The 110,233-nt window shown below is 39.7% G+C and overlaps 3 protein-coding genes across 5 annotated transcripts; all 3 read right to left on the reverse strand.

The window, feature by feature from the left end:
- Nucleotides 1-323: 323 nt before the first annotated feature.
- On the reverse strand, nt 324-22,630 carry prdm2 (PR/SET domain 2). Of its 3 annotated transcripts, none has more exons than XM_020703132.2 (8): nt 22,545-22,630; nt 20,035-20,155; nt 18,130-18,233; nt 16,110-16,262; nt 14,121-14,247; nt 9,084-9,188; nt 4,589-8,997; nt 324-1,712 (listed from the first exon to the last, which is right to left on the reverse strand). In XM_020703132.2, the coding sequence occupies exons 2-8, from the start codon at nt 20,147-20,149 to the stop codon at nt 1,695-1,697; spliced, it is 5,031 nt and encodes a 1,676-aa protein (XP_020558791.1). In that variant the 5' UTR covers nt 20,150-20,155; nt 22,545-22,630; the 3' UTR covers nt 324-1,694. The 3 variants fall into 3 exon arrangements, with proteins under 3 accessions (XP_020558791.1, XP_011473104.1, XP_020558794.1); XM_011474802.3 differs by having other exon boundaries at nt 9,084-9,191; XM_020703135.2 differs by lacking the exons at nt 14,121-14,247; nt 16,110-16,262; nt 18,130-18,233; nt 20,035-20,155; nt 22,545-22,630 and adding an exon at nt 13,716-14,063 and having other exon boundaries at nt 9,084-9,191.
- Nucleotides 22,631-28,094: 5,464 nt separating this feature from the next.
- Nucleotides 28,095-30,695, reverse strand: LOC110015071. Its single transcript, XM_020702988.2, has 3 exons — nt 29,161-30,695; nt 28,858-28,967; nt 28,095-28,745 (listed from the first exon to the last, which is right to left on the reverse strand). Exons 1-2 carry the CDS (start codon nt 30,128-30,130, stop codon nt 28,864-28,866), a joined length of 1,074 nt encoding a protein of 357 aa, XP_020558647.1. The 5' UTR covers nt 30,131-30,695; the 3' UTR covers nt 28,095-28,745; nt 28,858-28,863.
- A 4,731-nt stretch (nt 30,696-35,426) lies between these two features.
- LOC101158100 (forkhead box protein J3) lies at nt 35,427-81,139 on the reverse strand. The gene is made up of 11 exons (XM_023954861.1): nt 80,665-81,139; nt 55,380-55,454; nt 52,261-52,344; nt 50,982-51,083; nt 46,790-46,918; nt 44,760-44,937; nt 42,166-42,624; nt 41,627-41,728; nt 40,893-41,084; nt 40,658-40,756; nt 35,427-40,554 (listed from the first exon to the last, which is right to left on the reverse strand). Exons 1-11 carry the CDS (start codon nt 80,983-80,985, stop codon nt 40,433-40,435), a joined length of 1,863 nt encoding a protein of 620 aa, XP_023810629.1. The 5' UTR covers nt 80,986-81,139; the 3' UTR covers nt 35,427-40,432.
- Nucleotides 81,140-110,233: the final 29,094 nt, after the last annotated feature.

Below are 110,233 nucleotides of genomic sequence, written 5' to 3' on the forward strand. Positions count from 1 at the left end.
TAGTGATCTTCACTGGTGTCCATGGATTACACAAAATCTTTCCACCTTTATCATGTTAGGGAGAACACGTCAATGTAAGGGTGGGGTCATCTAAGATAACACAAGGGTTAAGAGCGTGAATACACATGCTTGTGTTCTTGCTGTACTCATAATTACAGATCTAACCAAGAGTTTAATCAGATGAATTCATTTCACTGCTTCATTCATTTAGACTTCAGCATTTTAAATGCTTTCAAATGCAAGTATTTTATTTGGAGAGATTTTTTTCTGGTTTTATTTTGGCACCTCACAAAAGAACAAAAACAACACAAACTTCACACAAATTGAAAAAAAAAAAACTTTTAATTTTTTTTTCAATTACAGCAATGTTTACCTTGAGGTCATTCCTGATTCTCCTCTTTGTTCGTCTTTAAACACAAGATTTTGATGCTAAAAAGGCAAAACGAAGACTTCTCGTTCAGACAAAGTCTTTCAAATCAAAGAATTGTTGAATTCACCAATAACGCTACAAGGATCGCGCACCGCCTGCGTCTCTGCGCTCCCACTGGACATTAAAAAGCTTAAATCTGTCGTCGGTTTTACCCAGCAGTCCTTTGAACAGCTGTTAGGTAGTGTGGCATGGCTTTGGACAGGAAATGACAAAAAAAAACAACTCTGCAAATGTTCACTTACGATGGCTTTAAAACAAAAAACAAAAACAGGAGAGATTCTGTCTGGTCAATTCCCAAAAAAAAAAAAAAAAAACTGTAAAAGTAGTTCAAATGACTCCGTGATTGGGGCAAACCACCACTGTTCCTAATTACACCAGTCGGACCAATCCAGTTGAACGTTTTGGCAGTTTGTTTTAAAGTGCTGTAAGAACACACGGCTGCTGAAAAACCTCCGAAAACAGGCAGGTGTCACTTTGTTTAAAGGTCAATTCCAGCATGATTTTACGGTATGAAACATCTGCTGATTAAACAAAAAGTCAGGTAAAACATGAGATTTAAGCCCCGTGAACACGTCAGACTGAACCTCCTAAAGAATAACTTTTAAAAAAATGGCCGTTCAACCTCTTTTTTCATCAAACAAAACAAAAAAAAGCCAATAAGATATTTTACAATGACTATAAAAAGTTTTCATCCAAACATACATAGTTTTTCAATCTTTTATTAACTGAAATATGTTGCCCAGAGGGGAAAAGATGTGGGCGGAGTTTAAACGTTCTCTTTTTTTTTTTAACACATGCATTAAGAGTCGAGAAAATCTAACCAACCAAAAGGAGGAACATAGGATGAAGATTTAACAAATTAACTTCACACTGATACATGATTGCCATTTGCAATACATCAGCTTTCTAAAATTACAGAGCCCTAATCTTACTGTTTTCTGTCAAGTAATGACATGTATATATTAATTCATCGTCATCTACAGTTTTCTTCTTTATTTTTTTTTTTGTTTTTTTGCAAGTCTGGCAGAAATTGAGGCTCAGTTTAGTTCATAAGATAGAAGACAGAAGAGACGAGTTCCCTCCATGAGTCCAGCAAAGGCAGTTCAGATAGGCAGACGTATTTGGGTTGGGAGAAGCTGCAAAAAAAAAACCAATAAGAAAAAAAACCAAGAAAAGGTCATCCTCAGTGCTTTGGTGAGTCCAGAGGTTTGTCTGGTAGGTGAACACTGTACTCCAGGAATAGCTCAACACTGTCACCATGGCTTTACTTCATCAACACGTCCTGCAACACAACACAGCAGTTAGCAACACGGCGCTTCAGTGATGGGACGACAATTTTAGTTGACTAACTCACAATGGCAGTTTGACATTCAGAGGCATTTACACAAATACACTTGTGTTAGGCTTCCAGGTTCAGGTTTAAGTCAAACAGCCTCTTCAACTGCAGATAAATGATTTTCTGGATGTTTTGGGGATATTAAATACTTCAGAAATTCCCCACAAACTTTGAGAACTATTAGGTGCACTTAAAAAACAACGACAAAAAAACAGTTCTCCTTATAGTTCGAAATGCCTTTTATACATGGATTGACTCTGGTTGTGTTTACTGATGTCGACATCATTTCTAGAGGTACACGGCGCTCTGTCTAAATCTTCTGTTGGATGTTTTGTGAATATGCTAACACGGCTAACATGTAGCTGTATCAGACTGTTTTCTTTTTAACATGTTGCAAAAAAGGTAGGGAGTTATATGTATTGTGAATAACCCAAAGCGGCTTACGCTTCTAACGTGCCTAGAACTACGTTCACACCGGGCCTATGATGTGTGTTCTTGAACATATGATTAGCCTATGGTGTTCCCACTGGAGAAGGAGGAGCTTCTTGTTTTCTACTGTTTTCTGTTTCCGCCACCCACAGTTGGAAAGGGGTCAGGGTGCGAAATGTTAAAGCGGTGCAAATATGGCGTGTATGATCCGTTCACAAAAATGGAAACTTTACGTATGGTTCATGAATTTCAATTTCACCTTATAAAAAGATAAAACGTTTAAGCTTCCAGGTCAGCTATATGCTAGCACAAAAAAAAAAAAGACATAATTGGCTAGCGAGGTACAGGGTTCCTCATCATTGTCTAAACGTCCTATAGAAATATTAAGCAAAAATAGTTTTTATAAGCATGGGTTTTACTTTATTGCAATTAGTGAACAGTAAAATTTTACAATCATTTTTCCTCCATCTGTTTGCAAAAGTGACTTAGGCTACGTTCACACTGCAGCCTAAAACGACCCAATTACGATTTTTTTTTTTGCCTCTATGCGACCTGTATCCGATCTTTTCAAATGTGACCCAGGTATGTGGTCTTGGATCCGATACGTATCCGATCTTTTGAAATGCGACCTCCGTCTGAACGGCCAGGCCACATGAATCCGACCCGTACGTCATTGATATGCTACAAACGTCATAATTCTGCGTTGAAGTAGGCGGGAACGAGAACATAAACATCAACCATGGCGGACGATGCTGCAGAGACCAGTCAGTGCAAGGGAAGCTAGGTCTCCGATTGCATTAATATTTAGGGTGACAGCCTTATTCAGGCCAAACTCGAGGGCTCTTATCGCTACCGGGCGGTTTTTGAAAAAAATTCCAGCGAATTTCTTTTGCTGCCCCCTCTAACTCCATTCTGCGCTACACCCGCTCTCCTTTCTCTTATACACACGGTCGCGCAGCCCCAGCACACACACATCCCCATTCCAAAACAGTGGCTACAGACAATCCCGGCTCCAATGCCTTCTTAAAATGAGAAGATTGTAATTGAGCTGGCTCCTTCGTGAAAATAAATTTATTAATGCAAAAAGAGCTCCACTGTTGACAACACCGTTGTTGACATCCATTGCAAACGTTAGCAACTTCCGCAAACAATGAGTGACGATGTTCCCCGTTGAGTACTCTACTGCGCATGCGGGTCACTTCTGGGTCATTTTACGGTCACACAGGAGATCACAAAAATTCACATTTAATTGGAAATGTGAACGGCCTTGCAGAAAAAAAAAAAAAAAAAAAAAAAAAAATCGAATTTTTTCAAAAAAATCGAAATTGAGCATTAAGCCCTGCAGTGTGAACGTAATGTTAGGTGCTAGCCAAGGTGCAGCCCCCCCAAGCATGTCTTCAAATCCATCCTCTTCAACCAGCAGTGGTCTCATTCCTTTTAGAAACACGTTAAGGATGCTCTGTGGAAGTGTTGCTGCCATCTCTGGTGTGCACCGGCTCCTCCCCCGTCTACAGTCAATGGCGTGGACTCGAATTTATTCATTTATAGGAACAGAGCTATGAAAACAAAACTGAGGATTTGTGCCGCTTTGACTTTGAGCACCGAGCCGCTTCCTATAGTAGATGGCGGACGAGCGCTAATAAACAGTAAATCTACAAAAGAAGAAGAATCTTCTTCCTGTAACTACCTGCGTGTCTGGTGCTGGTCCAGTGTATCCAACACCAGCTGGATGCGCGTTCTTGAACGCACCACACGCTGCTATACTGCCTCCAAACGTTCCTGTTGCGCTTTGCAATAACAATGACCTTGCGGCTATTGGTTATTGTCATTCATCATTTAAAATGAGAGGGAAAAAAAAAGAAAGACGAATTGATGATACCAAAATAGCACAGACGATTTTTTTTGACAGCCCCACTGAAAACCATTGTGAAAACTTCCGTCTGAACAAGAGTTTTCAACACAGAAGCAGGAGATGCGCGTCTACATGCATTTGTTATTGACAGTGGATACTTGGCAGTGTGAAAGTAGCCTAATGTGTGGTGTGTTTCAAAGCAGTTCTAGTATAACTGCAGACGCAGTTACAGTCTGAAGGACTTATCTCTGATTCTTGTCTTGCTTAATGCGCCTTATAGTTTCTTGTAATTTGGCATAGTTAGTTAAAAAATACAACTCCATAATGCTAATACAAAAAAGTACAGACATTTAAATGTCTGTACTTTTTTAAATGTTAAATCGTCGAGGGATTTGATACAGGAACTAACAAACTGTGGGTCCTTGAAGGAGGGACTTTTGGTGCACAATTTTTGTTTATTAGCCAACCAATTACGACCATGGCACATCTGAAACTTTCCACATATGGAAACATATGGAGCGCCAGTAAAGGGGTCTTTTACCTGAGAGTCTTTTGGCTCCTCAAGTGATGCTTCCTCACTTTTCACCTCTGCTGGAGGAAGAGTGTTAGCCATTTGTGAACTCCTGGTGACTGGACCTCCCATTCGCTCCCTCATTCGTAAGGAGAACCTCTCCTCCTTCTTTAGCTGTTGTGTAGTTTCTGCTAATTTCATGGCTGCTGGCTTCTTCCCGATTGCTGGGCGTGACGTTCTGACGGCTGGCCGTGGCGCCCCATCAGCGGGAGGGTCTAGGGCTGGAATGGTGGGAGGTAGTGTTTTAGTCTGACTTTTCTTGTTCCTTTTGTTAGGAGACACTGGCACCGGAGATAAAGCCGTCCTTTTTAGCCGGCCCACCGCAGCAGCGGCTTTCCTTTTGCTCCCCTGAAAGGATTCGGTATTGGTTCCACCTGAGCTACGGGTCCTGGTTTTAACCAAAGGCTTAGCTTCAACCTCTGTTTGAGCCTCGGGGTCTACAGGTTTTTTCTTGCTCGTGTTTTTATCCAGCACGGAAATGACCTCCTTCTTCACCTCTGCCAGCCCTTTCTTGCCCCTTTTAGCGACAGCAGGTTTCATGGGACAGCTGACGGCCATGTGCTTGGTAAGACTCGCAGTGTAGGTGAACTCCCGACTGCAGTGGGGGCACACGCTGGAGGCGAGCTCCGCTTCTGTTTTGACAAAACTCTTCTTTGCGGCGGTGGCGGCCGTTTTATTTCTCTGCGAGATGGCTTTCTGCACCAGCTGGTTTCTCTTTTTACTGAGGGCGTTCATTTTTGTTTTGACTGCATCCTGGTTAAAGTTGAGCCTCTTTGGCTGACCCATCCTGCGGAAAGCACTCTGTCCCGCCACCACAACGGGGGACACCACTCCATTTGGACTCTTTACTATTTGCTTGAGGGGAATGGGATTTTTCTTGGGAGTATAACGCTTCTTGTCGCTGGCACTGGCGCAGGCGAGGATATGCTTGTGCAGTTCGGGCATGTTGTCGAAGCTGCAGCCACATTTGGTGCAGCGGATGGCAGTGCTGAAGGTCTGGGGTATGTTGTGTGTAGTGAAGTTTGTAGCAGAAGCCACCGAACCGGCATGGGAGCGGCTGTGATAGGGAAAGGGGGGGGGCTTATAGCTGGGGTAGTGTTGGTTAATGCCGAGGCGAACATCTGGACCTCTAGGCTTTCCTCCTTCAGAGGCCATGATCTTTATTGTAGTGTAGAGTTCCTCGTTTGAGTCCTCGGCGTGATCTCCGTTCACGCTCGGCTCTTGCTGCGGTGAATCAGAGTCTGTTTGAGGAGCGTTTTCGTCCGCCGTCTCTTGCGATGGCGTGGAGGGGCTGCTCTCCTCTTTGGCTCTGGATGGGTCCGTGTAATTGTGCGGCCTGAGTTTTCCGTTCTCCACGGTGCTGTGTGAACAGGCCTCGTTTGGGTGCAGATCCTGTTGGTGCTGCTGGAGGTTACAGAGGAAGGCGAACTCTTTGGAACAGGCGGAGCACACGAAGATCTTGCCCACCCCGTGTAGTGTGGTGCGGTGAGCTAGCAGCGCAGGAGCATCCTCAAACAGCTGCACGCAAAATTCACACTTGAAGGGCCAGTCGGCGGCGTGTTCTGTAATGTGAGCGCTCAGCTCTTTGATGGAATTAAACGGCTCCTCGCAGACATTACACAGAAAAATTTTGCAGTACACAGAGTTGATTTCCTCTGCCTCTGAGGTTTTAGCAGGATGAGGCAGTGGAGATGAATCAACGCCATCCTGAAGAGAATCGCTTTTAACAGGAGAGTAGTCTTCACAGGACTGAGGCTCCTCTTTTACCTTGATCAGACAGAGGGACTGAGAAACGGAGGACAGCGAAGACTCCTGTGCCACAGGAGGAGATGAAGGAGATGACAGTGGAAGAGCAGCATCTGAGTCAGATTTCAAAGACGCCTCCGTGTCTGCAGTGCCGCCATTTAGCTTAGAGCTGCAACTTGCGAGGTGAGAAACCTTTTCTAGAGAGGACAGATCTTCAGCCGTAGGTTCAGGAGAACGTGGACCCGCAGAAGGACGAGGGGGGGCTTCAAGTGAACTGTTTAAAGAGTCTAATAAATCGGGGATACGGTTCTCATCTTCATCTTTGTCGTCTAGGAAATTCTCAGAGTCTGACTGGAGTTTTTGTCCATCGACTCTTGGAGACATTTTCGGGGAGAGAACGGGTAGAGGTCTGTGTGCAGGCGAGTCAGACGGCTGGGACCGCGGAGAGCTCGGCATAGCCGGTGGGGACGGTATGGTGGGAAGAACGGGGGGAGGGGGTGTCGGAGATGTTGCACTGCTGGCGCCCGGAGACGATGGGTTGATGGTAACTGGGGTCAAAGATGGTGGAGATGGGTGGGCAGACTCTGATGTAACATTTGGAGAACAAGAACTCAGTCGACTCAGGCCTGCCAGAGCAAAGGGGCCGTCCTCGGCGGGCAGAGTCAGACTGGCGTACTCGTTCATCAACACCTTTTCAAGCATACTGGTGTTGGGCTTCCTCTTCTTTGTTAAAGACTGAGGTGCCGAGTTTCCCTTTATTTCAGGTTCCACAATGCTCTTACAATGTAAACTTAAATCCAGAGCAGAATCTCCGAGCACTTTGTTTACAATATCAGTTTGCCTGCCGACAGAATTGGACAAATCCAAGGGCTGCTGGTTACAGGAATTCCCTCCACTGCCTGAGGAAGACTGGCTGTGTGTTACATTTCCAGAGGGGCTCAGTGCATCTTCATCTTGATCCTGGACGTCCTCAGGTGGAGGCACACTGTGACTTTCTAACTTTGGCACCTTGAGGGTGTGTGCACTCAATGCATCTCCTTTACAGCTTTCGGTTTTACCAGCAGGACTGAGCTGTGGAGATGATGGAGGAGATGTGGTTCTTCTCTTGAATTTCCCCGACGCCCCCTGCAGCGGAGAGACCGCCAGCGGCGAGGTCAGCCTGTGGCTGTCTGTGATGAGGGTGATGGTGGATTTCTGGAAGTCTTGTGTCTGAAGCAGCTGTTTTAGTTTCGGCGAAAGGTAGACTGTTTTCTCCCGTTGAAAAGCTGCTGAATCAGTGCTTTGTTGGAATATTCCTCCCACTAACAATTTAGAGGATGTAGATGAGGATGATGGCGTCGTTTCTGTTTCCACTTTGAGACCAGTAACCAGAGGAGGTGTGGATGTTCTCCTTTTTGCTGCTGGCTGCCCGCTGCTGGAGATCTGTTTAGCAGAAGTCGCTCTGGCCTCCACTTTGAGCGCCTGGCTGAGCTGGTTTGGGCTGATAATAACGGTGTCCAAACCAAACAAAGCTGCAGAGCGCGAGTCCACCTCTATCACCTCACAGTTGCTTACTGCACCGGTGGACACAATCTTTCCGTCAATGTAGAAGCTCAGATTTTCGGATATATTTTTGGATATGTCGACTGTGTAATCGTCTCTGTCCGCCTCATCCTCTGTGTCCGCGCTGGGCACGTAGACAGGAGGAGGGCTGGTGCTTGGAGACTCGCCAGGCCGCTGCTGCATCGACGCCTCTTGAAACAGCATACCTTTCCTGCGAACCCCTTTGGGTAGCAAGTGCCTTTCATGGATCCTGCGCTGGTGTCTGCGCATGTTTGTGTGCGTGCCAAAGGCTTTATTACAGTACTTGCAGGGATGCAGCTCCTTTGACTCGCCGTTTTCTTCCAAAGTCAAAGGTCGTTCAGCACCTGCTCCCAACTCCTTTCTCTGCAGCTCTGGCTTCTGCACATGTCCTCCTGAGAACCCAATAGCTATATAGTGCGTCGCTGGGCTCGTGCAGTCAGGACTCGAGTCAGTTTGAGCTACAGGGCTGATTAAGCTGGAAGAAGCTCCAGCCAGGGAACCCGGCCTTTTCTTGGAGCCGCCTTCATGCCTTCTCTCGTGCCGCCGTCGCCCCACTTGTGAACCGAAAGACTTATTGCAGTATTGGCACCTGAAGACTTGGGCTTGCTGGTAACTGATGCCATGAATGTGCGCGTGACGCTCAAGGCCCTGTCTGGTGGAGAAGCGGCGCTCGCAGTGAGGACAGGGGTACGACTCTCCGTGTGCATCGCTCTCCAGCTCACCACCGGGCTCAAAATCGGGATCATGTGCAGCAACCGAGGAGCTTTTCAACTTCACCTGTGAAACTGCGAGGCTTCCTCCGTCACATGACGGGCCAGATTGTTTGCTTTGCGTGTAATCAGCTGCATTTAACTGTTGAGAGGTTTGGTGTGCCGTTTCCTGACTGTCGTCACCATCTTCCTCCTCCTCGTCTTCATCCTCCTCCTCCTCCTCCTCATCTTCTTCCTCCCAGGTTCCAGTCTCCATTAATGTTTCTGAGACATTCTGCGCTCCTTTATTGTCAGTGCTCTCCGGGGGGTGGACTTCTGGCCCCCGAGAGGTCTCGGATGTCCTGTCATCCTCCTTCACACCTGTAAATGAGTCAGAGTTAACTTCTGCATGCTGCATGTTTCATTGAAAAGGAAAACCTAACACACGAGAACGTTCAAAGGCTTACCTTCTCCTCCGTCCCACATCTCCTTGATAGTGGCCTCGGTTCCGCTTGTCGTTTTAAATCCACCTGAACCAGCCTGTCTGGCTTTTTCCAGAACTTTTCTTCTGGCTGCTGGCAAACACACACAACCACAAAACACTGTTAGGCAAAACATTTACAACAGTTGCGTCCATGAAAAAGCAACAACAACACGAACAGGGAATCCATTCTAGCCGTTTCCCCACAAAACTAGTTCCTCATGAATCAAGAAGAAATTCTACTTTTTTAACAATAAACGTTGTGTTTGGATAGATAGAAATTTTGGATAGAAATGTGTTTGGATAAATGTATCCAAACACATGTTTGGGCACAAACCACTAATAGTTTAAAGAATCATGTAGCGTTAAATAATTTACTACGTTTTGAATTAGCCAAGTACAAGTGTTATAAAGTGGTCCCTCACTATTTCGCGGTTCACTTTTTGCAGTTTCACTGATCTCCTTCAGTGCAATTTTGTGTTTTATGTTTTTTTTTTTTTTTAACAGCAGACTCTTCATTGGCTGTTGACATTATCGATCAATCTCCTTCCTCCGTGCTGCAGCTCCTGTACAGAATGCATTCAGTTCTCCAAAACGACAGCATTTCTGACTGGGAGTAGATCTTTGTTTAAATTCTATAATACTGGGCTTATTCTTATATGAAGGTTTTAGGCCTGCACAATAAATTGCAAATTTATTGTTATTGCGATTTCAAGCTGTGCAACATCCTCATCGCAAAAGTTGGCGAAAATCGCAATAAATGGTAAAGCTTAAATGTGCTAAAAGAATCTTATGGCAGTTTGAAGTAATAATAATTCGAATAAATCCCTTTATGCATTTGACCAATCAGATAGAGCCCTTCATGTTGACCAATCAGGAGGAGCTTTTATGTTAGATGCTGCCCTCCTAATTAGATGAGGGTCATTTGGAAAATTATTTAAGGTTTTTTTTACTCTTATTTAAATTAAACTTTTACAATGAAATGGAATTATTTTGTCTTTTTTTGCTTTTTGTCTATGTATCGCAAGTTATTCGTCATCGCAATGTTGATCACTAATATCTAGAGCTGCAACATTGTGGGATTTTTGATCACTGCGGTGATGAACCAGCAGGGGGCACAGTGTCACGGTTAACCACAAAAACAGAATCTGTTCTTTCCACTCTTCATACTTTTGGGGGGGGGGGGGGGGGGAGTTTTGATTTTTATGATATTTATTGTTTTATACATTTTTAACCCTCATCTTTGATCTGATACAAGCGTTTTCACAATTTTGAAGACTTCATGTTTTTCAATGCTAGTGACTATTGCGACGAAGAGGACAAGAGAAATAACATAAGGTGCCTTATCCCTAGTCATACATTTGAGCAAACATATCTTTTTTTTTTTTAAGTAATTATCTAGGCTAAAACATGACACCAGTATTCACAATTCATTTAGATCTAACACAGAGTAAGTCAATCAATTTTAAATGAAGAATTTGTCTCCATAACAAAATACTTTATGTGGGAAATGTTTTGTCCCGACACTAAAGAATCAGTAAATTACAAAAGCAAGGAACTACAAACTTACTAAACTCATCTGCTCGTGAAAACTATTAGATGAGCTGCAGGGAAAAGTTAAAAAGCCAGAATGTGTCTGTGTCATAGATATGATGCATTTTGTTTATGTGCTCGTCACAAAATCGCCTGTCTGTTTTGTTCTTCTTACTTACTATATTCACAAACATTACAGAGTAAAGCGTTGGATGTAGATCGATTGACCAGTATCAGCTGTTGATTTTTGTCTGTGGGGATGCAGAAAATGAGTTATTTTCCCTTGATGTAAAGCTGCAGCGGCAGGTAGGCACTGTCAATGATGAGCGAGCAGGCGCTTCATAATAATCATAACCATAATAAAAGCACGTTTAGGAGATCATCTCGCTCCATGTGGCAGCTCTGTTTGTTTACAACGGAACTAATTTCTTCTTCCAGTATTTAAGAGAGTTCTGCGCTTGTCCAAATGATTTATTCGGACCGAAAGTGTGGCGTATGTAAACGTTTGTCATAATCGGAAAAAGTTTTTCTGGGCCCATGTACACGGGTAATTTCTAATCTGATCTTTGGTCCAATAAAAAGATATTTTGCACATGTAACCGCAGCTCTTGTGGCTTTTCTACTTTTCACTGCGGCTCATCTTATAGTTTTCATGAGCAAATGAAGTTAGAGTTCAGCCTGTTTGGAGTTCTTTGCTCCTGCATTTCTTGAAAAATATTAGAACAAAAATCCCAGAAAATGTTTGATAGAAGAACACCTGCAGGTGTTTCTTTTTTAACACACGAAACCTTTAGAACGAAGATCACCTTGTTTTTTAATTGAATGCAATATGCTTCCATCGTAACGCCATCATTACCAGTTTAAAATTCTCTGACTGGTTCCTGTCGCTGTTCCTCCCTTTCATGTGAACCACCAGCCCCGCTTTGTCATGCTGCTAATGTTAAAGGACTTGGTGCAAAGTCTGCATTTTGCATGTTTCTGGAACAAAATGTGTTTCAGGGTCTTTCAGTAGCCACAGTTGATACCTCTCTTTGAAAAGCCACTGGTTGTTAAGGCTACATTTCCTCAGCATCTTGTAGCTGAAAGCGCCATTGATGACGACTCAAACTGCTTTAGGGCAACGTTAATTCCCATTACTGATGGACCTCTAACATGAACCTGATACGTCACAAGTTTCTCATAACTGTTCTATACAGTGACTCCATATCAAACAGCACTTCCTCCATGAACAGTTGTAACAGGTTTTCTGTGGATGACAAAGAGTTTATGACTTCCACAGAACGCAGGAAAAAAGTGAAGTCACGCGTTTTGTAACTAAGCCACAAAGCCAGGTAAAACGCAGAGCAAAACTATATATAATTGTTTACTTTACACAAACCAAAGCGCCCAGGCATCTACAACGATTCATATTATCTACTGTCCTACTTCCTCAACACTTGTCTAAGGAAGCCTTAACTTTCACGAACACTATTTAAAAAAAAATAACAATGAAACCCTAATGTCTTCAAACTACATCCTTTCTTCTGAATTAGCTCTGCATTGATTTAAAGACACAAATTTTAATGCATGTTGTGGTTTTAGATAATAGCTAAACATGACAGAGATTCAGGGTGTGTCTAAAATGAACATTTTTCACGTCTCTGGGTTCAGGTCAACCTTCCTGTTCCTCTTTGACCCTTAAACACATAACAAGGTCACTTGAGTCGGCCTCTAAACCCAATTCATCCCAGGGAAACACATGCTGCAGGTCAGTCATCTGAAGGGAGCTGGCTAGATCTATAAATGCAAGTCAGTCACTTTTCTGCTAATTATTTACCATATTTGCTTTTGAATTATCTAAACAGAAGCATGGATAGAGTATCAAAGCTTACTTTAAACATCAATCAATCAATCAATCTTTATTTATATAGCGCTTTAACATCTGCCAGACATCCAAAGTGCTGCACAAGTATAATTACAAACATGTCTCATGTTTTCCGATGAGTTATATTAGCATGTTATTTATAAAAACAAATTGGAGCATAAAAACTATTTCTTTAACATTAAACTTTCATGAGAATGTTAATGACATCCTCTTAGAGCATCTTTTACAGCTCTCGATTGAAATCTCTAAACGATACTCCTGCTTTTCTAACGTTTAGTTCCCATTTCCCGAGCATGTTTGAACCCATAGCACCAGCCAAAACACACAGAAGCAAAAAAAAAAAAAAAAAAATGCTTTGTAACTCCAAATACGTTTGCGACAACCTAAAAATTGTGATCTTTAATTACTTCCTCATCGCAATTGAATTATGCCTTTTCATGCAAACTTGGGGAAAACATCAACAAGGAAGATTTTTGTTTTCCTTTTTCTGATGCTAATTATCTATATGAAATGTTACATTTTATGCAACACAATGACGGGTTTGTCAAGGCCTGAGTATTTGTTAACACGGTTCCAGAATCTAAATGACATGTGTGTGACAGTCAGCATCCTGTTATCCCCACTAGCCTGATACATTTGGAATCATTTGATGTGCCATGATTTGAGTTTTTATCCTTATAACTGTCATTTGTGTAAGTTCAAAACTGAAAACTTTATTCATACCAACGACTTACATCATTTCTGGCTCACAAAAGGAATCATTTGATAGAAAAAGACTATTATGTAAACGGATACAATCGATAAACCAATTAAAACGTTGAATTGTCACATTTGTTAGATTCTTTTTGAGCCTCTTTTAGCTTATGTTTTGATGTTTTAGGAACTTATAACAACTGCATTACATCACTACAGAACTTTATGGCAAACTATTCCAAATTCTGCCCCTGTATTACAAACGTATCCGATCATTTTTGTCTAATATTTTAATCTAACTAGCTGGCCATCTGCTCCTCCACCCGTGCGCCTAGACTTAGCCGTTTAGCCTGATGCTAGCATCTCCTACCCAAACTGACAACTCCATGAACTTGTTATTACGGCACAAAAACGACACAAAACGTCGTTTCTGACCCGCGATATTGTCCTATTTGATCATTTTGTAGCATAACTTGTGCCCCGGTGGTGCTGTAGAGGGGAAACGAAACGATTGCTAAGTTAGCTAACCTGCTAGGCCAACATCAACTAAAGAAGCTCGCCGATGGATGAACTCAAGGAAGGTCACATCCTCAACAACGTCGGATCCAGATGAGGAAAGGATACTTCAAAAACGGCTCCGATAGTCATCGAAGGCGTCAAGGGTCTATTTCAGTACAACCCGAGGGCTCTTTGATGGCTATTCACGGCTAAATCCGGTAGCAGGGACGAGTTAGGTCGGGAATGAAAGTAAAGAAAAAGCGCCACACTTTTAGCTTTCACTAGCCTTCCTTCAATTGTAGCCAGCTAGCTCCCCACTTCAATTTTCGACTGGAGTGCGGTGAAAAAAGCGGGGTTGGAGCCGCGAGGAGGCGGCGGGACAGTCGGAGCTGAAGCCGGAGCTCGCGCGCAGAGATGTTTGGAGTGAGGCCTCACCTTGCTTCGCCCTGTGCGAGTTTTTCCTGTTCAGACTGTTGGCTCTTTCTTCCTCCAGAGCAGCTGTTATCTCAGGGTTGTCTTCCACGGTGTACCACACCAGCAGCTCCTCTCCGGGCCGGATAGGCTGCAACAATGAGAGATGAGGTGGAGCACCAATCACAGCCGCGCTTGCTGGGAGGCAAAGGGAAGATTTGGGCCACTGTGCATCTGATCTGTCTTTGATGATCATTTCACAACGTTTCTCCTGCTCCTGTTTAGTCTCCCCAGGATGGCCAGAGGCGCCTACAGTATCTAAAAACTGCAGAGTAGTATTACAGAGTCATAGTACTGATCCAAACATTTATCCAGTGCTTATTTTAACTACTCAAGCAAGCCTATTTAAAAAAAAATTTGACTTAGAATCCAAAACTTTTTAAATCTGGACAAGAAAATTAAAGTGCAAATCTTGAAACTGCCAGATGACAGAAATAAGAAAATTACATTTTTTTTATATTTACAACAAGCAAATCATTTCCAAACATGTTTGGTTGGTACAGAAAACCCAGTCAAAGACCCACTCCAATGACATTTGTTTTTTTAACATGTTCTCCTGCATTTTTCTGATGATGGAGGACATATACAGTCATGTGACAAAATTAGGACATCCTATGAAAGCCTGTACGGCCTACATTTTCCCACATATACATTTAATATCAATGTGAACATCACTGAGTCATCCAAGTGATATAACTTGATATTTAAAACATTTTAAGCCTATTCAAAACTTTCTATGAAAAGTGTGATTTCTGCTTATGACACTTCACACTTCAGACACATTTAAGGGACTGGTAGATGCCACAAAATAATGTCTCAATGATGCAATTTCAGCCAAAGAACCAAAAATACCTAACACGAGGTCCAAACTTTGACCACCATCAAAATAGGAATTTTTGTTTTGATCTTTTTTTTCTCTGAGTAGAATAATGCTCCCGATCATCACAATTGGAATAAAGGAAAACTCCGAAACGCAGTTTTAATCTTAAATTCTTTAATATATGTCCTCCATCGTAAGAAAAATGCTCCAAGAACATGTTTAACACCAAAAACACCCTTTTCTTGCAGTGGGCCTTTAAGGAAATACCTTTAATTTCCCATATTAGCTTCAGATGTACAAGGTTCTTTTGATGGTCCTCATCCAACTGCATGTCTAATCGGACCCTGAAGAAACTGATCCTGATGGACGAGAACCGGACTTCAGTGGTCTTCGGCATCAAACTACAGAGGTCTGAGTAGACGCTTGTCCTCCTCCTTTTTTAGATTTATGCACCAAATTTGTTTTCTTCCACTGGATTTAACCGTACGGAATTAAAATGTTTAAAATTAATTATGAATAAATGAATTAAAATTTTTTCCTCAGAGCTGCTCTAGAATTAAGCATTAATGTCATGACTTTTACACCTTTTAAAAACAAAGAAAAAAAATTACCATTTTTCACAACTTTCTTCTAATATTTGACTGCATTTTATTGAAAATAAATATAAAAACAAATAAAAAAACAACATTAACAAACATCAGTTCAACTGTGTCAATCACTAAGGGAACATCAATTCAGATTATTTTATTTATTTGTAAAATGATTTACGTCGAGAATTTAAAATCGTGTATTAAATAAATGTTAAATGATTATTATAAATATTACATAATTTAGAAGCTAAAAAAATATGGAAGGATAACTGGACTGTTCAAACAGTAAAAAAACAAAGAATTAAAAGCAAATTCTATTTCATTAATAAAGTAATTGTTTTGTTTTTTTTTTCATTTTTTAAATGTCTCTGAAACTGGCTTTCATAATGGAGAAACTAGCACAGCCTCATATTCATAAATGTTTGCTTGCTTATGTTACAATTGTTTTAGTTGTATATATAGAATAGCTCTTTGCATCCTTGGATCTTAATGTCCACTTTTCAAAACAAACCCCCGATAATCATGTACATGCATGTCACTGACCTTTAAAACTTTGTAGTAAATGGCTCTGTTGATCTCAAGTGGAAAAAGATTCTGCTCTTTACTGGAGCGAGCCCAGTTCACATATCGCAGCCAGTTCCCCTTCATTGGATCTGTGGCATCGATGCACATCCATCCTCGAGACGGGAAATAAACCTGCAGCACAAAAGGGGCATTTATGCATTAAGTGGTTCATTTTCCCCTCGGAAACAAACGTTTTGGACTCTCTTGTAACAGAAACCTCAAACTCTTGGGAATTTCTCTCTTAGAAAGAAATCCAACTAGAGTTTGATCTATGGTAAAAGCGTTCCCAGTGGTCTTTTAATGATGATTGTGCCAGTTTTAGGCAAAATAAAAAATCCTGTGTCATTTTCCAGGACATAGTTTGCAGGAGTTCATTAGAAATTCACTTCTGAGTTGTGGGCGGGACTGTTGCTGCGGTGTAAGCCTTTCAACATTTTCCATCATTCCATTGTTTTTACTCTCTCCCAGTAGCTCACAACTGCTCACAACCCCAACTTAATGTTACTGGTGGAACAAAAATGGTGAGCAACATCAGAGCTATCCAGTCGTACAGTTTTGAGCCAGATTCCAGCTCAGACATGGAAACTGAACGCTCACGTAGCTCTATTTGTCTGGAAGAGGATGCATCAGAATGGAGCAGAGCAGGGAGCTAGTGGCCCGCCGACTGAAGATTTAACGGAACAACTACAAGCTTTTTCCAACAGCCTTTTTTGTCTGCTCTTGATTTACAACGGTTTGAATAAAGAAAATCTACTTTACACACGTCCATGTATGTCTTTTAGTCCTCGTCTGAGCTGGCATCTGGCTCAAAAGTGTACGGCTGGATAGCTCCAATTAGGGCTGCACGATATGAGGAAAACTCGTGATATGCGATATTGGTAATTAATATTGCGATAACGATATAAATTGCGGTATATGAACAAATAGCAAAAAAAAAAAAAGATCATTTCATTTCCATTTCACTGCAACTGCAACAAATTATACTCCAAATGACCCTTGTCCGACGTAGGAGGCAAACATCAAACATAAAAGGGCTCATCTGATTGATCAAAAACGTAAACGGGTCCTTCTGATTGGTTAAATGCATAAAGGGATTTATTTCATTTGTTCAATATTTCAAGCTGCCATGAGTTTGTTTTAGCACATTTAAGGTAATCATTTATTGAGATTTTTGCCGTCTTTTGCGGTATGCATATTGCACAGCTTGATTTCGCGATAACGATAAATTTGCAGTATATTGTGCAGGCCTAGCTCCAATATTGTTGGGTTGGGGGGGGGGGGGGGTTGTGAGGCTAGAAGCTAGCAGGAGAGCGTGGGAACAGATGAGTGACAGGACGACGGGGCGGGCTTGTTTCGCACCAACAGTCCTGCCAAATTTCTAATGAACTTCTGCCGCTCTGCAGAAACGGTGCTAGAAGACAGATTTTTAGGTTTTGGCTAAAAACATCATAAATCCAAATTAAAAAGACCAATAAAAACAATTTAGCAACAGATCAAAAGATGTTCCAACAAAATACTTTCAAACATCTTCATTTTAGTGGTCACTCTTTATTAAGAAAGTGTTGAGGATTTTTTTTTTCCTTTTGCAGGATTCTTGTCTTAGGGCCTGAGGCGTCGATAGGACTAGAATATTAAAACCTTTTACTCCTCACACGTGTCAACGTCTGAATAGAGATTAAATTGTAAGAGAAGTTTAAAAAAAGACTGTCAAAGTTCAACTCAAAATAGCTGGAAATGTCTTCCTCATTCATTTTGTAGTTCTTTTTTTAACACAAACATTGTTGCTTTGCTTTCATACGTCACAGAAAATCTAAATGTCTATTCGTCTACATTTTACTGCTGTCGTCAGCTTTTCTACCTTTTTGGGGATTTTACTTTCATGCTGACAGCGACAATGCTGAAACCAGTGAGACATTTCCTTACTCTGCGTCTACAGAACTATCTAACACAGTTGATGCAGTAACATAAGGAGGTCGAGGGTTTTCAGTATCTAACATACCTCCCACATGTACACATTGCTGGTGACCTGGGACCTCTTTTTCTTCTCTCCAACAAAAGGACCAAACCGCTTGCCCTTAGGAATACCTTGTGTTGCCCAGACACCTAAAAAAAACAAAAAAAAGGAGAGTTAAAAGTGTTTTAGCCCCCCCCCCCATCCCCTTTGACCTGTTTCTAAAGCCTTCATCTTTTTCAACACTCTGGTAAAAACAATCCGTCCTGTTCCAGTAGAGCAGGGCTGGCCACCTTGGCCTTCAAGAGCCACAACTCTGTGCTCCCTGACCATCTTGCTGCTGATTAGCCGAGTCAAGACATTCCACATCCTGATTGACTGAACACACCTGATTTAGGTAGTCGGCATCAAGCAGACCAGAGAGAGCTGGAAAACAGGCAGGGCTGAGGCTCATGAGGACCATTGGGCAGCCCTGCTTTAGAACATTTCTGCTTGTTCTTTTAGTTTAGCTTATTTTATATATTTATTACTAGTTTTTAGGAGAGTGTTGTGTTAAAAGAAGGCAAACTGCTTTACAATAGGGTTGTGTATTGCTCCCTCTCAGAGGATTTGATATGAATCTTGATACATGGTTCATGAATCAATACGTAAAAGATTCAACCAGCTTTGTGGTGTTACGATACAGTCCCTTTCTTTTACCTAGATGGATACAATCTACGGATGTATATTGTTCTTCTCGCATTTAACCCTATAAATGAAAATGCCCTTTAACAGAGAAACTTTTTTCACTAGTACCTTCTTTTTTAAGCAACAAAAATAAAATAAAAATAAAAATAATAACAGCGTTAACCTAAAAGAACTGCCATTTGGGTCTTTAAGACTGTTTTGTTTCCTTGTGGTTAAAAAGTGCCTCATTTTAAATATTCAGGTATTGTTTGAGGTGCTGTGAATAAACGGGATTATCAACACACATCCCTCACTGGGGTTCCCCTTTAGCTAACTGTAATCGACCCGACTCTGTAGAAGTGAGCTTGTGACTGGTTGTCTTTGTTTGCATCACATGTATAAAAAAAGTCAAAGACAGTAGCGACACAGCAGGAAGAGAAACTGACGTTTGTCAGAAAACAGATTATTTACTTCCTGATTGATTATATACCTTTTTACCAACAGTACCTTGATAGAATTTGTGGTTTTCTGCTGTTACTCTCATGACCAACTCCAATTTTCAATAAGTATCTGTATCCTTTGCATCCCTACTTTATACATCGGATTCTTGGAGAGCTTTTGCAGATTTTTAGCTAGAGGGATCATTGACCCTGAACAATTCCGGAGATACTGAGCTCTTTCATTTTTACTCTCTATGAAAAAACAAAAAATATCACTGAAGAGTTTTAAATCGTTTTCATGTTAAATTATTTTTTCACAACAGTTTCAAATCTTCTTTAGTTATTTCTGCTAGACCAGCCGTTACCAGCTCCATTTGCTTTCATTGACATTTTTGGCTGTGTTTCCATTGTTAAATGAGAAACATTTAAATTATTATTTTATCCCTCTAAAAAAACTAAAAACCTTCATCCATGCACACGCTTTTGCAGGAAATGCAGTTTGCATTGCTTTAGAATGAATTTGATGAAATCTCACACATCTTAAGTGTAGTATTGTGTACTTAGAAGGACAAGTCGGTGTTTAGAAGGAGTCAGAATTGCTGATGGAGATAGTCCAGATGTTCACGTAGAGGGATGGATTTGAAGAAGTAAAAGCGAATCTGAAGTGTCGCAATAATTAACTAAATCTGTTCTTGTTTTTCCAAATAACTGCAAACTTAAAATACTGTCTTTTTTTACAACTTATTATTCTAATTTGTTTCCAGTCATCCGGGACCAGCAGTCAGTCACTGCAGGAAGGGAGCAAACCCAGAAAAGAGTGTGAGGTGCTTTTTTATCAAAAACTCACCAATGCGATTTTGATTTATAGCCGAAGGTCCCAGATTCAGACTGGCAGGCAAACCTTTCCAAACATGAGCTGGAATTTCCTCCAGAGACTCCACCACTGCCCCAGAAGCAGCCATGGCTCACTGTGACACACACACAAACATCACACATGTGAAGCAGCATGATGTGGATGACGGCCAACCCTTGTGCTGTCTTGTAGGGTCCAGATGACCCCACCCTTACATTGACGTGTTCTTCCTAGGTGGATAAAGGTGGAGAGGATTTCATGTAATCCATGGACACCAGTGAAGATCACAAATCATTGAAGAAAAAAGGTTCAGTGCACTGTCTAGTGGGTCTGGATGACCCCACAAGATAGCACAAGGGCTAAACATGTAACTGCAGTCAAAGAGCTTTTTGATGAAGTCGCAGAGCAGTTTCAAACTTCCTTTCTTTGGCCATGAATAGGAGAGAAAACCCTTTTTTCTTTTGTTTAGAAAAGGGACAGAGACGCCTCTGAGGGACGCAGTTTGTGAAACTACCAGCATCACCAAAAAACAAGCTCTGCATCCAGCAGAAGGATCTAAAGTGATGGAAAACTGAGTCCTTTCAATTTACAACGTTATGATCCAACTGAATAATTAAACAATCAAATTTCCATTCCAACATTCATTGAATACAATCAAGAAATTACAAATTTTACACAATTATTGATTTAAATCAATAATTCTGTTAAGGCTGTAAGGTTGGTTTAAACTGAACAATGGTGAAACTTAAAGTACCTCTCATAATGTTTTGATCTATGATGTTTTGATTAATGATTATGCTGTTTTTAGCCTAAATAAAAAAAATCTGTGTTGTTTTCTACGACATAGTTTCTATGGAGCGGCAGTATCATTAGAAATTTGCATCTGAGTTGAGGGCGAAACTGTTTGTGTGGAGTAGGCCTGCCCCCATTTCCAGCTTCTATCAGTTTACCTCATCTCCCGCTAACTTTCAGCCCCTCACAAACCCAATCAGTGCAACAAAATGGTGAGCAATACTGGAATTGTCCAGTCGTGCAGTTTTGAGCCAGATGCCAGCTCAGACAAGGAAAACGAAGACGTACATGGATCTATTGGTTTGGAAGTGGATGCATGGTATTACGAAGTCAGGCCAAAGCAACAAGAGACAGAATAATGGAAGTGCTATGCTTTGCAATCCTTGTTAGAATGGTTCATTTATCCAAACTATATATTTTGTTGAAATTCTGTATCAACGTCAGGTACAACACTTTTTCCTCGCTGCTTTGGTTCGGTGAAGGCATAAAGGCAAGGCAGTTACTGAGGAGGAGACGGCTAAGAAGGCACACTGATAAGTGTTTAGGACATTTCAATGGTCAGAAAACAGTCTGAGAAGCCATCTGTATCACGTTAAAAGCTGGTTTAATGAGCCTGGATTCATCTGACCAAACTGAAAGGAGTTCTACTCCGTTTATATCCTATAAAGCCCCAGACTGAAAGTTTGTTCTGGATTATTTGGGGAAACAAACTCTGGTTCACTTTAAGCGAACCAAAAGTGTCCAGTCTGAATAGACCCCAAGTATACTTCCTACAGCACATGTAGACTACATCTGGTATACTATACCTATCCTCAAGTATAGGTCTACCTTATAAAATAAACTTCAGGTGTAATACTTTTTTCTTTTTTTACTAAGAGTTTAAATAATTTCTAAAAGAAAAAGTTGACCTTCTATAAAACATTTTCTTATGATTGATCAGCTAATGGTTTTCAGAGGTTAACTTGTAGAAATTATACTAGACGTTGTGTCTACCCTCAACCCACTGAAGTTATGAATGAATGAATAGATGCAGTGATCCAAACGTTTATCTATCAAATCCCTCCATCAGTTTGTTGAGGTCAACAATAGGCTATAGTGGGCTGACGGGTTTCCACGTCACAGCTTTAATTCTTAATTAGTATCTTCAGAAATGGCTTTTAAACAAACATTTACATCCCAGTGAGTCTAATCCGAGGAAGTGATGCTGCCTGAATACAATTTAAATGCAAAAAAAAAAACTATGCGACATCCTCAGCCCATCAGCGGTTTTTTCAGACCGTACAGTCAGACGTTTTGTTTGTAACAAATACGAATTTGGTCGAGAAACTTGAGACTTTCCGTCTGCGCACATTTCGCTTCTTGCTTCCGAGCCGCACTGACTGTTGCTTGAGTGAAAAGCCCGTCAGTCCCCGCAGATGAAGTTCCATGGACGCATAATGGAGCTTTCCTTTGCGGGGCTGTGCGCGTAAAAGAGGATCCAAAGCGTCCGTTTGCCAAAGAAAAGTTGACCCAAAACCAGGAGGATGAAATCAGCGCAGCGCCTGGAGGATGCACCTCATTGTTACCCCCCACCCCTGTCTGCGAGCCCCTCCGCTCCCTGAAATCTGCCGTCCGGACGGAGTAAGGTGTTTGTGTGCAGTCTCCCTCATTGTTTCCTGTCGTAAGGTGGCTTCTCTTTTTGGTTGTTTTTGGCTGGAAGATCCCGCACTTACCTGCGTGATTTGACCGGGGGCTTGTGATTTTTGTGCGCTACCTGCCTTCAATCTGCTGAAAATGGCGGATGGAGGCTTGGGTCGAGAGGAACTCGGATCGGGGTGTGTAGTTGGGAGAGGCAGTCTGTCAGACCCCCGCTCACACAACAACAACAGCAGCAGCCGAATGAGCCCGCGAGCCAAGGAGGGGTCTGGAGGCGGCGGCGACCTGGCTGCATGCGCGCCCCCTTCACGCGCAGGCCCTGACTCTCCTGGCTGCTCCGTCTTCCCCGCAGCCGGACGCCCAAACATCCCAATTAAGAAACCCAACCCACTGAGCCCAGATCCGTCCGAGCTAGGCCATGCCGGGCCTGCAGGCTGGAGCCGTCAAACCATCATCAGGTGCTGAGACACCTCCATGTTTGATGCTGCAGTTTTAAGGGGGAAAAAATAGTTTCCAACAGTTTGTCTGGATTCTTTTTTGTTTCTGTTTTTCTTCTTCTTCTTCTATAACCCCCTTTTACACCAAAAATCAGCTGATTCAGCAGTTATCTAAGGCACAACAAAATATTTGTTGAATTTATGAGAAAAAAAACGTCCTTTTGCGTTTTCTTTATTTCTCACTTTTCTGAAGTGTTTGATGAGAGAAATTGATGATGATGATCATTGACTTCAAAAAGAAAGTTAGGATAAAACAAGAATTATCTGAAAGGGAGTGAGAAGAAGTAAAAGCCACATGCAGCTCCATTGTTGACTTCAGCTTTAAGAAAAAAAGGTAACAATTTGAATGAATTTTAATTAATTAAGTACATATTCTAATCCAGTGTAGCACGTAATGCAGTGACAATGATAGCAAATGCCATGTATGAATTGTTTTTCTGGCATTTTTAATTCAATTAAGTCACCTCCTTATTTGACACAGGGTGTCTTTTATTTTGAAAAGAACTGCTGTAAAAGTAAACAAATTGAAGTTGTTATATAGTGAAATATAATACTTTTATAATTCCGGTATTTTAAATACTTAAAAGCTTCATTTAAAAAAACAGTAATGGCCACATGTAAACATAAATAAAGTGTATTTTTTTAAAAGTTTAAGTGCGACTCTGCAGTTCTCGCTGGGTTTTGGTCAGTGGGAAACTGGACCAAAGGGCTCTTTTGGTGTTGAAGGTTGCAGACCCCTGCCCTAGACCAAATTTACCACCACGCCCAGTGCACCCTCTATCTGTTATAGTCCTGTTCCCTTTCTCTAATAAGTCCACATCCAGTTTCAGATACCCATACATCCACGTATAACTACACATATAGAAACATAAATGGAAACATTCAACACACATTTGTCATAGAAATACTCATTTGGTTCCATTACATCTTCTTAACACACCCAAGGGCATTCTCACTCAATTCTAATTTATATTCAAAGACATATCACAGTTAATTTATATTTTGTACATTCATTCATCTTCTTCCGTTTTATCCCTTTAGGGGTCATGGGGCTGCTGGAGCCTATCCCGGCCACTGGTGGGCGAAGCCAGGGGACACCCTGAACAGGTCCCCAGTCTGTCGCAGGGCCACAATCACACACCCATTCACTCTCACACTCACACCTAGGGATTGACCTATGAAGCATGTTTTTGGACAGTGGGAAGAAGCCGGACACCCCAGAGAAAACCCACCCATGCACGGGGAGAACATGCAAACTCTACACAGAAAGGTCCACCATTGATGTTCTGGTTCAAGTCCCCCAGCAAAGGACTTGAACCGGAGGCCTTCTTGCTGTGAGGCAATAGTGCTAACCACTGTGCCACCGTGCATGTAAATTTACATCAATATTCATATTTCTATATTTGTTCCTAAAGTCCTTTATGTTTGGACAGAAAGGAGCTTTTTGTTTGTGCATGTCTAATAAATAATAAAAATACAGTTTCCGCTGAAATTATATGATGAATAAAATTAGTAAAATAAATGTGTTTTTTTTAATAAATAAACATTTGTATATTTTATTTTGTATTGATTCATAGATTTTTCTAAAATATACATTTTAGTGGCAATATAGGTAAAGCACGCCGAGTTGTCTGCAAGGTTTTCTGATGTGCAGACGATCTGAAATTTTCTTATCAAACAGCAACGTTTCAGAAGCACTCTGATGATCTTTGAGTCCGTTTATAAGTCTGCTCTGACCTTTCTACTCTGGTGGTTAATGAGTGATCTGCAGGCCTCTGCTCTGCTCTGAAGAAGAGCTCTTATTGTGGTTTTTCAGATCATGTGTGCTTCCCTGAAAGGGCTTTTCTCTCAACCGCATATCCTGTTCTTTCCTGTGGTTCTTGGTGGAGATGATGTGGCACCATTTGCTGCATTTGTGTAAGCCACACACTGCAAAAACAATATGTCAAAAATTCCCACCCCATTGGCAGATTAATTTTAAAGAAAAAAAAGGACTGCCAATAAATAGTCTTACCAAGATTTCTTATTTTAAGAAAACAATTCTAGTCACTTAGATATTTTTTTCTCAAACTAAGAATATTTTTCTATTGAAAAGAGAATTTTCCTTGCAAGACAGAAAATAAGAAATATTTTCTTACATCAAAGTTTTTCTTCAGATTCAGTTTTTGCCGTGCAGAAGCAGTTTTCACATGTCTGCTTCCTAATGTTTATCCATAAGGAGCATTGGGAACAAGAGTAATTCAGGAAAGCCCTCATCATCTGTGTTTTAGGTTAACTGTAAAATACAAATTTACTAAGTTTCATTTTAAGTTCATAAATGTAAGGCTGGAAGGTGGAATTCTTCAACAAATACTCTTACATGGTGACTAAAATCCCCTTAAGGAGCCTATACCATGCAAAATCAATATTGGGATTTTTTTTATAATGTTTATTCCTCACGAGAAGAAACCCTAAAGTGGTATTTTGATGCATTCACGCATTTCTGAGTATTCCTCTAAAAGCCTGCACTCTGAGCACTAGCCCCTCCCAATCCACCAAAACGAGTGGGTTCTCACATTGTGATGTTACTAAGTGAGGAACAGCCCCTTCCAGGAAGAGTTTGTGCTGCAAGCACAACCCCCAGGCTAGCACACACACTCACATTTTCTCTGCTGAGCTAGCGGTGATCTGCAAAAACAATTTCCTTTTATATAAACACAATGCACGTCCATCTTTGCAGAAGTTTGGATGCTGTTTGTTTTCGTGGGCGAGATGCAGAAACGCTGCAGAGGCCGACTCTACGTTGACGCCATGAAATGGGTGGCAACCACAAGGAGCAAAAGGCGGAGCCTTAGAGATTGAGTGGTCTTCTTTCCGGGTAGGAAAATTCATTCATCTTCTATTCTGTTTTATCGGGGCTGCTGGAGCCTATCCCGGCCACTTGCGGGTGAAGGTAGAATGAAGCATGAAACATGAAGCATGTTTTTGGACAGTGGGAGGAAGCCGGAGTCCCCGGACAGAACCCACTCGTGTAAAGGGAGAATGTGCAAACTCCACACAGAAAAGTCACCCATTGGTTTTCCATCGTGCAGCCCTGGGTAGGAAAATAGGCCGTGAAAATAACTCATATTTAATGAGAAAATGTGTTATTTTGTGTGCCAAAGGTAATATACTATCATACACATGAACATTGCTTTCCACTAAAAAGCTTAAGAATAACACGATATAGGTCCTTTGAAATGGAAAATGTAAATGAAAAAATCAGTCAATTAACAAACTGTTTTTTTATTTTAGTTTTTAGTGAAATGTCTGATAAAATCATTAAAAAAATAAAACTAAAGAAACAAGCTTGGACAAAAGTGAGGGTGCTTATTTAACCTTTTTAGACAAAGAGTGCGATCAGATAATCTCAATAAGTGTCAGTCAGATTTCTGCACCTGCCATCAACTACAAAGGTTTTTTTCCTGACAGCATGTTTCAGCTCCTTCTATCAGAATGATCTCATTTTGCTCTTAGACTTTCCTGCTGGTAGACTGAGACAAAGCTTTCTAGAACATATGACTCCATATTGCGTTGATGGTCCTGACATTTTCATCACATCTGCACAGATGTCTGTCATGGCCAAGCCTCCTTCATGTTTCACAGTAGGACGGTCGTCTTTTCTTTTCTTCAGTTTCGCATCTTTAAACACAGAGCTGATGTTCCCAAAAAGATTTTCTCCTTGAAGTTTTGTGGTTGGTGGATACGCAGCGTGACAAATTCCAGTCGGGATTTTTTATAAGAATTGATTTCTATGGTGTTGTCCTCTTTGGTTGTCTCCTATGAAGTCCTCTCTGGCTCCATTAAAGACAAATGTAGTTCAACTTTGCAGTTGACCTTTTAAGTATTTGGAGGTTGTTCCAGGAGGCTTTGTTCCCATATGTACGTTCTTATAAACTTTGTGGAACGACAAACTGCTTAATGTTCTTTACCTTTAATGCTTTTTCTTTGCAATCTACTGAGACAACTCTGTCCTTCCTTACCTGTGGTCCGTATTCAGTGTGGTACACTCCACACGACCAAACAGCGTGGCTTTCCTTTGAACAGACACTTGCATGGATCCAAAAAAAAGAAAAAAAATATCCAATTGCGTTTTCTTGGTAGAGTAATTCGATGTTTTTGAAAAATCTGCTCTTAAAGCAAAGCTCTAGCATTACGTCAGTTAATGCTTGAGCGTTAAAGGGACAGTTAAAGGGTTGGATAGTAAGTGTCATGAATTCTACCTTTCACTTGTTCAGTTATTTCTAATGACACCATCATGTGTAACAAAGTCTCCAATCAACCTAAAAGGAGCCATGTTATACAGCTGTGAGAATAAGTGGGACCCATTTGGGTTTTGAACCAGAAACCTTTGTGCTGACAGGGCTGACCTCTCCACTGGGATGCAGCCTAAGATTGATTTTTCACTTTTTAATGGACAAAAGCTGCATCACAACACCTAAACACATCAAGAAAGCCTTATTCTAAATGTAAAGTGAAAATACTTTTAATTACAACAACAGAACTGCTCAAAACCTGTCAACCTTCTTACTGAAAGCGGTCATGTGACATCCTTGTGTTATTCTATGAGCAACTGGTTTGGCTAGAATGCAGGTGACAGCAGGTTATGTATATGACCGCTAGAGGGCTCTGTTCTCCTTGAAATCAACACTGTCAAGCTGTTGGGACATTTCTGAGTTAGAATTTTGTGCTTCTGAATTCTGCTCCAGGCCTGCAAATCCTGACATTTACATTTCTATACATTTGGTCATTTATAATTAGAATCAATTCAGGCATCCACATGTAGGTGATCCGCTTCTATTGGTCACTTAGTGAATAAAGGATACAAACAAAATGTTAAAGTCTAGAGCAGGGGTGCCTAAATCCAGGCCTCGAGGGCCGGCCTCCTGCTGGTTTTACAGAAATCCTGTCTCATCTGCTGATGATTACCTGGATCAGGCGTGTTTAGCCAATAAGGATCTTCAATGGCAGCTCGGTTAGAAAACATGTAGGACATCGGCCCCTCGAGGCCTGGATTTGGGCACCCCGGGTCTAGAGCAACTGCTGCTGATAAGTGAGTGGCACCTTGTGTGAGCAAAAACCCTGGTTTTTGGAAATCAACGTGTAACAGTGTGAAGTTAAACACTTTTACAACTTTATTTGGAACACGGCGTCCTCTCACCTCCCTCAAATATTTCCTGCGCACAGGCCGAGCTGGTGCTAAAACATACCAGAGTGTGACTGACACAGCTGCGGTCCTCTCCGCCTCGCGCCGCCTAGAAGAGGACGTAAGGCGATACGCCCACATGCTCATACACAACATGCGAAACATGTGGGGCAAGCGTGTGCATGTAAAGGTGTACATACTGTCCCCAAATCCAACATTCATGGCTTCAAAAAGTGAAAAGTGAGCTAATATACCAAAAAAAAGTCCCCTTGAATTATGAAACCAATATTGACATTTCTCAGAAATCTTCATATAAAGCATAAATTGGTGAATTCATAAGTCTCATGAAGCCCTTTTTAAGTTCATAACTACTGTACATACATTTCATGCAGAGTGCATCAATGCCAGGTTGAATATTTGCAGAAAAATGGTGCTCATGCTTTAAAGACGGACTCAATTTTGGACGTCAGATTCTTCAAGTGGATGACAACCCCCCCCCCCCCCCACTCCATTTCCACTGCTGTCAATCTATGGAAAATCCCACATATATGCTGCTTCATACTTCCCAGAAGTTGGAGAGAAAAAAATCCGATCCGGTGAAGCTTCTACCTTCACACCTGTAGCCAGAGTGAGAACAAATCAGAGAAATAAATGCTTCTAGTGCTCATTTACGCTTTTTATGCTTGGAATGATCTCCAGCGGGTTGTGATAAATGTCGACTGTACTCACACGTCTTCACCGTAGTTTCTTTGATATCTTTATCCCAACAAATCCGATGAGAATGAAGGATACCAGGGTGATGAGCGCTGCCCCTATTATGGCTCCTCTGTTCACCTGGGCTGAGAAACCAACGATAACGTTGAGAGTTTTTCAATGTTATCATATTTTCTCACAACCATATCTTAGATAGCGTGAATGTGGCACGCAACGGTTAGCAGCTGCAGGTTTTTTGGAACAACAAGACATTTTACAATGTTGTAAAATGTGGCGTAAAAGAAGTAGTTTGACAGAAGTTCAGTGATGGATTCTTACCCTGTGATTCACCTCGCACTGATGAAACTGGAGCTTTAAAATCCCGTCTGTGCAGCTGATTGCTGCTCTGTACTGCCACATAAATACTATCAGCTTCAGATGCAGCTGCATCTGCTGCTGCAGTGGATGGGCTTTCTTTGTCAGAGTCCTCTTTAGCTGCAACACTGTCCTCCTTTTCATCTGCGTCCTCCATGGGAACTTTGACGACAACATCTGCTGGAGAAGGGTCTTCTAGACTTGCCGCCTTAGAAACATTGAAAAGAGGGACCACTTCTGCAGAAAGATCTGCATCAAACTCTTGATTTTCTTCTTCTGTTTGCAGAGGACGTCCAGGGGTTTGGTCCTCTGCGTTCACCTCCAGGCCAGTGGAAACAGGACCTATCTTGGCTGCCTTTTCCGGTGATTCTTCTTCTGCAGCCAGTTCCATGTGACGCACCTTCTCGTTCTCTGAATCAACAAAGTTAGCTTCTGTTTGGATTGGCAGAGCGTCTTGATCAGCAGTGAGGTCTTCCTCAGGGATCACAGGTTCTGATGGATCTGGATCCTCCTCTGGTTTTCCCTCATTGATTTCCAAAAACACATTAGGGAATTTGTCTTCTTCTTCCTCCAAATCCAAGTCAGGTTCATCAAACTTGACATTTATCTGTATTTTTCCGTCTTCTGAAGCTTCCTGTGTTGAAGCTGAAGCCACATGGTTTGGTTCTGCAGAAGCAGGTCGTTCTGAAAGCTCACTCTCTCCTAGAGCAACACCCCCGTTTGCCTCAAACATTCCTGTGGACGAAACCAAAGCAGGTTCCTCTGGAAAATGGCAGACGGTGGTCAGAGGTTTGTTTGGACATGGAGCTGCATTCTCAGCTGGAATGGGTTTCTCCTCGTCCGAATCTGTCTTTTCCACTGATACGTGTTCATCTGGAAACGGGTCCTGAACAAACGGGAATGATTGAGGGCCTTCAGCAGCTGCAACACACATTTAAAGACACGTTCAATCTTTTTCTACTGACTGAATAGATTCAACATCCCATCCTGGAGCCTTCTCCACATTTACCCGGAAAACTCAGCTATCCTGCATCACCAAACAAGTCAGTAAAATCACAGGTTTGGAGAACAAGGCCACCGTGATCCCGGCACACTTTTCCCATCTGCTGTTTCCAAATTTTTGTGTAACTTCCATGAGAAAGAAGAGGCAAAGTCCCACAGGCCAGGAAACACATCCACTAAAAAACTTCTTTGTCCTCCACCTCATGAGCACACCACATTTGAAGGTTTTCATTTTCTTTGACTGATATTTTTTTTGTCTTATATATGTTGAATTTTGCTCTTGTGAATGCACTAAAGTCTTGTATTAAAATTGATTCTTATCTCAGCCAGACAAGGAAAAAAAGAACATTTTTATCTATTCTTTGGGAGATCCATGTAGTGGCAAACTCTTCTCCCAGAAAAGACTCTTCCCTTTAAAATGGTGCAGCATTACGATCCAGCTGAGAGGTTTAAACTTGACGAGGCGGACACAAAGTTCAGCAGAGGAACTGGCTGTGCTCCTAAATCACTTTGTCACATCTGAACACTCTGACACTGGAGTCTGGCTTTTCACTTTCAGAGGGACCAAGGTCTCTGCGAAAGCTCACTACAATCGCATCTTAACTGCCTTGTCTGGTTTCAATTCTGCTCACAACCTTCTGAAACCAATTAGAGCAGCTCATTGCTCATCCCGTAGAGGTAAATTGTAAAAATATAAAAATAAAAGATATATTCCATTTATTTTACAAAGGAATCATTTCTTATTTCGTGAAATTGCTATATTATCTTTTGTGTCCTTATCAAGTAAATCGTCATCCCAGTTCAGATGGTAAAAGCTGATCAGTTTAGTGAGCATGCACTGCTTACTGATGGGTGCAGAGGCGTACAGCTGACTGTTCAGCAGCAGCAGCAGCAGCAGCAGCAAAGCAGAAGCTCCAAACATCCTGTCCAGATCCTCAAGAACGTTCTCAGCTGGATCCCAGTCAAACTAACTTCACTACAGCGTTCCCTGGGAACTCCCTCATGGGTAGGGATGGGTTTGGGCTCTGTGAGGTCTGTGACAGACCTCCTGAAACGCGACACTTGTTCCCGATGGCAGGAACAAACATCTGTGCTCTCTTTAGAAGCATCCCAAAGAAGAAAGTATGATTCTGTCACTTTAGGAGTATCAGTGCAAAAAATACCCGCAGCAATCCTGGACTACAACAGCCAAGCTTATTCATTCATTTCTAAACCCCTTTTGTCCCTTTCGGGGTCACGGGGCTGCCGGATGGCGAAGGCAGGGGCAAGCATCATGCAGTTTTCGTAATTCTTCACATACTCAAAAACTTACCAAAAATTTTCACCTAGTAACCTAGTTCCAGGTGAAAATGAATTTTCACCTGGTACTTGGTTACTAGTACTACAAGGAGTAGCAGTAGTAATTTAGTGTTGAAGCTGAAACAGGAGTAACATGGTGTTTTATTTCATCTACTAATGAAACCAAAACACACTTGTTGGGGTCGTGCAAAGGAAGTTTGAAATTAGTAAGAGACGGCCACAGGATCTACGGCTTGGCGGCCATTTTGTGGCAAAGTGAAAAAATTTGGGGATTTTTCACATTTCCCCACTTCTTATTCTTTCGCTTTTTCTCTTCAAGGGTCGCCACAGCGAATCAGCTTCCTTCTTCTACATCCTCCACTCCAACACCAGCTGCCTTCATGTTTTCATTCACCGCATCCATAAACCTCCTCTTTGGTCGTCCTCCAGACCTCTTGCCTGGCAGCTCCAGACTCCGCTTCCTTATACCAATGATGCCGTCTCTCCTCTGGCCATGTCCCAACCATCTCAGTCTGGCCTCTGACTTTATCTCCAAAACCTCTAACATGTGCCGTCCCGTCCCACTGTGTCCTCATTCCTGATGCATCCTGGTCACTTCCAGAGAGAACCTCAGCATCTTCATCTCTGCTACCTCCTTTTCCTCAGTGCCACTGTCTCTAGGCCAAACAACATGCTGGTCTCACCACAGTTTTTTGCACCTTTCCTTTCATTTGAGCTGAAACTCTTCTATCACAGCTGACACTTTTCTCCGCCCATTCCAACCTGCCTGCACTCGTTTCTTCACTTCTTTTCCACTCTCTCCATTCCTCCATACTGTTAACCATAGATACTTCAAATCCTCCACCGTCTTTATCTCTTCTCCCTGTAGCCTCTCATTCCCACACATGTACTCCATCTTCCTGCGACAAACCTTCATTCTTCTCCATTCCAGAGCAAAAAACCTCCATCTCTCTGGCTTTTCCTCCACAATATGTGAAAAGAAAACCTTTGTTTAAGCTAATCTTCATACACTGACCAAAAATATAAATGCAACACTTTTGTTATTGCTCCCATTTTTTATGGTATGAACTCAAAGATGTGAAACATTTTCCACATCCACAAAATAACCAGTTCTCTGAAACATTGTTCACAAATCTGTCTAAATCTGTGATAGTGAGCACTTCTCCTTTGCCATGACAATCCATCCCACCTCACAGGTGTGCCATATCAAGATGCTGATTAGACAGCGTGATTATTGCACAGGTGTGCCTTAGACTGGCCACAAGAAAAGGCCAATCTGAAATCTTCACTTTTGTTTTATTGAGGGGGTCAGGGGACTCAGACAACCAGTTAGTATCTGGTGTGACCACCATTTGCCTCATGAAGTGCGACACATCTTCTTCACATAGAGTTGATCAGGTTGTCTATTGTGGCCTGTGGAATGTTCTTTAATGGCTGTGCGAAGTTGCTGGATATTGGCAGGAACTGGAACACGCTGTCGTATACGCCGATCCAGAGCATCCCAAACATGCTCAATGGGTGACATGTCCAGTGAGTATGCTGGCCATGCAAGAACTGGGATGTTTTCAGCTTCCAAGAATTGTGTACAGATCCTTGCAACATGGGGTCGTGCATTATCATGCTGCAACATGAGGTGATGTTGTTGGATGTACGGCACAACAATGGGCCCCAGGATCTCGTCACGGTATCTCTGTGCATTCAAAATGCAATGCAATGAAATGCACCTGTGTTCTTCGCCCATAACATACTGTATGCCTGCCCATACCATAACCCCACCACCGCCATGGGTTACTCGATCCACAACATTGACATCAGGAAACCGCTCACCCACACGACGCCACACACACTGTCTGCCATCTGCCCTGAACAGTGTAAACCGGGATTCATCCGTGAAGAGAACACCTCTCCAGCGTGCCAGACGCCATCGCATGTGAGCATTTGCCCACTCAAGTCGGTTACGACGACGAACTGGAGTGAGGTCGAGACCACGATGAGGACGACGAGCATGCAGATGAGCTTCCCTGAGACGGTTTCTGACAGTTTGTGCAGAAATTCTGTGGTTATGCAAACCGATTGTTTCAGCAGCTGTCCGAGTGGCTGGTTTCAGACGATCTTGGAGGTGGACATGCTGGATGTGGAGGTCTTGGGCTGGTGTGGTTACACGTGGTCTGCGGTTGTGAGGCCGGTTGGATGTGCTGCCAAATTCTCGGAAACGCCTTTGGAGACGGCTTATGGTGGAGAAATTGACATTCAATTCCCTAGCAACAGCTCTGGTGGACATTCCTGCTATCAGCATGCCAATTGCATGCTCCCTCAAAACTTGCGACATCTGTGGCATTGTGCTGTGTGATACAACTGAAGATTTCAGAGTGGCCTTTTCTTGTGGCCAGTCTAAGGCACACCTGTGCAATAATCATGCTGTCTAATCAGCATCTTGATATGGCACACCTGTGAGGTGGGATGGATTGTCTTGGCAAAGGAGAAGTGCTCACTATCACAGATTTAGACAGATTTGTGAACAATATTTCAGAGAACTGGTTATTTTGTGGATGTGGAAAATGTTTCACATCTTTGAGTTCATACCATAAAAAATGGGAGCAATAACAAAAGTGTTGCGTTTATATTTTTGGTCAGTGTAATATTTCACACACCTGCCACCAGCTTAAGTCTACAACCACAACCAAGGTTTTGTTGACCTGTGACCTCTTGAAGAGGGCACCATTTAACAGCTCCCCCCCAAGAAAAGAAAAGTCACCTTGAGTACCAACTACACTCCTGCAAAGTGGTTCTATCTAACACCTCCAAACTCTTTGAGCATCATTGGGAAGCTACTTGGGCAAAAAAAAATTAGAACTTGTACTTTTACAACAGCTTTTGCATGGTGAGCTCACAAAAGTGCCGTTCCCCTGTTGCTCACACATTTCTTTTACTGGGATGTTGTGAACATTTAACATAAATCCTTACCTCAAGCTGAACAAAACATTACGACATACTAAACATATATTAGAAATGTAGGCGTGGTTAAAAACAAAAAACAAACAAAAAAAAAACTCATTTTGCCAAGCAAATCCAAAAGCTTACTTTTGCCGATTCTTCTAAAATTACATAGACCTCTTTGTTACCCCTAGGTGCCCAAAACTTAAAATGGTTACTATGGAGATAAAATTAGGAAAAATACCACCATACTTTTTTCATGAATTTATCACCTGTAGCTCCGATGAGGGGAGACCTTTAGCTTTTTTTTGTTCTTTCTTTATGACACACATTTCACATAAGCAAAGGTGGTATTTCTATTAAAATTATCCAAAAACAACCAAAAATCCTTTTTTGTCTAAAAAATATACTTCAAAGAAAAATAAATATTTTCTCAGTAAATTGATTCCATACTAACCAAAATTTTCCCTAAACCCTAATGAAAGCATAATAATTTTTTCTTGAACATCTTAAACATTTCTATCACAGCAAGAAAATACCCATTCTTGGTTGTCAACATATTTGCTTCAGCTGTTCATGGTCGCCGAGACAAGTTAAAGCTCATTTCAAGGTGTGAAATATTTGAATAATCATTAAAGCACCATTGAAATGTTTGAAAAAGACAATAAAAGTCAGCAAAAAGTATTTGTCAGTCACTGATTCTGCAAGTTGTCCCACAAAAAAAAAAAAAAAAGGTTAGAGGTCTGTACTGGTCAGCATAAATACCCTTCAACTGTGAGAGACAGTGTAAAAAAAAAATCCCATTGTCTGATTTTGAATGGTTTTTTTGTATAATAGTGCAGAAAGTTTGATCTCGTCTCACCGAGCTGCTTGTTTTGGGTCGATTGTTCACCTGAACAAGACTGGGATGAATTTGTGCTTTTGTGTTGACTGAATTAAATTTTAAAGAGTATATTTTTCCCTGGAAAAATAAAAGCAGAAACATCACATCATTCCACAGTGAAGTTACCATATTTTATTTCTTTAAGTGCCATTCATGCATATTGGGGAAAGGGGGTGGGGTTGGGCGGTGTATCGACAAGTCTAATAACACGAGTTATTTTACATCACTAAACAATTACAAAGAGTAGCTGTTTCACCTCATCGGACAATGAAAGCAATAAACCGTGCAATAAACAAACTGAAAAAAGGGGGAAAAGTACAAGAAATGACAGACAAAAAAAAGGACAGAAACAAACCAAATACATACTATCAACACTGAAACACTGAATGTAGAACCGTAGTACAGTTTAAAGGTAGTGTCACACAAAAAGCCAACGCATTTTCATCACATATATACACTATAAGATATATACAAACTGTCACCCTCTGATTGGACGATAACAAAATACTCTGTTCCTTTCTCCTTCCTGTTTCATGAAGGAGACCAACATGGAAACCCCATCCTCCCTCCCCAGAATAAAAAACAAGAAGCGGGGATGATTGAAGACTTATGTACAAGCACAGCAGAACACCAGCACTAAAGGAAAAAGGGCCCAATCAGTTGTGGATGTTGGCAGTTCTCCCCCATATGTTGTAACAAGGTTTGATAATTATTCCCCCCCCCCCCCCCCCCCCCCCAAAAAAAAAAAGAACAACTATAATAATAATAATCATAATCTCTCTGGCAATTGGAGCTGTAATTAAAAACATACGTTGCAATTTCTGGAAAAACAAAAACTTCCTCAAAGGACAAATCAAAACCTCAGACATGTAAATTGATCCAGTCATCGTCCACGTGGTTCTGCTGAAGCCCGTTTGCCCCGTGAGCCGATGTGCTCAGCGCATAGCAGCTCGCGTGTTCAGTCTTCACCTGGAAGAGCCGAGACACAGCACACGCAAACCAGGATTTTCTCCAGTTCAGCTCAACACACGAGTGGTTCTTCTGGCTGCCTGTTTCAGCTGCAGTCCTGGGGCCTGTCCTCCCCCCACCCCCATAAGAGACAGGCATCGCATAGATCCCGTCTGAGCAACAAAAACAAAAAAACAAAGACAGAAAATCCCGGCAGTTTTGTCAGAAAACTTGAAGCAACGTTGACATCGGTTTGTGAGGCTGCTCTGCAGATATTGTTAGGCATTCGGTAAACAGACAAGTGTGTGTGGCAACAAAGTAGCAAACGTGAGCATAACATGACTGGAAGAAAAAATACGGTTTCATTTAAACTGGAGAACTTGACAATCTAACAGAGGTTCTGGTAGAAATGGAGGGAAAATCAAAACCGGCAGAGGTGTGGTTCTATTATGTTCAAGAAAATAGAGACAAAAAGTGCATTATCAAAAAAAAAAAAAAGAAATACAACTTCACAATCTTTAAAAAAACCCAGAAAAATCTATGATTGTCATGCCAATCCCCATTGATGAAATAGTTTCATTGCAGCTGCTTAAAATAGAGTTTACTTCATTTTTTTTATAAGATCTCCACCTCATTTGTGTCCGTTTAGTTTGATGAAGCCTCAGCACAAAGACTGGAAACTCAAATGAAAAAGATGAAACGGTAAGAAAAAGCAGCTGAATAAATGCAGAAGAAACATTCTGCTTAAAGTTCCTGCTGAAAATAGTACTATTAAACAATTAAAAGGTCATTTTAACAAAGTTTCTCTGCAGCAGCTCAAAGGTGCAGAAAAAATGATATAAAAACACTTTCTTCTATTGAGCTGAGAACCAAAGGAAAAGCCTCTTAGAGCTTTTATTTTGAAAGTTTGGACTTTTTAGTATTAGATGGAAGGTGAGACACAAAGAAAAGGAACTCTTTGATTTGAAGGATGATGAAGAGGAGTCATCATCGACATCTGGACTCCTCCAATTCCAGCCAAACGCCTGATGAGTGGACGCTTTAACGTAATCTCATATCTGCATTTGACATCTGTCCCCCGTCCTTCTGCGGGGACAGGACACACTTTTGCTTCTCAACCGCCTAAAGCTGAGAAAGCTGAGAACATGAACGGCACATCACAGAAAATGTGTAAATGATGAAGCAGTTGGATTGTTAAAAACAGGGGAGTTTATTGTTTCCAGTCTTTATGCTGAGCTTTACTGACTGTTTAGTGGCTGCATCATTAGATCTACCAGCTCAGAGTTTTTTCCTCTTTATTTTGTCATCTGCAAGTCCAAACGCAGGGCAGTACTGACCCTTTAGATAAAGACACACAGTGTCAGAGACGGCCTCAGAGTTAAAGCACTCCGCTTCACTTCTTGGTGTCAACTGGAGTGAAATGACGAAGGTTCAATCTGAGAGGGGATGGATCTAGGAGGTGCTTTGTATCTTCAAGGTGGTGAGGTAAAGACAAACTGCACGTGTGCAAAGCCCCCCCCCCCCTCCAGACAGCATCTCTGAAGGTCAGCACCTGTCTGATTGTGGAGCCACGTGTTCCAGGTGACAGGCGGCTTCTAGAACCGCGGATCTCAACCCAAAACTCCTCCCACCTTTTGTCTCACCGTTCACTTTTGTGCTCATAGAGAGATGATTGCAGCAATAAACTGTGGCCCTATGTTACAACGAAAACACACAATATCTAAAACCAACACACACACACACACACACAAACCGCACGTACTGTATAAGTTCTCAGTTACATTCCGTTGTGAATGTTTGATAAGAAAATAAAAACATTCATCACAACAAAACGTGGGGAAGTCAAAAATAAAAATTCATCGACTTACAAATCAGACGTAGACCCTGTGTGTCCAAATCTCACTTTGATACGCACTGGCTTGTGCCTTTTCACCACTGTTTACAAAAATAAGTGGTATATGTTTATAGATATTGATCATTAAACAAGAGCTGCATTATATTGGTATCTCTTTGAGATGCGTTTCTTTTTTCTGCAGAGTTAATGAATGGAGAAAAGAGTGTGTGCTCATTAAAGCGCTGCTGCTCATTTCTGCAAATAAAAACAAACATTGGGAACCAAATCCATGAGATTTCTCCTGCAGGAAGATGGAATCCTAAAAAAAAATAAAAAAACAGCTCAGAGAAATCTGCACCATTGTAATAAATGCCATGTATGTTCAGACTCCGTTCACTTCTGTTACCTCAGAGGCGTAACAGAGAAAGGTTACGTGTCCGACATCGTAGCGCTTAGAGAAAAACGGGGATTCCAGAAGACAGGATGGAAGAATGAGGCTCTTCAATCTGCTGTGTTCAAGTTTAGAGACACGTTTTTTTCTAATCATTATTATTCTATTTTAATAATGTTTTAATGGTTTAAAATTAACCCCTAAAAGTCTGAATTTGGTTCCAGCTATGAGAACAACAGTTGTGTTTGCGTTCTAAATTCAAGTCATTTTGAAGCTAAAGGTGTTTGATGCATATCTGCATCAATAGGCATCATGAACTAATCAAGCAGCAGTCTGGAAGAGTTCATTTTAGAGGAGGGCTGGGCAGCCCTGTCTGCAGGTGCCATGAATTAACTGTGGTGAATGAATATCGTTTTTCTGTTTGTGTTTTGATTATAGTATTATTGGCGGTAACCACTTGGGGGGTCACATGTTTGTGGGCGGTGACATTAAGCAGCCAACTCACCTGTGGTTTGTCCCCGTGTAAGATGGAAGGGGGGGGGGGTGAGATGGGTTGCTGTATTTTTTTGTTGACCGCTTTTGTGTTTGTTCTTGATTCTTTGCTTTTTTCTCTTTTTTGATCACGTTACAATGAATGGATTTAATGACCTTTTTTCACTATTCAAAGTTCAAAATAGGAAATTCGTGAAGCGTCATGATTTTTTTGAGCGTGTCGTTCACTGACCGGACCCAGCGTCAGCCTCTCAGCGAAACTTTGTTTATGAACTCGCTACACTGTCAAAATACCGAATAAAGTCCATTTTAACTCATGAGTTCAACATTTGACATTCATGATTCTATAAGATCCAAATTATTGTTTTATTTTTTCTAATTTCAATTCATAAAATACTTTTTTGTTCTAAAAAACACTTTTCCATTTAAAGTGAAAAAAAAATACTAACTGCAATTCCAACTCCAAAGAAATTATTCTGAGGGAAATTCGATTTATAAATTTGATATATTGATGATGTATTTTCTAAGTAAAGATCAATTCAACATTGATTTATGGAGAGAGTCAAACATTTAAACCCAGCCCTCGTTACGAGTCATTCTAGTTTGTTTAATGATCAATGAGCTCAAATTGGAGGCGATTTAAAGGGAAAAACCTGCACTATGCTCTCATAGTTACAGCTTGTGACTGATGGAGCAAACATAAATCCAAAGGAGAGCCTCAAACTGCCTCAAACATGAAACCATGAGGACGGAGAGCAGACAGAAGTGGGAACATGAGAAACTGGAGCCTACAGGAAATACTCCCTTGACTGCAAACAACCAATCACATGGTTTGGGTAAACAAACAGATCACTGAACTGTTTGTTGAATATAGAGCCCGATTTAGGACCTAACCCTGTTAACGTCTGTAAACTTGACTTAGTCACCAACTAACCCGTAGCAGATCCTGCTTTCTCCCAATGAGCTTCACACTTATTCATGGAGGTTGACTGTGTTTCCTAAAAAGCAAATGCAAAAAGAGAAATGAAAAGAGAGATAGTCATCCAAGAGGCAGTCGAGACCAATGTTGACACGAGGAAAATGACAAGCTCAAACCACATAACGGTCACAGAGCAGGGGGCTGGGGGAGGGGGGGGGGGGGGCTGCTGGGGGGTTAAGGGGACGGCTGGCTGAGGAGTGTGTGGTTTGGAGCTGAAACGTCGACAGACGTTTTGAAGCGGCCTCTTACATGTCCAACTAAACATGATTGTCTTCAAAGTGATAATGTCTGGTTTACGCTTTGCTTTTGTAAAATTGTCTGGACTGAAGTTTGCATTTCTCCAAAGTGTATCAAATATTCTTCTGCAAGGAACAGTGGCGTCCTCCACCTCCAGGCTTCCAGCTCCGCCTTGTATCTTCAGGCTTCCACCTCCACCTCCTCTTTTCAACTTGAGACAAAAAAAAAAAAGAGGTTCTAGTAGACAATGGAGTCCCAGTCAAACTCATCAACATCCGGAGCGTCATCAGGTGGCATGCGATGCATCTGGAAGCTTCTGCTAGGCATCATGTGCTGCTGGTTCATCTGTGCATGGTGTCCTGGAGAGAACAGGAGTGTGAATTTGAAGAAGAAAAAAAACAACAACAACAGAACTCGGTATGCCTTGATGCATTTTTTTCCAACAGCCTCCTCTATATTTACCCGTCATAGTGGGTCCTGCGGTGCTCATGGGGGGCATGTGGGGATATCCCGGAGGACCCGTCATGGGCATGTTTGGTTTTGAGCCCACATACAGATTTCCTGGAAAAGAAAATTAATTTTAACCTGCCATAACACATCTATTAAAGTCATAATAAAAAATAAAAAAAGTATTTCAAAACCATCTCAAACACTGGAAGGAAGAATCAAAATAGAACAAAGGTGGTGTGTTATGAACCTGCGTTGAGGTGCTGGCTGGGTTTGTTGGTGTGCATGGAGCCATGGCACACAGGGGGCTGCACTGCCCCCTGCGGCGGGATCACTCCAGTTCGGGTGAAAAACTGGTTGATGGAGGAGCAGAGGTCGGCGATCTGGGTGGGTTCAAGGCACCAGTTGTTCAGATCAGCTTGTCTCATGCTCTCTTTCAACCCTTGGAGACAAGTAAACCATTTCAGCACAACTTTAAAACCGACTGCGTACGTTTCCACGAAACTGCGTAGGTGACAATCAAACGCACACAAATGACAACAGCCAACAGGATGTAAATGCAATAAGTGAGAAATGCATGCACAGCATAAAGCCAAACTTGGTTCCAATATATATTAATTATATCAGTAACCTTCAGAGAGAGATGTTTGAAAAAAATCCTACCTTGCAGTCCTTGACTGTAATTGGATAAACTGACCTGCTGAGCTCTGTGTTTTTTTAATTAAACTTGTAGGCTGTGTTATTTAATTGAAGAGCTCAGTTTAATTAAAGCTTTAATCAGCTCCATAGCGCCGACAATTTAGTACTCAATCAAAAGCTGGGCCACAGCTATGCCATCAGCCTCTGGCTTTAAATGTTTGTGCTCTCAGATCTCATAAGCAGATAATGGTATGTTCCACAGAGGTTGCTCCACTCTCTACTAATCCTACAGACAAAAACCTTAAAATGACTCGTTGGAAAAGAAAAAGTTTCATCTGTTGGCACCTTGAAAGGGGGAAAGGTCAACATCAGCCCAGTTAAAGCTGCTGGCAATGCGACACGTCTCTTTCAGTGCATCCACGTTTGGGCACCAGTCGGACAGAAGTCCTGTAACACACAGAAAAAAGAAAAAGTGTACTACTGGTTGCAGTCACCCATAGCAATGAGAGTCAGATAATGAATTATGTTTAGAATTTATTTAGAAAGTGTACTGAGTTTTTTTAAACACTAAATGAAAGGGAAGGACACGGAAAACTAGTTTTAATGTTTTAAACATTTTAGTTCTCAAAATGACCACTAGGAGGAGTCAGGTCACCTCGTGAAGATTGCTTTTAGTGGTTTGCTTTTGTTACTGTGTTCTCCACCTCACAGATAATCAATCAGATCAAGGTTCAATGTTATATAGTATAATATTAGTCAAATATAATAAAAGTAGCAGATTCAGAAAGGAGGGACTCCAGATTAAGCAGTGAACGTGTTATGTTGGCTCCAAATATGTTTTTAGTAAGAACAAAGCAAGGTTCCCCTGAAGACGGAGCTCTTACCCGTGCTGCAGGCCATCTGCTGCTGGGTGGGATGGGTCTGGTGGGAGAGGCTCTGGTGCTGCTGCCCGTGTTGAGAGGGGTGCTGGCTGTGCTGTGTGTGTTGGGACGGGTGCTGTGTGTGTTGTTGCTGGGGCTGGCCGTGGGACGGGTGCTGTGAGGGGTGATGTCCGTGTTGGGAGTGTGCGGCATGCTGTGGATGTTGGCTGTGCTGGCTGTGTTGGTTGTGAGGGCCGCCGTGCTGGGGGAGGTGCTGTGCGTGGGGCGAGCCGTGGCCGGGGTGGGCTTGGGCAGGGTGTGACAGCGGCACTTGGCCGCCGGTGGTGGAGTGGTTGTTGGGGTGGCTGTTGGGCTGATTGTTAGACAGACTGTTCTGAGTGTTAATGGTGCCACTTGGGGAGTGCTGATAGGAGCAGGAGGTGTGGGTCTGCTGAGAGGAATCCGATGGCATCCCCATCAGACCTGGGAAAGAAAACACAAACACAGCAGGACTGTTTAGGTTATAATAAACAATCCTATACAAGTGGAAAAATAGAACCAAGCAGTAGTAAAACTTTTTTTTATATGCAAATAAAATGTTTGTATTTTGAATTCTATGCATTTTTACTGCTGTTTCTCAGAACTCTCATGACTGGCAAGCAGGAAATGACAACAAATCCAGTGTGGGTCCTTAGGCAAGACCCCTTTACGCTGGTGTCTATATAGTCCCCCTGTACCTGGAAAATACAAGGTTGTGTCAGGAAGGGCATCCGGCGTAAAACTCTGCCACACCCCTGAAAGCTGATTCGCTGTGGCGACCCCTTTCGGGATAAACCGAAAGGTGAGCAAAACGTTTGTCCCAGTAATTTCAAGTTCATCACCAAAATCTAGATTTCTTATCTTTAGCAATTGAAAACCCTAATCAAAATAAACACCACAAGCTTTTAAAACACAATCAACTGTCAAATATTAAACCACAGATTTTTTTTTTATGTGAGAAAAAGACAAAAAAAATATGCTCCACTCTGACTTTGAACTATTTCATGTCATCTAAGAATAATAAACAGCTTTGTTTGTTATTCGCTCCCATATGCCATCACATGATAGTCTTCCTCCACAATAATGAAGAACATTTTTATCTTAAAATGTCGTTTAAATAAAGCGTTCACTTCCGGCAACATCATAAAAAAGCTCTTGTTGTGGTGAGCTTCTGTCCCTTAAATATTATTTCAGTAGTTTGAAGGTGTATGTAGTTCAGATGGTTTGTCTATCCTTTCTGCAGTAATGTGTCCTGAGCCTCCTGTTCCTAAGAGGTTCTACTATGGAGGCGAAGCAGCTGCAATTTAACCGCGTCAGGGAATGACTCAGCGTTGGTTTTAATTAGAAGGCAGACAAATACGGCTGCAGACGTCTCTCCGCCACCACGAGCCCTGGATGGTCTGCAGCAAACTTCAGCAGCTGCTTTTAGCGCCTTACCTGACATGACTGCAGCAGGAATATTTGCAAACCTGACTGCAATCATCTGAGTGGTGGGGAGTGGTCTTATGAGCCCCTGTCCTTCACAGCTTTGCCACATAAACCTATTACACTGGAGTGTTTTTTCGAGCGGACTCCAGCCCTGCACTTCCACAATCGCTACATAACACTCACTGCAGAGGTGACAAAGGTGCATCTCTTATCGGCACAGAAAGCCCATTGTCCAACTAGGGAAATACAGAAAGCAATTAACGCAGCACCAGAATAATAACGCAAGCTCATTACCTATTATCAAAGCCAGTGAATTAGCTGACCGTCTACAGCGGTTGAGTGTGAAATCCTCCAGCTCGGTTATTTACGCCATTTAATTGCGGAGGCTTGTCTAACTAAGAGATTTCCCCTTTTATGCACCAAAAAAAGGTAACGACTTCAAAACTAATGAAAAATAGATGACAGATTAAAAAGGAAGAACCCTTTGAAAATATTAGCATGAAATTCATTTGATTTATGAAAGCAGGTTAAATCGGGAAAGCTCTTTTCTTTTTTTCCTCTACGGTTTTTGCTTTTCAGATGCTCCCTGTTTATCAGTGAATTAGCTTCCAACCCAAACTGATGTGCAACGACTCAGCCTTTGGAAAAGCGGTTCTCTCCCCACCATCACGCATTATATCATATGAATTCCAGTCGCAATGATAAATGAAACTCAAGTCCAATCAGGGTTGCTGCTGCCAAAAGGCTCTTCCACTCCACTGATGAAAAAGTGGCCTTCATGAAAAGGCCCTTTGAACACAAACGCTCAAGTCTTCATAATTAATATGGAGAATTAACCATAAAATGAGGTGCAGTTCTATCTCTTTACATCCTGTGATAAAATATTTTAAGAGATGAACTCTGCTGCTTTTGCATATAAAATGTTTTTTTTTAAATATATTTTCGTAGCTAAAGACCATGTAAATTAAATTTGTGTTACAGCAAAGTCGGCCGGCTGAATACCTGCTCACTTCTAGTCGAGCTCATTAGCCCCAGCTGCTATGAAAAAGCCCACATTAGGAAAATCTTTCCGAGGATCATCCTGATCCTTGATAAGTGAAGCTTAGGCTCTCTATTAGATTTCCATTCAGTGCCCTCGTGAGGCCACTCACCTTGATGGCTGAACGACTGCTCGAAAACAGACTTGTAAAGGCTGCGGAAAGAGGCACTGAGATTTTCAAAGTCCGAGAACAGGAGCTGTTTGTCTCTGTCTGGCATGCTGTACTGGGACTGGGGGGCCTGCTGCTGCAGGCTCATGGACTGGGACACAGGCTCCGGGTGACTGGTCACCTGAGGAAATTAAAAGCAGAGAACAGTCAAAATTTAGACATGGGAGCAATATGGTTTAGAAAAACTGAAATTGAGTTCAGAGTTCGACAGGAGATAAATAGCTAGCCCTTTCAGACAAGTGCGGCACGGATTACAGAGGCTTTGATCTTTAGAGAAACAATATATTTTCAAAGAGTCCTATCTACAGTAAACATGTATAGTTTTTGCTCAGATATATTTGCCCTGCTCCTCTGGTACTGCAGCCACAAAAACGAAAGAGGAAAATCTCTCAAATATTAAATGTAAAGCAGATATTAACTAGGAATTTTAAAAAAGCATTTGTTTTGCTTTGAATATAAAATATTTCAATCGAACGATGTGTAAATGAGAAATGACACCGAACATAACAAATCCAGGTTACTTCTTAACACCTTGGCTCACACAGCATTAAGAGAGCAACCAGAATGGACACAAAGCCAATACTCAGGTGGCTGAGCAAAATGTATTTAAAACAAAATCAATAGCAATAGCTTGTACAAATAAGCAGCCATTTTATCCATGTGTTTGTGTGGGCAGTCAATGTTATGCACTGCCCCTGGGTGTGAGGCGGCAAGCCGAGTTCCCTTCAGCAACAAGTGTGTCGGGAGATTCACCAAAGCAAAGGCAGCAGAACGGAGGCTTCACTGCTTCGCTGAATAGGATCTGACCCGTGTCCACTGTGAAGCTTTACAAGAGAGACCATGCCCACTTTTTGATCCTAATAACGTCCTCTTCTAATATTTGGACACTCTGCTGAAGAGCATAGCTCACAAACGGGCTTGGGTTAGAATGAAGAGGTGATGATAAAGCCGGAGTGTTTACTGCAAGCTGCCGCTTTGGCTGCGAGAGAGAAACAGAACGCGCAAGCACATCCATCAGCTTGAACCGATCGATGCCCAGCGCCTGGAGCACGGAGCACTCTAGGATGCAGGAGGACCACACCAAAGAGGGGGCATCTCTGGTGGGAGGACATCAGAGGAAGTGCTTCTCTTTGTCTAGCTTCCAGGAGTGAGCGGTTTCCTTTTTTCCCTTTAACCCCCTTCCTGATGTTGTACTCTCGCTTATGTCCACCCTGAACCTCGGTTCAATGCTGTCTGTCTACAGCTGCTCCTCTGCAGAAAGCCTCCTGGGCTTTCCAGATTAAACGAAATATGAGATATAGTACATTATCCAAGTCTGGCAGAGTTTAATTTGTATTCCTTTTTTGACTGAGGCTGCACAAGACACTATCTATCTATCTATCCATCCATCCATCCATCCATCCATCTATATGTATCTATATAGATATAGATATACACACACACAGCCGCTGTAAACAGCATTTTTAAGCTCATAAAACAATAACATCCTGTCAAAGAAAAGGCAAATATTAGCTAAAGCAGGAATTTCAACTGTATTTGTTTTATTTAATCAACAACTTTTATTTCACAACATAAATGCTTATCAATAGATCTTCCAGTTTGGAATGTTATGTGCACATCATTCACACGAACAACCACAAATAATCCAAAGTTCACCTGGTCCAATCAGTTCAGTTTAACCACCACAGGACAAAGTCACAGGCGGTGGAGGGGCCCAGGTACAGCAGGAACTGAACTTTCTTCATTTTTATTAGCAGCAAAGGACATAAAAAAAATAAGGAAAACCTGACAGAAACTTTGGATTTCTCTTTTTTCCAACTGCTGCTGTTTGCTGAAGATGAAGCTCTTGTTTCTGTAAAACCATCCAAACTGAGAGTGTTTTTGGATTTAAGTGGTCCCATCCAAGCATCTGAGCTTTTGGCTCTTTAAAGACCTCTAAAATATTGTGACATTGAAGGTTAGTCTGTTCTTACCGGTGTATAGCTGTGAACGCTGCTCACACTGTTGAGATTGACAGAGGCCAGACTCTGGTCAGACAGGCTGTTGTTAAGGCTGCTTCTTGGGCTATCGCTCCCTTCCTGCTCTGTGTTGTACAATGCCACCTGAAACATGAACATAAGAGAACGATTTCCCTTAGAAATACTGCAAGTTAGAAGAATTTACTGCACTTTTAAGAAGTAAGGGATAATGTCGGATGAGGTGTCCATTATCAAAAATGAATGCGTGACCGCATCTGGCATTAACCCGCTTCTACCATAGTCACTTACAAAAGAAATAACTTTTTAAAAGCATGTATTAGTGCTTTAATCTAGTGTTTTTTCTTATTTTAAATTGTTTTTCACAAGAAACCGACTATTTGATATGTGGTGCGACGCAATGTCATGTTAACAACTACCAAGCTTGCACCGACCTCTCTCTGCTGCAGCAGATGGAAGTGGTAGATATCCTTCTGAGAACCAGTAGACACATTTATGACCTCTACCCATTCCGTTTTGTCTCCCTAAAAAAACAAACTTCCCAAAATCTGATCCAAACACGTGAAATGTCAACAGAAAGGCTAGAAAATCCATTTTAAGCACATCAGAACTTCAAATGAGTCAAATGACATCAATAAAAGACAACTGTCCCCTACAGAGAACAGAAATGAATGGACGGGTTCTCAGGATGATTAAAATGGTCATTAAATGTGTATCAACATGCAATTTCTTTCATCAATCAATAATAATTACTCTAAATGAAGCAGCAAGGTAAGCAAGACAGAAACGAACTATTAAAAATGACATTTGATGGTAAAATTGGGTAGACATCCTTGCATGTCCATTGTAGAGCCATTTAGAAGGACAGAGGTCTTTTCTACTGTCTTGCTGTTGTGAGAGACTAAATTAACGTATGTCCATCTACGTTCAAAGTTTCATCTGACATTTAGGCCAGCACAATAATGTAGAACATTCAGGTTATGTGACCAGAACTTCAGTTTTTAGGAGCCTATGATCACTTTTAAATAGACATCCTACAGTCAATCAGAATTGAGTATTCACCCCAACTATAGCATAAAATGAGAATAAAAAATATTCGTTATAGCTAAAGACGTAATAAACACTATCCAGTCACATAATGAGCATCTTTTTTAATCGTTTGTGGAAAACAACAGGCTGCCCAACTCCTTCCACAGTCACTAAGGGGTTCTATTTAAATGAGTAAAGGAGTGTGGACACATCTGAAGCATTCCCATCAGTAAAGGTCACAGCACTGACAATGTCAACCACATCTGCTCACCAAGCGCAAATTGGTTTGGGACAGATAACAAAGGATTTCGGTGCAGCTGAGACACTGACCTTTCAGTGTAGAAGCAAAACTAGCCAAAACACTTCAGCATGACAATCTTAATTACCATCTAACAAGGTGCAGTCCTCCCCAATCTCCCAAAGTAAAGTGTGTCTTCAAAGGAGTCTTGGGAAAGTTGTAAAAATAATCTAAATAATGAGTATAATGATATCCATAGAGAATAACTCGAGTTCTGGGTTTTGTTCTGCCAGGATTGAATGACAGCAATGTGGGGAAGGAGCGCCGGGCTTTCCCAGATTTTGTGGCTGTTCTTGTGTAATGGCTTTTGTGCAAGACCCTCTGTGACTTCTTCAGAATGAGGCCTTCTGCTACTCGAGGTGAGTGCAACAAAGTGGGCTGGGCTTGGAGAGGCAGCAGCCACAGCTGCCCATAGCGGCGGCGGACGGAAGCATCTTGTTTTTCTGCTGAGCCACTGCCGGCTACCACGGAGGCTGCAAAGGAGGTGAGAAATCTCAGGCAGCTCTGACTGATGTCTGGCCAGCCGACAGGCATGCTGGTTCAAATCCAAGGTGCAGAGTGGAAACCCAATCGTTTTAAGCCTTTAGGATGAGACTTGGCTCCAGCTCTGATAAAGGGAGATTGTTTTTTTTTCTCAAATGACAGCACATAAATTTTAAATCCTGACTCACTGTTCACTAAAAAACAACAGGTAAGACAAAAGGAGAGCAGGGCGAGAAGAGCTCATCAGCCAACTCCATATTTCCTTCACTCACTGTAGGCTGAGCCCCAATATTCATGAGTAGGAAAGAAAACTCAAGGTGCAAGACTGAGGCCATCGCCACGCCTTCAAAGTGTCCTTCCACAATGCTAATCAAAACCCGCATGCAACAGAAACAAAAGTTATGTGTAATAAAGACATGAAACAGGCTTTTATGCCTCAAGACTCTGACCACAATCTATTTTTACTTTACTCAACCAGAAAGTGTTATGATTTCAAAACCTCACTGCTCTGTGGTTTACCCAGGCCCCCTCAGTCCCCTGAGCAAAGACACCCACTCAAGTACGTCCCATCACAGTCTAACAACAAAATCGCATCTCACCCACGCAGATATAAGCATGAGCTAACATATGACAAAAGCCCTTTTCCACAACTGTGTGTGTACACAGGTAGGAAAACACACACAAATAGAGACAAACATGCCCGTACAGGCAGCAGGAGCTCCGCTGAAAATCCTGTGTACGGTTGGTAGGCAAACAAGTTTGAGTTCTATTATTAGTAGTGAATTAACTAAAAAGCCAGAGGTGTCTTCAACATGGGAGAGAGGTGGTAATCTAGAGCACGAGACGCGGATTATGAAATCAAAGCAACGCCGATCCAGGTGTTTCCAAAATACCAGCCAATGGTTAGCACAGCACCTGTCTGCAGGAGCGTGCGGACAGACAGAAGAAACAAAACTACTTCATCCTCAAGCCTGATTCAGACTAAAGAGAGAAAGAGCAAAGGGGTTCGGTGGCCCTGCTGTCAGTCTCCTCATTGGTTCATATTGGAAGGCGGGAATAAGCCAGAGAGACTGGAATAGAAAGACAGAAAAAAAAGAGCAAAGGGAATTCCTGTGGCTTGGCACACTGAACCGAAAGAGGTGTGGTCTGTTACGTGTTTATGGTGTCAGGCAGTGAGAAACCCGAGCTCTCCAAGGAGATCCAAGATCTGTTGCTATCCTCCATCTCTTTTGGTCATCTTTCTCAAAGTGACAGATTTGAACAAATAAAAAGGAACAGTTGAAGACCACAATGTTGTTCTAATCTTCTGAGTGTTGCTCTTTTTTTTTACTTTTCTCCTTAAATCTTCTTGGCAGAAGAATTCTGGTTTAAATGTCATAACTCAACATGAGGTCTCTTTAAGAAAGTTGCTGGAAAAATGGGTGAGAAAATGTGTGAAGACGGAAAGAAAAAGGCTCATTTTCCTTCAAGCATACATTTACAAAAGTTTCTACTATAGAACTATATTTAAAAAAAACACCATCTTTTCTCTCTGACAAGCCTCAGGCTAGTATCCAAGGGCTGCTTGTTAAAATTAGGCTAAACATAATATAAAAAACTCCACAATAAAATTGGTCCAAGTTATAAAATAGCAGAAATAAGTTGACTTTTACCACCTCCATAGTATGATTAAAATCTATCTGCACGCAAACACACAAGCAGGCAACAACTTATACTTCTTATGAGCATGTCTGGTCAAGTTAAATCATTTTTGTAAAGCTTACAGCAAATGAATAAGCGACTCTAGCAGGCTTTTTAAAAGTACTCCTGAGAGCTGTCCCCACTAGGCCCAGGAATGAGAGCTTAAGGTTAAAAAGCCAATTTAAATTTCAGCGTGAGCTGCACTCTCTGAGCAGCTAGCGGTCCCAATGGCTTTGCTCTACGATGTACAAGTGCTTCAAAGCTTTTACACACACATGTCCATATGTATGCACGTGTAAAACAAAAAGAAGCAGACACAGAAGAATCAAACAGGCGAGAATGGTCACTCTGGCATCAGCTTGCACATCAGTTTAAAAAACAGATGAACAGGTATGCGCACGAGAATCTAGAAAAGTTGTGAGAATCACAAATTCTCAAAGAAAAACACCATCCTGCTGCCTGTTGCTTTAACGGAAAAAAGGTACAACGGGGCAGATAGTTGTGTATTTTGGTGTGGGTTGCATTGAAAAGATGCTTTAGGCGTATAAGCATATGCTTGTGTGTGTGTGTGTCTCCCCTCCGCCGAAGTGTGCCTGTTGAGAACAGTGCTGTAGGTGGTTGCAGAAGTGGGTGGGGTCAGGGTGCAGCATGTAGCCAGGTGTGTATTGGATCTGGAGGCTGGAGGGCTGGCTGTAGTACCTTGTTAGTCACAGTGTTGATTGCCAGCGTTGGAGAGGCACTTCCAGAGATCATACAGTCCATCCCCAAAGACTCTGAATCCAGGCTGTATGGTGTGGAAGCCTTTAGAATTGGAGGGGGGGGAGGGGGGGTTGAAATCACCTTAATCCAATTATTGAACAAACAAGATCACACTACAGTAGACTGTGCAGAAAACCTCGCATTGGTGATACATTTTAGGACGTGCAATATCCCAAAGAATAAACCCGGACTATACACATATATTAGACCTATATCGTTATTTAGGTCATGATTTGTTTGAAGTGTTCCTTCTGAAAAAAAGACGGCAGCACACCTCCCCCCAGAAAACAGTCAAGTACACACATCCATGCCCTTGTCTTGCACTATAAACAAAAAGAAGTCTGCCATGCCTATCTTTCATAAACCTGCTTATGGTAAGAGGATTGGTTGCCAACAATACCATTTTTAATTCATGATAAAACACAAATAAGATTGAGAAACATTTCCAGTTTGAGTGTCTGTAACTCTGAACAAAATACCTTTGAACAGATGGTGTCTGAGTGGGGTAGAACTTAAGCACATAGCATTTGTAAGACTGAAACCCCCCCCCCCCCCCCCCCTTCTCTTTGTGCGATCTTTTATGTCCCTACAGATAAATATAGCGGCACCAGCAGAGCCTCCCTGCAAATGCTTGGCAGACGTACATGTTTTTAATGAAATGTGACTTTTTAAAAATCTAAATTTAGTCCCTTTTAAATTTCACCTAAAAGATGTTGTCAAAAAAAAAAAGATGCATACTTTAATTTTGTTTTATGCTATAGAAGTGGTAGCGATAAATTCAGGTAGTGTCCTTCCTTTGTTAGCTGAACTCATTATAGTGTCGGGTCAGCCTCATTGTGCTGAGACAAAGAAAAACCTCATGTTCTGAGATGCCCACGGGTCGGGTTATTCTGGGCGGCTCTAGGAAAACCTGCACAGATGTAACGGTGACTAAAAGTCTTGCATAATTAAAGACACGATCTTCTGCTTGAAATAGCCATGACAAAGAACACTACATTAATTGACGTTTGTTTAAAAATTTTCATGCAAAATATAATGTATGTGGAGTAATGGCTGCCTGGGGCATGGTTTATTCATAAGAAGCCTCCTCGTCCTTCATGACATGTCAGGATGGAAAGGAAAATACATGAAGCCTGAAAATGAACTTCTATGAAGAGCTCATATAAAAATAAAATTAATAAAAACAATAAATAAAAGGTGAAAGAAAGATTGGACTCACCCGCTCCCCAGACCGAGGCCTTTTCTTTGGCCGTGTGGGCAAGGCGTCCTCCTTTGGGTTGGTATCAATAGCCCAATAAGAGCCCTGTATACAAAAAAAAAATATGTTTGTAAAAATATTGTTGGACTGGGAAAGTTTTTGATTTTCTTTTTCTTTCTTTGAACCGCCACGATGAGGGAATTTCTCCCTCTGACATAAATTAAAGTTTAACTCAAATAATCAACACACAATGCATGTGGACTAACCACTGTGGTAACACAGATTTTAGGATTATGCCTGCTAAATGTTACTCTCTGTATTCTCTTTTTTCCATGTTTTCCTTAAAACAGATATAAATAAAAATACCCAAAAAGTAGCAGATAAAACAAGAAACTATTTAGACAGTAATATTTCTCCTTCATCAGGTACTATAATATACTGACTACAAGAATTAAAAAAAATTAAAAAGACGTTTATACCACATTCCATCATCCCAAATCCTAATTGAAATTGATGGATGAGTGTTCAGTGTCTGTGTGGTATGTGAGTGGGATTTGTTAGCAAACGAGATTTGGCTTCTCCGCCCGTGCTGCTACTCCTCAGTGAGAGGCTGGTGGAGGCAGCTGGTAATGGTGAAATGCTAAGCCTTTCCTCAGGTACTGAAATCCGAGCACAGTTGACAAAGATGAATGATCCAGTGTCTCGGCCCAGAATTCCAGGCAGCACTAGCCTTGCCATATAGCTCTCATTCAAGGTCTGAGCAAAGCCAATAAAGGCCAAAACTGTAGGAACAGACTCTGAAAGCTGGGGCTAGTACATTCTACAACCAAGATGCATTATTTATCTTTACATTCAGCTCCATTTAATGTATTTTCCCAGTGTATTCCCTAAAAACAAACATGAACACTGCAGGCTTTTACCCTGTGGTCCAAGAGGTGCTAAATTTCTCATTAATGTTCCACATGACACCTGATAAAATCAATAGAGAAAAAATCTATTCAGCTGAGATGATGCATTTTATTCCATTTTATTAAAATAGAAATTTTAATATGCATGTATAAATGCCTGACAAAAATATGATTTGATCAGTCATTGTAAATTAGTAACAATCACAAATAATGGTAGCAGCTATGAGGTTATTTAATATTTATCATTGATAAAAGAGATATGTTCAGTAAATTAACAATAAAACAAGTTGCATTCCTTAAAAGAACAAAGAAAAGGTGGAGCTGCTTATTATATGCTGCTGCGATTTATTCACTAGGAGGGATGTTTTAAAGTGTCAGGCAGACAGAGCCATTCTGGTCGGTGTTTCCTCAAACTGAGGGGGAAGAAGAACGCCAGCCAACACTCATGGGAGTTGCGTTTGTGCATTTCCCCACACACGGCCCAAAGAGATGGCAGGCAAACATTTGATAGAGACATTTGATTAATCACCAGAACTGCTAGATACAGAAGTAATGTTAAGCAAAGTTCTTTGAGTCTCAGACTTAAACAGACTTGAAGCCAAAATATTCCCAGCAACCATCAACTAAATGCCTTTGTAAAGTCTAGAACGACAAAAAAACTCTGTAAGTCTTATTAACATATGTAAACTACCTGTTCTGTTGCCCAAAATGACGCAACTTATTTTCATACATTACTATGACTTGTCATTGCTTCCTCTTTTGCAGGTACGTTGGAAAAGACAAGATCGTATTCTGGCTATGCTTGAAACTCAAGGCCAAAACACGATACCAATTAAAATGATGATGTTTAACAGCAGCCTTCACACAACCTTTTTTATCTGTGTTAGGCAGTATGCACGCGTACAAGCACTAACTCTTACTCCATCTCAGATAGAGAGGGAAAACGAACGACATGACTCTCCTATCTCATCCAACCAGCAGTTCTCATATTCCTGCCACATTATAATATTGATGCAACATATCAAGACCTGCTAACATCTCTTTGAAGTTGTCTTCGGGGGAAGGGAGAGAGGAAAATTCCAAATTAAACATTAAGGATGCAAGCATGTTGGCCATGCATTTGGAATGGGATCTATACAGCAATAGATTATTTTCTATTTAGTGGAGCAGCTCCCAGGAGTGTGGATATCAGAGGATTACAGCAAAACATGAAATTAGCATTCAGTCCCTATCCTCTGCACGGTCGGGTGTAGCTCTTCATGCATGTGTCGGCGTATCTGGACCCATGTGCTCTGACACTGTCGGTTTGACATCTGGGTTACTAAAAAAAATGCCTGGACTCATGTAGACCATTATTGCAAACAGACGTCCATAAGCTTCTTCGCTCATCAAAACAACACATCAGGGAATATTACCAATCACATTTACTTTGCTTGAGATGACGAAGTGAAACAGGCAGAAAAGACAAATGTAGTACTACTGAGATCTAACGTTGAAATTAACATGGGCTTTTTACTGTTTTAGTGGGAAAAATTAGATTTGGTTCATTTTTCTGCTTTGCTAATAATGAAAAATGTTTTTGTTTTTTACTCAATATTTCCTTAAACCCAATCTTATAAAGAAAACTCAACTTAATAAAAAAAATCAGAGCATATTATAGCATTCAATCAATTCTCAACCTTACTTTTAGTCTTAGTCTGGGTACAGATGAAAAAGTAACATTCTTCAAAGAGACAATATAAAACACTATAAAAATGTGGTTTAACCCTTTAGCGTCAGAGCTTTATCTCCGATAATGACATTCTTTTGACTACTGTAATTTTCCAACCATTTACGCAGCTAAAGTACCATATTTTTCACACAATAAGTCGCTCTGGAGTAAAAAGTCACAAACGCTGAAAAAATGCATAGGAAGAAAAACTGCAGCTTATACTCAGAAAAATGACAGTTATTCCACTGGATTCTGAAGTGGGGAAGCGAAGCCTTACGCTGATATGCAACACTTAACGTCAGTAAAGGACAGTCAATTCGCGTCAGAATCAGCTGATTCCCGTTGATAGCGTGAACAATTGAAGAGTTACAGTACAGCAAAGAGCATGTGTTCTTTAGGAGTCACTGGCAACATCTCTGATATTAAAGGGTTAACTGTGGCTTCTGCAACATGAATGGACTGTCCCCGCTTTGCATTGATGCTCTTCAAATTGTGCAACTAAAGGCAACTTTTACTCTTACCTTTCCGGGGTCGTCTTTGGAGCGAGCCACTTTGAGAAAACACTTGTTCAATGATAGGTTGTGCCGTATTGAATTCTGTAGTGGAAGACAAAGAGAGAAAGGCATTGAGGTGAGTAAACACACATCACAAGTCAGATCAAACAAATATGTATGCAGAGTAACGCTGCCCACAATGACTACAGCTAATGACATTTTGGCATGAATCATTAAGAATTTGTCGGTGCTCCTAGTCATTAAGGTCTGTTTGTTTCAGGGGCATCAGATCTGCAACCAGCAGAAAACTGTTTCTTTCACCAATGTCTGAGCAAACTGCTCTCAGTTTGCACTACATATCAAATTCCATGGATGCCAAAAATAGGAGCCAGAAGGAATCCCACACTGGGATAGCTGTTGATAACCAGGCCTGATATTAATTAATGCCTCAGCAGCCTCCTATGAGGCCAGGAAATAAATTATGTATTTCATTCCAAAAGTTAACTTGTTACAGCATTACATGCGACTCTGCAGTGGTGATGAGGGGGACTCCTCCAGCTGCCTTACAGAGGAGGAGAGCTGTTTTAATGTATCCACAAGGGTAGGGTTGAGCTGTTCTAGGCCGGGTTAACCAGCAAATACACTGCCCTCAGACCCAGCTGGAGCCAAACCAGATGAGGGTTTACTAATGCCAGTGGATGCACATGCCTCTCCATTCTGCTTTAGTGCATGCTACTGACACTCGGTCATCCTTAAACGCTTTAGGATTCTCTAATAAATGTAATGGGTTCAGAGAAACTCAGAAAGACACATGGAGAACTCACAAACTGAAACTGTTCAAAGTCATAAAGATGATGCTTCTTTATCAGATAATAGGTCTGATAACACCATTCCTGTTACCTTAAAAGAATACATCACATAGTAATAAAGTAAATAAGTACTAACTTTATTCTTCCATAACTTAGTTTTTGTGTTTACACTATGATTAGAGTCCCCATGTCTACATGCTAAACAAGAAAAATACTAATGTTGTTCTTGGGAGACACCAATAGTAATCTAAAGGTCCAATTATTGGGGAGATCATATTGATTAGTTCTGGTGTTATGCATGTGTTAAACAGTGGGCTCTCTGGTTAATAGGTTCTTATTCAGATATGGATTCTCAGAAAAAAAACAGTCTTGACCTTTTATCCATAGTTTCCTTAGTTATGGGGTTAAAGCTATACAAACCCATACATAAAATTACTTCCATAACTTAGGACATTTTATTTCAAAGCCAAGTCTGTACCGCAGTGTGTGCGTCAAATACTTAAAAAGAACTGAGCTGAAATCATGGCTCAATCCATCAAGCACCTTCTTTTGAGTCTAAATCATTGATACAGACTCAAAACCATTACCTGGAGCTCCATCAAAAGTTAACTTTATAATGAACTCTGCCTTTTTCTTTCCCTGCTCTGCTGTTTCTGAACTTAAACAATTCAATACTGTGCAAGGTCAAGTGTTTAAAATATTAAAAAAGACGTTGTTGTGAAAAGAACAAGATTTAATGAATACTGCAAAATAAGCATCGCTGTATTAGAAACAAGCACTGCGTCCAGAAGATTGCATTTTGAGATACTGGATAATATTAATAAACATAAAAAAAAATCAAAACTCAATGCATAAACGTTTCAGAAGGACCACAAGAAAGACCACAACTTTTTTTAATTGTAGAGCTACAAAAGAGGGACATTAAGTGGGTGGAAGAGCTCAGGAAACGTTAGCAATTCCACATAAAGTGAGTTAGACAGAGCTCACTGCAGGGGTCCTGTCCAAGAGCTGCCCAATATCTAACTGCAACCCCCACAAAGCGCTTCGTGTTCAACCTTAGAACAAGCCTGCGTGTGGCTGTCCATGTGAGTGGGACGCCTCCTGTAACATCTAAAACACACTCGCACACACCGGAACGTGTCTCCCAACGAACTGGGGTGATTTAACGTGCCAAGACACCAGTGGAGGCATAGGTAGCTCCGCCCACTTTGCCTTCCCATGCTGCGAAGCACTTCAACTCAGCAGAGGGAACGTAAGGGGAAAGTAGGTCAAGCTGACCTCGGTGCTCGGCGTGTCAAACGTTCAGAGTGAGCCAAAGGGACAGGCCATGTCAGAGCCCCGCTCCTCACAGCTGGGGAGGAGGTAGCATGCTGTGAACATGGTCAGGGACCCAAGGGAGTGAACTCCACATGCTGCTCATGGAGACATGTGCATACACATATACAAGTCATGACATAGGAAGAAACACCAGCAGCCAAGGAGAGAGTTCCTCACAAATAAATCGTCCAACACAAATGAATCAAAGCCACTGTATGTGTCAGTCTGTTGCATCTGAAGCTTAACACTTTTATGGTAAATCAATAGAGGATAATAGTTAGAAATAACCAAAAACACTGCATTCTTTGTTAGATGCCATTCAAATAAATGGAGAGAAAGGCTTGAAATTCACAGAGAGAAAACCTAAAAGCTTGTAAGAGGTGAACATGAAAGATAATATCTACTCTGAGAAAACTATATTAGAGATTATATTAATCAGGGTTAAGTTAGCTAGAAGGTTGGAGAATAAAATGTATGTCCAATAGTCCTTTAAAAGATTCTTTATGTATGTTGACTTTTCAGGAAATCAACAGCAACAGCTAAACAAAACTGTTTGATTTGCACAGGTACATTACTGAAAAAAATCTGGAAACCTTTTGCTCTAAAGTTTAGCAAAATTGTTTTGCTTTTCCTGCTTGAAAAATTATGATTTTTTTGATGGATTTTTATTTAAGTTTCACCAGCATTTGAAGCAGGTAAAATAAAGCTATAATTGTTACTTTTTGGACACATATTGTGAAAGCCAATAATAAAGGGAATGAGACGGCCGACACGGTCACAGCATAAACTGTAAGACTAACCTAACAGCGGGAGGAACATGTTTGCATTGCAATGCCACCAGCATAGCAGCAAAGTAAAATTTTTTAATAAAAATTTGAGCGCAAGTATTATGCAGTGCACCAAACTTAAATTATTCAAGACCCTGGCGGAAGTTGATGTTTTCCTGTGCCTTTGTGCCACACACAGGCACTTACAAAGATTCACAAAGAAGGAAAATAAATACAAAGACATTGCACAAACACTAATTGGTTAAATTCTAAGCAGCAACAGCAAACTGAGAACAATTAGAACAAAAGAGTGAAAAGGAGAAAAAAAAATAATCACTTTTTTCACTATTGTTTGGCTGCTGGGAACAGAGCTCTGTGAAGCCAAACTTGAGGAGATAACTGATAGTCACAGTGTAGCACCGTCTCCTCCACTTCCTGCACATAGAACAGCAGGCAGCTTTTTATGGGAGTTTCTATGGTTACCATAGGTTTTGTTAGACCTGCCTCTCCATTGCTGCAGCCCCAAATGACAAGTAGTCTTTTGGTTTCTTTAAAAATCACCCCCAATACATTGACATGGGACAGTTACATGCATATTTTTTGAAGGACAACATTTTTTGCAGGACAATCATCAATCGACCATTCTGCTGTGATGACTCAATAGTGGTGCCGGTTGGGTTGATTTTGCAGACGAACCGCTGTCGCCTTCACTTTCCATGCTTTCCCCAGTTCTTCTCGGAGTCCCTGGTGTTTCTCCCGTTTCTCATGTTCCTTCTTCCTGATGTTCCCTTCGCTTGGGACCGCCACATCCACCACAACGGATTTCCTCTGTTCTTTATCCACCACTACAATGTCTGGTTGGTTCGCCATAACCATCCTCTAGTTTGGTATATGGACGTCCAACAGGATCTTTGCCGTCTTATTTTTTACCATTTTTGCAGGTGTTTCCCATTTTGACCTTGGGGTTTCCAGTCCATATTCTGCACACATATTCCTGTAGATCATTCCAGCCACTTGATTGTGGTTATCCATGTATGCTTTACCTGCCAGCATCTTACATCCTGCAGTGATGTGCTGGATTGTTTCAGGCGCCTCTTTGCACAGCCTACACCTTGGGTCTTGTCTGGTGTGGTAGATCTGAGCCTCTGTCGCTCTGGTGCTCAGGGCTTGTTCCTGATCTGCCAGGATGAGTGCTTCAGTGCTGTCCTGTAGGCCAGCCCTTTCTAGCCATTGGTAGGACTTCTTGATATCAGCCACTTCAGTTATGGTCAGGGGTTTGTCCTACCATGAGGATCTGTCCTCCAGCACTGCATCCTCTGCTCTCCATTGCCTGAGACATTCTCTGAACACACTGTCAGTTGGGGCCTTTTATCCATCCATCCATCCATCCATCCATCCATCCATCCATCCATCCCTTCGCAAGGCTGGTTATAGGATAATTTTCATATATATTTTATTAAAAGAAAACTAGGAACATTTGGATCATCATTACTAAGAAATTTTGGGGAAGGAAATGCGTGACATAATGCTTATAAATAAAAATGTGCTTTTTTATTTAGAACCTTTAAAGCACTGTAAGCTTTAAGAGACCAAAAAATTTTAACCTTTGCACACCATGTTAAGTTTAGGATTTAACTAAGTATAAATAATATAAAGAAAGGTAAAATCTATTTTAAATTATTGGTAACAGAAAGAAATGCTGTAATCTTAAAATTAGAAAGAAATTTGAATACAGACACATATTTGAAGTATTCCAGGTTTTTAACCTGCTGTAAAAATGTTTCACATTTTGATAAAAGAAGTTCAAACTTAATAAAACCTCACAGCAACTAGAGCAGCCAAAAGCAAAAGGAAATAAACACAGGTAAACATGGACACAATACAGGTAACAGGAAGAGAATCAATGCAGATACACAAACACAAAGGTAGATTACAGTATTTTTAGATATTTGGTATTTCAAATAGACCCAGTGACATCCCCACCAACACAGAACACACTCTTCAGCCTTGGGGATGTGCACCAAGGCCATGGAATGTAGCACCTTCACTGTCTATTTGTAGTGGGAGTGGGAAGGCATGTGGGAAGCAATGGTACTTGCTCAATAAGGAAAAAAACTTGCTCAAACACATACAGGTAGGAAAAGGTAAGTTTGTTCAGGTAAGAAAAATTACAAGACAACACAATGTCACAAATTAGTAGAACCCCAAAACTCATGATTGACTTTTATCCTTTCTGTCGGATGTATGATAGAACCATGTTCGTATGAGTCCAGCCTTCTCATGTTTTCAAATCTGGAGTTTTATTGTTGTACTATCAAAATTGTTCTAGAATGAGTGAGTATTGCTTTAAAATTATTGAATCACTTATAGATTTATAAGTTCATAGTTTTTTATTTCTGATTTGAATCAATTAAAAAATAATTTGCTAAACCAAACCTAGTAATAAATGTTTCAAAATGTATTTTTAAAAACTTTTCTATGAAAGGTTTAAGTTTATGTTAATGACCTGAAATGAAAAGAGAGTAAAAATGCAAAACTAAATATAAACTGTAAAAATGAATACTGAATGTAGCTATCTGTGCTAAGACTATGTCAGGCCATATTCATGTATTTTAGTAATTAAAACTTCTCATCCACTTTTCCAGGACACAAAAATTGTATTTTCCCTTAACAGCCCTCAACAATAAGCATTTAGTTAAATTAAAGTAATTTTTCAAAGGCAGACTAATTTAAAAAGGGCAGTACATGCAAGAAAGAAATTAGCTTGATAAGCGATAAAGTGTGGACACAAAAAGGAATTTGGGAGCAGCGAGATTAGTGACAAAAACACAATGGCCTTTTGGAATATTTGCAATGGGGATGTGGGGATGTTATTAAGGCCTTTGAGCAACAGAAGGCAAACAATTGAAACATTTTAAAAGAAAAGAAAAGAAAGAGAAATCTGCCAAAACCCACCAGAGACAATGGGAAAGCCAAGAGACACGTCAGTGATTTATATTCACCTTCACAGGTGCCGTATTTCCAGAGTTTGCAGGTAGTTTAGTAAAACTACAGGTAGAAAAAAGAGGGTAGACTAAAGAACAATATGCTCTTCGTCATAAATGTCTCACGTGATGGCCAAGTGTAATAAAAAAATTCATGTCATTTACATAAACAAAACGACTGATAAAGATGTTGCCATGTTGGACCAAGCTGTCTAACCTCTGACTGATACCTGTTTACCACTAGTAGTAAGTTTAGACCTAAAACTTACCTTCCTACACAAATGTGTGAAAAACATTTTCAACTCTACCTACTAGGCAATGAAATCCAACTTAATTTGGCAAGTCATTTTGCTGAGAGCAATCCAAGGATACTGCAAAAGAGCCGACAAGAATCTGAGCCAACTCAAGAAACTCACAGTTCCCTTGAGGCATATAACACGTTTATGAATGCTACATCAAGGATGTTCCCTTTTAAGCAGAGGCAATGGGGTTATAGAACAAAAGTTCTTCCACGAATGCTGTGAACTCAATCTCACTAAGGCATTTCATCCACGTTCTCCTCTTTAACTGCTTCTTTACTTTCAAAAGGCCAGCCTTGGATAGAGTCTAAAAAAATTAGAAGGGGTGGGGGTGGGGGTCACTTTTTTTTAATATGCTCACACTTTTGAATGGTGTGTTAGAAATTTGAGCATTTCCCTTTTAAATTCAGTCACTGCAGATTTAAAAAGCTGTGAAGTAAAAATTCCCTCAATGCAACACTGAATGGCAGGTCACACTACAACATATGACTCAAACCACTCGCATGAGGCGTTTTTGATCACGGCCCCCGAAAGAGCTGTCTCTGTCTCTTTTAGGCTAACAGTTGCACCTCTGCCATCTCGATTCCCTCAGAAAACACAAACCGCATGCTTCAGAAATGCTTAATACAATCTCTAATGTTGCTAGAATTGCTACACTATTGCATAGTGCGGCATGCAGAATTGTAGCGTGATTCCATTAACTGGATTATTTCAGAAACCCTCTGACCTTCAACAGGGTTGTCACTGGCAATGCACCAGGACAAATGTAAGAATAAATAAAAATGCAGTGGGATAGACCGGTGTAAAAATTGACAGTTATGAGTGATAAACTATTTAATACAATACATTTAGTGCATTTAGTCTGTAAATTAAGGAGGTGACGGGCAGACAGAGACTGTCCATGGGTAGTTATAAAACATGCATGCAAATTACTTTTGGTAAAGTGCAGCAAAGTAATACTGAAATGATTATTTTAACTGTAAAAACATGACTTTTTTATTCAATTGTTCTTTTTACGGAGCTTAATAAAGTTCAAATTAAATTAATTGCTTCCTAATGAACTTCAATTAATTTGACACTTTAAAGCAGTTTTCAGTGTAGCCATTAGGGGCAATTAAATCCTAAACTCAAGCTTTTACTTTGAAGTAGTGTTGCCAAGTCATGTTTGACAAAATTTAAATTTGCAAATCAATGTTTTCTTGGTCATTCGGTAAGAAAAAATAAGTCACAAAATTTTAATTTGCAAATCAATGTTTTCTTGGTCATTCGGTAAGAAAAAATAAGTCACCAAAGCACCAATAAAAATAAAAAAAAATAAATAAAAATAGCCACCTGTATTGAGTGGTGTGAAATTGACTCTGGATCTCAGAGCAATGCTGGCTCATTCTTTCTTCCTGTGCCTAACAGGGCCCTTTTTTCCCTCCCCGCCGCCTCCACTGCAGAGGCAACATAAGGCCATGAAAGATTGGAGGCAAAATGACGTCCTCTGGTTTATCCTCCCTGAAAGCCTTCGCATGCTCTCAGTTCCACATGAGGGATCTGATGAAAGCTGTTTGTCAGTACGCCACTTAATTATCAGCCTGAAGAGGAGCCTCTGATGCTTTCCTCTGACAATGGCTCACAGCAGACTACTGACTACAATGTGGACCAACAATGAAGAAATGACTGTAGCTCCTAATGGTGTCAGGGTAGTGCCAACAGTTCTAAGATTTCAAATACAACAATTTCCCAGAAAGTCTTGTGCTCTTGCTGTTTTAGAAGGCACTCTTTGCAGATTGCAGTTTGCGATGCTCTGAACAAACAGATACTATGAAGGTGATATTTTACCAGAAATTGCTACATACAACAACTGCAGTTGAAACTGAGGAAGCATTTGAATAAAAAAAAAAAAATTCAGAACTAAAACCAAGCACAATACACAAAATTCATATAGAGTAGGCCTCCACAATTAATCGCAAATTTATTGTTATCCCGATTTCAAGCTGTGCAATATTTTTATCGCAAAAGTCAGCGAAAATCGCAATAAATGGTAAACCTTAAATGTGCTAAAAGAATCTTATGGCAACTTGAACTATTCGATATGTACATCCCATAGCTCATCATAAGTTGATTACCCAAAACGGCTTCATACGTAGCCGCTCCCACGTGTAAGGAGCGTGCCGCTCCATTGGCTGAATAAGACGCCAACATAGTCTTTGATAAATGATGATAAGCGCATAGTGCAGTGGCAGAAATTTAGAAGCATCTGCTGTAATTTAAAGTATTTTTCACATCCATCACCATGTTTGTGCATAAGTTATCACACCAGTTAGTATGTGTTCATTCACATAATTATTATTTGATGGAAACTGTATTGCGAAATAGTGCATTTTCGACATTTCTAGAATTTAATAAAGTTTTCCGCATACGTGTAATGGAAATGGGCCGTCTGGTATCGCGTGCATTTGCTTACCTCGTGTGTGAACAGTAGGGGAGGAGCATTCGAGAAAAAGGAGAGCAGATGAACACCACTAATTTTGCATTAAGTGAAACTTTTTATTATTATCAAGAGTAGGCGACAACTGCTTCTCTCACAGGCAGCGGATTTTCGCCAGTTACCGGCTACTTTTGAGGCACCTGCTTTCAAGAACACAAAATTTGATGCTGTGAGTTGAGAACCTCTGACTTCAAAACTGAACTCTAAGCGTCAACATTTTAAGGAAATCTTTTTCCACCACAAAATCATTTTCCTGAAGATTTGAGATACAATTAAGTACCAGAAAATCTTTTTTTCCTCCTCTTAATACATTTCAGATTTGACTTCCTTGTAAAAAGAAATCACAGATGGACCCTACAGTCCATTAGCCAAGTTAATGTAGAGCTGCCAGACTTGCTGACCCATTAATAATACATTGCAGTGGTCAAAAGAGGCCAGACACCTCTGTGCACCCTTTCATCTCTCTACATGGTCACATTAATGGACTAATTCAGATGCAATTAACTGGGGAAAGAGAGGCTGTGGCCTTGTGGCTGGTGGAGCACAGGCTGAAAGGCTTGGAGCCAAGGCTTGGATTATAATCATTCTCAGCACACACATGAACTCACATTCACAAAACAATTTACATCTCATTAGAAAAGAGGCTACACACTTTGGAGTAAAACAGAAATGGTTTTAACCATTAATACAAAGCCAAATTAAGTTACGGCCATGTTTTAAACAAAAACTATTCAAACTATTTAGAAAAAAACACAAGTGACCATGTTTAGACTGGCCTTACAATAAAAAAAGTAGTAGTAACATTTCCAGCTATTTTTTTGTGTGCATTTGCTGCCTATTAGAGCAAGTTTTATTCCCTAACAGGTTGGAGAAATCCTGCAAATTTAGATGTGACATTGACAAATGAGCAATTACAGGGACGGTATTCAAATATCACATTTGTGACCAGCATGACCCACGATTAGCGCTGCTGATGCAGATTCTTAGATGCAAGAAATGTGCCTGTCAATACAGGCTACTGGGAGGGAGCATGGCCCATTCTGGCATGTCATCCATCACGGGTTCCACTCCACTGCTACAGCTGTGTCACTGTCCCCCTTCCCACAGACAACTGACCTCATTGAGGACGTGCCAACAGGATGATCAAATAACACTCAGGGATGAGTGCTACCATCCTGGTTCACTGACGAGACCAACACTTGGATGATGGCTGTCATTGTGGTAAATTTATCTAAAAGAAGCTTTAAATACCAGTGTCTAAAATTATGTTTGTGCTGCTCATAAATAAAAAGAAATGAGAGTAAAGAGGTAAAAATTACAAGGAGCAGTGTATAGTAATTAACTTCTGAAAATTGGCTCAAAGGAGGAGTTCAAAAACTGCCAAAGAAACAGGATGCACAAAAAAGAAGAAACCGGACAAGATTCTGCAGGATAATTACTTACCATGCAGGTTTTTACCATCTCAATCATTAGGGTCAGTCTTCCTTTAAAATTCTAAACAGATGCGAGTGACCCACATTCAGGATGTCAGACTGCATGAATGAGCTCCCAGACTCAGTTTGTAGGCATACATTGCCGGGAATTCAAACCCAAGCTACAGGCCTTTGCCCATATCCCAACCTGTATGGTGTTGCCAAGGTTTATTTAAAAAATACAATTCACAAGACTCTACTAATTAGTCCTCCAACCCTTTTCTCTTTCATTTCCAAAAAGGAAACGCTGTGTGCAAGCTACAGCACTGGCAGATCAATTAGCAGCAAACTTCACAGTAGGCAATGGTTCATCTGGGAGAGCAGGCTAGCATATTTATGAATATTATAAACTGCATTTCAAAAACCAGAACAGGGCACAAGGAATATTCACTCATACACTAAAAGATGATTTCCAAAAATGTTCTGATAAAGTTCTGGAAATATATTGTCTGGTGTATTCTAAAGCCAGTCACACTTTAAACCTCTGCTGCTCTTTGTAAGAGCAAAAATCTGTTTGCAGACTTAGCAGGGATTGTATATAAACCCAATGTTAACAAAATATAAAGGCGTGATAATCACAAGAGAAATGTAATTTCAATACCAAGCTTTTTTTCCATTTAAAATTACTCTAACATTACCTGCTTTCATGTGAGATTAAGTAGTCTCTAAATTATTCATTAAAATTTTTTGGCTACATTAAATAAGTTACAAACATTTAACTTATTTTAGATACAATTATTTGGCAATCTAGGCACTACAACCAAAAAACCTCAGATTAGATTAGATTAGATCTGCTTTATTGTCATTGTCCGTTGACAATGAGATTGAAGCATCGCCATCAGTGCAAGACAAGCAAACCTTTGACCCAGGAATGTTTTCAATACCACTGTTGGTTATTAGTATCATACTGTCTATGAAACAGCTGGTTCATTGCAGCAACCATCATGTTTCGCTGCCATTCTTAAGAGCGTGAGAACAAACAGACAAAACTAAATATGAATAGAGAGGACAATCATATTATCATAGAATAGATAGAATAACTAGAAAACAGACACAAACCTAAACATATATATTTTATTCAAATAAAACCAACCCTGAAAGAGCTTTTGAGCTACATGCAAACATCAACAGTACGACTCAAAAGAATTAAAAAAGTAACTCAAATTTAATTTGCTTTTCATTTGCTTATTTTCAATTACTAAATTGTTTTCACTGAAAAAAAAGAAAAAATAAGGTCTTGATGTACATATCCTACAAATCTACAGTGTGACATAAAACGAAAAAGCTGATTAGGTAAAAACATCTGACTAAATTTCAGGAAAAGGAAGCACTTTATTTAATGTGTTTCTGGCAACTGAAAAATAACAAAGACTGTCAAAATCCCCTCGCTACTCCCTCACCTCAAAAAGACTATATAGAATGGAAATATCCAGTGCCCTGGATTTTAATACAATTTGGCAACTTTTTTAAAAATGTATTAACTTATTTTTTTAAATAAGCTAAGTATGACGTCAGTTTGCCAAAGTAAGAACCCCATAATTGTGAACATTTTACAAAGACGAATTATGGATCCATTGAGTTCTGCTGATGACAGCTTGAACACCTACCCTAACCCAAACCACATGTTGTTCAAATACAATGCATCATGGTCTATATTTTCAAATTTTGTAGGCATTGATGCACACTGGGTTTTCCCAGAGACCTCTGGGAAATTTCACTGGATTTTGGATTTGTAGATTCGGACACCCCAAATAAATGCCGAGCACTCTATATAGTGGACTGCAGGGAGCAGGGAGTGAATTTGAACACAGCCATATATTTTACCCAGAAGTTATTCATTATCAAACAGCAAAGATGTTTAACCTTTTTACTGATTTAAAAGTTGTTTTAACCCTTGTGCTATCCTATGGGGTCCAGAGGACTCGATCCTTACATTGGCGTGTTCTCCCTACCATGACAAACGTGGATAAAGGTGAAGAGGATTTCATGTAATCCATGTACACCAGTGAAGATCACAGATCTTTAAAGAAAAAAGGTATAGCGCGCTGTCTTGTGGGGTCTAGATGACCCCACTCCCAATGTTAAAGGGTCTAGGATAGCACAAGTGTCACGATACTGCAGACACTGCCTTTAAAACATAAAAAACTATCATGTGTTTACTTAGTCCAGATAAGAATCAACAGCAAAAGTTAAAGTTTCAACAGAGAGCAACAAGACCAAATGGGTTAATATCGGCTGTTGTCTTGAAGTTGAACAATTCTCACATCCAAACTTTTCTTCAAAAATAATAAAAGCTTAATATAAGTTACATCTATGCTGAAAGACTTCCTTCAAGAGGACTTCTTATGTTTCACTACATCTAGAAGATAAAGACTGAATCAAACGAGCAGATAAAAACCTTTATTTTAAATCAAAATCCTGAAGCTATTTTAATTAATTATTGCATAAATGAATGGTTGGCAACTCTCATTTTTAACATATCCTTAAAGATTGATACAAATAGTAGGAATAGGGCAGCAGCATCAAGGTGCACAACTACAAACCAGATATTGACCTCATAATCGATTAAAAACCACAATCATAAGGTTTTACAAGCCACTGTTGCATTGTGTTTGATCAAAAACAGCAGATGGTGAGGAGCAATTAAAAAGCAATGGCTGCCTTGAATAATAATTTGAAAAATCCTGTATGCAGTGAATAAAAAGCATGACAGTAAGGCTTACTGTCAAAATGACAAACACAATTTAAAATAAAACAGTCGCCAATATCTTTAAACAGGTCTGCAGGCCACTTGAGGAGGCAACAGAGGCCTCAGGCCATTTATGTACTGCACTGCAGTCAGCACTTCACTCAGTGCAGCGCAGGGACAGCAGCTTCTGCCAAAATGTATCCATGCCAAGGCCTGCCAGCATGCTTTCCCCACCCACTCTAAGGGCCAAAGCATGAGCGGTGGGGAGCCGGTAGGCGGGTGCAAGGTGATGCTGGTGGGCGGGTGGCCAGGCTGGAGCTTCCTGACATGGTAACCTGCCTCACAGCAGGATCAAACTAGCAATCGAGTGAATCACTACTTCTCCCACAAACTGAAAGTCAGTGCATCACCGGCACAGAGCCACACTGCTGTCTCTACGTTACTGTAAAGGCTTGTCACTGTGATTTACCTGTAAGACAAGGTGAAGAATTAAACCTAAACAAAAATAGTTTCAGGGTTGATCTGAAATAACATTTCAAAAATGCAAATAAAGACTATTTATTTATTTATTTATTTATTTATTTATTTATTTATTTATTTATTTATATTAGCTTGTCTACCTCTGTTGCTGATATTTGAGTTTTAGCCAGGTCTTTTAAATGATCCAGTCTCATTATCCTACAGGCTAAAGGGGCGGATGAAGGAATCAAAGTCTAACACCAAAGCTATTTTACACTTTTGGATTTCAGAGCCTGCAAATTTCGGCTCGAGGTGGAAGATACAGAAAAAAAAGGTGGAAAAGCTCATACCTCTTCAATCTTCTACAAATAAACCAAAGTTGCAAGGATTTCCTGAGCTGTGACGAGTCACTACTCAGAAGCAGGCACATTATCTATCTACAGAGTAAATAATGTCCTGGAGGACCCAAATCGCCTCTTTAAAAAAGGGCAAGCTGCTCCAGGCCACCAATATTAAGCTTCAGATCCGATAGGAAGTCAAACCTTTGATCTGTTTTGGGGTACTGTGTATTTGCATTTTATAATGAGATCAAAGCAAGGTCCAAGCCTTCTACAGAAGGCAGCTCTATGCTTCATATCTGCACTCTCACTGAATTTACAGACTAATGCAAGAGCTACAGACCCTGGTGAAAATGCAGAAATGGATGTCAATGTTTGTTAATCAATACCAGAAACCCCCTATTAACTTACAAATATTTTTGTCCCAGTACAAAGATTCAGAACACAAAAAAAATAATACTAAAAAGTCCCAGTGGCAGCAGCAGCAGCAATCTTTTCAACAGTTACAAAGGAAACATTTCACACATTTTTACAGTGTTTAAAAACGGAGTGATTTTATTTGGCATCCTCACCTGGAAGAAATGTAGAGATAAAATTTATACACCTCGCCTGAGGAAATCCCACAAGTAGAATAGAGGAGGTTTAAAATGAAAGTGGAGGTCAACATTGAAAAACATATATATATATATTTTTTTTTTATTCCAGGAGAAAGCGCCAGAAAAGAACGTCAAACGTCATGTCAATTTCCTAAGCTGGTTTGAGAGTTTTACATCTTTAGGCAGCAAAAAAGAGATGGAAGTTGGAAGATTGCGAACAGTCAGAAGATGTTCCATCAGCAAATGGATTTTAGAACTGTATGCAATTTAAACATATGAGGTAATTGCGGCCCAAATGCCTCACACTCATTTTTTTGGGTGCAAATTTAGCTTTGATTAGAGCCATCTTATACTGATTTCTCTTTAAATTTCAGAACAGAATTAATTTAATTCCAGACTAATATTTATTTACTTGTGTCGATGAGTTAACTGTAGTATGTAGTACAAGACTATCTGCAATGTTTTCTTTCTGAGGAGATGTTTTAAAAGAATCTATTAAGGTTTGTGTCTGTTTTCTAGTTATTCTATCTATTCTATATTGCAGCTGCTCTGCTCATATCTGGATGTTTTCACACAACCTGACCTCAATCTGGGGGCCCATAACATGGCTTGACTTAGAATGCAGTAACTAAGGTAACACTGGATCATAACATCCCCTAAAAACTTGAACCCTATAGATAAAAGGCACTTAATCCTGAGTTTGGACCCAGGACATCACCTCGTTATGCTTCCTCACAAACTCAATCCCTTAGATTTCTCAGCACTTAAAGGATACATATTGTTTTGAAGTTATATTTATTTTCTGATTTGATAGCTTTCTTTTGGGCTATATTGCCGTTTATGGACAATGGTCAATTGTGGAAAGGTTCAAATCAGAGCGGATTGCATTTCTGAGTATGGTTTTTTTATCAGCTGCTCTCTATTCATTCTGGCAGAAATGACCACTGTTTGATTTCATCCCATTGGTTCCATTTTAATACTTCTAGTGACACTTTTACTCCAGGAGGACATTCTGCAGCCCTGTGATGGAGGTACTGGGATTGTGATAGGCTAAACAGGCTGCCAGAAAAGTCATCCCACAGGTTGCCTCCCAGTTAACCTGATGAAATATGTAAGTGTATCTGCTGTGCTTCTATGAGAGATCCAGACACCCTGAACTCTTTACCAGGCAGCAGTGTATTAAGTTTGCTTTTATTTTGCTTCGGATAGCAACATTGCTCTGAATGAAATGTTTTCAGTACTTCATGAAGTAAAGAAAGTTTTCAAGCTTTGTCTTGCCACAAAGTTGATTTAGAATCAGGTCTTTATCCCACACCAACTTGTTGTTCTTGTGTAAATGTGCCTATATTGTGAAAGGAGTCCAACAGGATTTGGGGGATAACTCTACTTTGTTTTAACTTGCAAAACACAAATATTGAAGAAACCTGGCTTTATGGATTTTTTTTTGAATAGCTGTATGGAAAAAAATCCCAACATCCAGTACATTAGGTAAGCTAAATACCACCAGAAGAGTCTAGTGCTGCTGGAAGAAAACCAGAGCAGTTCTCTACTGCCTCAAAATGTGACCCCTAATGTTATCCCTTCATAGAGTCTAATGGTGTGGAGTTCAGAGTGCCAGAATTACATCTTTTCTCATCATAACTTTATTGCTTCAGCCCTTAATTTGACAACTTTACACCTTTTGGCCTTAAACTTAATAGTCTCAATCATTTCCTATAAAACGGACTAAAACGCTGCTAGAAAGAGGAGCGCACAGCATTGCTGCTGAAGGAAAAGCACATAGAACTTTAAACATGTTTTCAGCAATCACTGGCATGTGAAAGATTCCTGATGTCAAATGAAAGTTTTGTGCTTTTTCTATATGTTCCACTGAAATGCTTCTGGTATTTGTCTTGTAACCTGCCCTGTGATTGAAGTAAGACCGCCTTATGCACTGCATCACAATTTGCTGAGCAAAAAAAAAAAAATCCTGACACAGGAAGTTAGTGCTTTGAATGACAGAAAAATCTTTTTTTTTTAACAATTTGAATCAATATAAATCAAATTACAAAATCTATAAAGCTTAAAAGAGGAACTTTTGCATGCGATTTGTTTTTCACATTAACTTGGGTTAAATTTAGTTATGATGAAGGTAACTGCATATACCGGTACCTCAACATTACACACATCATTTAGCACAGTGGCCTTTAGTTTTATAAGAATGTAAATGTATATAGCCTAAAAAATAGTTATTTTATTCTGTAATTATATCAAATTATTGTTTACCAAATTTCAACATAAAATATACAACCCAAGCTAAAAAATAACATAAAAAATACAAATCATTTTGCTTTTTCTGTTTGAAAATTTAAAAAAACAAAAAAAAAAAACTTTCAAAATAGATTGGAATTTATTTTTAATTTAAAAAATAATAATCAGAATTTGTATCAACTTCTTCAGCCCCACTGAGCACTACTTTCAAGGAGAAATCTACTGTGGTAAGGTGAGATCTCTTATTTTGTGATAATCTGGTTCACATAAAAGACCATCTTAATTTTAAATTGCCGACACACTAAAGTCAATACTGCATAAAAGAAGAAGCTGACAGAAGAACAGGATATACTTCCTTAGATAAATGTGTTCAGAAACAAAATGCATCCAAGCAATCAGGAATATGTAAAAAAATAAATAAAAACGTGCTTTACATTAAAATAGCTGATAAGAATGGAGGCTACAGCATTAGAGCTGAATCATGCAAACAACTGCACAGAAAAATCCTTCAAAACAAAAAATCAAATATACCTCAGAGCCAGAAATGGTGCAAGAAAGACTAACTGATCTCTTGCTCGTGGATGCCAAGCACATATTCTGCTTCCCTGGAGGCAACAACAACATTTGACCTTGAGGAATTATGTGTTTTTATTGACAGGACTTATTGATATTTCTTAAAAGCGGAAGCAAATAAAGTTCTACAGAGATGATTAAACTGCTGGTGCTCAGATTAGCCAGGTCTCATCTCACAGGCACAGCGTGCATTATCATAAAGAATAGAAGTAAGCATGTGTTGTGTTTCAAATTGCTGCGGCTGACATCTCCAGGGGAAGGGAAGCGCTATGACTACATTTGACCTACATTCACCCCATCATAGCATGCTTGCTTTCATCTAATTACATACACACAGGCATGCACACTTAGCCACTCTATAGAAGAACTCCTAACACAGCTACAGTTGGGGAGAGTAAAACTGCAAGCACAAAACAGAACACGCCTCTTTGGGCTAATGTTGCTTCCAAACCTTTAAAGTGTGCCAATTCCTTCCAACAAATGGGACAAGCACCATAACCACAGTGCTAAACAAAAGTATGTGTCTAAATACAAGTATGTTCTATAAATACAGATTCAAGCACAGTTTTTATTCTCAGAAAAACTATGACAGAGAAACCACAGCACTAACAAGAATTGAAAAATTCAGAGGTGCAGGCCTTTGCTGAAGAGCACATCTAGAAATCGCTTCTTTAGTTTCCTGTACTCTGGTTAGAGTGATGTGGTTCCTCACACTTTTAATGTAAGGGTATTTCTACATTTGCAAGCCGCATGCAGACTGCGCTAGCTTCTAATGAACAAGAAAATGATTGAAGAATGATAATGACTAATTTTAGCACTTGCATTTTCGTCACAGACATCATTCCAGTTGAGTCAAATCTTTGTTAATTTTGATAATGAAACCTGCTCAATTCGAATGCCTTGCAACTGTGGGTAGAAATGAAATGGTGGAGTCCCTAAATTTCTCACACTTTGAAGGAAATCCATGAAGAGCCTCAGCCAAATTACAGGATAAAATAATAAAACACAAACTACAAATATTAGAAAATTAACTTGAAACAAAATTAAAGTAAATTTAAATAGGCCAATTCTTGTTAAAGTATGTAAAAGACAATATAAAGGTCAAAAAGGAATCCAAAGGAAGACTTAATGCCTCAGTCACACGCGCGCGGCTGCTGTGGGTTTCAGGGTTGTCTGGGTTTTAGAGAGGAGGAGCTTCATCTTAAGAAGACCACAGATGTGCCTTGCAGTTCCCTTAAGGTTTGTAAGTCCACCATAAGGGACGTAATGAAAATGGAACATATGACTGTCGTGTGTGTGGTATCATAAATAATAATGCATGTTGCATGCACTTATGATAAATTGGGGATGTACAGTGCCCTATAGCATTATTTCAGTCATTAGAGAGGTGTTCGCCCTGGCTTCTTACCAAACACATGCAAATGCTGCACACAAAGGGTGTGCAGGTTATACATTAGTGCCCGTAAGATACCTGTAGGATGCCCACACAAATTATGCTCTGCTTAGCTTATATCCTCATTTCAAACTGTCAGGCTGTGCGCCAGGGCAGGGAGCACGCACCTTTCACGTGAACAGCACTACACAAAGGGGATCCTTGCACAGTGTTTGTGGGGGTTGAAAAAAACGGCACAACACGCCTGTTTCTCTCCTACTTACCCCTGATCTAGCCTTACTTGTTGCTTGTCTTAAGTCTCTTCTTCAGCTGGCGGTGTCAACCGCCCAACGAATCATAGAATCTCCAAGTCATCGAGGTCATCTACAAGAGATGTCGCCTTCGCCAAGCACACAGTATTCTAAAGCAGTGGTTCCCAACCTTTATGTGGCATGAAACGGTATACTTTAATTAAAAAATGTGTTATTAATAACAGATAATAACACAAGTGGAACTTCAATCTCTGGTAACATATTCTGCCAAGTAACTTCATGAGTGCTATCCATACAGGCTCGATTTTTAGGAGTAACTTGCTGCGATAAATCCAATTTTTAAGTAGGACTCCTGGTAGCCTACTGTTTTGTTTTGTTTTTTGTCTCGAGGTCGTAGCCTGTTCTTCCATCAGTTTTTCTGTCCTGCACTTATCCCTGATCCATTTGCAAAGAACCGTTTCACATACAACTTTTCTCGTGTTCCTCCCCGCCGGACTACTTTTACAGCTCAAGTGACTGAAATGTAACAGAGATTTCTTTCAATTTCCAAAACAAAGATTTTTCAGAATAAAAGATTGTTCAAATGTAGTCATTTCGCTCCTCTGACCAAACTTTGCAGCTCAAAAGATCGAAGGTGTAGCTGAGATAATCCGGTTAATTAAAAAAAAAAAAACAATTTTAAAAGAAAAGGAAAAAAAAAAAACGGCATAATTATTCATTTCTCCCACAGTCCGGTGCCAATTGATCCACGGACCGGTACTGGTCCGCAGGCCCAGTGGTTTGTTACCACTGTTTTCTAAAGGACTCAGGGACTCACCCCGCTCACAGACTGTTTTCTCCCTTGCCTTCAGGCACACGCTTCAGCGTCCCCAAGTCAAGTACTCGTAACAAAGGAGCAGTTCTTTTCCCGGGACTGTTTCCTTTCTAAAGTATGTCCCCCACTGACACCCCCATACACCTCACCAACTTCTGGGTATTTATTATTGCAAATACAACTAATAAACTACACTGTATGTCCACCTATCTGTTAATGCAAATATATCATATTTTTTTGATTTTTTGATTTGAAATGGTTTATTTCAAGCAATTAAGTAGAAATAATACACAACAGCAATATAATCATCAGTTATACATTCATACAGTAACTAATCAAACTTAGGATAATTAGACATATTAATAAATATTGCTTGAAAGAGAGTGGAAGGAAGCGAACTTATATAATCCCACCCCGTTGTACTATAACCATTTTATTACATGATTTATCAATATCCGGTTCCCAGTTTTTATCAGACAGAATTAAAAATCATAAGATATCGATAAAGCACATGGCTGTGTAACCCGGAACCGGTTACATCATATGTAAATTTCTAATGAGCCCACTCGTAAATCTGTACATAACTGTTTATAATTTTTTAATAGTAGTACTATCCTGTATATTATATTCATATTCACCTCATATCAATATGCATATTTAACTTATTTTATCATATGATTATATCCTGTACTTTACTGCTTGTTTGCACTCTGGTTAGACACAAACTGCTCGTTGTTACCTTGTACTTGTACATGTGTTATGACAAAGTTGAATCTAATTTAATCTTAATTGTTCACTAAAACCTGACGCCCGCCCACAGCATGCCCATAGAAAAAATGTGCATGAACATTTTTGGCTGTACAGAACTGTTCAAAAATGCAGTGAGTTTTACATCTTTATTGTTAAATAATATATATATTTTTTTTAAATTTGACCAAAGGTCCCTTTGAGCAACTTTGGTAAGAATCAATAAAGTCATAATTTCAATTAATAATTCAATAATTTCAGATTATCCCAGGAGTTTACCATGTCATTATTTTTTTTTTTAAATCAACAACAAAAAAAAACAAAAATCACATAACTTCATATAGAACATCTTACCAAAAACCCACATTTTAAAATTTGGTGCAGCTGGTTGGAAAACATCACTGACATCAATCTCAGACACCTGTAATAATTAGTCTGCCAACTGAGTTCAACTAAAGAAAAAGCAACTAAAAAAGACGTTCCATATTATTAAGCAGACCAACATGTTCAACCAATAGGGGAAGAAAAAAAATCTCTTTGCTGCCAAAAAGCATGAATCAGTTAAATGCCTTGGACAAGGTATGAAAACCTTGAATATTTAAAGAAAACCTAAGGCTGATCATCGTACTATTAAGATATTTGTGGCTGAGCACACACAGGTTAATGCAGATAAAGGCAGAATGAGGAATGTTTCTACTAGACAAATGCATCAGATTTAAAAAGCAGCTGTTAAATACAATTACAAAGCAGCAAGAACATTTTTGAGGCTGCTGCTGTCTCTGGAGTCCCACTAACATCAAAGTGTAGGATCCTCCAGAAGCTTGCAGTTGTACATTAACCTTCTATTCGGCCACTCCCTAAAAAACACTCAGGGGCAGAAAAAGCTGCATTGGGCCCAGACATACATGAAGGCTCATTTTCAAACAGTCTTGTTCACTGTTGAGTGCCGTGCAACCCTGGATGGTCCAGATGGATGCTGGGTGGATGGGCACCATGTCTCAACAAGGTTGTGAAGTTCGCAAGGAGGTTGTGGAAGCATATGGAGAGAGCTGGTCGGCCTCTTTAGGGTCCCTGAAGGTGTCAAAATGACATCTTCATGCAAGACAATGCACCATTTCATGCTGCAAGGAATACCTTTGCATCATTAGCCGCGGTTACATGGGCAGAATATCTTGATCGGATCAATGGTCGGGTTAAAATTCACCCGTGCACATGGGCACAGAAAACCTTTTTCCGATTAGAACAAACGTTCCCATGGCTCACACTCTCGTTCGGAATGAATCATTTGGGCATGCGCAGTAGTGTAAAAATCACCCGGATGCGGATATAGGTCCCGTTGTAAACAAACCGCTTCCATAGACATTTATGCAGCAGCTCGGTAACATACGAGACGATCTTCCAAACGTGCTTTTATTAATGTCATGAATATTATGAATTGCCTGTTCGCTCATCGTTATATTTAATCTGTGTGGTCAGTGCTTTTTTTGTGGAAGAATTAAGCTGGACGAAAGCTTAGGACAGACTAACACGGGCTAACATCATTAGCCTGATGGATGGACACAAAATCCAGGACCGTGCGAGAAACGCAGCAATCTGCAGCTTTCTAAGGACTGAGCGACATTTATTTCTGCTCTGAAAGTTCACACAGACCGCCCCAAAGCCACTCTGTGAGCTGGCGCCCCGAGCTCTGTTCGAACACGGGTCCTCCTGAGTCCTGCAGCCGCTAACCCAGAGCGGCGGGACGGCTCGCAGTCTGAATTCTCCCACACATAACAAAACAACAAAACGCACACGTAACCCCCCCCCCCCCCCCCCCCCCCCGACACAACATTATTAATCCAGCTGCTCTGCTCACTCGGGTGCCAGTGGACCGAGTGAGCGCTCCTCCTCCGAATCTCCCCCGTGAGGGGTGTAAGAGAGGGGAGAGCCAGCGGGGCGAGAGCGGAGCGGCGCTTTTCACGGGGTGTCCGCAGAGCTGGTCGGTCCCGTATGCGCTCCAAAGCTTTCTCTCAGCGAAACACCGTCTATGCGTGACGTAAACCAGAGCAGCAGTGACACACGATCGGAATGACCGTTTACATGCTCCACGATCGGATAAACGATCGGTATAACCCACCTATCTCGATCGGAAAGAAATTCTGATCCGAATGAGTCTGACCGGGGCAGAGTATTCCGAACGGCGCGTTTACATGACGCATTTTCTTTCCGATCAGGCGTTCATTCCGATTACTTTTGCCCATGTAAACGCGGCTATTGGCTGCTATGGGCTAAAAGGAGATCAACTGATGATGTGCCCTCCATCTTCCCCTGACCTCAACCCTATTGAGGACCTTTGGAGCATCCTAAAGCAAAATATCTGAGGGTGGGACGCAGTTCACATCCAAACAGCAGCTCTGGGAGGCTATTTTTGTAAAGAATACCATCATAATGCTGTCTTTTGGAGGTTTGTTCAATAATTTTAAATATATACTGTAATTACATTACATTTTTAAAGGACAAAACATTTTGTACATACATAAGCCGCCCCTGTCTATAAGCCGCATGTGCCCACATTGAAACATGTGTTGTAGAATGATGTGTATGTGCTGAAACAGTGCAGTGTATTAGAAAGAGGGGAGAGCACGTGCAGTGGGAGGGGAGAGCTTATGCAGAGTGCAGCGCAAGAGAGAGAACTCTCCCTCACTCTTGCTCTGCTCCCCCTCCTTCCTCTTACACACGCAGCACGCTGACACACCTACTCATTCTACAACACCTATATAGTGAGTTCAGTAGTTACATAGTTCGTTGTTACTGTTATTTGTTAATAAAGAATAGTGCGTTGTAATTATTACTTGTACCGGTATTCATTTGTGACGCGCCGACGGGGGATTTTGTGTTTGGGGGGGGGGTGGACCGCGACACCGCAACTCCTGCTGCATCATCACCCCGCGATGATCAAAAATCCCACACCGTCACAGCTCTATTCCAAACAGTGCCTGTGTGCAATATGGTAGTAACAGCACTAACAGGGCTGGTTAAAAAAAACATACCGTTAAAAGTCACTGAGAGCAGCAGTGACTTGTATGCGCTTCCTGTGCACTGAAACCATGGAAGTCTTCCTCCTCAGTGTGGGATTGGAATAGCGTCAGACATTCTTCGCAACACAGTCTCTCTGTCTCTCCTTCGTTGTCACTGTCAGTGTCACTATCATCCTGAGGCAATTTCACTCCTGAGAATGCGCTGTCCTCTCAGTCACGCAGCAGACCGGCTTTTCCAAACCCGTTGGTGATGGTGGATTTTTTTCACACTGCTTTTAACGATTGCTTGTAACATGAAAGCTGCGTCATATGCATTTCTTCTTGCATTTTCCATGATGAGCGTCTGTTCGTGCTATTCATTCACAAAGCAGAACTTTACATTAAACTTGCATCTTCCTCGACACATATACCGTATTCCCCGTCTCACTCTTACCCGTTCTGCTCGAGCGTTTGAAAAAAATGCATAAATTAGCTGTATCATTGAATAAGGCGCAGGGTTGAAAGTGTGTGACAAAAATAGCGTTTTATAATCCAGAAATTACGGTACTCTAATCCTTAGTGACTTGAAAATTTTGCTCACTGTCATTTGCATCTAGTATTAAGAAAATCATATAAAAATATAATTTGCCTAATAATTTGGAATGCACTGTAATTAAGACTATGCAGTTTTCAACCAAAGTTTAAAAAAAAACTTGTGTCATATTCTAGGACAGTTTTTGGAGAACAGCAGTAGTTCATTGGAAATTTGCCCAAGTTGGGGTGGAGTAACCCCATCACCCTTCCCGTCACCCATAACTAGGAGCTCTCTGTTTACACATCCTCCTGCTAGCTTTGTGTCCTGCCCAGCATATTTACAAGCTTTGAGTAACAAAGTTTTTGGTGTGCTCCTGATTCAAAACGATTTGAACAAATAAATCATCAAAAAATGCACTTTTAAGGTCAATTTTCTTTATATATGTCCTCCATCATGAGATGAAATGGAACAAGAACATGTTATAAAAACACCAAGAACCCAATTTTCTTGGAGTGGGTGTTTAAGTCCTTTTATTACCGTAATTAATAAATATTTAAACAAATTAAGACACACTCAGTTGTGTTACTGGAAAAAAGGTGAAAAGAAGCACAAAAAGAAAACAAGAGTTGCAGAATGAAACAATTTCCTTTCAAATGGCTATTCTGCAAAAACTAAAATCAATCCATTTTTAATACCACACGCTCCCCTTCCTCACCTACACGTGCACAAACACACACACACCTCCATGCAGCCTGTATATAAGCCAGAGCTCGTCGCCCCGGGAAATGGGCTTCATACATCTTGTCTGACTGCAATAAACCAGTGCCTAAGATTCTATTTCCAATAAACGTAGACTGATTGGAAAACTCATTCTAATATCAATTTCCATCTGAGCCCTTTAAAAGGCAATCAGCATAGCTTCATCTCAGTATATCATGGCCTCCTTGAGATGATGACACAGCATTGGCTTTCTCCTTCTGCATAATGGCCTTCTCCTATCAAGGCATCTGCAGTGAATAATACCACCCATGAATGGGCTATTTAGCCTGTGTTCGCACAGATAGGGGCTACTTCTCTGAATATTAATCCATGGTTTTACACTTCATATCATTTTTTAAGGCTGTACCATTTGTCATTTAGAGGAATACAGCACTTAGTGTGATTTGACACACTCTTAGTTTCTCTCTAAGCTTTCTCAGAGGTGACAATGGCAATTACCAGTGTCTCAGCACTTTGTTTAAGATACCCAGCACCTACAAGAACACCTTGCCTAAATCAGGTATCAATTTCAACCATTATGTAAATGCATTCAGCAGCTTATTAAAAAATGCAAAGCAGAGGGTAACCCTCTGCACACGGATAAAAACAAAAAACAAAGAAACCATCACAGATTACATAAATCAGGCACATCTTTAGGCTAGATATGGCCCTTTTCTAATATTTTGACAGTTCCTTGACACGTGGATATCCCCACAGTCTTTTTCATACTCTTAATTTTGTTTAGATATAAAGGTTGAATGGTTTACAATAGCTTTCTTTTTCCTTACCTTCCAGCCGCTGCCTGCTTCCCTGTAGTAGGGAAAGTTATCACAGATCCACTGGTAAATCTCACTCAATGTCATCTTCTTCTTTGGCGAACTGTTGATGGCAAATGTGATAAGGCTGGCATAGCTATAGGGAGGTTTGCCGTCCTTGTGCTGCTGGACCTCCTCCTGATCCAATGTGGTGTTGTGATCCAGCAGGGTGCTCTTCTTGCCCATGCCTGGCCCATGTGCATTCTGGGCATCAGCCTTGCGGATAGCTGCCTGCATGGTCAGCTGAGGAAGCCAATCCATGGAGGTTAGGCTACTCTCCAGCTCCGACGTCATGGTGACGGCAGGCGGTGCACAAGGAAATGGGGGGGGGGGGGGGGGGGGGGTGGTGGTTGTAGTTGTGGTGGCGGTGACCGTTGACAACTTGTGACTTTCCAAATGCGTCCCAAGGGTTAAAAGATACAAATCTGAGTGGGATGGAACTGGACTCCCTCAGCTCAGGACATTAGCACAGCATCTTCTGTTGGACAACACTGGAAAAAGATAAAATGAAGACATGTTTTTAATTTTCATTGTAATGCAATTCAGTTTGTGAGTATGTATGTAAAACATATTGGCTATACAATGTCCCCTCACTATTTCGCCGTTGACCTTATGTGATCTCCCAATTTCTTTTTGTTTCAGAGCATGATGCAGCACCATATTGCAAAATTTACATAATAAATATTTGATCCCAGCAGATCTTTGTTTTCATTCTATAAAATTGGACTTATTTTCCTGCAAAGGTTTGAACTTTGAGTGTTCAAAGAAGAGAAAAAAAGTGTATTAAGTGAGCAGTTAGCTGTTTTACAGTCTTCAAAATCTATAATCCTACTTCGCTGATTCCACCTACTACGGGTTCATTTTTATAACTTAAACCACGCAATAAAAGAGGGAGCACTGTAATGCCAAAATATAGTGAGAAAGCAGTTCTATAAAGTTTGCAGTAATTGGTAAAGGATTGATCTATTTAAGACAAGCTATCAACTATTTCAACTTCCTGCACCCCTAATAAACCGTCTAATAGCTGAAGGTCTAGAAACACAGTGAATGCTGGGCAGTTGTTTCGCAATTGCCAGTCAAATGGGAGAAGCTTTAGAAGAAATCCCGGTTCTCTCACCAACACTCTCCTCCCTGCTGCTTATCTGCTTGGGTTTCTCCCTTTCCCCTGCAGCAATCCAGCAAGTAACAAAAAGCAAACGATAATGGTCCTACAAACTGTCTTTTGTGATCAATGTGTCAACTGTTGGGGAGAATGAAGCAACCCATCGGCCCAGAAGAAACTGTCATTCCCATCTTAAAAATAGTTGAAAGGTTAGACGGCACAGAAATTACGAACAGAGGTTAAAAGATGGAGTGGTTGTAGAAATGAGTAAGATGACACCGCCTTAAGTCTGAGAAAGAACAACAACATAAAAAGAAAGTAAAATGAGGAGTTTGAAAAGCGTGTAATACTTATTAAGCTGCGAGATTTTTCCCTTGACTAAGCATGCCAACATGTGCTTGTGCAAGAATGTGTGTGTAAGTTTAAGTGTGTGCCATCAGTCTGAAAAGAAAAAACAGTTCTGACAGCACTCAACAGCCAATATAAATATGTTTTTGTGAAGTTATGTATTAATTAAAAACTGTGTGTGATGACCTGTGCGGTCACATAAAAGGGTAGTTGAAACGCTTTGAGCTAAACTGGTTTTGTGTAAACATTTAAACCAGTAGTTCAGTTGCAGCTGTATTTAAAAAAAAAAAAAAACTTTTATAATAATAATGGTTATCCATAAAAAAATCTTATTGAATAATGTTTTTTTTTTATCTTTAACAAGCTTATTTCTTCGTCTTTTACTGTAGTTTATGTAATTTATTGAATCATTCCTTCATACTTTTAATGATTTTTTAACTATAATCATTTCTCCTCTGTGTTCTTTTAAATGTAACTTTGGTTTTTGTGAATTTATTCTGATAAAGTAAGAAAGAAAAAGTTGTTTCGTAAGATAAAATAAGAAACAAGAAGATTTTTCATGTTTTTCTGTTTGTTTGTTTTTACTTTTTCCAACACACTTTCATAACTCGGGCAAAACCTTCTTTAGTAAGGTGTCTCAGTTTTTCCAAACAAAGATTGTGATGTCTTCTTTCTACATTTTTCAAGGATTATAGGACTTATTGGAAAGCATAGCTTCTGAGGTTATTCTCCAACTGTGCAGGCGTGAGCAGATCTAGGTAAGTAGAGTTGTTGACTAACCACACTGACAGGTGAGTCAGCCTAATGAGGGGGAAAAATAGTCCCAGACTACAAAAAGAGCTAAAAAAACAAATCACTCTTCAGTCACCTCCACCCTATAACTGACATGAGTGAATCACAATATAGACCGAATATATATCATTTACATTTATAAAAGTCTATACGAATTTAGAGATAATTAAAGTCATAGTTGCTCATTGATTGGTCAAAATTATCATTTTTAAATACAGTTTTAACAAAATGCTACAAAATGCTGTTGAACAGACTGAACTGGTAAAGCAGCACACTGCCCACCTTTTCCATTTAATATGCATTCATCTTTACTAGACAATAATTTCCGACTAAAACCTTGGCATTAATGAGAACAGCAAGAACAAAGCAAATAAATATACCAGGAGGCCACAAGAACTGATGGGACCAAGAAAAGGGTTGAATAAAGTGTCCTGCCTGACATAAAAAGACGTGCTATTGAACACAGCATGCTAATGACACAACAACTCTAAAATCTGCAGGGCCAGGATGATGCCTTAATTAGAGAACCTTAGAAGGCTGCAGGAGTGATGAAGCACACACAAAAAGGCAGAGAAAATAATTCATATCACACCCCGCTCCCCTCCACGCACACACCTTCTTTATTACTCAGCCTGTAGTACAGTCAGCGCTTAGACAAGCCTTAGCCTGCTACAAAATCACGAAGGACTACACAAGTATGTCTATCAACAGCTTGGGATAGGGGAAAAAATGCCCTGGAAACAGGTACATTAAAACAGGGATGGAGAACAGTACAGGTGACTGCTGGAGCAAGTATGATTTCAGATTAGTTAAAATAATACTGACATCCACTAAGAAAAGGCAGAATGATAAAAAAAAACAGAAAGCGGCTTTATTTTCATGAAATTTCCTGTAATATTTTCATTTAAGAATTCAAACTTTTATTCATCTTTGTTTGATTTGAATCATTGTGTCAAAACTGTTTCCATAGCCTAACAAAATCAAAATTGGCTTTAAAATTAAAATATGACATATATCAATATTTAATCAGGTCATCATAAAATCATAACTCAAAATGTAACCAACACCACAGATTCACAGAAAAATCAAAATAATATCAATGACAGACACCACTGATCAGGCCATGGGGCATCAAGCAGGAAAAAGGGAAATATGAACCAGAAGGGTTGAAGGTTTTAGTGAATGAGCCTAAAGAAAGAGGCAACACTGACACATTTAACAGGGTTCTCCACTCAACATAAATCTTTTTTTTCTCTCCATTTGAGTTTTTTCTTAAAGAAAGTAGGATAATAATAAAAACAAACCTCTGACAAATAATGTTTATCTTTCAGGAGTAAGTGCCTCCCCTGAATGAAAATGGTTTTCCTTTAACAAAATTATCTTCTGAAGTTCTTAACACCACAGATTGAAAGAATCAACAACAGATTCAACTCATGCAAGGCTTTCCCACATTCAAGAATCCCCAATGAGGCAACAAGCTGCGTAACAATCAGACATTTCTTAATACAGACCCAAAAAACATATTATGTCAGCTTGCCATGTTAAGCAAGTATCTACAGAGAAGCAAGTCAGCAAGTGCGTCATAAAATCAGTGCTCTTCCGCATCTCCACTATTGCAAAATTGATGTGCGTACTTAGCAAGCACTTAAAAGTTTAGTACCTTTAACAATGCATTGCCTTTCACAATGCATTGCCCTAGGTGAAATTAATATTTCAGCTGTGGTACTCCTGCAGTGAATAGCACTTAAATGTTCTCAACATTTTAAGTTACAACAATAACCACAGATTTAATTCCAGTTACAATCCAGACCAAATAGAGCACTGGAAAATAAGCATGGAAGTGCGTGCGCACAAATTTATAGTACATGAATACTTCATGCAAAGTGCTTGTCAGATAGAACAAAATCGAAAATTCCTCATTATAAAATACATTTTTAGAACACTTACATTTTAATTTTTTAAGAACTATATCACTTTCTGTTTTTTCATCTTTAAAGCAAAAGTGCTATTTTTCATGCTATCCCAAAGCAACACAGAAAAGGTTGGGGAAAGCATACATATATTAAAAATTGATTCAACAACTGGTCCAAATAAAACCAAAAAAAAGGGTGCTACTTTGGAGCTTGGTGGGCCAGTGTATTCTAACCTTGCAGATGTGAACTCAAAACAAATAACATAATTAAATATCCTGCAAAATAAGGTTACAACCCACCCAAGAGTGTACAAATTAAGTGTAACAATGTATACATGTCATAAAATGCTGCATATAGCACAGTGCATCAACAAGTAAACACTGCCACTTCTCACATCATACCTTGGCATGTGCCAGCATGAGTGTTTATTGCTGCAGGCGTGTTACACACTTGGACTGATGTCTGATTCTGTTACAAGTCTAGTAATTCAGTGCAATAAGCACATATTTGAGAGAATGCTTATAATACTAATGGTTTGCAGGTCTTTTTTAGTTTGTAGACAAGCACATGATTTTCAGGTTATTTAAAACAAATCAAACAGTAAAGGTTGTCGACTTGTAAAACAAAGTTTTACAAAAAGCTATTGCACATATACACAAATCCTGTGATAGCATAAAATTTCCTCACAGGTTGGTTCTTTCACACCATCATCCACATCTCCCATCACTGCCTTTAGTGTAGGAGGTGAATGATTGTAAGCACTTCATCACAGCAATGGCAGACAATTTGACTGAAGTGTGTTCCTGTAAGCTTAAAAGCTTCTGTCTTAACTTTGCAAATACAAGCAAAGTTGTAGACAACCCCCAATCTTTTGCACACACACACCAACTGCCTTTTGTGAGCAACAAATCTCCAATAAAAGAAATGATCAAATAACTGATATTTGTTTATTCCATTCAGCACAGTAAGGATTACCTCAGATCAAAAACAACAAAGCAGTCATGCAGTTGGTTCAAGATGAAATCATTTAATTTTTTTATTATTAAAGTTTGTCTGCATGACCATTTGGCCACAACAAAACAGATGTATTCGATCGATGGGAAAACTTTAGATATAGTGATTCCCAGCTGTACCATTATTAAAAACAGTCGGCAATATTTTGATTATATAGGCTATATAAGCTTCAGCTGGTTCCAACCAATTGAAGTCAATTCAGTCACAGTTTTTTAAAAGGCAATATCTCCGTCGCCATGTTGGAACCAGAAGTCCTCAGTCAGCCGTAATTGGTCCGTCTACTTTCTCCAATCAGGAGTGAGCATATTAGAAGCAGAATCGGGAGAATCTGTCAATCAAACGCTTGAAACATTCAAGACGAGACCAACTACTTTAATTGAGGTCAGTTTATGACGTTAACTTGCGCTACAGCAAAATATCGTGAAAATGTTTTTTTTAGATTAGCTAGAGCATGTTAATATTAGGCAGCAGAGCAAGAATGGTTATTCTTACAAATAAATTAAAAGAGTAATAGTTGTTTATTTCTCAATAGAAGTCTATGGGGTTTTGGCTTTTTGGGACCAGCGGGTACTTCCTATATGGAACGTGAAGGGGGAGGGGTTGCTCAGTCCTGTTCTTATGTACTATTAATTGGCTACAACACATTTTTGACAATACAGCAAATAGGACTTCTTTTATTATTAGAAAAACTTTTCACTATTAGTGTGGAAGTAAAGACGGATCCATCTAAAAAGAAGCATTATGGCTTTGGGGCATTCTTTGACTTCCACACTGACGCCAACCTAAAAACATTTGGCATGAATTGAAAGTAAGTAAGATCAGCAAATAACCAACTGCTTGGTGCTTGGTCCAAAAGTAGTTATTCCTTTATTTGTTTTTTTAGCCTATGTTGCTAGAAATATTTAAAGCATTACTGCGGTCATATTTTTATTCACCTTATTACAAATGAGGACATGGTTTTTGGCTGAAGGGTGACTGCAGAATTCCCATCTAAAACAGCCTTGCTAGGCTTTTTCTAATAACTGTCAGGCTTTGCTTGTCACAACCATTTGCATAATTTCTGTGAAGGGTTAGGTGATGTCGTATATGGCCAATGTATTAACAGTTGCAAAACCAGAAAACTGGCTTCAAATCAGTCAAATATTCAAATCACCCTGAAAACGTTTTGTTTTTTGGGGCGGCCGTGGTGCAGCGGTAGGGCGGTCGTCCCATGATCGTAAGGTTGCAGGTTCGATTCCCGCCTTGCACACCCATGAGTCGAAGCGTCCTTGGGCAAGACACTGAACCCCACCTTGCCTCTGGTGGTAGGCGGGCGCCTGTGTTTGGCAGCGGAGCGACCACCAGTGTGTGAATGTGTGTGTGACTGGGTGAATGGGTCTGTGACTGTAAAGCGCTTTGTCCTTGTAGGAAGAAAGGCGCTATATAAGTATACGCCATTTACCATGTCGTATATGGCCAATGTATTAACAGTTGCAAAACCAGAAAACTGGCTTCAAATCAGTCAAATATTCAAATCACCCTGAAAACGTTTTGTTTTGTTGTCATTCTTTTTCACAAAAAAAAAGCTTGAGTCACTTTTTCCTGCAGAGCATAATCAGGTCACACATTTAAACACAAACGCACACACAAATCTAGACACACTTGAGAACAGAGCTTTGTATTCATTCGTGTACATATTGTACATTGGTATCATAAATTACAATTTCACTAAGAAGTCAACGTGTATTTAAACAAAAAAAGGTTTGAACTTGGATTAAGAGGCACATATTCATTTTTTTATACAATGAGAGAAGATGTGTTTAATAAGCTGTTTACTTTAACCAATAAAATACAGTAGCAAAAATTACAAATAAGACCTATCATTTTTTGTGAAACTTTCATTGCAGTAAAGTGATTAGCAGCTCGGCTACACGCAAATACATGCTCTGCAAATTTTTTTTAACCATTTGTGTGATTTTTGTTAAAAATAAAGTAACAAATCTTACTTTTAAATATCAAATATTTGTAGAGAGGCATTTTTTCCAGGCAGAAAGCCATTTATTCTCAATTACTACTCTCCTCCACTTATCTGCTACTTTTGGAAGAAATTTGGCAACTGTTCATATTGTATACTTGTTCAGAACTGTACTTGTATACAAAGAATGTCACTGCAAACAATGTCACTAGGATTCAAAGGAACAACAACAAACAATATTTACGCCAATGATTGATGCCAAGACTTCGAGCTCCTGGAGCGAGCAGAGAAAATGTGAGAGAGCTCACTACGACGAGAATCTTCCTGCAGTGTGTGATTGTAACTTGGCAAAAGGGAGGGGAAACGCTAAGCATGCTTTCTGTTATGCTTGGCATATGCACTCACAACAACAACAGCGATGTAGCCTGGTAACAAGCCTTTGGCATCAGTACTGTACTGAAACCCAGGTCATACATTCCGTATCAATGGCTTTTTATCCAGTGTGGGAGAAGCCCTTGTTTTCCTAGTGATTCCAAAAGGTAAAAACAAAAAGGGGCGAGTACTCTGTTCACCTGTTTTCAGTTGAAACACATTCTTCACTTTTTCCAGCCCAGGAGGCAAAAGGCTTGGGAGTTATTTTTGACACATCGAACTAAAATAGCTGTGTCCCGCTATTGTGCTTGCACGTGAGCTGAGTAATCGTGTAGAGACCGACCCTAAGCCTAGTCTTTATTAAAAAAAACAAAAAGTAGGTAAAGTCAATGCAAAGGCAACAGCTTTCAATGTCAATCTTTCTTCTCAATTAAAGTCTTAATGGTTCCACTGAAATCACCGCAGGAAAAAAACATTAATAACCCAGTCGTTACTTGCATTTTTAGGATGTGTCAATTATCGCTTCACTGCTCAGCCGGCTGAGTGCATTATTCAGCTTGCTGTACTATAGAGGGGAGCCAGCTGCCAACAGAGCTCTTTCAGCATTACTGAAACTTACAGTCTACAAGTTGTTACATTGATATCCAAGTTTAAGTGTCATTAGCAAGCCAGCAGACATAATTTATTTGGTTCTCTAAAAATAAAAAATCATGCTTGTCCGTTTTGATCTGGAAAGCCAGAAAATATCTGTTTACATGTGGGAGGGAATGCCAAGTCCACTATTAATTTGCCAATTAGTCTGCAAAAAAGCTGTTTGTAAATGCATTTAAGTCTGTTGCCCATTTAAAAATCCATAAAAGTTTGCAATTATTGAGCATAAAAAGGAGGAGTTCTTTTTTTATTTTTCAGCCAGCCCGCACATCAAAAGAGAAATGGCACTAAAAAGCACCCAGTTTCTTCAAAATAAAATGAAAAAGAAAAAAACAGCAAAAGGAGAGAGTTAAAAACCTAGTACTGGTCTCGGGATCGACATTGATGGTACAGAGTGTCAAAAGAGGCTACAAAGGAAGCAGTGAGGTGGGAAGACCCCAAAATAAGACAAACTTCGGAAAAGGTTAAACCATTCATCCGGGGTGACGGGGTCCCCAGAGGCCGTCCCGTCTACTGTTGGGCAAAGTTGGAGTACATCCTGGACAGGTTGCCAGTCTGTCCCAGGCCCACACAATTGCAGACTCACACATGTACATTGTGTGAGCATGTACATATGAAGCATGTTTTTTAATGTGCGAGGAAGCCAGAGTGCCTGGAGAAAACCCACGCAAAACAACACACAGGAAGGACCCAGCCAGGAATTAAACGAGGGCCTTCTGGCTGTGAGGCAAGTGAACTAACCACTGTGCCACCATACAGCCATGAAGGGTAACCATTTTTTTAATGGGTTCAAGGGTTGTTATGTGGATTCAATTACTCTAGTGTCCATGGGGCACATTGATACATTTTCAGAAGGACGATGACACTGTGCCAGCCTCACTACCAGCAAGAACCTGTTGCTAAATTCCAATGCCACATCCCAAAGTTGTTACTATGTTCTACTCCCTGCAATTACTCAACAACTTGGTCATGGCAGGATTTTGTTCTGCCCTTAAGACAGCCCCAAGTCTTACTGGAAGGAAGTCAGAAGCTGAAATTGTAAGAGTCAGAGTGGATTAGCAAAAAACAAGTTTAAGTGAAAGTCACAACATAACAGGGCTCGTGTTAATTTGGGAAATATCAAGGAACTCTTCCAATCCTGACATTTTTTAACTATGATAAGTATTTTAAAGTGAACTTTTGGTATTGACTGAATACCAATTGTCTGCACAATTATACCAATCAGTTCTATAAAAATCATTCAATCTGATCTTCTGCATTCTTTTTTTTTTTTTTTTTTTTTTTTTTCACTATCACAGTGTGCCTTTGATGAACATTACTGAACAACTCGTTTTAAACAGAAAGCTTGCAGAATCTCTGAAAAATACTTTTTTGCCCAGATGTGCACTGTTAAAAACCTCAACAGTCACTACTTTAAGTGTTACATAGCCACTATGTACATTTTACGCATATTGCACAAATGAAAATTGGTCACGTGGAAAAAGTGAAAAAAGTTGTGGTCGTTACACAAAATCTTCATGGATGTATCACAAATGAACCACATTAAAACCAAGGAAGAAGTACGATTAAACCACGCAAGGAACATGTAAATCAATGCAGAACATGGATTGTGCGATTATTGTGCTGTTTATATGCAATTCCTTAGTGATTAGTGCATCAATTACATAATTTTAACGTGATACGTGCGCCATATACGCAATATAAAAGTTATACATCTGTGGTAAATGCGTGAAAAGTCTGTTACACCTATGTGGACATACCTGGAACGTTCTTGGAAAGCCATAAAATTGTTTGTGCATCTTGCAAAAATAATCCACAATTGCGTAAGATTTACGTAATAATTGCAGATAAACTACATAAAATACAAGTAAACTGCGTATTTTTCAACGTAAAGGGATTGTGATACATGCGAACGACAGTATTTTCATACATGGAAAATGCACATAGTGCCTGTGGTACTTGGCCTTAACAATAATGCATCCCTTTTGATAGCATAAACTTTAACTTTTGTAGCAAAGTAAAAATAAATTCAGTTTCTTTTTTTTTACTCCAATTTAGGTCATTTTTAGGGCAAGTAACACCTATTATTCTTCTATCCAACAGAATCTACAACTAGGATTATTTTTTTGGAACCATATCTTAAAAAAATGTTGCCACCTCTTTTTTAAATGACCACAAACTATGTTTTACTTTAGCTTTAATTCTGTAATTCATACAGGCAGCATATCTCTCACATTATGGCACTTCAGATTGTTTTCTGCCATCAGCTAATTTGCACACAAAGACAGATATTAAGAGTAATGACTTGGCTAATCATTTTTGGCATCAAGGAGTAACTTGATTGTTTGGGTTAAAAAAAGAGATTAGGTCCATCTAGGATAAGAGATGACTACTTTTCCTGATGCAACACATGAAGAGGAGAAAGATGGATTTCTAATCCAAGTATTTGAGCCACTACTCTAAATTTAGGACTAAAAGTGAGAGTTGGAATTTAGATCAAGTTGTACACTAAAGGCTTTAACTTTCCACTCAGACAGACTCTTTTAAAGCATGACAGACTATTGCAGATTTACCTATCAACCTCCTGTTCTGTTCTCCTCCTGAATAAACACACACACAAAATACTCCTGCTGCTCCAAGTAAAAAAAATGTCATTCCTTAATCCCTCCTTTTCTAACTGAGGGCTTAGACCTCTCACTCAAAATTTCAACGATCTCAGATACTGTATTCTAATAAATGGTTCACAACATGTACACTGATTTAAAACCAAAAAAAAAGAATGTTGCGTCTTATTATTTAAACTTACTGGCATGAATGTTAAAAAAAAAGATAAATCTGGGTGATCGATTAGAGTAACACAAAGCCTAAATTAGATCCTGGATTTCCAAATCTAAAAACCCAAATCAGTTATGAAACCTTTAAAAATTAGCTCTGAAATAAATAATTATATACAGTACACAAAGACAGAAAACCCTTTCATACACAAGTACATAATGTTAAATATAAATATTAAAAGGGCCATAATTTTAGGTGATATAGTTGCAGGAGCTCTAATTACAAGTGTTTTGCTTTTAAATCAATATTCCATTTCTCAGAAATAATTAACAGCGTATTAAAAATGTTACTGCCTGATGGAGATGGAGCTCATATGGGTGTTGGGGCACTGTTCTTTGACTCATGTCCCATTTCACAGTTCTTCTGTCTCTTTATAGAACTCCAACATGTTTTCAAAGTCTACCAGGACATAATGCAGACCACTTATAAACATCCTGCATAGTTTATAATATACAAAGAAATTTATCAGATAGTCATATTAAGTCAAAGTCAAGAAGTAACATGTATGTATTCTGAGACGCATCAGTAAATCCCTAGCAAAGTTAAACTTATTACATTTTGTCAAAAATACAAAACGTTTGGAAGTCTTTTTTCTGGTTCAAACTGAAAATAATAGGTGTTTGTGGGAGTCATGCCAAAGCAGAATATGCTGGAAATGTGTGCTACACACATGCGTGGTAAGGGCAGTAATACAGTTAACCAGTCCAAACCCTACGCTAAAATACAACATATTCTATCGGAAAAGTGCACGCCGTTTGACCATCCAAGCCAGATGTCTAGTGCCAATATCGTTTCAACAGATATGTATGCTAGCGGTACACTCATGAAGAATGTGACTAAAGTGTTATTTACTGCAGGACATTTTAATAAAAAGGAGGGGGAAATAATTAATATGCCTACCAGCACTGCTGAAAACAATTATGTAATATTAACAGGCTGAGCATTCATATTGTGCCTCAATAATAATAAATTACCTGACATACGCAGTAAATAAATGCAAATAAAATCTAAGTTACTTTTCTATTTCTTAACCTTTTTAAAGATGCAGCCAGCCAGTGTCTTGATTCCTTAATACAGTTGTTTGAGTCGGAACATTCATTTACTTTCGGAACCCATCAAATTCACACAGGCTGCCAGAGTCAATCAAGCTACCATTGGGCAAAAGCAGGGTAAACCCTGAACAGATCATCAATCTGTTGCAGTGCCACACAGTAACATGTACACACAGGTACAATTTAGAAGTGGGAGGAAGTGTCCTGAGCTTCTAGAGAAACCCCATGCATGCACAGGGAGAACATACAAACTCTATACAGAAATGAACCACCAAGAACCCAGCTGGGATTTGAACCGGGGCCTTCTATAGGCGAGAGTGCTAACCACTACCCCACCGTGCAGCCTGAATGTGGACAAAATGAATAATATTATGAACATGACAATTATGCTTTGAACAAGTGACTGACAAACTCACTGTAATATCCTTTAAAAGTATTAGGCCAAGTAGACCATTGCTTTTCTTTTCTTTTTTTGAATGCACGATACCCTATTAAGTTACAAAACCTACATATACTCATCCCCACCTTTAACCCTTGATTACAACTATCACAACTTTAAGAAACATCTGCAATAAAAACAGGTTTAAAAAAAAAGAAAGAGTCCAATTAGCTTGTGAGCTTTACTTTAATGAAGTGTGTTCATTTTAAATAATAAACTTAATGTGAATTATCCAGATATTTTTTTAATAATTTGAAGATCGTTAAATTCATCCATTATACCAATTACAGACAGAAAAGTAAAGGAAAACATGAAAGTACAGCTGTCTGCACAAAGTCAACATAGAGCACGGTCTTCTCGTGCAACAGACAGCTGTCTGTGTCTATACCTGCTCAATAGCATGCTTCGTTTCAGATCATTTCAATACAGTTTGTTCCCTGGAGACAATGTTAGTATTTCTTTGGGTGTGGGTAAGGTAGCAGCATCATTGTTGGTTTAAGCTCTGCAGTAAAAAAAAAAAAAAAAAAAAAAAACTGGAAAGAAAACCTTCAATACCGTTTTTGCTTTTTTGCATGATAACTCAAAACATTTAAGTGTAACAACAACAAAAAATATGAATCCAAATGGAGATTAATACTTTTCCCACCATAAAATGAATGTGAAAATACTTATAAACAGTGAAATAATTTCAATAGTTTTAAATTATCTTGGAAACGGAGAATGATATCATAAAACCAACTGCTCCATGAGTAATAGCCTGGATGTCTGTGAGTGATAAATTTGGGCAAAAAGCATGCTACTTTCATGGAATTTGCCTGGCCGAGTCTGAGCTCTGAAGAGTTTCTCCCCAATATTCATTTCTTTCATAGGTTAAAAAAAACAAAGCATTCGCAAATTCAGCAAAACCACAGAAGCCATTACCCTAGAACGGTGTTTTTCAACCAGTGTGCCCAGCACACTAGTGCGCCGTGAGAGATGGTCAGGTGTGCTGTGGGAAATAACCCATTCATAGCTCTAAAAACATTTACCATCTCCAGGATATCAGCTCTGTGTTCAACCGAACCGGCCCAGATAAAATACTGATATTCTTAGGAATATGAAAGATCGTAAAATACTTTTTTCTTTGCATTCATTTGATTCTATTAAAGACATTTTTGATAAGAATGATGGTACCGTGATTTAGCCGCAGCTTCAGTTCTGTTTTCGGAAAAGCCCTGCCCCTTTAACTGTCTCCACCAATCATTCTTGGAGGCTTAATCATACGTCATCAGTCTGACCAATCAGAAATGGTTAAAGTCTTCACTTCCTTGTTCCAATTCTGCTCTTAAAGTCTGTCAGTTCCAAACAAAAATATCAGCTAAAGCTCGTCTTTAGTGGTGTAGCTTTCCGCGGGATCCGGTGTCAGACCGTGGAACAAGCAAACAAAACAATGAAGCTCAGAGAAGTGAGTCCGTCTGCCTCCGGGGCAGTTTTGCACTACATCTCCCATAATGCGTGGGGTTTAAGTGACAGCGTCTCAGCGTAAAATGAGTCTATCCTGTTAAACGTCTTGAAACCACAACGAACACACAAACAGTTTTTTAATCTTCTTGATGAAATCAGAGGTCAACAGTTTAGTTCTCCTTCAAGGTTTGTGTTTATTAACAGCCAAGCATTCCAGTGTTTGTTCCAAGTCATCTTTCTAACTGAAACACTTTTCTAATAACGTCTGGATTATTTTACATGTTAAATTTAAGAAGAAGTAATAACAACATTCAAAAACAGGATTAAGGTGAAGTGGCCAACAGACACAATTAAACTAAATTGAAACAATTTAATCATCTAAAAAGAAATAAAACATTTTTGTGAACGTTTTCAAAGACTATATCTATGATTAAGACAAGAGAAAAACTAATAAAACTTCAACAGGCTCACTTTTTGTGTAGCTACAGAAAACAAATATATTGTTAGTCTTTTTGTGTAAAATTTATCAAACATATGGTGATCATATAATTGTTCAAAAATTACAGTTGCATTTGCACTAACATTGAAAAAAAAATATGTACAAAATAAATCATAATTTAAAAAGAATATATTTGGGTCTTTTTTGTGAGGTTACATAAAATTTCATGTTAATAAACTGAAGGGAAAAACAAATACCAGGGTAAAATGTCAAATAATTTAGTTGAAAATTATTATTGAAAACTAACTTACCGGTAACTTTTATTACATCTATTAGAAAAAATATTGTGGAGGGACTGTACATCAATATAGGCTATAGAATTTTTTTATTCTGGTGTGCCGCGGGATTTTTGTCAAAGATAAAGTGTGCCTTGGCTCAAAAAAGGTTGAAAAACACTGCCCTAGAAGAAATCTTAAAGAAAAAAATTTTTATAGTGTAAAATTAAAACTCCACTATTATGGCTTAAAAACAGTATTGTAGCAAATATTTTGGGTTGTTTGTTTTTCTTGTGTCTAAGTGCTCTTTTACTTGATAACAATTTTAAATGCAAAATATTTGATCTTCTATGTATTAATCAACTCCCTACGTTCTGTTCCCTAATTTGGTGCAAACAAGGAAGTACCTAAAAGTTGTAGTTCCTACAATGCTAAAAAGCCCAAATGTATACCATAAAAAGGTAAGCATGGTTTTAAGAATCATTACAATGATATATTGATTTTTTTTTCTGCTCATGACAACTGTATGTGGTGTGTGTGTGTGTGTGGGGGGGGGGGGGGGTATTTACCTTGTTCTATCCATTCGTCATTTATTCAGTTAATTGATTTCAGAGGTCGTCTATTCATTGCATAAGGTAATGATTTTGTATGTGAAGAGTGCTTTCCAAAAAAAGCACCCAAAAAAACATGTCACTTTTGATTAATTGAAATTTTGCTTTTTTTTATGGGGTTCTGTCATTTCAAAGAAATACATGTTTTATTTCAGAGAAAATTTGAGCATTACTAGTTCTCATCATCTCTAAATATAATTTTTGTGAACATTAATAGTTCCAAATTTTCTTAGCAGTTCCCCATCTATTAAATAATTAGCTTCCTTTAAAAGCTACACTAGAATGGCTCCGTGTTAATGTGTAACAGAAGTAGTCCCAACTTCCTTAAATAGCTTGTGATAACCAAATAGTAGTAAAAACTGTAGATACATTTACCTATACATTCTTGAAAAAAATAATGCTAAATTAAAAATTCTAAACAGAATTTGTAGATATGTAACTTTCTATGCACCAATGCACTACAAAAAAACATAATTAAACAAATATTGGCCACAGAAAAATAATATTTTGTTATATTTGCTAATTCATCACATTTAACCCTTTAGCTATTGAAAATGCAATCCAGTCATGTAGTGTAATTTATCCTCAACACCTCAAGAGCTGCTGCCTGGCTCTTTTGGCTGCCAACCTCGATCCAGTTGAAGCATGATAGTTTGCTAGGTTCTAGTCAACTGAAACCATCTGGTACAGGTAATCAGGCTACAGAGAAGGGTTAGCTATAGAATAAAAAGGAAGGTAGCTCCTGAGGAGCAGGGTAATAGAAGACTGGTGTAATGTATTTTGGCTCAGCTGTCATTGTTAAAAATTAAAAGTTCCTTTAATTCCTTTTTGTAATTCTTGGTACACCAATGCCTTTAAATGAAATAGATAATTGTGTGTATTGCTTGGCAACATTGAGTAATTAATTTATTGTAAGTTAGACCTATACATTTTTCCTTTCTGGGTGACAGGAAACGATGTGAGCTAACATATTGGCATTCCCAACATAACTATCATTCCAGATAAGTCTTTTTGGTTGATGAATTACCTTTGGCACTTCATTGAAAATATCACCTGCCCTGTCACATTCATATGTAAACTTGTCATTGTCATATAACTACAAATCAATTTTTTAAAAATTACCAGTTATTAATAACAGTGTTAATTGAGAAGTTTTGGCATTCATCCACACAGCATTTTGGTACAAAAAAAAAAGCTAAAGTTAAATAAAGTGAGACTTTCCATATATATGTACCTTTATTTTCTGAAGTACCAGAATGAATGTGTGGCCATTGAAGGCTAATGAATAGTTAAGAGGAAATCCCTTTTTTTGTAAAATGTTCAAGACTTAATCCTAGCTAAATGTTCTTGCAATGACCTGTAAGTAGTCAATTTCCATTTTCTCTTCAACTGCCAGTTTCTCTTGTTTAAAGCAAAGTATATCTCTCTATAAGCATAAGACACAGCTCACACACACACACCAGATTTGCATGTCTGATCTTAGAGCACTGGGAAACACACGAAGTGGAACTCCCAGTGGCTGCCTCCAGAATTTCACTCATTTTACAGACAGACCATCACTTTGAGGCCATATATCTAACAAACAGGTCCAGATTTTAAAAGTGATCATAGACAAATTTGCATTAAAAAGCATAAGGATACATAATGGAAAGAATTTTCATTGCACAAAACTGAGTGTAACTACCTTTATGTGTAGAATGTACACTTGGAAGCAAATAAACTACACAGTCTAAAATAGTAATGTGTACTTTCAATTAAAGATAAAAACAATTCATTGTGCCAACCACAAAATAAGTCGACACTAAATATATAAATTAAGAAAGATGTGAAATAAAGTGTGTGACATACTAAGATGTGGTGACAGTATGAATTGGTAGTAGGTCAAATCTCTATAATTTGAGGTGTATGTTTATGTGGAAAAAAAGTGAAAACAGTGTTTCAGTATTTCTGAGTGATTTTGTACAGCACTAAATTATCGGGAGAAAAAAAGGAAAACTTGAGGACACAGCAATTACATGTTCAAAGAGTTTGGACTAAGTGTCATACTGATAGATTATTTACTATTTAACTTTTTTACTTTTATTCTACCTTAAACCCACCAAAATTTTCAAAGAGAGATCAAGGAATAGATCCTTAGGCTTTTAAAGTTAAAAGTAGGGGTACTCCAGTTACTGGTGCTGATCAAGAATGGGTTCTCAAACCTTTTATTAGACTAAATGGCATCTTATTTAAGTTTGCCTTCTGAAGTTCAAGGCTCCCAGATGATTATGTTGAGTCCTTAAGTGACATTTCATTTTAAAAGTTACAGGGATTCTACTATTCCTAACAGGCAAAGGTTTCCTGTTTGCTCAATCCTATTGATCTAAATTTACTTCCCTAAAATGGATCCATATCATTCTTTATTTATTTTCATTTGTCTTGACTATTCCACAGTAACTGTGGTACATTTCCAGCAAGACCAATTCAGAGACTAGGATCAGTTCTTTATACTCTACGCCCTGAGACCGTGTGCACAAGGGGATAGAACTGCGTTTAACAAACATGCATCCGCGCATTTGTGCAATACAATACAATGCATGTATTCATTACTCATATATATATATATATATATATATATATATATATACATATATATATATATATATATATATATATATATATATATATATATATATATATATATATATATATATATATATATATATATATATATGCATAACCTTTTATTTTGTAAGCAGATGGGTTGCATTTTTTTAGATTTAATATTTGTTGGTTGTCAAATAGCCATAGCTACACTCCAGCATGACTACATCTGAGGGGACTCGCTTACCCTAAATGAGCGATCACGTTTAACGGATGGAACGCCTGCATGAAGCTTAAACTCACCACGTATCAATCAGACAAGACCATCAGCAAAACCACACAGCACCAGAAGTCACATTAATGGTAAGAAATACTCATCATTTATTAGCAACAGCATAATGTAGCGTCCCTTTTCCACACTGAGGCACAGAGACTTAACCTCTTTTAGATCCTTTATTCTGGTTACTGCAGGCCGTAACAAACACCGTACAACTAATTCAGCAACTCCTGAATCTCTCCCGCTGAGAGCGCCCCACCCCCAACTATTTATTCTTCCGCTCCCGCACCAGCCCTCCTATTTCCCTTTATTCGGCCCATAGCTGAACCCCCATTGGTCCAAACTACCCAACGACAGGCTGAGCGACAGAATTGAGGGCCAACCAGCATCTCTGCTTGATGCGTTGAATTAACTCCGCAACATAGAACGGGACCCAACAGCAGCCCAGTCCAACTCTGTCTGGATGAAACGCGTCTGCTGGACATTAAATATGTAGTTGTACAGTTTGATAAGTTAATTCTTCTCTCCGAGTTCTGGTAAACTGCCTGTCCGTCCTGGGGGAGGATCTCTCCTTCATGTGGGCACCCCTGAGGTTTCTTCGTTTTTTCCAGAATCCGGTTTAAGAGTTTTTCCTTACCCCAAAGGGGGGTCTGAGGGCAGGGATGTCCAGTTTATTCAGTTTGTTAGTTCAATTTATTATTTTCCGATAGAATTATGTATATTTATGATCCTTTTGATTTTATGTTTAACTTTTTCAATTACCGATACGAAGCCCATCGAGACGACTGTTGTGAATTTGGGCTATACAAATAAAATTCAATTGAATTGACCTCAACAATAAACATGTTATTAAAAAGAATCCACAGACTTGTTGTACTTTACAAGTGTTGACATTACATAAAATGCACATATTCACTTGTATTTTTAGTTTTAAACATATTGTATGGCTGTCACAAAATTACATTTGAAAATATGTGGTGTTCATGGCTCTCTCGGCCAAAAAGGTTCCTGACCCCTGTTTTAGAGGATTTCTTTTTGAGAAAAATCGAGATTTTATTTTTCCAGCTGTCTGCTTTCTTGGCCTTGCGAAAACAGCAGTGAGCAAAGAGTAGCTACTTTTGCAAGGCCGAGAAAAAAGAAAAAAAAAAACTAGCACACGCACAGCGAGAAACGCCCCCGCCCCCGTAACTCTTGCTAGTTGTCTCAGTGTAGTCTTCAGTTTAATCAGCGGAACATGTGATGATTTTTAAAAGGGACCAGAAAGAACTTTAAGACAAACCTGTTGGACTGACAGCCACAACAGAAAGTTTGATAAAAAGTGTTAATTTGGAGACAGTGGTGTTGTTACACACTGATGCTACAATGAAAAATACTATAATGCTATGCTAACGACCTGTTCCGTGTGTCCCCTGCATGTGATCATAGACCGATTTAAAGTCAGACTATATTTTCACTGTGCGATTTTAAGACATGGTGGATGAATATAACAAAATTAATTCTTTGTAACATTACAGAGCTGGTGTTGAGCTGAAATCAGCCCCCACTTGTGAGAGGGTTGCATCTTTACCGTCAATGGCAAGAATCAATAATGTTCATTTATTTAGGATGTTTTTGTTATGATTTCATCTTAAAATGAATAAAATAAAGACAGAACTAGGGAAAAAAAGAGCTTTTTATGTCAATCTGCTCCCCTTTAGTAAGTCTGTCCTTGTTCTCTCAGCACGTTTTAACGTGACTTTACAGTTGGTTCAGACTACAGGTGACTGACAGAAACCCCTCTTCACATGGGGGCGTTTTTCAGTAAAAAAAAACAGAAACAACTCATTTTTGATTGAAAATAAAACATTTCATGGACGGCGTGAAAACACCAAAAGCAGAGAGCAAAGGTTGATTAGAAATCAATACATGAGTTCCTTAGGAGGGAAATTTTGTTCTTATCTGTTTTTATTATGTTTTGACTTCCTCTCTGTTTGCATTTATTTGCGCATATGTGTAATGGAAGTGCAGCTGATTTTTTTTTCACCCACAAAGTACACTAACGGTTAACTTTTTGTTTTTACAATGCAGTTACCATTACTGAATGTTAAATGTGATGTTGTACTATGAACTGATTTTAACAAAATGAAAAATAAAATTGGCCTGGTTTTGCCATAAATTGATCATCTAGAACCGGATTTAAAAACACTGTTAAACTATCAAATGAATGAACTCAGTAGGGGTGGGATTATATAAACTTGCTTCTTCCCACTCCTTTTCAAGCAATAAATCAAACTTTGCTTATACTTTAGTTAATGATCACTGTATTTAATTAAGCATATATGATTTAAGTGACATTTTTGTTTTGCTTTTCTGTCTTTTTAATCTATGCATTTCATCATTTCTGTAATGAGTTTGATAAATATGTGTAAATTCTTTATTGCTTTGACTACAATGCTTGAAATAAATCAATAAAATCAAAATCAAATCAAATCTTCCAGAAGGGCAAACTAGGTAGGTTAATAACAAGATAAGCGATTGTGATTAGCTAAAAGTAGTGTCATGTTTCATTATAGCCAATAAGACCCAATGTTGCGTTCCATGCAAGCCAGGACACTTGTCTTATACACACAAACAGGTTAAAAAAGATGCAGAAACAGCTTGTCTAGACCAGATAGAAGAAAAATTTGCATCTTCTGTGTGGAGATATATGAACTAGTTCAAAATGATTGAGGTCAAAGGCAATAACTTGCTTGTAGAGTGTGCGTCATGTCCAGGAATGAATGTTTAGCCAGCCGTCAGAAAATAAGGTAAGATGTTTACCAGACTAGTTGTCCGAGATTGTAATATAGATTTATTTAATTTTGGATAACCGAGTTGAATGCACTTTATGTTGTTAAAATATTTATCTTTGTCTTAAAGAAATTACTTTGTAATAAATATTAAAGGACATACATGTTAGTTTCTCTCATTTTAATTGAATTGGTCAGAACAACCTAAACATAAAACTGTTTTGTGTGAAATAAATGGTCCCTTGGTTTTATTAATGCACAAGTGAAACAACCACATTTACATTATTAAAGCGCTCATATGGTTCTCATGTTCACTGAAGCAAACAGTTGTCTCTTGTTCATGAAGCAGCACGTTTGCCCCCAGTGTGTGAAGTACCACTGAGCGTATCATGGGGTCAGTGTTCGGTGCTGTTCGCCATAAAATTTTGCGGAACAACCAAGTAGGCTGCCCTCAAGAGCCTTGACAAATCTTAAATGGACCAATCATCTGATGTGACCCAAAAAGGGTGAGAGGGCAAATAAAGTCTCGCTCCAATCATATTTTGATCCATTGTAAAATTGTATCCAGTGGTCTTAAAATTATAGTTATGCTATTTTTAGGCAAAATTTAAAAAACCTGGGGTTTTTTCTTGGAGAAGTTTGTGCAGCGAAACTGAAGTGCAGAAGAAACTCGCCTGAGTTGTGGGCGGACTGTGGACTGTTGGCATGGAAGTAAGCCTCTGCTGATTTCCCATCACGCCTATGTTTACATTGTCTCCCACTAGCTTACAGCACCTCACAACCCTACGCCAACATTAGCAGAGCAATACAAATGGTGAGCGATATCGAAGCTGTACAGTTTTGAGCCAGATTCCAGCTTAGATGAGTAAATATAAAAACATTAATGGATCCATTTGTCTGCAAGTGGATGCATCAGAATGGAGTGGAATGTAAATAAGGTTGTGTTTTGCTGTCAAACAACTTATTCGATATTTTTACGATTTACAAGATCCCAATTCCATTCAATTTCCAATTCAACTAAACATTGATTTATCAAGCCCTGCGGCAGACTGGCGACCTGTCCTTTAATGTAATAAATAAGACTAAACTGCCATGTTTGAACTCATCTACCCATTTTAATCACAATCACAGATTTATAATTGCATAGAAAGGCATAATTGTAGGAGATTTACTTAAAGGGCCTATACCATGCTATTCTTAAGTATTTCAAGTAAACTATATCCATAAATGATAATATACTACCTTTGGCACAACAAAAAACATTTTTTTTAATGAAATATTTGTTATTTTTGCAGCTGATTTTCCTACCCAGAAGTAAGAGGACTCGATCTTTGAGGCACCACCTTTCGCTCCTCGTGGGTGCCGCCCATTTCATTATGTGAACTTAGAGGTGTCTGCACCTCTCCCACGAAAAACAAACATCCAAACTTTTGCAAAGATGGATGTGCATATTGTGCATATAAAATGAAAGCATTTTGTTGATCACTGCTAAATCTGTAGCAAAAGTGGGTGTTTGTGTTAGCCTGGGGGTGGTGCCGGCAGCGCAGACTCAGACTTTGTGACATCACAATGTGAGGACCCACTCGGGAGGGGCTGGGGCTCAGACAGCGAAGTTTAAGGGGAGTACTCAGATGCGTGAACGGAGCAAAAATACTGCTTTGAGGTTGTTTTTTGTGAAGAATTAACATTATCATACATTTAAAAGATCAAAAAAGTTGATTTTGCATTAAATAGGCCCTTTAAGAAAAAGGGCTAGTAAGAATGCACAAATCAATGCTGTGGTCATTGTTCAAACAGGGCATCCCACAATGGCAGTGTTTTTTGTAAGAGGAATAGTGATGTCTTTTTCGTAGTCTTCCATCCTGTGCTAAATAAAAATCAGAAACACTGAAGTACAAATAAATCTTCCCTGTTCGTTTTTGGTGAAGTTCACATCAGGCGCTTTTGTTCAGGATGACTCATTTGGTGAAAGCAGGGCCATCATGTGCCATGCAACATGAGTCACAGTGCAAGAGAACACACTCTTGAATGAACAAGAGCCAGATCTGCACTTCTTCTTGCTGACCACTGGCTTGAGTTTGATAAGTTTTATTCAAAATGTAAGTTTACATAAAGAAAGTAAAACTATTTCATTATTTGAAAATTCTTTGAAGATTTCAACATGTTCCTACTTTTTATAAACTGCAAGAGTTAGACAGTTTTGTAACTTTAAAAAAAAAGGAGCCAACAAAAACTTTTTCATAAAAACTTGTGAGAAACTGCATGTTTTGACTTAAATACTTGGTTCATTAGTGAGCAAAAATTCTCAATGGAGAATAAAAAACTTCAAATTGAGAATTAAGATTTTTTGTGTTCAAGTCATTTAAAACTACGCTTTTCATATTATGGTAAATAGTAAATGGCGTATACTTATATAGCGCTTTTCTACCTACAAGGCACAAAGCGCTTTACAGTCACAGTCCCATTCACCCAGTCACACACACATTCATACACTGGCGGCGGCTCCACTGCCGAAAACTGGCGCCAACCTCCCACCAGAGGCAAGGTCGGATTCAGTGTCTTGCCCAAGGACACTTCGACTCATGGGCGTGCAAGGCGGGAATCGAACCTGCAATTTTACGATCGTGGGTCAACCGCCCTACCGAGGCCGCCCCATCTCATGGATATAATATTATCACATGGAATATCTCAAAATAACAACCAATAAAAAGTTTCAGCTGAACCAATAGCGAAATTTAAACTGACATTTGAAAAATATTTGTATGGGTCTGCTAATGTTAGCATGAGGTTGTGATGGGCTGTAAGCTAGCAGGAGAGAGAGTAAACAAAGGGATGATGGGAGTAGAGGCTTACTTCTGAGACAGCAATCCTGCCCACTACTCAGAGGCGAGTTTCTGATGAACTCCTGCCATGCTGCACAAACTTTGTCAAAGAAAACGACACAGGTTTTTGATTTGCCTAGAAACACATAATCATAAACAAAAGACCACTGGAACGCTTTGGAAATAGAGACTTTAACTGCATTTACATATACTTCCAATATCCTTAAAATAGGTTTGATCAGATTTTCTGCTCAGTCTCGACTCTCCCCCAGACAAGAATCCCCAGGTCTTCCCCTGAAGGCCAAAGCACCATGGCAGAATAGCCAGCTGCTCATAGGTAGGCCTGGAATTTCCAAATGCTTATTACTTAATAAAGGAAATGACTGTGCTTGGCCAGTAGTGTCAGTCAAACAAGCATCCAGAGATGACTATTTTTTAATAGCAGTGCAGATGCAGACGGACCCAAACACAATGACATTTTCTTAATTACACTAGGCAACTAGAACAGACAGACAACGCCACTGCCAACTGGCCCCTCCTCCAGCTAACCTCTCCCTCTCATTCACCCACCCTGAGGGAGAGGCATGCAGGCCAGAGGAAGTATGACTCATCTGAGTAACAAGAGGCATTCTTCAGAATTCTCTACAGACATGTTGTCTGCTAAGTGAAGACCACAGGAAAGTATGGTGCACAGAGGGAAAAATAAAGATAGGCAGAGAAGAAAACCAAAAATAAGACTAATCAGGCAAGAGACAGTGTAATAAAAATACTTTAAAAATATTTTATTAGGCAAGAAGTGAAACTTATCACCCTGCCATAATTTACAATGCAAAAATTAAGCCAAAAATCCAGTAACTGTGTTTTAAATTAGGCATTGAGAGTACAAGTGGCAACCAGGTGCTGTTAATCAAATTTTAATTTGATTAATTTATAATCATCAAATATGAACACCATGTAAAAACATTTTTGGCAACTGACAGGTCTTGAGCATTCATGTGTTAACAGAAGAAGCAGAAAAACAGGAACTAAACCAACCGTGACTGCACATCATCATGGTAAAGCCATCAGACAATTTCCAGACAGCATTTTCTACTCAAAATCACTATCAGCTAAATGACAGCTGCCAAAATTCCCAAGCACATGGCTCCATGCTAGAACACCGGATGTTTGGTTCTGTAATGCTCAAATACATTGCATTAGGAACCTAAAAGATGAATGTTTTTAGTGTGCCACACTATGACTTCCATCTGATGAAAATAAAGGCCAAGCATCATTTCAAGTATTTTGTAAATAATATATTTGGAATCACAAAAATAAATCTTAAAAATATTTAAAAAAAACGTCACTTTGCATAACATAACATTCATAAAGTGAAGAACCCTTCTCTTATTCTTGTGTGAAGCTCCATCGTAAGAATCTGTGCTGTGCACTCAGATGCTTTGCTGAGGCTGAACACCTTAGGGCTACGTTTACCAGGGTAGAGCAGACAGTCATTTGTGGTGTGACCTTTTTGATCGACTGGAATGACATCAATTAAAAACAGCTGGTGTGTTGCAGCTCGAGTGCACCACAGTCGCACCCAGTGAAACCCAACTGGTAAACTTAGCAGGCCGCATTAACCAGGTTATGTGTTGAACTTGAAGCATGTTTTTTTATTTAAAGACCACAAATGCATAGGCTTGTTTGGAAAGACTGCCAGCCATTGATGCCATGCTCTTAAAAAGAACAAGGCCACCCAGCTTAAATCAGTGTTTCTCAACCCTGGTCATCAATGACCTCCGAACCCTGCATGTCTTATTTTGAGCCCTTTTCATACACACATAATTCAGCTCATCATTGACTGAGGTCCTACCCCAGAAACATTTTGAAAATTAGGACTCTTTATATGCATTACCAAGGCATCTAAGACAGTTTCATTTGATTTGAAAGCAGAAAGGGATTTAGTACTTAGCCTCTACTCTTTCACTGTTGACAACTATGATTTCCTCCAACCTGTTTTCCTGTGACTGCTTCTCTACTACACAACTTCCAAAACTTCACAGCAGAAGCCCCCAATGGACCATTGTTTGTAAAGTAAACTTACTTATTACAGCATTGTTTCCGTTTTCTTTAGCACGGCAGCACAACACTGTGCTAAAAAAACTAAAGCCCTGTTACCCCACCATGAGGAGAGCGGTCAAGTCACTTGTAGTCTAACAAGCAGATATTCATTAAAATCATTTTCTTACATTTTTTACAAAAATGAAATTGCATAAATGTAATTCATAAATGGTATGAAGACATCTTTAGTGTCATTTTACTTTTAACTCAAATTCAAATGTGGAGAAAACAAGGACAGTTTTACTAGAGGAGGGCCAGATTGACAGGAAATGCACTTTTTCACTGATACTGCCTCTAGGTGATTCACTTTTGGATGAAATCATGACAAAAAAACAGCATGAGGCACACCTGTCCTACTGTTTATTAACACAAATTTCTAGTCAGCCAATAACATAACTCGTAAGCGAAGCATAATAGCATCAGGGTTATAGTGTAGTTAGTATCCAATGATCCCCTGTCTTCAAATCAACACTAACAGCGTTCATGTATCGCGTGAGTGCCTGCTTACCTCGCGTGCGCACAGTAGAGGAGCATTGAAGAAACTCATCAAAAAAAGGGCCCAGAAAATAGCCTCACTTTTACTGGGCAAACAGGGGGGGAAAAAAGCTATTCAAGCTAATAAATAATAGCTAATAAAGCTATTGTTCATCCTCTAAAAGTAGCTGGCGTTGACTTCACTCACAGGCAGAGAATTTTCGCCGGGTGCCGGTTACTTATTCTGTAGCCACAAGATGTGGCTTTCCTAAAAATCTCTGCGTTGGCTGTGATCTCCTTTTTATAGTAAAGTATGCAGAAAAATGTGAGGTCCACAGAAATCTGGGGAAATGGAATCATACATCAGAACTCAGAGTCCTAGCACACAAGGGAAATAAAAGCTTCCTGGCAAAATAATCTGTTTTTTTAATGATCCATTGAAAGTCAAAACTTTGTCGAAGTTAAATGTTAATATGGAATTATAAGAGATTTCTGCATTCACAAATGTAAAAAAATTAACAGAATTAAAATTATGTATAAGTTAAAGGTTTTGCCAAAGAAAAGGAAAAAAATAATGAAACCCCAAAAATAATTCTAATGTGCAAATGTGCTAAAGTACTAGTGTGCAAAAAACCTCACAATTCTGAAAATGTTAATGTCTTTTTCCTTGGGATTGTGGATCAATATACAATTCAAAAACACAAGTGAGATTCTTTTGGCTTCCATAGGTGGGTTTTCTGAATCACAGATCACGAATCCAAGTAAAACATCTAGGGCAAATCCATCAGGCTTTACATGGGAAAATTCTTTAAAAAAAAGGCTCAAATGACAACAAAATGACTTTTGCTCTGTGCCTTTGGTGAGCAGGCAGAGGGCATAAACAGGAAAAGGTAGAGAAGCTGTTCATTTATTTGGTTTAACAGATATAAAGAGTTTTCTCCAAATAAACATGTAAACTGTAAGCCAAACATTCTTTATGAACCTGCACCAACACCAAACTACTTCTAGAACCATCTATGAAATAAACAGTTGGAAATCCAAACTGTCCAAATTTTTTTGTAGGATGAACTGCACTGTATTTTGTCATTTTATCATAAACAATCAACACCATGTATTATCCCGTAGTCTAAATGATAAGGAACTTAATATCAGACTGCAAACTTCCTGCAATGAAGCTCCTCCCCTCAAAGTTGTTTCACAAGCATTTTAGATCTGACATGCAACTGTGTCGTGACATTGTAAAGTGAAATAAAGCACCTTGTAAGTAATAAAATATTTATGACTTGCAGTACAGTTACGTTCTATAGGAATGACTATGCTATAGTGAAATAGGAAATATTTATGAAACCTAATGAGAAACTTCACATCAATGACCATTTTTGGCAGGTTTCCCTGAGCTTCTTCCAAAGACGGTGAGTAACAGGTGCTCCCATTGAGCAACATTTCTTCAATATAATTTAAAGTGAATTTGTAAAGAATTTTTAGCATTAAACAGCAGAACTCTGAAATATAAATATATGGTGTTTAAGTTTTGGTTGCATTAATCAACCATCAGCTTTACAGGGTCAGTCACAGCAAAGTAATTGGAACAGTGATTTAGTAACAAACAGATGCAACAGTACTGCGGCTGGACAGGCAGGGCCTATCATTAGTCACATTTTGAAGGTTTTATCAAAGAATGGTGTCACATTTACCTTTATATTGACTGTTGGTGTAATGTCAAGATTATTTTTCAGAATATATGTATTTTCACCAAGTATTTTCCCCCACACGGACCGGTATGACGTCATACAAAGCTTTCACGGACGGACCAGTCTTTCTAATGTAGGCAGATGAATATTATAGCAATACTACGAAGGAGGAGGAACAGTATGGTGTCAATTCAGTGCCTAATGTATTGCGCATCAAAACCGTAAAATCGAGAGAACCAAAACCCTGCGACAGACTGGCGACCTGTTCAGGGTGTCCCCTGCCTTCGCGGATGGCAATTTGCAACCAAAAAATACAACCCAAAGCACAATCATGTTTCTCAGCTGCCGATTTGTTTTTTCACCATTCTAAAATTGTTGTTTTGAGTTGCGCTTTTATTTTGAAATTTTCTTTTTTGAGTCATGCTTTTATTTTTTGCATCATGCTTTTATTTTCTTGTGGTTTTCATTCTAAAACCTGCACACGTAAAATCAGCAACACTTCAATTAGGCGGAGGGAAGGCAGGACATCCCCCAAATCCAGTAGCTCATTGGCTACCGAATCTTATCGAAATCGAGTCTTACGCCAACATACCAGTTTCAGAAGGTGAGTCTTTCATACGTTTTTCAAATCTTTTACTATATTAAACGATCAAACATGTACTTTATGTAACTGAAGGACGCCAGCATAGTCAAATGAGCTCCACTAGTAGCTGCTAGTGAAAAAAGATGTTAGAAAGTAAGATGTTGCAAGAAAAACTATCGCCATTCATTGTAAACAATGTTCTCCTGTGCTAACCATGCTAGCTGGCCAATGCCAGCGGTGTTTCCACCTCATTTGATGATTTTTACGGATTAAACAAAGTCGACTTTTTACGACAGTGTCAAGATCAGTCACGTCAAACCTGGGAATAATTGCCTGTGAATTGTCACTATAGGATTAATCAAAAGTTTTTTTTCAAGAAGTACATTAATGTATAACCTAGGGCTGGGCGATAAAACGATAATTATCGTTATTGCGATATTACCTTTTTTCGATAGTGAAATGAGTCTATTGCCATAAACTTTCGTTTTAAATGAACACGGGAGAAACCCCCGGAAGACCTGCCCTCTTGTCCAATCAGAATTAAGTATCACAGGGCTAGACCAATCACTGAATAAACTGCGCCACGTCTAGTTAGAGTGAACGTTATTTACAAGCTAGGATGCAAGCTAGTATCTGCATGCGTTGCAAATCCTAACACTTGCAGAAAATGAATGTTCCGTCTGAAGAGAAGTTAACAAACTCGAGCCAAGCGGGCGCAGATGAAGGTTCAAGAGGCATTGTAGAACGGACCGGCCCGAAAAGTTCCGCCGTGTGGATGTTTTTCGGTTATCTAAAGTCGGATAAAAGTCAAAGTAACGTCTACTGCAAATTTTCCCAAAGATACGTTCCTAATGAATGTGGAAATACCACCAACCTTTTTTCTCACTTAAAGCAGCACCACCCCCCCGACTTCAAAAACAACGGTAAGACCTGCGCTGCAGCAGCAGTCTTTACATTCGGCATTTTTATACTTGTCTTCCTTGCCCGCAATCTGTAGGCTTTTG

Source organism: Oryzias latipes, chromosome 5 (genome assembly GCF_002234675.1).
Source record: "Oryzias latipes chromosome 5, ASM223467v1".
NCBI classification, from domain to species: Eukaryota; Metazoa; Chordata; class Actinopteri; order Beloniformes; family Adrianichthyidae; genus Oryzias; species Oryzias latipes.

Bases quoted from the DNA above. Each gene is read 5' to 3' on its own strand.
- prdm2 (XM_011474802.3), bottom strand. From the start codon at position 20,149: ATGGCTGCTTCTGGGGCAGTGGTGGAGTCTCTGGAGGAAATTCCAGCT. The intron at 14,248-16,109 runs GTCAGTGACATG...TCATTGTTGCAG, and splicing joins TTTACTACAAAGTTTTAAAG to CCTATCCGGCCCGGAGAGGA. The intron at 9,192-14,120 runs GTGAGGCCTCAC...TGTGTTTGCCAG, and splicing joins CTCGCACAGGGCGAAGCAAG to CAGCCAGAAGAAAAGTTCTG.
- LOC110015071 (XM_020702988.2), bottom strand. From the start codon at position 30,130: ATGTGTGTTGCAGCTGCTGAAGGCCCTCAATCATTCCCGTTTGTTCAG. The intron at 28,968-29,160 runs GTAAGAATCCAT...TTGGTTTCTCAG, and splicing joins AGTGCGAGGTGAATCACAGG to CCCAGGTGAACAGAGGAGCC.
- LOC101158100 (XM_023954861.1), bottom strand. From the start codon at position 80,985: ATGACGTCGGAGCTGGAGAGTAGCCTAACCTCCATGGATTGGCTTCCT. The intron at 55,455-80,664 runs GTAAGGAAAAAG...CTTCCACTACAG, and splicing joins AAGCAGGCAGCGGCTGGAAG to AATTCAATACGGCACAACCT. The intron at 51,084-52,260 runs GTGAGTCCAATC...CCAATTCTAAAG, and splicing joins GGCCTCGGTCTGGGGAGCGG to GCTTCCACACCATACAGCCT.